The sequence below is a fragment of the Pseudoliparis swirei genome, chromosome 12 (assembly GCF_029220125.1).
Source record: "Pseudoliparis swirei isolate HS2019 ecotype Mariana Trench chromosome 12, NWPU_hadal_v1, whole genome shotgun sequence".
Lineage (NCBI taxonomy): Eukaryota > Metazoa > Chordata > Actinopteri > Perciformes > Liparidae > Pseudoliparis > Pseudoliparis swirei.
The window spans coordinates 16,033,704-16,148,141 of record NC_079399.1 but is presented as its reverse complement, the minus strand read 5'-3'; the positions used below and the strand labels follow the sequence as shown (position 1 = coordinate 16,148,141).

General features: G+C 42.8%; 7 protein-coding genes and 1 long non-coding RNA gene across 10 annotated transcripts; 6 read left to right on the top strand and 2 right to left on the bottom strand.

Moving 5' to 3' along the window:
• Positions 1-2,457: 2,457 nt before the first annotated feature.
• sprtn (SprT-like N-terminal domain) lies at positions 2,458-6,455 on the bottom strand. The gene is made up of 5 exons (XM_056427603.1): positions 5,879-6,455; positions 5,552-5,651; positions 5,015-5,143; positions 4,614-4,908; positions 2,458-4,440 (listed from the first exon to the last, which is right to left on the bottom strand). Exons 1-5 carry the CDS (start codon positions 6,208-6,210, stop codon positions 3,482-3,484), a joined length of 1,815 nt encoding a protein of 604 aa, XP_056283578.1. The 5' UTR covers positions 6,211-6,455; the 3' UTR covers positions 2,458-3,481.
• Positions 6,456-7,043: 588 nt separating this feature from the next.
• LOC130202235 (exocyst complex component 8-like) lies at positions 7,044-11,606 on the top strand. The gene is made up of 4 exons (XM_056427600.1): positions 7,044-8,274; positions 8,828-9,081; positions 9,741-9,989; positions 10,431-11,606. Exons 1-4 carry the CDS (start codon positions 7,122-7,124, stop codon positions 10,836-10,838), a joined length of 2,064 nt encoding a protein of 687 aa, XP_056283575.1. The 5' UTR covers positions 7,044-7,121; the 3' UTR covers positions 10,839-11,606.
• A 6,785-nt stretch (positions 11,607-18,391) lies between these two features.
• LOC130202720 (uncharacterized) lies at positions 18,392-19,882 on the top strand. Its single transcript, XR_008833392.1, has 3 exons — positions 18,392-18,474; positions 18,693-19,501; positions 19,637-19,882. It is a non-coding gene; the product is annotated as an uncharacterized LOC130202720 (long non-coding RNA).
• Positions 19,883-25,695: 5,813 nt separating this feature from the next.
• Positions 25,696-28,268, top strand: LOC130202676 (exocyst complex component 8-like). The gene is made up of 3 exons (XM_056428384.1): positions 25,696-25,759; positions 26,392-26,640; positions 27,087-28,268. Exons 1-3 carry the CDS (start codon positions 25,727-25,729, stop codon positions 27,492-27,494), a joined length of 690 nt encoding a protein of 229 aa, XP_056284359.1. The 5' UTR covers positions 25,696-25,726; the 3' UTR covers positions 27,495-28,268.
• A 21,336-nt stretch (positions 28,269-49,604) lies between these two features.
• Positions 49,605-92,737, top strand: LOC130202945 (E3 ubiquitin-protein ligase TRIM9). The gene is made up of 11 exons (XM_056428841.1): positions 49,605-50,429; positions 68,093-68,188; positions 70,086-70,208; positions 74,828-74,938; positions 76,706-76,859; positions 80,933-81,096; positions 81,430-81,568; positions 84,402-84,526; positions 84,661-84,839; positions 86,622-86,784; positions 88,432-92,737. The coding sequence occupies exons 1-11, from the start codon at positions 49,605-49,607 to the stop codon at positions 88,477-88,479; spliced, it is 2,127 nt and encodes a 708-aa protein (XP_056284816.1). The 3' UTR covers positions 88,480-92,737.
• c12h1orf131 (chromosome 12 C1orf131 homolog) lies at positions 91,311-95,821 on the bottom strand. Of its 2 annotated transcripts, none has more exons than XM_056428843.1 (8): positions 95,660-95,821; positions 95,013-95,171; positions 94,728-94,828; positions 94,343-94,396; positions 93,961-94,056; positions 93,796-93,882; positions 93,537-93,571; positions 91,311-93,222 (listed from the first exon to the last, which is right to left on the bottom strand). In XM_056428843.1, the coding sequence occupies exons 1-8, from the start codon at positions 95,724-95,726 to the stop codon at positions 93,090-93,092; spliced, it is 732 nt and encodes a 243-aa protein (XP_056284818.1). In that variant the 5' UTR covers positions 95,727-95,821; the 3' UTR covers positions 91,311-93,089. The 2 variants fall into 2 exon arrangements, with proteins under 2 accessions (XP_056284818.1, XP_056284817.1); XM_056428842.1 differs by having other exon boundaries at positions 95,013-95,174; positions 95,660-95,819.
• An 82-nt stretch (positions 95,822-95,903) lies between these two features.
• gnpat (glyceronephosphate O-acyltransferase) lies at positions 95,904-108,572 on the top strand. Of its 2 annotated transcripts, XM_056428839.1 has the most exons (18): positions 95,904-96,039; positions 96,742-96,825; positions 97,451-97,642; positions 98,507-98,683; positions 98,766-98,895; positions 99,446-99,573; positions 99,781-99,856; positions 100,187-100,338; positions 101,607-101,737; positions 102,303-102,541; positions 102,627-102,725; positions 104,333-104,494; positions 104,681-104,760; positions 104,883-105,023; positions 105,586-105,685; positions 105,824-105,917; positions 107,331-107,392; positions 107,481-108,572. In XM_056428839.1, exons 1-18 carry the CDS (start codon positions 96,016-96,018, stop codon positions 107,522-107,524), a joined length of 2,115 nt encoding a protein of 704 aa, XP_056284814.1. In that variant the 5' UTR covers positions 95,904-96,015; the 3' UTR covers positions 107,525-108,572. The 2 variants fall into 2 exon arrangements, with proteins under 2 accessions (XP_056284814.1, XP_056284815.1); XM_056428840.1 differs by lacking the exon at positions 96,742-96,825 and having other exon boundaries at positions 95,911-96,039.
• A 1,661-nt stretch (positions 108,573-110,233) lies between these two features.
• LOC130203029 (zinc finger BED domain-containing protein 4-like) lies at positions 110,234-111,241 on the top strand. Its single transcript, XM_056428927.1, has 2 exons — positions 110,234-110,955; positions 111,119-111,241. The coding sequence occupies exons 1-2, from the start codon at positions 110,332-110,334 to the stop codon at positions 111,239-111,241; spliced, it is 747 nt and encodes a 248-aa protein (XP_056284902.1). The 5' UTR covers positions 110,234-110,331.
• The last annotated feature ends 3,197 nt before the right edge of the window (positions 111,242-114,438 follow it).

Below are 114,438 nucleotides of genomic sequence, written 5' to 3'. Positions count from 1 at the left end.
GGTTTGAGGTCATCATGGGAGTGTGTGTGTGTCTGTGTGTGTCTGTGTGTGTGTGCATGCGCAGGACAATAGTGTTGAGTATAAAGGACAGATGGTGGGCTTCCCGTCTCCCCCAGCCTGCAGCGCCGTCACGACAATAACACAACAATAACCTTGAAATCAACACACAAAAGCATCACACACACACACACACACACACACACACACACACACACACACACACACACACACACACACACACACACACACACGCCTGAAGACTGGCAAAAAAGGTAATTCCAAAGCTGTCATAAAAGAATAATTGAACATCTTATGTATTGTATATTTACTTCCTTACTTTCTTGGGAGTCAAATTAGAAATGACGTTGTTTGCTCCACTGATGTTAAGCCCACTTTTAGAATCACATTTCGTTAATTCCATTAATTTCGATGCTCCAAATGTGTATTTAAATCCACTTTAGATAAATTGAATGTTCTGTGTGAAATAAACTAATACTCCATACACAGTTAAATAGTTGTGTGTTGAGATGAATGATGAACTTACAATTTGAGTTCTTAACGGTTAATACCGTATCAGTCAACACAGCATATGTTATTTTCGACCTTTACAAAGCCCCCCCACCCCCCTCGCTGTACAGCTTAACCCATCTCTCTAAGCAATTAGCCATCAGCTGACAGTCCACAGCTGCACAGTTTAAAGACTCCGATCAATGGGCAATCTGTTTGGTGTGAGGGTTTTATGAGCATCCGGGCCCCTCTTTAAGCTTTCACCATCATCCTCATCATCATCACTGCCTCCTCAAAGCATTAGGCATACGAGGGTACCCCCTGCGGATGCGTGTAACCATAGCAGGCTGGTGTTAATCTGCCTTGCTGAAAAGCACACGGGTTTGCATCACTCAGCCTCCGCCGGCTGATGATGGTCTGCAGATATCCGCTTATGTCTCTGCTGGAAAGCGATACCTTGCTCAAGGTCAACAAATAAATAAAGACGGTAAGTGGATTACTCACATAAGCACCAAAAGGACACCGGAAGAAGGTTTCCCAAATCATGGCTGGAACAGCCGGCGTCCACTGACCATGGCGAGGGATGGCAAAGCCATCATTAACAGGTCATGATTTATTTATAGCATAAATGGTCTAATTTTTAAAACAAAATACGTATGTGAAAACACAAGCACCATAAATGGTTGATGAATGAAACTTTTGCAGAGGAAACAATGGCACCTCTACCAGAACTAATCACCCCAAAAGTGTGCCACAGCCCCATCCAGCCGACGGAGCACCGTTGCGTTAGGAGGTCGTCTGGGATGCATCACGTCAGAGGGACACAATGGGTCTGATGGGAAGGAGGGAGGACGCGTGTGTGTGTGTGTGTGTGTTAGGACCAGCTCAGCTTCTTCTGTGGCCTTCAAGTGCTCCTCATCATCCTCATCGTCCCCTGCACTTTGAGGGTGGAAGCCAGTGGAAAAGTAACAAAGTATTGACTAAAGTACGACACCGAGCTGTAAAAGTGTAATTTCTAGGTACTTCACTTGAATATTTCCATGCCACTTTTTAATAAAATATCCACAAAGGGAATACTGTGTCCGTCTGCTTCCCCTACATATATTTAACGACTGTTTCTAGTTACATTTCTGTTTAATATCAAATTCCCAACATTTATGCATCAGAAATATACCGAATCTTTTTTTTTAAAGGTAAAATATTGGATTTTTGTCCCATAGTTCATTGATCTATTGGAGAGACTTAACCCCTAGCTGGGAACCAATGAACTAAACTACTAGATATCATATACAAACTAGATATAAAGGAGGTACATCTACCAGCAACAGTACACATGCTACACACACTCTGGTGCATCCGCCACACGTCTGCAGACCAGTCACTTTGACTGTCAGTTCTTTAAATGCATTTAGCTGCTGACACTTCTTCCATCCCGTCGTAGGAGCAGCTGTCAAAGGCTCTCGACTAAAAGGAAGCAGAATAGAACCCTGGTGCTCACGCTTGAACCACCTTTCGGTCCGCCGGCCTTCATCAGGTGAATGTTAACTCAAATACGACTCGCCGTGTTCCGTCACGTGATACTTGGAAGCCGCCACTTTCATTTGCAAGCATCACATTTCGTCCCCTCAGACCTCAGAGATAATAGATGCTTTCTTTCCCGGCTCTATTCGTCACTTCAAAGTGTGAAGCACATGCAGACAGATGCTCCTCCGGGGTGTGTGTGTGTGTGTGAGTGTGTGTGTGTGCAGCGGCCGGCTGTGGTTATTCAAATAGAAGGGTGTGTGCCGGCGTGCTTTGTTACTTCCCCCTGGCCTCGCTCCGGTCACTGGGAGGGTGTGGTCCAGATCAGCAGCTGGCCTCCAGCTGTCTGACCTCTGACCCGCGCCCCCCGACTCCTCCCGCTGTGAACAGATCAGGGCGATCACCAACGCTGATGATGCAAAGAGGAGGTGTGGTCATTTATCACTTTAATAGATGTCATTCAACATTTGTTAGTCACCAGGATGAATTATGCTCCATTTAGAAAACTCAGTGTACATATTTAATTTGGCAACGAAATTTAAACATACTTAACAATTTCCTTAAAACCATAAACATGTGGAACATACAGATAACATTCCAAAATGTTGGATGAGTAAAATTAGCATTTTTTAAAACTTTATTCCTTTCCCTAAAAATTGAATATAGAGTCGACAGAAGCACGTCTCCATGCTCGGGTGTAAAAGAACGACTCAGCAGTCAGACGCCCGTGTGCGGCCCGACCTCGCCATGGGACCGCCACCGCGTGCAGAAAATAGCTGGCGAGCTTGAAACCTGATTCCCAGAGATCCATAGAGGTCTTTCAGCGTCTCCTGCCACACACACACACACACACACACACACACACACACACACACACACACACACACACACACACACACACACACACACACACACACACACACACACACACACACACACACACACACACACACACACACACACACACACACACACACACACACTTTTAATAGCTTCTATGTAAAGAAGATCAATATGAAAATGTGAACTATTCAACATCGTAAAAACGAGCCATTCTGTGACACACACACGTTTCGTTTTGCCTGATGTAATGGACGCCATCAGTTCACGACTAAAATCCCGTCACTCGCCTCATCCGTTAAGAAAACGTGTTGCTGTTGGAACGCTCAGGCCCAAACTGTCAGACCGACGTGACAGAAGAACTACAAAGAAAAAAAAAATCTTGCGGCGTGGGAGTAAAATCTGTGTGGAACCACAACGGCTCATAACGGAAGTAAAAACCATTTCACTGAACATCCAACGTCTCAAAGTTGAGTTGAGAAAGTCAAAAGGAGATAAAACCCTGAGAGCTCCCTGAAACCTCTTGGGACGTTTCTAGCGCTGGTAGCCCTCCTCGCCGCCTCCTCCTCGCCGTCTCCTCCTCGCCGTCTCCTCCTCGCCGTCTCCTCCTCGCTCAGGACAGGCAGGAGTCCAGATGCCCGTTGATCTTTGACTCCTGCACTTCGGCTTGGCACACTGGACAGGTGACCGTCGGCGCGGACGAGGAAGGAGAGGAAGACGACGGGCGGGTGAAACCAGGAAGCCCTGCAGAGGAACTGGGGGAGGAGGAAGACGAGGACGAGGAGGCCGCGGCTGCTCTTTGCTGCGTTGCGGGCGACTTGGTCGTCGTGGACTCGCTCGATGCGGCGGAATCGCTGCCCGACGTCTTCTGGAAGAAGTCGGCGATGCTGGCGGAGCTCCTGTGGTCGTCCCACGGCCTCTTCCTCGACGCCTGACCCGATGTGCCGTCACTATTGGAATGGCTAAAACACTTTGCCTTTGCCGGTTTAGCGGGGCCGCCGATGGGTTTAGCTGAGACCACGGAGCGGCTGGATTGACTCGGACCGGGCTTCCATGCTGTGGGAGCGGAAGCTGAAGAGTTATCTCGCTGTTTGGGGAAGACGGAGGAAGCATGACTGTTCGGCGAGGTCAAAGACTCCTTCTGGGTGTCCGTGTTTGAGGAGGAGGAGGAGGAGGATTGGCCCGCTGGCCTCCCGATGCTTTGGCTGATGAAGAGCTCCCCGATGGACTTCTGTTTGAGTGGATCTGCTCCTCGGCCGCCGCTGTGGGGTTTGGGGATTCTCACCGGCGAGCCATTGATGTTGACAAAAGCTCTAATGTTAGCGACGGACCTCTTCACGGGGCGCTTCAGCCCCGCGGAGGTCCCAGAGAGTCCTTTGCCATTGAGACCGGAGCGAACAGGAGAACCGAGACTTTTAGCCGGAGACGGAGGGGCGAAGAGTCTCTTCGGAGGAGGAGGTACCGCCGGTGTTCGCGATGGGGAGGAAGGAGTGGGCGGCTGGGACTTCCCTCCGAGCAGGAAGCCTTTGCCACTAAATGGAATCGTGTTCCTGACGTCCTGTGATCCAGAGCCTGAGAAGAGAGAAAGAGAGACACACTTTGAGTCCGGCAAGCAGACTTTTTAACACTGTGCTTTGAAGAGATTCTCTCAAACACGGAGTGAGATTCACCCGACCAAAACCAGATCGTGATCCGCCTCCACAGCTGTTACAGCACAACAAACACCAGAGGAACGAGCTCAGCACCTGCGGTTGCACTTGGCGGCTTTTCTTTTTCCGAGGACTTCTTCTCGGAGGTCTTCCCATTCTTTTTACCGTCCTTCTTGCCCTTCTTGCCGTATCCTTCGGGCTCTTTGACCTTGGTGTAGTTCCCTCCGCACGTCCTCTGGTGGTCCGCCCACCAGGGATCCTGAGCAGACGGAGCCCGGTTCATGGCCCTCTTCACAAACCCCATGTAGGGCTTGCGGTTTTGACAGGGGCCGTCGCATTTCCACCAGTGTTGCCGGTACACGTCGACCTCATCGAGGAAACTGTGGTAGACCTGACGAGATGTTTCAGAAGGGTTATTATGATGGCAGTCTGCGTACAAGGCTGAGACGAGACGAGACCACATGGGCTGGAAGCTGAGTAATAGAGGATACACCGACAGAAATCTTTGTCCCACTGGCATCGTTGATCCGGTTCATGTGTTTGCAGAACTCGGGGCCGTGGCCGTCTCGGTCTCGGTTGTTCTGGGTCACAAACAGCAGCGCGTGAATCATTTCATGAAGGAGGGTCTGTGGGAGTGGAAATGAAACGATGAATATTTATTGGGCTACTAAGTTGCATTTTCAGCTCCTTTTCACAACACACATCACCAGTCGGGACTTTTGAGCTGAAGGCAAAATAAGATAAAATGGAAGGGTTTATTTAATGTGTGTAAAAGGAATCTTGAGTTTATTTCAAGAGACCTCTTGTTGCTATTTTCTCAAGATTCCCAACCCTTTGTAAGTGTAAGTGATACATTCAGCTGTGTGGTATATCTTCAGTGTCATTCTGATCTCATATTCTTTAACAGAAGATTGTTATTTTGATGCAAACGATTCCCTCTTTTTTTTGCCAATTGAACATTAGAAATCGATGAATTTGATTGTTTAGGCGGTTTATAAAAAAAGACAGATTAGCGTAACGATCCACCAGCTCACCTGGACCAGGTCTTTTCTCGGCCGGAGCTTCAGCAGGGGCTCACTGAGTCGGATTGAACACAGACCACCTCGGCCCTCATAGGAGCACACACCAGCACACCTGCAGAAGAAGAAAACAAATACATTAGAGATCATGTGCTCCCAGAATGCACTGCTTTACTTAAACCGTGACACTTCCTTTTCTATCCAATGGTTACATCAATCCTCCATACACAAACTGGACTATTTTATTTTGTAGTCAGGGCAATGCTGCGCCTACAAGTCACTGTGGTTTTTGGTCTTTGACAACAATAACAACAACAGATCGCGACACAACAGCTGTCTTACAGAGTCATTCTCGGGCTCCACTTGACCTCCACACCGAGGAGTTTCCCAGAGAAGAATACGTCGTTGAACTCCAGAAACATCGCTCGGACATCGGGGCTCGGGTCCAGCGTCTCCCAGGACGCGTCCACGACGGACAGCGGCCTGTCGGGCTCGGCGGTCGGCTTCCAGTAAGGGACGGCGTCGCTGGCTCCTCCAGCTCGCTCCACTTTTCGTTTCTTACTACTGTGTCCGAAGCCGTGATCACTGAAGCTGTCGGACGGATAGGACGGTGTTTCGTATTCATTGTCGAACTGCTCCTGAAGCCGAATAGCGAGCAACAAATCCTCGTCCATCACAACCGAGACGGATGTTGTTGTTAGCTTGCTGGAGCTAACTAGTTAGCTAACGTAGCTCGCACCGGGCTCTCATGAACACGTGGCAGGCTCATCCGGAGTCAGTGCACAGTCTGAAACGCGTAACGTTACTACAGTATGCGACTCGAGTTAGTGTCACGACGCCATTAAAAACACGCATTTCTTCATGGTGGACGAAGACGATGCTGCTGACTGACAGCCCGCGGAGCTAGCGCCAGCCGTTGTTATGTCAAGGTGGTCACAATGCGTCAAACGTATATCCGCTAAGGATTTAAAAATAAAACCTCTGAAATAAATAATCGATCAATTATTTTTTTAGAGGAGTTGTAAGGTTCAAATAGATGTTTTTTTCTTTCTTCTTTTGTTGTGTTTAAATGCCAAAGTACTATTTATACTTCGCATAGTGTTAGTTATCTTGCGCTAATACATTCAACTCTAAATCGCAGTGATAGTTGCTCTTGTTATGACATTTACTTCCGGCTCTAGTTTTGAGTAACTCTTGCAAACTTGATTAAAAAAACTTCGAATCCTAGCGTTGGATCCTGGGAATTGTGTCTTCTTTATTTAAAGCGGTTAGCCAATCAAATATGTACCCTCGCTTTTATGACGCAATATGTTAAGTCTTATATTTAGTTTATATCTGAAGTAGTGTAATTCTGGAACGATATTGACTCGTATAAACAATCCAATTTAATTTGAAAACGTTTCTTTTGGTGCGGTTTGTTGCCCGGTTCATCTTAGTAATCACGTGACATCACAGGGTGGTGACCGGCTACAGCTTCCTGTTTGGGTCGAAAGCGGATGTGAGCGGATGAACGCTTCCTCTTTCTCCTTTTCGTGACTAGTGTGTCAACATTTCGCCTAAATAAGTGAACGCACGCGACGGAAGAATGTCGGAAACCGGCAACCGACTGCGAAAGCTGCTCGAATCGCCTAATTTTGACCCGCAAAATTACGTCAAGCAGCTGTCGCAGCAGTCCGATGGCGACCGAGACCTCCAGGAGCATCGTCAGAAAATCCAAAACCTGGCCGACGAAACGGCCCAGAACCTGAAGAAAAACGTCTACAAGAACTACAGGCAGTTCATCGAGACGGCCAAAGAGATCTCGTACCTGGAGAGCGAGATGTACCAGCTGAGTCACATCCTGACGGAGCAGAAGAGCATCATGGAGAGCATCACTCAGGCCCTGCTGTCCGCAGACAAGGACGAGACCTCGAAGGAGATGCAGGCTGCGTTCCCCAAAGAGACCGAGGAGCTGAAGCAGAGGACGCTGACCTCGCTGCTGGAGAAAGTGGAGGGGGGCAAAAACATCCTGGACACTCCAGGGAGGCACCTCGTCTACAACGGGGACCTGGTGGAGTTTGACGTGGACAACATGTCCCCCATCCAGAAGGTCCACGCGTTCCTCATGAACGACTGCCTGTTGATCGCCACCTGGCTGCCGAACCGCCGAGGCACCGTGAAGTACAAGTACAACGCCCTGTACGACCTGGAGAGCTTCGCGGTGGTCAACGTGAAGGACAACCCTCCCATGAAGGACATGTTCAAGATCCTCATGTTCCCAGAGAGTCGCATCTTCCAGGCGGAGAACAGCAAGATCAAGAAGGAGTGGCTGGAGATCCTGGAAGAAACCAAGAAGAGCAAAGTCACCAAGGACCGGCAGAAGCCCGAGGAGGAGGAGGCCCCGACGTCCCCCGCGAGGGCCGAGGTGTCCACCAACCCTTTTGACCAGGAAGACGACGAGCCGCCGGCCGCCGGGGAAAGTGTGGACCTCGGCATCGAGTGGATCCAGGAGCTGCCGGAGGATCTGGACGTCTGCATCGCCCAGAGGGACTTCGAGGGCGCCGTGGACCTGCTGGACAAGCTCAACGAGTATCTCAAAGAGCAGCCGGTCACCCAGAGGGTCAAGGAGCTGCGGCTGAAGGTGGACGAGCGCGTGCGGCAGCTGACGGAGGTTCTGGTGTTCGAGTTGTCTCCAGATCGGTCACTGAGAGGTGGACCCAAAGCCACCCGGCGGGCCGTGTCCCAGCTGATCCGACTAGGTCCTACTTTGTTTTATTGTCTTCATCAATATACAACTAGCTCATATTATATGTATATATTTATATATGATCCCTCTGCTTAAAGTGACATGAATTGGATTATTTGGAGGATGTTTCAGAGGTAGAGGATAAAACATACAAACGATCTGTATCTTTTCTAAGAAATGTATCTCCCTAAGACGCAGGAGTCAAACACAAGACCCGCGGGCCGAATTTGTGAAAAAATCCCGTGCTTTTATTTTGAAGGTTTCAGATTTAATGGATTTCTGTTATAATATGAGAGACATTTTCTTATGTACAATATTTCTACACTCAAAGAAACAACAATGAAATGCAAAGAGAGTTATTTAACAATATGTTGGAGAGTAGTTTATACAGGTACAACCGGCCCTTGATGCGAGCGGCCCGCAGTGAAAATGAGTTTGACGCCCCTGAGATATGTTCTCAACGTTGTGTCGTCCTGACCCAATCCTCCTTCATTTATTGCGATGGAGAAAACTAAATCCGTCAGAAGACTCGCAGTCGATCTGATTTGTTTCCGTCTGCGTTGCAGGCCAGTCCACCAAGGCCTGCGAGCTGTTCCTGAAGAACCGCGCGGCCGCGGTCCGGACGGCCATCCGGCAGCTCCGCATCGAAGGAGCCACGCTGCTCTACATCCACAAACTCTGCAACATCTTCTTCACCAGCCTGCTGGAGACGGCCAAGGAGTTTGAGATGGACTTTGCGGGGAACACGGGCTGCTACTCCGCCTTCGTGGTGTGGTCCAAATCGGCCATGAGGATGTTTGTGGACGCCTTCAGCAAGCAGGTGGGTCGAGGATAAGACGAGCACGGTACCGCCTGTTTCATATGGGACTCTGAAGGTCAGGGGAGATGCGACGGTACCGATACCCGTGATGGAGTCAAATCAGCAACAAATAACACGACAAAAGGGTTATATTGCTATCGTCTTAAACATCTGGGATCGTATAAAAAAACACAACTGAAGTTCAAGTCAATTGTAGAATTTGAGCCAATATTATGTAGATATTGTGTGTTCAAATATTTTTAAAAATAAACTTTAAAACGGGGAACTATTGTGCTCCGTCTCAGACTATATCTCATATTTACCTCTTGGATTTAAGGTTTTGGTTGATAAGCAGTAAAGTCTTTGGAAAGTCCAATTACCTTCGCATTCTGCGGAAGGTTATGTTTTGATCGCTGTGTATTTATTTATTATTTGTATGTGTGTGTGTTATTCGCATAACTCAAAAAGTATTAAACCTAATCGCATGAAATTTGGTGGGATGATTGGTTATTATCCGGGGACCATTTGATTAGATTTTGGGATCGATCGGGTCAAAGGTCAAGGTCATGAAAAGGTAAAAAAAAAGTGGCTGCGGCGAAATTATGCACTCTACCGAGTGCCCGTTCTGGTTATTCTTATAAATATATCCCCATAAAAGTCTTTCTTTGTGTCCTCATCAGGTGTTCGACAGTAAGGAGGGCTTGTCCACAGCAGCCGAGTGTGTGAAAGTGGCCAAGGAGCATTGTCAGCAGCTGACCGACATCGGCCTGGACCTGACCTTCACCCTGCAGTCCCTGCTGGCCAAAGACATCAAGGCGGCCCTGCAGAGCTACAACGACGTCATCATCGAGGCCACCAAGCACCGCAACTCCGAGGAGATGTGGAGGAGGATGAACCTCATGACCCCCGAGGCTCTCGCTAAACTCAAGGTGGGTTCTTTGTTGCCCGTTTCGTCTCTTGGTTCTCAGCGGCGGTCGGACGAGGAAGTTCAGAGCCGAAAAGGAACGAGTAATCGTTAAGTTGATGGACAGAGAATGTCCAGCTCCTCCAGTGTGAGGAGTTGCTCCCATAACAGTTTATATGACTAAACTAAATAACTTTGGGCTTTTGAATGTTGGTCTGACAAAACATGACATTTGAAGTTGCAATTTTGACCTTTGGGTAATTTCGATGGTTATTTTCACACTATTATCTGTCATTTTATAAACTTTGAATTGAACATTGAATAATTAAAAGAAGAAAAGTGACCTGAAAGCACTTTGTTTCGGTACGGTCTGCTCGTTGTTAATGACCGCGAATGTTCAAACTTCCGCGACCGAGTGTTCGTTCGATCGCCGTTGACGACGCGATGTCCGTCTTCATCTGCGCAGGACGAGATGCGCAGCTGCGGCGTCGGCAGCTTCGACCAGTACACCGGCGACGACTGCTGGGTGAACCTGAGCTACACCATCGTGGCCTTCACCAAGCAGATGATGGGCTTCCTGGACGAAGGCCTGAAGCTCTACTTCCCCGAGCTGCACATGGTGCTGCTGGAGAGCCTGAGGGAGATCATCCTGGTGGCCGTGCAGCACGTGGACTACAGCCTGCGCTGCGAGCAGGACCCGGAGAAGAAGGCCTTCATCATGCAGAACGCCACCTTCCTCCACGACACCGTGCTGCCGGTGGTGGAGCGGAGGTTTGAGGAGTGCGTGGGCAAGCCCGCCAAACAGCTGCAGGACCTGAGGAAGAGCACCAGGCCGGTTCGGATCAACCCGGAGAGCACCATCTCCATGGTGTGAAGCTGCACGAAAAGAATGACGTGCTCCTCCGCTGACTGTCGTGGCAATTACTTTAGGAATAGCTGCTCGGTGTTGGTTGTTTTGAGGTTCGCAGGACAGGAAATGACAGAATGCATCATGGAGAACGGAGGAATACGATACCTCGAGACGGGTATGTGTAAACCACTATTTGTACCGACTCGCACAAAAATTGCCTTTCGATGTCGGCTAATATTGATGAGAAATGATCAGATCTGTGAGAGACGACCCATTGGAAATGTCCCATTTGTCAGTGGAAAATTCATTTTGATCTACGTTCTAATTTGCCACATTGCAGTGTGTTTTCATGTCAGTGCGTGTGTGTGTGTGTGTGTGTGTGTGTGTGTGTGGACACATTTGTATGATCGTTAAATTAATACGGGACACATTTCAAGCAGCTGATGAATATATATATATACATCTTCTGATCAGACGGGTTATGAGCAGTTTTGTGCTTGTGTTACCCAATTCTCTCTAATAATTTCAAAAAACAACTTATTAAAGCTATTGGTAAACAAATCCTCATCTCAATGGATTGTGTACGTACTCTCCATCAAAAAGTAAAGTAATATATTATGGTGTTTGATTCCGACTCACTGGACTGCTGAGGCACTAAATATCATTCACACATAGGACCCATGGAAGGGACGACTGAAGAGGAGACGCACTGTTGCCTGTTCACTGTTCTGATAGTTCAGTTTGTGTTGGAGACAAACACATGAAATGAAATAAAGATCTTCATGCACAGTCTATGTTTCCATATTTGCTTCCACGTCTGTGTTCCTGCGTGATAATACTGCGCCTCGCACGAGTATTCACTCCCTTTGCTGTTGTTCCTATTTTGCTTCTTCACAACCGTGAATTCATATGTTCTTTCTAATTTGGATATCTTGTAATGTGCCGACACAAAATATTTGTTCAAAAAGTCTCACGTGATCTGACCGAGCGCCATTCAATGCATTACTGTGAATATGGCGCCACACCATGAGTATATTTATATCTTCGATGCATAAAGCTTCGAACAATATGGGTGAGACTAGCAGTAACTAGAGGAGCCACGTGGAATTTATTTGAACATAACGTCATACACACCTGTGCAAGTTAACATCATACCTTGAATCAAAATGTCTCCACTTGCACACTTTATTTCTTGATTTGTTTATTGGTGCCCTCTGGTGGCAGCTCAGAGGTTGACGGCTCTTCTCAGTTATGTTCGGGACATCTTTTGTTTCTACTGATATCCATCTAATCTAAAAGTGGTTATGCTTTGTGAATACTGTTTATAGTTCTGCTGTTAAGCTGTATTTCATTGGAAACATCCTAAAGTCCATATTTTCTGGTTATTTCTCTATTGGAAAGGATGTTTTGGAAAATTAATCTGTGGATTTAACATCCTGTTTTACTCCAAAAAGTCTAAATATTAATTTGGCATATCTGCCTTGCAGTCGTTCCTGCAGTAAAACACAGATCCAGCTATTTGACTTGACATGAGAATAGGATTGCTGCTCTCTCTCCGTTTAAAATATTTCCCAGCAGCGCCGCGTGGGCAGACTCAGATATTTTTAGACTCCGTTCATGATTCAACACATGAATGTTCTCTCTGCCTCGCAGCTCCACTCATTATAATCTCTCGATGTGATCGGGAGCTCGAGGAAAAGCCTCAGGTCGGGTGAGGTGATCAGCTTATCCTCGGAGAAGAAGCATCAGGCTGCTGGGATCATCGGAGAGGAATTCACTCAGTCAACACTCTGAAGGCGTGAAGTGATGAAGACATGGTCGTTTGGGTTCTTCATCAGCGAAGAAGTGAATCTCCGAGGCTGGCTTGGATGTCGTCCTCTGTCCCTTTATGCTACTTTCGTGATCCATGTATTGTTTGTGGAAAATTTACGGACACATTTGGACTCAAATTAATTGCTTTTACTTACAATACAGAAACATTTATCATAGCAAAAGTTGTGGTTATCACTTTTATAGATTTACTCAATGGAGATTCATGAGATTTATTAGTATTTCATTTGTATTTATTATTTATTAAGAAAATATCTCGGGGAAGGATTGAATGTTGGATCTTAGCGTGACAGGCTGGAGCTACTTTGCTGCTATTTCTTCTTCTGAAGAACCCCCTCACCTTTTATAACAAAGCTAGGAGGTTTTCGTGTCGCCTTTCTGTAGCTGCGCTTTTAATTCCCCGGCGACCGCCTCCTCGAACTCGATGTTGGATCGGCAGCTCTCTTGCCGATCCAAACTCCTGACAAAAAGCTTCTTGAAGATGGTGACACTGTAACGCCCTGTTCTCTGTCTCCTCTGTTTCTTCTCTGTGTCTCCTCTGCCTCCTTGATTGGTTAATTCCCTTCACCTGCCCTCAGCCTCTCTTGTCTCGTTAGTGTCTCATGTCGTACACCTGTTTCCTCCCCTATATATTGTGCCTGTCTTTCCCTTGTTTCCTGTTGGATTGTTGTCTTTAGTTCTGTCTTCCTTCGGCTCCTTGTGCCTTGATGCTGTACCTGCCTGTCTTTGTAACTATTGCCGAACTGAGTTTTTGTTTGGAACCTTTTACCTAGTGATGGTGAGATGAAGCCTCATGAGGCATCGAACCACTTCAGCCAATTGGTTCGAGAAAGGGTTCATTTCTCGAAGCTTCATGTGCTCACGAAACCACCTATTGGCCAAGTGTATAATCACAGGCAGCTGTATCTAGCCACATAATATGATGCATTGAATTTGTGTGTCTGTTATGGCTGTTTGGAATGACTATGAATTTCAAAAATGTATGACCAAATCATTTCTGTACATAAATTATCACATATGTGCATAATAAAATATTTTTTGAATGTATTCTGTGTGTAAATGTTCCCAAAATGGTAGTAGGCCTATCATGATATGGCAGGTTGTGTAATAATGTTATTCTGTCACTTTAGGAAAATGGCATGGGCTTAAGCAGGCAGAGGACAGTGAACGTGTGTGTGTGTAACTAGGAAGAGGGGACTGAATATGCTTGTGTAACTTGGACAGTGATGTACAGGACAAGGGACATTTTATTCATTTTTATTCAGAAATAACAGTTTCTCAACAGTTACATCTTATCACCTAACCTTCTCTCCTCACTCTCCTAACTCTCCAAACTCTCAAACTCTCTCTCCAAACTCTCAACCAACAACCCACATTTTGAATGGAGCCTGAGGGGTTTATATTGCTGTCAAACCTCCCGGCAATATCTGAACCACTTCCCGAAGCAGTCACGTGGTACAGCCGGGCAGCGAGGCTTCGGACGTCATCATTTTTGGCTCCTCCCCTAAATGAAGCAAGCCTCGATACGCGCTTCGAGGAAACGCCCCCTCCATTACTCGACACACGCTTCGAAGCGTCGGCACATCTCGTAAGTCGTAACAACACTACTTTTTCGGTCCGTGTTCGTTTTGTTAGTTTGTTTTTTCGTTTCATTCCAAATACGGAATACGGAAATCACGTGGTTTTTTCGTTTTCCGTCTGAAACCAAAAACGGAAAAACGGAATACCACCTCCGTATTTCGTTTCTGCCGTCTGAAACCAAAAACGACAGAACGGAAGTGCTTAAAATGAAAGTCAAAATAAAAGCCAGTGATACATATTCGTATTAACGTTAGAAGAATATTAATTAGTCAATATAAAGAATAAAGAATTAAACCGGGAAATTTTAACGATGGAAACACATAGCAGGGTAACGTTAGAAGAATATTATTTAGTCAATATAAAGAATAAATAATTAAACCTGGATATGTTAGCGACAGTGGTGACGACGGGAAGTTTAATATTCATGTACACAGCAAGAATCACCTTCTCACTTAATCGTTGCATTGTTTGATGCAACACATTTTCTAATATAGATTAATCAAAGTAATGTTTCTGTGCAGAGTTGTTGCTGTTATTATATTTATATTTCCACCGCAGAGTAAACGGTTCACCTTTATACCACTAGATGGCAGTATACCTGTTATTGATCCATATATATTTAATGCCGTTTATTTCCTCTGATATTTAATGTTCATGGTTAATTTCCAGCATAGTTGTATACATCATGTATTTACTTGTTTTATTTGGGTCATTTTGGAACTAAACATTCCTACATGGAAGAGTGAGGATATGATGACCACGAGGCAATAGATATTGACAATTGAAAAATAAAGAGACAATTGAGTTTTTCTTATTAAGCAGCGTTCAGTTAACACCCAGTCACAGCACCACCTGTGCTTCACCTGTAACCTTCATTACTACATCATCATTACATCAACGGTTAATGGGGACACGTTTTTTGTTTTGTTTTTAGTTTTATGTTTTTATGTATGTGTGTGTATGTATAGTGTGTGTGTTTATGTGTATGTATGTGTGTGTATTTATGTATGTGTGTGTATATCTGTATGTATATGTATGTGTATGTATATGTACGTGCACAGACATTTTAGGGGGCAGGTGCTCAAACCAAAAAAAAGGGCACCCATTGGCAAAATGATTTTCTATTGATCACTGTAACTTGAAGTGAGCAAGTAATTGGTTGTTACGAAACACCTGAAACACATTGTGTCGTGAGAAGACATGAGAGCTGAAGACATGAGCGCCGCGGAGCATGTCGAGGCGAAATTCTCACAAGAACTCAAATAAATGGCCCGACAGATATCTAAACACATTTGGGGGGAATTGATGACAGAGAGAGTAAGTGTTATTCTTAAATACTGATTTATGAAGAAAAAATGTGTCCACGTCCCTGGGAAATAAATCTTGAGCCGGAGATGTGCCAGTTGTCGATTTACAATATTCTATTTCTGATGTTCAGTTGTGTCTATTCCCCAAGACATGTGGTATAATAGGTTGCCCGAACTCAAAGAAGAAGAACAACTCATGTTGTCATTTAATTTCTGGATATATTGTACTTGTGTATTGACTCTGTGCAGGTGTGTCTACATACAGATGTTCCAGATGTGTGTGTGTGCGTGTGCGTCTGGCTCGGCGAAATGAGGTGACCTCTTTGTATGTATTTAATGTCCTGTACTCTCGTGTATACAGTGGGAGGGGTGGGGGAGTGGGTTTGTTTTCTGATATTTCAACAAAAAGATGATAAACAATGGAAATATCAGTTCATGTTTACTGTGTTATGTACCTGTCAATATTTCCAAATAAAAGAATACATTATTTGTTTAAAGAAGAACAACAAATGGACTGAAGAATTTACGAAAAAAGATAATGGAAAGTAATCATTTGACCTCTAACAGTTTCAAGAAGTTGAGAGGGGAAACGTATAGCTGTCAAATAAATGAAGTTTAGTCGCAAGCCCGCGTCATCTATTGCTCATCCATCTGCCAAGTACAATCTGGTGCAGTGCATCAAATGGTGACATTTGTTTTAACTGTACATGGTCCCTCTGAAAAAATAAGATTATAATATATAATATAATATATTTCATCTAGCATACAGTTTGGCTTTACAGCTCATACAGCTACTGAATAGCAACAGATAACTGAGAAATAATAATACTTATAATAATTCTACTAATACAAATAATAATAATAACTCGTATGAATCAAATATATATTTAAAAAATATGGGGGAAATAAATAATGCCTCTGTATTGCTCAATCGCACGCACGCACGTACGTACGCACGTCAATGCCATGGAAACCGGACCGAGGCTATTTAAGGTCATGACGTTCTGATTCTGCCCTTTGCACTTTGGACTTTGACACGAGCGGACCTCACCTGTGAACCCTCCTGTGAACCCAGACCTGTGAATGAAACTCTGAGACTTTTGCACTGCTTGAGTCTTTTTGTTGAAAACAAAACTTGTCTTACAGAACTACACGAGATCCGGACTACGAGAGACCTGAGACCCCGAGGAAGGCCCTCCGACGACCGAGAGCCGAGGACGAGCCCCTGCTGAAGCGACCGGGCTGTGATTTGGACCATAAGGTAAGACCATTTCTACATTTAATTAAGCAATTTTATTATTAACGTATCCCCTTAAATCCATAAAAGTGTTCTCAGTTTAGAAATCAGTGAAACCTTTTGAGTTTTAACGTTTATAATGTTGACAGGACACTCGGTCGATGATTCGTCGTGTAAAATGAGATTTGAGCTGCAGAATGTCTTGAAAATGTCAGGAGATGTGCGGAATGTGTTGACAATTAGTGCAATGCCTCGAAACCCCTTTTATTTTTGGTTTAAGGCATCAAAACGTGTAACTTTAACTTTGAAATTACAGAAAAAAGATGGCGCCGTAACCATTTTTATAGAATTCTCAAATGTACCCTGTAAAATGCATAAACTCGGCACCATGGTTACCATCGGGAACGCGCGGGCCGCCTAACCTGAGCTGCGCGTGACCCTGAGCTGCTCTGTCGTGACCGTTGAAACGGGCCTTATTGTACACACGTCTGCTCCTTTTACTTTATCATATGAAAGTGATGTATTTAACATTAAAATGCTCTGTGCTCGTTGTCGCAGTGCTTTGTTTGTTAAGTAGAGTTAACTGATGGGAGTGCACGAGCTGCCTCCAGCATCTCGTCCTCGCGCTCTGAGATGCACCTCGTGAAGTGGATAATAATGAGTGAGATCTGTAGCCGTATACCATAAAGTTCGCATGGACCTGTTTTTGGGGCTCTTAACTCAGAGCTATCGGTCCAAAACGTTCGAGCTTGAGCCCTCTGGTTGACCGGAGCTGTGAGGCGAACTCCTCGAGCTGTTGACCGCTAGCTGAAAGTTATCCTTGAATCTCGTTCTAGTGACTGACTTCCTCTTCCGCGGACCTCCGAGAAGCCGGAGAATGGAGGACCACCCGCAGCGCTGCTTGGAGGTAAGTTTTATATTTATATTTAGCATTTTTGTTATTGGTTCTTACCTTAAAACCATTTAAAACGTTCTCAGTTGAGAAATCAGTGAAACCTTTTGAGTTTATAGTTGAACAGTTCACAATGTCAAGGGGCCTGTTTGAAAAATACAGATGTGCTGGAGGTTTCTCCGTGTAAAATGATTATTTGAGGACCGGAATGTCTTAAAAGTCGCTGGATATCTGTGGTATGTGTTAACTATTAGTGTCGGGGATTTAAAACAGTGTTATTTTATTGAGAGGCTATCAAATATGACAGATTTTACCTTGACATTTCTGAAAAAAGATATTCTTAATACTGAAATAGAATCATGCATCAGTGTGATGTCATCGCACCAGGTGTGTTAGAGACGCATCTGATTGTGAGAATGAGTTGGTTTGTTTTGACTGTTTGACTGAAACGTCACTTATTCAACAAACATCTGCCCCTTTTACTCAATACTATCCCATGAACTATTTATTTGACAATTAACCCTCCTGTCGCACAATGAAAGGTTTATAAAGGGGAAAGTGAGAAGATATGAAACATTGTTTATTCTGGAAGGTGTGGCTCACGAGTCTAAACAGCTGTATATTGACCTGCTAACTGATAGATTAGCAGCTGGAATCTGAATCTATTATTGCTCAATGTAATCCAGAACTATTTTATTGAATGAAGAATCCTGTTTCAATGTTTCCTGCAGCTGGCGACTTCGTTGGAGCGCCGCCGCCTGCCGCCCCCCCCTCCCAGCCCCCCGGCGGCAGCCATCGGAATCGACTACGGAGGTAAGAAATCAGAGCAATGCACAATGAAAGGTTTATAAAGGGGGAAAGTGAGAAGATATGAAACATTGTTTAGTCTGGAAGGTGTGGCTCACGAGTCTAAACAGTTGCATAATGACCTGCTAACTGATAGATTAGCAGCTGGAATCTGAATCTATTCTTGCTCAATGTAATCCAGAACTATTTTATTGAATGAAGAATCCTTAAATGTTTCCCTCCAGCTGGCGGAGACTACGATGGAGCTCCTGGCCTCCCTACGGCCATCAGGTTAGTCGAGGAAGATAACATGGCGGACATTAGGCTTCATAATGCGCGTGTGTCTTTGTTGCGTGTCTTGGCCCTTTTACCACCAGACGAGCTCCGGCGCCGACTCCGACACCCAGACATCCGCCGCCGGTTCCGCCAGCTCCGCGCGATCCGCCGACTCCGCCAGGGACTGGCCCGCAGGTAAGTTATCAGGTTAGTGATACACTTGTCCCTTTAAACTTACACTACACTGTTTAAAGTACTGTTATTGGTTTGTATGTGCACTTTATTTTATATTCTACTGTAAATGTAATGTTACAATTCTTGCACTTTGTTGATTGTTTAATGTTGTCTAATGTTGCACCACCCGCCATGACACATTCCTTGTGTGTGAAAATATAGTTTACAATAGATAAATAGATGGATAGACAGACCGAGAGACAATTGATAGACAGATAGATAGATAGACGGATGGATAGAGCGATGAACAGATCCCCCAGTCCCCCAGAAACCAGAAGAGTCTCCCAGGAGCAGCAGGAAGAGGAGGAGCCCGACTGCCCGGCAGGACCGATAAGGTTCCAGACAGCCTTCCCTCGCGCCTGGCGGGGGAAGGCTGGTTGGCCTGGTTCTACTTTTTTATTTAGGTATCGATTGCTGTGACACGGAAGAGTCTACCGGGATCTCCTTAACGACGAAGAAGATGACGAGGGAGGACCACATGAGAAGGATGAAGGACTACAGGACCAGATGAAGAGCGGCGGTTGCCTTTCTTTTCGTGGGCGGAGTAAGTAATCCCTCACTCAGACTACAGAAGTATCAGTAATACGATCCAATCATCGGAGGCCAGATCCAACACAATAATGTAAAGGTTGTGTAGTTCAGTTCAAACGTATTCATGTCTGGTGTTTGTGTCTCACAGGGCAGGACTCCTCTGTCTCTCTCCCAGCTGGAGGTGGACGTCAACCAACCCGTCACCTTCAGCAGACCACGACACAAGTCAATCAGGACCCCCCCCCCGCCCGCCCGCCCACCCAGCCCCCCGACACCGCCCGCCCAGGAAGCAGCTGTGAAGAAGACGGACACTTCAGCCTGAACGAGACTTAATAATCCTTTCATTTGTCCCATGGAATACTCACTAATAAATACATGTACAACAACATCTAAATATGTCTTTTTATTCCAAACTACTGGGTCAGCAAACACTGTTATGATGTTCATATTGGGTTATAAATCAACTTTAATGGTTGAGACTTATGCACTCCAATGTTATAGTTTTTATATTTACTTATTGTGTTGATTCTTAATAATTAATGTCTAATATATTGTTAGTTTACACCAGTGCACATCTTTCATGTACATAACGGCTAAACGATTATATTTTTGTTTTGTGTTTTGCCAAACGTAGCTTAAATGACCACAAAAATATTTTATCGTACACAAAATCCTACATGGCAAAATGTGTCATGTCAGTTGGCAACAATCGGTAACAAATACCAACATATATCTTCACTCTAAATAATCCAACAAAAGCAATGCATCATTTCTATTTACAAGATTTTCATTGACAAATATAGAAAATAGGAAAGTAAGTAACAGACCCCGGCAGTATATGAAATGATGCTTTTATACCAAACTCCTAATGGAGAACATTGAAACAAAACCAAAGAACAGACGATATGGAGGAGGACGTCTCCTCAGCAGCATGAATGACGTCCTCTGGAGTCTGAGGACAAGAGACATGAGCCGGCACCTCGTCCACCAGCTCCTGAAGTCCGTCTGGAAGCTCCTCGCCTCCCAGCAGCCGGACACAGGGCTCAGCCTTCTGGACTCGTTGAACGTGGCATGTCGGTTCCAACCTGTAGAAGGAATCAAACAGACTTTAATCGTCCCGTTCATCTTTGGGCTGACGGGCTTTCTGGAAGAACAACTCCCGTCTCACATCTAAAAAACAGAAAAAATAAACCGGAGCATGACGACCACAATAATGTGTATTTGACATGAATACAGAAAGGGCACTTTTCTCATCCAGGGCAAAGGGGCACGTGCTTGAGCACCACTAGGGCTCTACCTGTGCACGTGCCTATATATATATTTATAAATATACATATATATATATATATACAGGCACATGCACAGACATTTTGGGGGCAGGTGCTCAAACCCCCCCAAAAGGGCACCCATCGGCAAAATGATTTTTCTATTGATCACTGTAACTTGAAGTTAAGTAATTGGTTGCAAGGAAACACCTGAAATACATCGTGTCGTGAGAAGACATGAGAGCTGAACAAAATGACATATTACAATTTGTTTTTATTTACAAACCATTAGGAGCGAAAAAATGCCATATAATAAACGACTTACTAACCTCGACCGCTCGGATGAAAAGAGTAAATGCAAGAAAAACAACACTTGTAATAACTACTTACTAACCCAGAGTGAGGTCATGCCGTGAAATAGCAGACTGAGGCATTATAACGTTTTCACGGAAGTCTGATATTTCCTGGCATGACCTCATTCTCAATTAGTAAGTATAGTTATTACAAGTGTTGTGTTCTCTTGCGTTTACTGCACTCTAAGTCGAGGAGGGCGGGCCCCGACAGACATCCATACACATTTGGGGGAACTTGATGACAGAGAGTAACTTTATTTCTTAAATACTGATAATGAAGAAAAATGTGGCTCCAGCAAAGGGCACTTTTTCATCCAGGGCAAAGGGCTGGTGCTTGAGCACCACTAGGGGTCTATCTGTGCACGTGCCTGTGTATATGTATGTATGTGTGTGTATATATATATATATATGTATATATATGATTCTTTGAAATAAGTTTTTTCGAGAAATCATAGGTTAGGGCACTTATAAGCTCGTTAGCTTCAGCCTCGACCCTTTCGGTCAGCCACTTTCTTCTTTTGTTGAATGATGATTGTTGTATATTTTGCTGATCGAAATAAACTAAATCATCATCAACATGTAACCTGCTCTGTTGTGACTCTGCTGTCTTAGTCCTCTGACTACATCACATCATCATCATGTAGTACTTTGGTCTCCAGAAGGATGGAGCTCTGTGTTGTGTGTGAACATGTTTTGAGGAGTTGACTCCATGAGTTATTGTATCAGAGTGAAACATGGAGAGCACAGCTCCTCTCACATCTCTAACATGTCTCACATAGTTTATAGTAGTGATTGTTAGGCGTTGTTGCCTGTGTTTAGCCGTATGGCTATATCTCTGCATGTACATTTAGATAAGCCATATTCATTGAATTTGTTCACACTTAAAGCTGATTCTGGTGGGGGGCTTTATGAGATCGGAAAGCTACAAACAAATACTTGGAGAGTATGGTTAACTAGTTTGGGGTCTCCAAACTAGTTAACCATAATATCCTTTTCTCTTCTTTTTCCACCTAACATGTAATATTTCTCCAGAGCAGTTGGGCCAACGCCCCTCGCTCTTTCACACCTCAGTGGAGTGGAATTTGATGTGGTGCTTATTTAGCTTCCAAGTCAATGAAGTAGTAACGGAAAAGCTAAGTTTGGTAGTGTAGCACATGCACTGCAAACACATGTTCATAAGAGTAACCACAAATCACCCATACCTGATGTGATTGATCAATACATTCAATAACACTGCAGTTGAGGAGAAATTGTCAACGCTGATGTTTTTGTGTGTGTCTAAGTTGTTATTGTCTGTGCTTTTTAATTGGTTCAACTGACGGGATGTTTTTTTCTTTTCTTCAAATGTTGGGGGTTTAAAGGGAGAAATATGTTCTTTTTGAATAAACACTTATGTCTTCAAAGTCTGGCACGAATTTCATTTTTAATCTGTAATGGGAAAGGCTGGACCTGTAACACCAACTATTGATAGTGACACGGTGTGTTGACCCCCTGCCAGTGTGAGTAAGGCACTGGAAGATGGCTTGTTCAGTGACCTCTGACCTAGGTAACAAACGTACACCCCAAAATATACACACACAAGACGGTTGCAGCCGGTTTAGGGCGGTGAAGCCATGATAACGTCATACATTAATTGGTGTTAGGTTTTAGAGCATGTGTTTTCAATTTGTATTAAAGAATGTAAGCCCTATGAATTATTGTTTACTCCTCAGGGTTGTAATTATTATATAGAAGATTAATAATTACAATCATATTATTGCTGTGTTGTTTATTCTATACCGGTCACCCTGAGAGCAAAAGGTTCCAGGGTCACATCTGGTTAATAAGCAGACACAGGAACAATGTTTTGTTTCAGGTCTCCCCACATAACTCACCCTAACCCACACCACACAGGACTCAAGGTCATGAAGCTCATACTGATAAGAGACCTCATCCTGTTTTGTGTAACCACTTGTTTCAATAAAAGGACTGTCGGGGGAGAATTGAGCCAGAGTGTTTTGGAGACGTGCGAAGGCACAGCTCAGGCATTCTCCTTGTGACAAGTAAAACTACGAGCTCGAGTCTGTCATCTGTGGTCATTGGAGTTACATTACATTACATGTCATTTAGCAGACGCTTTTATCCAAAGCGACTTACAATAAGTGCATTCAACCTAGAGTACAAACCAAGAACAACAAGAACACAGGAAGCAACACTTCCTCAACTCAGTCGAACCACAAGCACCACAATAAGTGCCATCCCAGTGCCACTGAAGTGCAAATCTGTGTTTTAATCCAGATATAGTCGGAAAAGATGTGTTTTCAGTCTCTGGCGGAAGATGTAGAGACTTTCTGCTGTCCTGATGTCAGTGGGGAGCTCGTTCCACCACTGAGGAGCCAGGACAGCAAACAGTCTGGATTTCGAGTGATTAGCTCGAGTTGGTCTGATAATTGAACTAGCGGGGCTTTATCATTAAGGTGAAAACCCCACAATTAGCCACCATTGTATCACTTGTTTCAGGCTAATAAGTCGGTCTCCCCGACAGCCGGATATCACAGATTTGGACCCAGTGTGAAGATTTCCCACTGGAGGAGGACCCCATGGTTGGGAACCTCGCTTGTTTATGAAGGGCAGCTTAAAGACCCTGACACCCTCAGTTTGGATGCCAATCTGATACCTATTGCTTCACTAAGAACACAGCTGATGTCTGAGCACTACAATCAAACAGCAGGAACAAACATCAATGATAAACAATCTGAGCCAACCTAGTAAATCACATACGAAACACCATTTTGACCTGAGCTTGTAGCAGGTATAAAGCTTCAGTGGAAGCTCAGTCAGGTCGGTTCATACATCTGACATTCACTTTTCATTTGGAACAGCTCTTGGAAGGCAAAACTTTGATGATGTAAATCATGCGAGCAGATTAACTGCAGATTTAAGAATCAGAGGAATTGAGATCCAGCAATACAATTCAAATACAGGAATGTAATCCTAATGCAATGCTACCACTAATTCTGAAGGCTTCCTCTTTTAGGGGAGTAGTTAACTTGTGCTTGACATAAAGAATTAGAAAATACCAAAGATTGTCTTTCTTTACTAATCTAGAAGTGTGCAGATGTCATTGGATCAGATATAAGTAGCCTACATGTGAGCTGCTGCTCTGAGCTAAAGAAGGCCATGACTTGTTGCTCTGAGCTAAAGAAGGCCATGACTTGCTGCTCTAAACTAAAGAAGGCCATGACCTGTTACTCTGAGCTAAAGAAGGCCATGACCTGCTGCTCTGAGCTAAAGAAGGCCATGACCTGCTGCTCTAAACTAAAGAAGGCCATGACCTGTTACTCTGAGCTAAAGAAGGCCATGACCTGCTGCTCTGAGCTAAAGAAGGCCATGACCTGTTACTCTGAGCTAAAGAAGGCCATAACTTGTTGCTCTGAGCTAAAGAAGGCCATGACCTGTTGCTCTGAGCTAAAGAAGGCCATGACCTGTTACTCTGAGCTAAAGAAGGCCATGACCTGTTGCTCTGAGCTAAAGAAGGCCATGACCTGCTGCTCTGAGCTAAAGAAGGCCATGACCTGTTACTCTGAGCTAAAGAAGGCCATGACCTGCTGCTCTGAGCTAAAGAAGGCCATGACCTGTTACTCTGAGCTAAAGAAGGCCATGACCTGTTGCTCTGAGCTAAAGAAGGCCATAACTTGTTGCTCTGAGCTAAAGAAGGCCATGACCTGTTACTCTGAGCTAAAGAAGGCCATGACCTGTTACTCTGAGCTAAAGAAGGCCATGACCTGTTGCTCTGAGCTAAAGAAGGCCATGACCTGTTGCTCTGAGCTAAAGAAGGCCATGACTTGTTACTCTGAGCTAAAGAAGGCCATGACCTGTTACTCTGAGCTAAAGAAGGCCATGACCTGTTACTCTGAGCTAAAGAAGGCCATGACCTGTTGCTCTGAGCTAAAGAAGGCCATGACCTGTTGCTCTGAGCTAAAGAAGGCCATGACCTGTTGCTCTGAGCTAAAGAAGGCCATGACCTGTTGCTCTGAGCTAAAGAAGGCCATGACCTGTTACTCTGAGCTAAAGAAGGCCATGACCTGTTACTCTGAGCTAAAGAAGGCCATGACCTGTTACTCTGAGCTAAAGAAGGCCGCTGCTGCTCAGGCCATGACCTGTTACTCTGAGCTAAAGAAGGCCATGACCTGTTACTCTGAGCTAAAGAAGGCCATGACCTGTTACTCTGAGCTAAAGAAGGCCATGACCTGTTGCTCTTAGCTAAAGAAGGCCATGACCTGTTGCTCTTAGCTAAAGAAGGCCATGACCTGTTGCTCTTAGCTAAAGAAGGCCATGACCTGTTGCTCTTAGCTAAAGATGGCCATGACATGACATGATGTGAAGGTATGGCGGCTGTGTCCAGGCATGGTCGAGGTAGCTCAGCGGAGATTGCGCTCTTTTTAGTTTTTGTGTTTATTTTTAATGTTTTCTTTGCCACAAACACATCGCACTAACAGCATGACCACAGCACACTTTTGGACATAAACTTTTACGCAAAACAAGGGTTTTTGTCCACTTTTCCATCGATCCAGCGTGGCGGCAGAGATCGCATGCGAACCACATCAACAACACGCCTTCGTGGTGTGGTCCAAATCGGCCATGAGGATGTTTGTGGACGCCTTCAGCAAGCAGGTGGGTCGAGGATAAGACGAGCGCGGTACCGCCTGTTTCATATGGGACTCTGAAGGTCAGGGGAGATGCAACGGTACCGATACCCGTGATGGAGTCAAATCAGCAACAAATAACACGACACGAGGGTTATATTGCTATCGTCTTAAACATCTGGGATCGTATAAAAAAACACAACTGAAGTTCAAGTCAATTGTAGAATTTGAGCCAATATTATGTAGATATTGTGTGTTCAAATATTTTTAAAAATAAACTTTAAAACAGGGAACTATTGTGCTCCATCTCAGACTATATCTCATATTTACCTCTTGGATTTAAGGTTTTGGTTGACAAGCAGAACATAAGCAGTAAAGTCTAATTATCTTCGCATTCTGCGGAAGGTTATGTTTTGATCGCTGTGTATTTATTTATTTATTTGTATGTGTTTGCGTGTTATTCGCATAACTCAAAGTATTAAACCGAATCGCATGAAATTTGGTGGGATGATTGGTAATTATCCGGGGACCATTTGATTAGATTTTGGGATCGATCGGGTCAAAGGTCAAGGACATGAAATTATGCGCTCTACCGAGTGCCCGTTCTAGTTATTCTTATAAATATATCCCCATAAAAGTCTTTCTTTGTGTCCTCATCAGGTGTTCGACAGTAAGGAGGGCTTGTCCACAGCAGCCGAGTGTGTGAAAGTGGCCAAGGAGCATTGTCAGCAGCTGACCGACATCGGCCTGGACCTGACCTTCACCCTGCAGTCCCTGCTGGTCAAAGACATCAAGGCGGCCCTGCAGAGCTACAACGACGTCATCATCGAGGCCACCAAGCACCGCAACTCCGAGGAGATGTGGAGGAGGATGAACCTCATGACCCCCGAGGCTCTCGCTAAACTCAAGGTGGGTTCTTTGTTGCTCTGCCCGTTTCGTCTCTTGGTTCTCAGCGGCGGTCGGACGAGGAAGTTCAGAGCCGAAAAGGAACGAGTAATTGTTAAGTTGATGGACAGGGAATGTTCAGCTCCTCCAGTGTGAGGAGTTGCTCCCATAACAGTTTATATGACTAAACTAAATAACTTTGGGCTTTTGAATGTTGGTCTGACAAAACATGACATTTGAAGTTGCAATTTTGACCTTTGGGTAATTTCGATGGGTATTTTCACACTATTATCTGTCATTTTATAAACTTTGAATTGAACATTGAATAATTAAAATAAGAAAAGTGACCTGAAAGCACTTTGTTTCGGTACGGTCTGCTCGTTGTTAATGACCGCGAATGTTCAAACTTCCGCGACCGAGTGTTCGTTCGATCGCCGTTGACGACGCGATGTCCGTCTTCATCTGCGCAGGACGAGATGCGCAGCTGCGGCGTCGGCAGCTTCGACCAGTACACCGGCGACGACTGCTGGGTGAACCTGAGCTACACCATCGTGGCCTTCACCAAGCAGATGATGGGCTTCCTGGACGAAGGCCTGAAGCTCTACTTCCCCGAGCTGCACATGGTGCTGCTGGAGAGCCTGAGGGAGATCATCCTGGTGGCCGTGCAGCACGTGGACTACAGCCTGCGCTGCGAGCAGGACCCGGAGAAGAAGGCCTTCATCATGCAGAACGCCACCTTCCTCCACGACACCGTGCTGCCGGTGGTGGAGCGGAGGTTTGAGGAGTGCGTGGGCAAGCCCGCCAAACAGCTGCAGGACCTGAGGAAGAGCACCAGGCCGGTTCGGATCAACCCGGAGAGCACCATCTCCATGGTGTGAAGCTGCACGAAAAGAATGACGTGCTCCTCCGCTGACTGTCGTGGCAATTACTTTCGGAATAGCTGCCAGGTGTTGGTTGTTTTGAGGTTCGCAGGACAGGAAATGACAGAATGCATCATGGAGAACGGAGGAATACGATACCTCGAGAGGGGTCTGTGTAAACCACTATTTGTACCGACTCGCACAAAAATTGCCTTTCGATGTCGGCTAATATTGATGAGAAATGATCAGATCTGTGAGAGACGACCCATTGGAAATGTCCCATTTGTCAGTGGAAAATTCATTTTGATCTACGTTCTAATTTGCCACATTGCAGTGTGTTTTCATGTCAGTGCGTGTGTGTGTGTGTGTGTGTGTGTGTGTGTGTGTGTGTGGACACATTTGTATGATCGTTAAATTAATACGGGACACATTTCAAGCAGCTGATGAATATATATATATACATCTTCTGATCAGACGGGTTATGAGCAGTTTTGTGCTTGTGTTACCCAATTCTCTCTAATAATTTCAAAAAACAACTTATTAAAGCTATTGGTAAACAAATCCTCATCTCAATGGATTGTGTACGTACTCTCCATCAAAAAGTAAAGTAATATATTATGGTGTTTGATTCCGACTCACTGGACTGCTGAGGCACTAAATATCATTCACACATAGGACCCATGGAAGGGACGACTGAAGAGGAGACGCACTGTTGCCTGTTCACTGTTCTGATAGTTCAGTTTGTGTTGGAGACAAACACATGAAATGAAATAAAGATCTTCATGCACAGTCTATGTTTCCATATTTGCTTCCACGTCTGTGTTCCTGCGTGATAATACTGCGCCTCGCACGAGTATTCACTCCCCTTGCTGTTGTTCCTATTTTGCTTCTTGACAACCGGGAATTCATATGTTCTTTCTAATTTGGATATCTTGTAATGTGCCGACACAAAATATTTGTTCAAAAAGTCTCACGTGATCTGACCGAGCGCCATTCAATGCATTACTGTGAATATGGCGCCACACCATGAGTATATTTATATCTTCGATGCATAAAGCTTCGAACAATATGGGTGAGACTAGCAGTAACTAGAGGAGCCACGTGGAATTTATTTGAACATAACGTCATACACACCTGTGCAAGTTAACATCATACCTTGAATCAAAATGTCTCCACTTGCACACTTTATTTCTTGATTTGTTTATTGGTGCCCTCTGGTGGCAGCTCAGAGGGTGACGGCTCTTCTCAGTTATGTTCGGGACATCTTTTGTCATCTTTTGTTTCTACTGATATCCATCTAATCTAAAAGTGGTTATGCTTTGTGAATACTGTTTATAGTTCTGCTGTTAAGCTGTATTTCCTTGGAAACATCCTAAAGTCCATATTTTCTGGTTATTTCTCTATTGGAAAGGATGTTTTGGAAAATTAATCTGTGGATTTAACATCCTGTTTTACTCCAAAAAGTCTAAATATTAATTTGGCATATCTGCCTTGCAGTCGTTCCTGCAGTAAAACACAGATCCAGCTATTTGACTTGACATGAGAATAGGATTGCTGCTCTCTCTCCGTTTAAAATATTTCCTAGCAGCGCCGCGTGGGCAGACTCAGATATTTTTAGACTCCGTTCATGATTCAACACATGAATGTTCTCTCTGCCTCGCAGCTCCACTCATTATAATCTCTCGATGTGATCGGGAGCTCGAGGAAAAGCCTCAGGTCGGGTGAGGTGATCAGCTTATCCTCGGAGAAGACGCATCAGGCTGCTGGGATCATCGGAGAGGAATTCACTCAGTCAACACTCTGAAGGCGTGAAGTGATGAAGACATGGTCGTTTGGGTTCTTCATCAGCGAAGAAGTGAATCTCCGAGGCTGGCTTGGATGTCGTCCTCTGTCCCTTCATGCTACTTTCGTGATCCATGGATTGTTTGTGGAAAATTAACGGACACATTTGGACTCAAATTAATTGCTTTTACTTACAATACAGTAACATTTATCGTAGCAAAAGTTGTGGTTATCACTTTTATAGATTTACTCAATGGAGATTCATGAGATTTATTAGTATTTCATTTGTATTTATTATTTATTAAGAAAATATCTCGGGGAAGGATTGAATGTTGGATCTTAGCGTGACAGGCTGGAGCTACTTTGCTGCTATTTCTTCTTCTTCTGAAGAACCCCCTCACCTTTTATAACAAAGCTGGGAGGTTTTCGTGTCGCCTTTCTGTAGCTGCGCTTTTAATTCCCCGGCGACCGCCTCCTCGAACTCGATGTTGGATCGGCAGCTCTCTTGCCGATCCAAACTCCTGACAAAAAGCTTCTTGAAGATGGTGACACTGTAACGCCCTGTTCTGTGTCTCCTCTGTTTCTTCTCTGTGTCTCCTCTGCCTCCTTGATTGGTTAATTCCCTTCACCTGTCCTCAGCCACTCTTGTCTCGTTAGTGTCTCATGTCGTACACCTGTTTCCTCCCCTATATATTGTGCCTGTCTTTCCCTTGTCTCCTGTTGGATTGTTGTCTTTAGTTGTCTTCCTTCGGCTCCTTGTGCCTTGATGCTGTACCTGCCTGTCTTTGAAACTATTGCTGACCTGAGTTTTTGTTTGGAACCTTTTACCTAGTGATGGTGAGATGAAGCCTCATGAGGCATCGAACCACTTCAGCCAATTGGTTCGAGAAAGGGTTCATTTCTCGAAGCTTCATGTGCTCACGAAACCACCTATTGGCCAAGTGTATAATCACAGGCAGCTGTATCTAACCACATAATATGATGCATTGAATTTGTGTGTCTGTTATGGCTGTTGGGAATGACTATGAATTTCAAAAATGTATGACCAAATCATTTCTGTACATAAATTATCACATATGTGCATAATAAAATATTTTTTGAATGTATTCTGTGTGTAAATTGTCCCAAAATGGTAGTAGGCCTATCATATGGCAGGTTGTGTAATAATGTTATGTCACTTTAGGAAAATGGCATGGGCTTAAGCAGGCAGAGGACAGTGAACGTGTGTGTGTGTGTGTAACTAGGAAGAGGGGACTGAATATGCTTGTGTAACTTGGACAGTGATGTACAGGACAAGGGACATTTTATTCATTTTTATTCAGAAATAACAGTTTCTCAACAGTTACATCTTATCACCTAACCTTCTCTCCTCACTCTCCTAACTCTCCAAACTCTCAACCAACAACCCACATGTTGAATGGAGCCTGAGGGGTTTATATTGCTGTCAAACCTCCCGGCAATATCTGAACCACTTCCCGAAGCAGTCACGTGGTACAGCCGGGCAGCGAGGCTTCGGACGTCATCATTTTTGGCTCCTCCCCTAAATGAAGCAAGCCTCGATACGCGCTTCGAGGAAACGCCCCCTCCATTACTCGACACACGCTTCGAAGCGTCGGCACATCTCGTAAGTCGTAACAACACTACTTTTTCGGTCCGTGTTCGTTTTGTTAGTTTGTTTTTTCGTTTCATTCCAAATACGGAATACGGAAATCACGTGGTTTTTTCGTTTTCCGTCTGAAACCAAAAACGGAAAAACGGAATACCACCTCCGTATCTCGTTTCTGCTGTCTGAAACCAAAAACGACAGAACGGAAGTGCTTAAAATGAAAGTCAAAATAAAAGCCAGTGATACATATTCGTATTAACGTTAGAAGAATATTAATTAGTCAATATAAAGAATAAAGAATTAAACCGGGAAATTTTAACGATGGAAACACATAGCAGGGTAACGTTAGAAGAATATTATTTAGTCAATATAAAGAATAAATAATTAAACCTGGATATGTTAGCGACAGTGGTGAAAGACGGGAAGTTTAATATTCATGTACACAGCAAGAATCACCTTCTCACTTAATCGTTGCATTGTTTGATGCAACACATTTCCTAATATAGATTAATCAAAGTAATGTTTCTGTGCAGAGTTGTTGCTGTTATTATATTTATATTTCCACCGCAGAGTAAACGGTTCACCTTTATACCACTAGATGGCAGTATACCTGTTATTGATCCATATGTATTTAATGCCGTTTATTTCCTCTGATATTTAATGTTCATGGTTAATTTCCAGCATAGTTGTATACATCATGTATTTACTTGTTTTATTTGGGTCATTTTGGAACTAAACATTCCTACATGGAAGAGTGAGGATATGATGACCACGAGGCAATAGATATTGACAATTGAAAAATAAAGAGACAATTGAGTTTTTCTTATTAAGCAGCGTTCAGTTAGCACCCAGTCACAGCACCACCTGTGCTTCACCTGTAACCTTCATTACTACATCATCATTACATCAACGGTTAATGGGGACACGTTTTTTGTTTTGCTTTTTGTTTTATGTTTATATGTATGTGTGTGTGTGTGTGTGTGTGTTTATGTGTATGTATGTGTGTGTATTTATGTATGTGGTGTGTATGTATATATGTGTGTATATCTGTATATGTATGTGTATGTATATGTACGTGCACAGACATTTTAGGGGGCAGGTGCTCAAACCAAAAAAAAGGGCACCCATTGGCAAAATGATTTTCTATTGATCACTGTAACTTGAAGTGAGCAAGTAATTGGTTGTTACGAAACACCTGAAACACATTGTGTCGTGAGAAGACATGAGAGCTGAAGACATGAGCGCCGCGGAGCATGTCGAGGCGAAATTCTCACAAGAACTCAAATAAATGGCCCGACAGATATCTAAACACATTTGGGGGGAATTGATGACAGAGAGAGTAAGTGTTATTCTTAAATACTGATTTATGAAGAAAAAATGTGTCCACGTCCCTGGGAAATAAATCTTGAGCCGGAGATGTGCCAGTTGTCGATTTACAATATTCTATTTCTGATGTTCAGTTGTGTCTATTCCCCAAGACATGTGGTATAATAGGTTGCCCGAACTCAAAGAAGAAGAACAACTCATGTTGTCATTTAATTTCTGGATATATTGTACTTGTGTGATACTGGGTATTGACTCTGTGCAGGTGTGTCTACATACAGATGTTCCAGATGTGTGTGTGTGCGTGTGCGTCTGGCTCGGCGAAATGAGGTGACCTCTTTGTATGTATTTAATGTCCTGTACTCTCGTGTATACAGTGGGAGGGGTGGGGGAGTGGGTTTGTTTTCTGATATTTCAACAAAAAGATGATAAACAATGGAAATATCAGTTCATGTTTACTGTGTTATGTACCTGTCAATATTTCCAAATAAAAGAATACATTATTTGTTTAAAGAAGAACAACAAATGGACTGAAGAATTTACGAAAAAAGATAATGGAAAGTAATCATTTGACCTCTAACAGTTTCAAGAAGTTGAGAGGGGAAACGTATAGCTGTCAAATAAATGAAGTTTAGTCGCAAGCCCGCGTCATCTATTGCTCATCCATCTGCCAAGTACAATCTGGTGCAGTGCATCAAATGGTGACATTTGTTTTAACTGTACATGGTCCCTCTGAAAAAATAAGATTATAATATATAATATAATATATTTCATCTAGCATACAGTTTGGCTTTACAGCTCATACAGCTACTGAATAGCAACAGATAACTGAGAAATAATAATACTTATAATAATTCTACTAATACAAATAATAATAATAACTCGTATGAATCAAATATATATTTAAAAAATATGGGGGAAATAAATAATGCCTCTGTATTGCTCAATCGCACGCACGCATCGCACGCACGTCAATGCCATGGAAACCGGACCGAGGCTATTTAAGGCCGCGGACGTTCTGATTCTGCCCTTTGCACTTTGGACTTTGACACGAGCGGACCTCACCTGTGAACCCTCCTGTGAACCCAGACCTGTGAATGAAACTCTGAGACTTTTGCACTGCTTGAGTCTTTTTGTTGAAAACAAAACTTGTCTTACAGAACTACACGAGATCCGGACTACGAGAGACCTGAGACCCCGAGGAAGGCCCTCCGACGACCGAGAGCCGAGGAGGAGCCCCTGCTGAAGCGACCGGGCTGTGATTTGGACCATAAGGTAAGACCATTTCTACATTTAATTAAGCAATTTTATTATTAACGTATCCCCTTAAATCCATAAAAGTGTTCTCAGTTTAGAAATCAGTGAAACCTTTTGAGTTTTAACGTTTATAATGTTGACAGGACACTCGGTCGATGATTCGTCGTGTAAAATGAGATTTGAGCTGCAGAATGTCTTGAAAATGTCAGGAGATGTGCGGAATGTGTTGACAATTAGTGCAATGCCTCGAAACCCCTTTTATTTTTGGTTTAAGGCATCAAAACGTGTAACTTTAACTTTGAAATTACAGAAAAAGATGGCGCCTTAACCATTTTTATAGAATTCTCAAATGTACCCTGTAAAATGCATAAACTCGGCACCATGGTTACCATCGGGAACGCGCGGGCCGCCTAACCTGAGCTGCGCGTGACCCTGAGCTGCTCTGTCGTGACCGTTGAAACGGGCCTTATTGTACACACGTCTGCTCCTTTTACTTTATCATATGAAAGTGATGTATTTAACATTAAAATGCTCTGTGCTCGTTGTCGCGGTGCTTTGTTTGTTAAGTAGAGTTAACTGATGGGAGTGCACGAGCGCGCGCTGCCTCCAGCATCTCGTCCTCGCGCTCTGAGATGCACCTCGTGAAGTGGATAATAATGAGTGAGATCTGTAGCCGTATACCATAAAGTTCGCATGGACCTGTTTTTGGGGCTCTTAACTCAGAGCTATCGGTCCAAAACGTTCGAGCTTGAGCCCTCTGGTTGACCGGAGCTGTGAGGCGAACTCCTCGAGCTGTTGACCGCTAGCTGAAAGTTATCCTTGAATCTCGTTCTAGTGACTGACTTCCTCTTCCGCGGACCTCCGAGAAGCCGGAGAATGGAGGACCACCCGTACGCGCTGCGCGGAGGTAAGTTTTATATTTATATTTAGCATTTTGTTATTGGTTCTTACCTTAAAACCATTTAAAACGTTCTCAGTTGAGAAATCAGTGAAACCCTTTGAGTTTATAGTTGAACAGTTCACAATGTCAAGGGGCCTGTTTGAAAAATACAGATGTGCTGGAGGTTTCTCCGTGTAAAATGATTATTTGAGGACCGGAATGTCTTAAAAGTCGCTGGATATCTGTGGTATGTGTTAACTATTAGTGTCGGGGATTTAAAACAGTGTTATTTTATTGAGAGGCTATCAAATATGACAGATTTTACCTTGACATTTCTGAAAAAAGATATTCTTAATACTGAAATAGAATCATGCATCAGTGTGACGTCATCGCACCAGGTGTGTTAGAGACGCATCTGATTGTGAGAATGAGTTGGTTTGTTTTGACTGTTTGACTGAAACGTCACTTATTCAACAAACATCTGCCCCTTTTACTCAATACTATCCCATGAACTATTTCTTTGACAATTAACCCTCCTGTCGCACAATGAAAGGTTTATAAAGGGGAAAGTGAGAAGATATGAAACATTGTTTATTCTGGAAGGTGTGGCTCACGAGTCTAAACAGTTGTATATTGACCTGCTAACTGATAGATTAGCAGCTGGAATCTGAATCTATTATTGCTCAATGTAATCCAGAACTATTTTATTGAATGAAGAATCCTGTTTCAATGTTTCCCTGCAGCTGGCGACTTCGTTGGAGCGCCGCCGCCTGCCGCCCCCCCCTCCCAGCCCCCCGGCGGCAGCCATCGGAATCGACTACGGAGGTAAGAAATCAGAGCAATGCACAATGAAAGGTTTATAAAGGGGGAAAGTGAGAAGATATGAAACATTGTTTAGTCTGGAAGGTGTGGCTCACGAGTCTAAACAGTTGCATAATGACCTGCTAACTGATAGATTAGCAGCTGGAATCTGAATCTATTCTTGCTCAATGTAATCCAGAACTATTTTATTGAATGAAGAATCCTTAAATGTTTCCCTCCAGCTGGCGGAGACTACGATGGAGCTCCTGGCCTCCCTACGGCCATCAGGTTAGTCGAGGAAGATAACATGGCGGACATTAGGCTTCATAATGCGCGTGTGTCTTTGTTGCGTGTCTTGGCCTTTACCACCAGACGAGCTCCGCGCCGACTCCGACACCCAGACATCCGCCGCCGGTTCCGCCAGCTCCGCGCCATCCGCCGACTCCGCCAGGGACTGGCCCGCAGGTAAGTTATCAGGTTAGTGATACACTTGTCCCTTTAAACTTACACTACACTGTTTAAAGTACTGTTATTGGTTTGTATGTGCACTTTATTTTATATTCTACTGTAAATGTAATGTTACAATTCTTGCACTTTGTTGATTGTTTAATGTTGTCTAATGTTGCACCACCCGCCATGACACATTCCTTGTGTGTGAAAATATAGTTTACAATAGATAAATAGATGGATAGACAGACCGAGAGACAATTGATAGACAGATAGATAGATAGACGGATGGATAGAGCGATGAACAGATCCCCCAGTCCCCCAGAAACCAGAAGAGTCTCCCAGGAGCAGCAGGAAGAGGAGGAGCCCGACTGCCCGGCAGGACCGATAAGGTTCCAGACAGCCTTCCCTCGCGCCTGGCGGGGGAAGGCTGTCTGGCCTGGTTCTACTTTTTTATTTAGGTATCGATTGCTGTGACACGGAAGAGTCTACCGGGATCTCCTTGACGACGAAGAAGATGACGAGGGAGGACCACATGAGAAGGATGAAGGACTACAGGACCAGATGAAGAGCGGCGGTTGCCTTTCTTTTCGTGGGCGGAGTAAGTAATCCCTCACTCAGACTACAGAAGTATCAATGTCGATCCAATCATCGGAGGCCAGATCCAACACAATAATGTAAAGGTTGTGTAGTTCAGTTCAAACGTATTCATGTCTGGTGTTTGTGTCTCACAGGGCAGGACTCCTCTGTCTCTCTCCCAGCTGGAGGTGGATGTCAACCAACCCGTCACCTTCAGCAGACCACGACACAAGTCAATCAGGACCCCCCCCGCCCGCCCACCCACCCAGGAAGCAGCTGTGAAGAAGACGGACACTTCAGCCTGAACGAGACTTAATAATCCTTTCATTTGTCCCATGGAATACTCACTAATAAATACATGTACAACAACATCTAAATATGTCTTTTTATTCCAAACTACTGGGTCAGCAAACACTGTTATGATGTTCATATTGGGTTATAAATCAACTTTAATGGTTGAGACTTATGCACTCCAATGTTATAGTTTTTATATTTACTTATTGTGTTGATTCTTAATAATTAATGTCTAATATATTGTTAGTTTACACCAGTGCTCATTTTTCATCTTCATAACGGATAAACGATTATATTTTTGTTTTGTGTTTTGCCAAACGTAGCTTAAATGACCACAAAAATATTTTATCGTACAAAAAATCCTACATGGCAAAATGTGTCATGTCAGTTGGCAACAATCGGTAACAAATACCAACATATATCTTCACTCTAAATAATCCAACAAAAGCAATGCATCATTTCTATTTACAAGATTTTCATTGACAAATATAGAAAATAGGAAAGTAAGTAACAGACCCCGGCAGTATATGAAATGATGCTTTTATACCAAACTCCTAATGGAGAACATTGAAACAAAACCAAAGAACAGACGATATGGAGGAGGACGTCTCCTCAGCAGCATGAGTGACGTCCTCTGGAGTCTGAGGACAGGAGACATGAGCCGGCACCTCGTCCACCAGCTCCTGAAGTCCGTCTGGAAGCTCCTCGCCTCCCAGCAGCCGGACACAGGGCTCAGCCTTCTGGACTCGTTGAACGTGGCATGTCGGTTCCAACCTGTAGAAGGAATCAAACAGACTTTAATCGTCCCGTTCATCTTTGGGCTGACGGGCTTTCTGGAAGAACAACTCCCGTCTCACATCTAAAAAACAGAAAAAATAAACCGGAGCATGACGACCACAATAATGTGTATTTGACATGAATACAGAAAGGGCACTTTTCTCATCCAGGGCAAAGGGGCACGTGCTTGAGCACCACTAGGGCTCTACCTGTGCACGTGCCTATATATATATTTATAAATATACATATATATATATATACAGGCACATGCACAGACATTTTGGGGGGCAGGTGCTCAAACCCCCCCAAAAGGGCACCCATCGGCAAAATGATTTTTCTATTGATCACTGTAACTTGAAGTTAAGTAATTGGTTGCAAGGAAACACCTGAAACACATCGTGTCGTGAGAAGACATGAGAGCTGAACAAAATGACATATTACAATTTGTTTTTATTTACAAACCATTAGGAGCGAAAAAATGCCATATAATAAACGACTTACTAACCTCGACCGCTCGGATGAAAAGAGTAAATGCAAGAAAAAACAACACTTGTAATAACTACTTACTAACCCAGAGTGAGGTCATGCCGTGAAATAGCAGACTGAGGCATTATAACGTTTTCACGGAAGTCTGATATTTCCTGGCATGACCTCATTCTCAATTAGTAAGTATAGTTATTACAAGTGTTGTTTTTTCTTGCGTTTACTGCGCTCTAAGTGGAGGAGGGAGGGCCCCGACAGACATCCATACACATTTGGGGGAACTTGATGACAGAGAGTAACTTTATTTCTTAAATACTGATAATGAAGAAAAAATGTGGCTCCAGCAGAAAGGGCACTTTTCTCATCCAGGGCAAAGGGGCTGGTGCTTGAGCACCACTAGGGGTCTATCTGTGCACGTGCATGTGTATATGTATGTACAGGTATGTGTGTGTATATATATATATATATGTATATATATGATTCTTTGAAATAAGTTTTTTCGAGAAATCATAGGTTAGGGCACTTATAAGCTCGTTAGCTTCAGCCTCGACCCTTTCGGTCAGCCACTTTCTTCTTTTGTTGAATGATGATTGTTGTATATTTTGCTGATCGAAATAAACTAAATCATCATCAACATGTAACCTGCTCTGTTGTGACTCTGCTGTCTTAGTCCTCTGACTACATCACATCATCATCATGTAGTACTTTGGTCTCCAGAAGGATGGAGCTCTGTGTTGTGTGTGAACATGTTTTGAGGAGTTAACTCCATGAGTTATTATATCAGAGTGAAACATGGAGAGCAAAGCTCCTCTCACATCTCTAACATGTCTCACATAGTTTATAGTAGTGATTGTTAGGCGTTGTTGCCTGTGTTTAGCCGTATGGCTATATCTCTGCAGGTACATTTAGATAAGCCATATTCATTGAATTTGTTCACACTTAAAGCTGATTCTGGTGGGGGGCTTTATGAGATCGGAAAGCTACAAACAAATACTTGGAGAGTATTATGGTTAACTAGTTTGGGGTCTCCAAACTAGTTAACCATAATATCCTTTTCTCTTCTTTTTTCCCCTAACATGTAATATTTCTCCAGAGCAGTTGGGCCAAAGCCCCTCGCTCTTTCACACCTCAGTGGAGTGGAATTTGATGTGGTGCTTATTTAGCTTCCAAGTCAATGAAGTAGTAACGGAAAAGCTAAGTTTGGTAGTGTAGCACATGCACTGCAAACACATGTTCATAAGAGTAACCACAAATATCACCCATACCTGATGTGATTGATCTTGTTCTGGCCAATACATTCAATAACACTGCAGTTGAGGAGAAATTGTCAACGCTGATGTTTTTGTGTGTGTCTAAGTTGTTATTGTCTGTGCTTTTTAATTGGTTCAACTGACGGGATGCTTTTTTCTTTTCTTCAAATGTTGGGGGTTTAAAGGGAGAAATATGTTCTTTTTGAATAAACACTTATGTCTTCAAAGTCTGGCACGAATTTCATTTTTAATCTGTAATGGGAAAGGCTGGACCTGTAACACCAACTATTGATAGTGACACGGTGTGTTGACCCCCTGCCAGTGTGAGTAAGGCACTGGAAGATGGCTTGTTCAGTGACCTCTGACCTAGGTAACAAACGTACACCCCAAAATATACACACACAAGACGGTTGCAGCCGGTTTAGGGCGGTGAAGCCATGATAACGTCATACATTAATTGGTGTTAGGTTTTAGAGCATGTGTTTTCAATTTGTATTAAAGAATTTAAGCCCTATGAATTATTGTTTACTCCTCAGGGTTGTAATTATTATATAGAAGATTAATAATTACAATCATATTATTGCTGTGTTGTTTATTCTATACCGGTCACCCTGAGAGCAAAAGGTTCCAGGGTCACATCTGGTTAATAAGCAGACACAGGAACAATGTTTTGTTTCAGGTCTCCCCACATAACTCACCCTAACCCACACCACACAGGACTCAAGGTCATGAAGCTCAGACTGATAAGAGACCTCATCCTGTTTTGTGTAACCACTTGTTTCAATAAAAGGACTGTCGGGGGAGAATTGAGCCAGAGTGTTTTGGAGACGTGCGAAGGCACAGCTCAGGCATTCTCCTTGTGACAAGTAAAACTACGAGCTCGAGTCTGTCATCTGTGGTCATTGGAGTTACATTACATTACATGTCATTTAGCAGACGCTTTTATCCAAAGCGACTTACAATAAGTGCATTCAACCTATAGTACAAACCAAGAACAACAAGAACACAGGAAGCAACACTTCCTCAACTCAGTCGAACCACAAGCACCACAATAAGTGCCATCCCAGTGCCACTGAAGTGCAAATCTGTGTTTTAATCCAGATATAGTCGGAAAAGATGTGTTTTCAGTCTCAGGCGGAAGATGTAGAGACTTTCTGCTGTCCTGATGTCAGTGGGGAGCTCGTTCCACCACTGAGGAGCCAGGACAGCAAACAGTCTGGATTTCGAGTGATTAGCTCGAGTTGGTCTGATAATTGAACTAGCGGGGCTTTATCATTAAGGTGAAAACCCCACAATTAGCCACCATTGTATCACTTGTTTCAGGCTAATAAGTCGGTCTCCCCGACAGCCGGATATCACAGATTTGGACCCAGTGTGAAGATTTCCCACTGGAGGAGGACCCCTATGTGGTTGGGAACCTCGCTTGTTTATGAAGGGCAGCTTAAGGACCCTGACACCCTCAGTTTGGATGCCAATCTGATACCTATTGCTTCACTAAGAACACAGCTGATGTCTGAGCACTACAATCAAACAGCAGGAACAAACATCAATGATAAACAATCTGAGCCAACCTAGTAAATCACATAATACGAAACATCATTTTGACCTGAGCTTGTAGCAGGTATAAAGCTTCAGTGGAAGCTCAGTCAGGTCGGTTCATACATCTGACATTCACTTTTCATTTGGAACAGCTCTTGGAAGGCAAAACTTTGATGATGTAAATCATGCAAGCAGATTAACTGCAGATTTAAGAATCAGAGGAATTGAGATCCAGCAATACAATTCAAATACAGGAATGTAATCCTAATGCAATGCTACCACTAATTCTGAAGGCTTCCTCTTTTAGGGGAGTAGTTAACTTGTGCTTGACATAAAGAATTAGAAAATACCAAAGATTGTCTTTCTTTACTAATCTAGAAGTGTGCAGATGTCATTGGATCAGATAAAAGTACATGTGACCTGCTGCTCTGAGCTAAAGAAGGCCATGACCTGTTGCTCTGAGCTAAAGAAGGCCATGACTTGCTGCTCTAAGCCAAAGAAGGCCATGACCTGCTGCTCTGAGCTAAAGAAGGCCATGACTTGCTGCTCTAAACTAAAGAAGGCCATGACCTGTTGCTCTGAGCTAAAGAAGGCCATGACCTGTTGCTCTGAGCTAAAGAAGGCCATGACCTGTTGCTCTGAGCTAAAGAAGGCCATGACCTGTTGCTCTGAGCTAAAGAAGGCCATGACCTGTTGCTCTGAGCTAAAGAAGGCCATGACCTGTTGCTCTTAGCTAAAGAAGGCCATGACCTGTTACTCTGAGCTAAAGAAGGCCATGACCTGTTGCTCTTAGCTAAAGAAGGCCATGACCTGCTGCTCTGAGCTAAAGAAGGCCATGACCTGTTGCTCTGAGCTAAAGAAGGCCATGACCTGTTGCTCTGAGCTAAAGAAGGTCATGACCTGTTACTCTGAGCTAAAGAAGGTCATGACCTGTTACTCTGAGCTAAAGAAGGTCATGACCTGTTACTCTGAGCTAAAGAAGGTCATGACCTGCTGCTCTGAGCTAAAGAAGGCCATGACCTGTTGCTCTGAGCTAAAGAAGGCCATGACCTGTTGCTCTGAGCTAAAGAAGGCCATGACCTGTTACTCTGAGCTAAAGAAGGTCATGACCTGTTACTCTGAGCTAAAGAAGGTCATGACCTGTTACTCTGAGCTAAAGAAGGTCATGACCTGTTACTCTGAGCTAAAGAAGGCCATGACCTGTTGCTCTGAGCTAAAGAAGGCCATGACCTGTTGCTCTATAAGCTAAAGAAGGTCATGACCTGTTGCTCTGAGCTAAAGAAGGTCATGACCTGTTGCTCTGAGCTAAAGAAGGTCATGACCTGTTGCTCTGAGCTAAAGAAGGCCATGACCTGTTACTCTGAGCTAAAGAAGGTCATGACCTGTTGCTCTGAGCTAAAGAAGGTCATGACCTGTTGCTCTATAAGCTAAAGAAGGTCATGACCTGTTGCTCTATAAGCTAAAGAAGGTCATGACCTGTTGCTCTGAGCTAAAGAAGGTCATGACCTGTTGCTCTGAGCTAAAGAAGGCCATGACCTGTTGCTCTGAGCTAAAGAAGGCCATGACCTGTTGCTCTGAGCTAAAGAAGGCCATGACTTGTTGCTCTGAGCTAAAGAAGGTCATGACATGACATGGAGAGGTATGGCGCGGCTGTGTCCAGACGCCGTCGAGGTAGCTCCGCGGAGATTGTGCGCTCTTTTAGTTTTTGTGTTTATTTTTAATGTTTTCTTTGCCACAAACACATCGGCACTAACAGCATACGACCACAGCACACTTTTGGACATAAACTTTGCGCAAAAACAAGGGTTTTTGTCCACTTTTTCCATCGATCCAGCGTGGCGGCAGAGATCGTAGGCGAACCACATCAACAACAGTGGAGCCGCTACTACGGGGAGACGACGAAAACATCGAGGGAAACGGAGCGGAATTCGGAACAGACTGAGAGTTCAAGTCCACCGTCCACCTCTGCCCAGCATCCTTCTTGCTAACGTCCAGTCTCTGGAAAATAAGATGGATGATGTTAGGGCAAGGATCAGATTCCAACGGGACATGAGGACTGTAATATCTTTTGTCTGACGGAAACATGGCTGACCCGCTGGTGCCGGATCGAGTCATATGCCCAACCGAGTCCTTCTCTGTTTTCCGTGCAGACAGAACGGAAGAGTCTGGTAAATCTAAGGGTGGAGGGGTTTGTTTCATGACTAACAACATGTGGTGCGACCCCAAGAACATTAAGACTCTTTCTCGTTCCTGCTCGCCGAACCTGGAACATCTGACGATCTCATGCCGTCCATTCTACCTTCCCCGGGAGTTCAGCTCGGTCATCACCACAGCCGTCTACATACCACCACAAGCGGACACCGACGTAGCACTATCGGACCTACATGATGTGTTATGTCGGCATCAGAACAAGTATCCCGGCCGGCTGTGGTGGTGGCTGGGGTCTTTCATACGGCTAACCTATAAAAACTCCTGCCGAGCTTTCTCCAGCCCATTGCGTGTGCTACCAGAGGAAAGAACGTTGGACCACTGCTATACGCCATTCAAGAGAGGCTACAAGGCTGTCTCTCTCCTCCGTTCGGAAAATCAGACCATGCCGCCATTTTTCTGCTTCCGGGTACCGCAAAAGATCGCTGGAAGCGGTAGTGACGAGGAACGTGAAGCGGTGGTCTGACCAATCAGAGGCTGAGCTACAGGACGCTCTGCGTGTCGTCGACTGGGACATGATCCAATCCAGTTCCAGTGACGTCAGCGAGTTTGCGGAAGTAGCAATGAGCCTCATAGCAACGCTGGCGGACACCATCGTCCCCACGGTAAAAGTTAGGGTCTTTCCTAACCAAAAGCCGTGGGTTGATAGATCCATCCGTGAAGCTGTGAACGCCCGTACTGCTGCCTATAACTCCGGTCTTGTATCCGGCAACATGGACGAGTACAAGGCAGCGGTCTATGGACTGAGGAGGGCGGTGAAGGAAGCCAAAAGGAGGTACCGAGACAGAGTGGAATCACAGATGGAGCAGCGCGACACCAGGCGCCTATGGCAGGGGCTACGGACTATCACAGACTACCAGAGCAGACCCCGCTATGGTGAGTGCCGACGCATCCCTAGCGGACGACCTGAACTCATTTTATGCACGGTTTGAGGCTAGCAACAACAGCTAGCTCGCCGGCTAACAACAACACCGTTAGCGTAGCCGAGGTGAGTTCTACCGCTGGGGATGAACACACACTCTCTGTGACCGAGCACAGTGTGAGGAGGGCTCTGTTGAGGGTGAACACCAGGAAAGCTGCAGGTCCAGATGGCATATCTGGGCGAGTACTGAAGACCTGTGCTAACCAGCTAGCTCCAGTGTTCACCACAATATTCAACCTCTCACAGGCTGAGTCCGTGGTCCCCGCCTGTTTCAAGAGATCCACTATTGTCCCTGTGCCCAAGAATGCTTCTCCAGCATGTATGAATGACTACCGACCGGTGGCCCTCACCTCGGTGGTCATGAAATGCTTTGAGAGGCTGATAAAGGACTACATCTGCGCCTTCCTCCCTTCCTCCATGGACCCGCTGCAGTTTGCTTATCGCCCAAACAGATCCACGGATGATGCTGTCTCCCAGGTACTGCACCCCACACTCTCTCATCTGGACAGCCAGAGGTGGGGCTATGTGAGACTGTTGATCATTGATTATAGTTCAGCTTTCAACACCATAGTCCCTCCAGACTGGCCGGCAAGCTGATTGAGCTGGGACTGACCACCCCCCTGTGTGCTTGGATCCTGGACTTCCTGACCGCCAGGCCACAGGTGGTCAGGGTGGGCAGACACACCTCAAATCCCTCACCCTGAACACAGGATCCCCCAGGGTTGCGTCCTCAGCCCCTACTGTACTCCCTGTACACACATGACTGTGTGGCCAGGTTCAGCTCAACACCATCATCAAGTTTGCGGATGACACAGTGGTGGTGGGCCTGATCTCCGACAACGGCGAGAAGGCCTACCTGGAGGAAGTTGCTGATCTGTCACTCTGGTGCCAGGACAACAGCCTCATCATGAATGTCACCAAAACTAAGGAGCTGATTGTGGACTTCAGGAGGGTACAACAACAGAGGACGTACTCACCACTGGGGATTAACGGGACTACTGTGGAGAGGGTGAGCGGGTATAAATACCTGGGAGTCCACATCACCGAGGATCTGACATGGTCAACGAACACAGACACTCTGGTGAGAAAGGCAAGGCAGCGCCTCTACCACCTCAGGCAGCTGAGGAAATGTAAAGTTTCCCAGAGGATCCTTCAGTCCTTCTACTCTGGAGCTGTAGAGAGCGTCCTGACAGGAAGCATCACAGCCTGGTTTGGCAACTGCTCCGCTCAGGACAGGAAGGCTCTGCAGAGAGTAGTGCGTTCGGCTGAACGCACTATTGGAACTACACTCCCCACCCTGCAGGACTTGTACACCAGGAGGTGCAGAACCAGAGCCGGCAGGATCATGAAGGATCCTCACCACCCCAACAACAAACTGTTTCAGCTGCTGCGGTCAGGCAGGCGCCTCCGTAGTCACGCTGCAAGAACAGAGAGACTGAGACGGAGTTTCTTTCCTCAGGCCATCAGGACTGTGAACTCCGACCTCACCAGGACCCCCACATAGACCCACACAACTGCCCCTCTTAGGCACACACACACACACACACACGCACACACACACACACTTACTGTAAATATTGTGTTGTTTTTTATTGTAAATAGTGTGTACTTGTTACTTGTTGCCCTTGCACATTCCTGCTGAGCATTGCCACTTTCATTTCACTGCACACCCTGTGTGTGTATGTGACAAATAAAACATCTTGAATCTTGAATCTTGAATCTTGAATCTTGACCTGTTGCTCTGAGCTAAAGAAGGCCATGACCTGTTGCTCTGAGCTAAAGAAGGCCATGACTTGTTGCTCTGAGCTAAAGAAGGCCATGACCTGTTACTCTGAGCTAAAGAAGGCTCTGAGCTGAATATGGCTTATCTAAATGTACATGCAGAGATATAGCCATACGGCTAAACACAGGCAAATAACACATTATATGACCGATGTCGCGGGCCGTATGAAATCTGACCGCGGGCCGCCATTGGCCCGCGGACCGGACTTTGGACACCCCTGACATACAGCAATGATCTCTGAGAAGATGTAATAACACGGTTACAAGGGGAGCCTCCACATCCCTGCTCCTCGACTCTCGTCTGATGACATCCGACAGAAAGGGAACCTGACTTCTTTTACATCAGAATCAGAAACATTTATTAGCTACGTGTGTTAGACACATGAACATTTTGACTTGGCGGCTGGTATGTACACATTAGACAGACAAATAAAACAATCAAATAAGTTAAAATAAATATGTTCATGAGGGTCGGTGGGGGACCAGGGCTCTAATAACAATAGTATTTTGTTTGAGATGGGACTGTAAGGAAATCTACATATTCAAAGTTGGACAACACTATGAACAGTTTTGTTTTTTATTGGTGCGGTGCACAATTCACAAATCTTTTTCAATCTGCAAACTTTATGTATTCAGTCCACGTATAAATCTGTATATTTTAAGAATGTCTTGCCCAATTCAACTGTTGCACAATGTTGCCTTTAAGAAACAACTGATGGTGTCACGCCGACATCACAGGTAGCGAGGTGCAAAAAGGCGCTCTTTATTGAGGCAAAAAACAGGTTACAACAAAAAAGACAAGGTCCAAAAGGGGCAGGCAGAGGATCGTCGGTCAGGGCAGGCAGGCAGGGTCGAAAACAGGCAGGATCCACGATGGGAACATATACACAGGATGACGGAAAAAAGACAACAATCCAGCAACAGACAAGGGACAGAGTGGAACAATATATAGGAGGGAAAACAGGTGTACGACATGAGACGGTAACGAGACGAGAGAGGCTGAGGGCAGGTGAAGGGGATGAAACGATCAAGGAAACAGAAGACACCGAGGAGACAGAGTAGAAAGAGTAGACACAGAACAGACACAGAACAGACCCTTACAGATGGAGAGCAATTTGAACTTCTTCCCTTGATATTATGCATGTTGAATTTCACTTTCATCATGTTGAACTGACAGCATGACAAATGAGGAATTCTGGAAAATAGGTCAAAATGATGTGCGTGGTGAGAGGGATACAAGACATGTTTTCCTTGACTGTATAATTTTTGAAAATATAAATATCATACTCTACCTGTAGCCAGTGTGGGGTTAAATACTTTCTAATACCTTTCTAATAACACGTTACTACGACTATTATCTACTTTTATTCCTTCTTATTCATTCCTTCATCGACAACAACTGTTACTTTAATATGCAGATGTGGATCAATGACACAAAATATAATAAAAAAATATATTATAATGTATTATTACACATTATTATTAGACTGAAAATTAAGCCTAAATGTAAAAAAAGTAGTCTTTAAATAACAACAAATAATTATTTCTTGACTAACTTTAAGGGGTTAGAGCTGTTTTGCATTTTTATTTTCTTACAATAACTTCTGCATTATTGTCCTTGTGACAATGTAAGCGTCTCCAGCTATCACACAAGCTGCAGTGATTTGAATGGTTTGTATAAGTACATACATGTCTTCAAAATGACTGAATCGAGAAGAAACGCAGCTGTAAAAAGAGTCTTAGATTGTGGTCGAGGTTAAATCGGGCGATGCAAGTAATCGCACGAGTGTCAGCAAACCAAATCCTTTGAAATCTTATTAAAAGTCGGTGTTTATTTCACCCCGGAACAGATCTGAATCCCAGATAACAGCGATGCAAGAGCTGTCACAGTGGGTGGGATTAACGCTGCACCCCGAGGGGCTTCAGTCACAGCGGCTGTCTGGTCAATTAAACATTTAGCAAACACAGAAAGCTGATGTCACACAACACAAAAGGTTACTGGATCGAACACGCCGGAAAACACCAGCCGGTCAGAGCGTCTGCCTTCTCAACATTCATTCGTTAATAATCACAGTTTTATGTTTGTTTGTTTCATCTTTATTTGGTATGTGGTAGTTTTATCACGATGAACATGTGTCTCTAACAGGCAGGACAGTATCAAGTATACATTATCATCGTTATTATAGGTTGAATAATGATTGGCAGTCATGGCTTTTCTCCTTCCGGTAACCTTCAGGATGACTGAGGATAAAAGACTTGACTCACATAAATAATAATCTTATTTTTGCTTAATGGTTAATAATCTAGGCGATAGGAGTTGTAAACAGACTTTCAGTGGTGAAGAAGAACATTTTCTCAAGTACTGCACATAGGTTACCTAATTTGAATAATATACTACTTCATAGGTGTGTATAATTTTACTCCATACGTTACTATGGCTAAAGTGACTACTTACTTTGAAGATTTTAATTTTAAATTCAAAACACATGTTCAGTGTATTAAGCAGTGGTGGGCCGTCAGGGCCAGCAAGGCCTTCTCTGCTGGCCTAAACACAGAGCTGCCAACTTTTCAAAAAACCTTGGAGTGAGATTTTGTCGGGGGTGACCAAAATGTTGCCGCGCACGCAGCCACACACGTTGGTGGCTCAAATATCAGGAAATTTGAATTAATTTGGCGTTGTACCCATGTTGTACCCTGCAATCTGGCCTGGCAAAGGTCTTTTACGAGGCATCTTTGCTACCGTAAATAATTTTAATGTGTTTTAATAACTCTACTCTCATTTACAAAAACATGCCTAATTCTATTGCACAAATGTCCTGTCTTTATGTTAAATTCTTTAGAATACATCTTACTTGTTCAAAGTACTGTTTGGACATTTTTTTGAGAGGGTCCTTTTCCTAGGCCTGCAAATAAAGAGATAAATGCTCTGTGGGCAGCCTGAATAAACAATGCTCTGATGTTTTGAGCATGCAGTATACCAAGAGGTTAACACGGTGCTCTCCTGCTGCTTGTTATGACAGCTGAGTTTACATCACCACACAAAATCACACGCACAAACACAACACATTATTTCTTTCAAGATTTAAAGTTTAAGAGAGCGAGTACTTAATTGAACCACGTCATTAAAACATCATCAGAATATTTGAGGGTTGCGTGGCTTATCTCCGTTACTTTGCTCCGTGGAAAAATATGTTCCGCCATCCGCCACGGAATAATTAACCAATTTGTCTACGTTGTACTTCTTGTGGAAATGCCGCACACGTCGCAACATCTAGCGCCCCGGTGTGAATGACTTCCGCATCCAGCATCACGAGAGCAGCAACAGCCAATTAGATCCAACAGCGGAGCAGCTCAGCGCTGATTGGCTCTCACAACGCAGCGTTCTGGTTCTGTGCTGTGACGTCGCTACTCGCTATAAGCTAAAGTGACGTCACGGAGCTTTGATCCAGAGTGCGTAAATAGAGAGCAGACTCACTGTTCAGAGGTCTACTTGAGGATCTGGGAGAGTCCTGGGGAGCAGAATATGGTAACCAGGATGTGTACCCTGGATACTCGTAGACTGGGGGGGATAGAGCAGGCTCAAGCACTGATGGGTGGGGGGGTGGGGGGTTCTCTGATATATACACATGTACATACATAAATACATGGTGAACTAATCTTACATTAGGTTGTTCAGCTGTAGTAAGACGGCATTGAAGGTAGTAAATGCACGGCCCGCCACTGGTATTAAGTGTGATGCATTGTTCTTGATGAAACCTCTTTTTAACCATTCTTTAATGTTCACCGTTCATCTTTCTTAGATTGTATTAAATCGCCATAATAACTTTTTTTGGACACAGCACTTACAAGGTATGATTGAACCAGGATAATATAAAGAACATCAGGCCATCATCATCATCAATCATCATTGAGATGAATACATTCAGACCATTACAATAGTACAACGATGATATACTACAATACACGAACATTATGGTATAATATAACAGATAAAACAACATACTTAATAGCCATGACTATCAGGAGAGCCGTGGCGTTTCAGAGCCTTTAAATGAACTCCATCAATCAACTCAAACCACAGTGCCCGCCCCTTCGCGCCTGCGCAGAGACGCTTCGGGAGCTGTCCGTGTCAGTCGGTGCTGGAGTGTTCTCACAGAAGCTGCTTCTCCCTCCCGGTCCACCGAAACCGACGGGAGCGATGGAGGAAGAGTTAAAATGCCCCGTGTGCGGTTCCCTCTTCAAGGACCCCATCCTCCTGCCGTGCTCCCACAATGTCTGCCTGGCCTGCGCTCGGAACATCACCGTGCAGACCCCGGAGGGGGAGAACCCGGTGCAGAGCCGAGCCTCGGGCAGCTCTGACTACGACTACCTGGACATGGACAAGATGAGCCTGTACAGCGAGACGGACAGCGGCTACGGCTCCTACACGCCGTGCCAGCTCAAGTCTCCCAACGGGGTGCGGGTGTTTCCGCCGGCCAACCACCACCGGCACTGCTCCCTCACCTGCCCGCTGTGCCACCGGAGCGTCTCCCTGGATGAGCGGGGGCTCCGGGGTTTCCCTCGGAACCGGCTGCTCGAGGCCATCGTGACGCGGTACCAGCAGAACCGCCGCTCTTCCGCCACCTCTTCCTCTTCGTCTTCCACGGTGGTGAAGTGCCAGCTGTGCGACCGCAACCCGGCGGACGCGACGGTCATGTGCGAGCAGTGCGACGTCTACTACTGTAACGCCTGCCAGCAGCGGTGCCACCCGTCCCGCGGTCCGCTCGCCAAGCACCGCCTGGTGCCGCCGCCGAACCGAGCGGCGGGAGGCGGCGCGGCGAGCGGAGGAGGCGGCAGCGGCAGCGGCGGTCAGCTGCCGCCCGCAACCGCGCGGAAACCGGCGACCTGCGTGGACCACGAAGCGGAGAACTTCAGCATGTACTGCTACAGCTGCAAAGCTCCGGTGTGCATGAAGTGTCTGGAGGAGGGAAGACACGCAAAGCACGACGTCAAGACGCTGCCCATGATGTGGAAACAACACAAGGTGGGCGAGCGCGCGCACACGCACACACACACACTCACTCACTCACTTTCTTACAGGTTTTATTTTTTAATCACGCAAATTATTTTTTAATTTTTAAACAATAATTAGTATTTTTGAAGGATCTCATGATCACACTTTGCTCCAACTGTTATTTATGATTAGAAACAAAAGGTCTATCCACTTCCTCCCTCCCCCCCCCCCCTCTCTCTCTCTCTCTCTCTCTCTCTCACACACACACACATCCCCCTGTTACACTCTTGCACATATCCTCTTTGTTAATACACTTGCTTTAACATGAAGTTATTTAACTGTTGCTATGATATTATAGTAAGTAATGTGTTAGTTATAAGCTACCAATATGCATCAAACCAAATACATCCTCATCTTATGTGCAATCGTGGTTATTTAAAATGGTGCAAACTGTACTGTCAATTCTATTGAAAAATGACAAAGCAAAGGGAGAGAGAGAGAGAAGATGCTGCTGTTTGTCCCAGAAAGAAAAAAATCCCATTGAAGTGCAGTGTTGAGTTTGCTGTATGTGGAGCAGATTGTAAACCAGAGAGCCCTGACTGATTCACAGAATGAAATCATAACTGGAGGTGTGGTGTGTGTGTGTGTGTGTGTGTGTGAGAGAGTCATTCCTTGATTAGGCCACACAGCGTCGTGATGCTATTTCATGCACTACAGGCTCCCATGTCAGTAGTGACTGTAGTGTGTGGGAAGCACAGTTTGATTTATTTCCCCAAGATCAAGACAGGAATAAAAAACGCTGAAGAAAAAGAGGCTTTCAACAAAGTATTTTGAACCAATATGGTTTCAAAATACTTTGTTTAAAGGAGACCACGTCTACTCCACCACGTGTATTTAATTGCTCCGGTTACTTGGTCGTACATAAAGTTTTACCTCAACATCATTTTCAACATTGCTCCCTTTAGTGTGATAATATTTCATAATACTATACAAATGTGCTAAACAATCCGAAGGTCGACATTTTTTCACAAGGAGTACTTTTGCTTTTGATTTGTCTTTTAAATGTTGCCACTAATACAACACTACTGTCTTTTTACTTAAGTAGAATGAATGACTTTTACTTGAATAGAGTATTTTTATCACTGTGGTACTTTTGACTTTGTGCTTCTTCACCCACTGCCCATTTAAAGGCCCTGTCCGGCCCTGAATCATACATATATCTATATCGATATCTATATTTAGCTTTAGAAGAAAAACATCCTTAGCAGGGCCGTTGAGATTGGTTCCCCCCTCGAGCTGTTGACGTGGGCAGATTAAAGCAAATTCAGGGGTAAAACCGATTGAGCTGTGTGCTTTGGGGGAAATGGAAAGTGCATCTCATTTTATTTTGGATTGTACATGCTATGATGATTTGAAAGCGTCAATCTCCAATGAAATAGCTCAACAAACCTCTGAAATATTCCGGTGTTTAGTGTCTTAAAGTTTGCTCACTCCGCCTCAAAAGTGTGATTTCTCCAACATTATGCAGGACATGTTTTGTCAAAGGTTTATGGAAATCTGAAGGTGAACAGAATTCAAATTGGAATTGATTTCGTGTTGCTGCACTCTGGGTCTGCAGCATCTGCAGCATATTTACATTCATGACCCAAAAATAAATAAAACATCTTTAATTCACTCTACATTCTGCTGCCCAGTTAGCCTTTTGCCTCTTCCTGCACAGGGATATTCATTTATCTCTATTAACTTTGTTTATTTTGTCATTTTATTGCTTGAATTGTGCAAATAAATAAATAAACCTAACACAATTAGACATAAACAATGTGTTTTACCATCCAATCTCATCCTTTCTCCCCCTCTGCCTGCCAAAATCCACCCGACTGTGTGATTAAAGGATGACTAAAGTGATTGATGATTTAATTCATTTTAAAATTGAATATTTCATTAATTTAAAAGTGTGCTACGTGGTTGCCTTCGACTCAGGTCACTTCTCTCAGTTAACAGTGAGATTTGACTTTGTTGTTTACATTTGTTTTTATTTACAAAACCCAGATTTGATTGCATAAAAGGTTGTACGTGTAGTATTTGAACAACATCATTACCATTATAATTATACTGGTAAAAAAAAGGCCCCAGGGGCAGGAATCAAGAAGGGTTTAAAGGAAAATCAATACCAGTAGTACTAGTATTTAACGCGCTGCAGCACTACAAGCCCAGACTGTTTCCTGGGTTTAATTCAGCATTATACACGGCAATCAACATCATCAAAGCCAGACTTCAGAAGTGTAAATTAAAAAAACATTTTTGTGCGCCTCCTGCTCAGTGGGTCATCGGGACTAATCCCCGTCTGTCTCTCTTTCCGAGGGATTGGAAGCTTTGAGTCATTTATCTGCCACACGTTTCAGCCTCTTCCGCCTTCTTCACCCATCCACCTTCTCTATGTGTGCCTCCCTCCCCCTACTCATCCCCTGTTTCTTATGTACTCTCTATTTCTCCTCCCCCCATCATCAACCCACTCTTCCCCCACTCTGCCCATCCTCCATCTTTACCTCTTTCACCCTGTCCCACAAATGGACCGTGAAAATCCCATCAGAGTACAGGAGTGGGAGGGCGTCGCTAAGTAATGGGCAAGAGATTTGCTGCCACTTAGTTAATACGGCGTCCTCGGTGTTGAGGGAGATCGATGGCCGGCCGTCTTCGTATACCTCTCGGTCGGCACTTGTTCGGGCTCCAAGCAGTATGAGCTGCTATGGCTGTTGTTGTTGTTTTGAAGTGTCACTCAGAGCCGTTTCTCACTTCGGTGGGAAGCACTCTTTTCCCTTTTTGATCTTTCTGTTAAAGTGTTGCTGCGTCTCGTGAGCATCCTTCTCCTTCGTGTCCTCCTTCTCCTTCTTCCATTGTTTGAAATCAAAATGCATTTTTTCTTCTTCTACAAAATCCTCTTGCTGCAGGGACTGAGGGTCACACACAACTTCGGTCCACTGTGGTCGTTATGAATATAAGGAACATTTCAAATATACTTCTGGATTACACTTTCCCAAAAGGCGACAACAGGCATCGATCTGCATACGGTGTATTCTTTGAGTGAATTGTTACATCCCGAATGATTGACCATATGCAATGTTTTGCAGCATTTGTGTGAGTGTGTTTTAAGCTCTACAACTCCTTTTGAGAATCAACGAATGTACAGAGATATCAAGGAAAGACAGTTGGATCATTTATTGCAAAATCAAACACGAGTACATCATGGAGCAGCCCGAGAGTGACGATCCCACTCCTACACACCCAGAGGGACTCAAGTAGCCCACACACACACACACACACACACACACACACACACACACACACACACACACACACACACACACACACACACACACACACACACACACACACACACACACACACACACACACACACACACACACACACACACACACACACACACGAGTATGCAGATTAACTTTTGCTGGGAGAATGCAGGGGAGGAAGCACTGATGCAGTTTCCTCTGATCACTCAGGCAGAAAACACACTGTCTATTTAAAAGCACACACACACACACACACACACACATGTATGTGTGCATGTGTGTTTTAGTGTGTGCAAATGTGTGAGTCCGCTCAGTCCAGCGAAGAGCAGCTGGCTCTGGCACCACTCCGAGTTAAATATTGAGTTTCTGGTTCTCCTGCTTCGCTGTTTCAGTGTTTGCGTCGTCATCTGCAGATCGTTTTAGATTTGAAGTGAGACTTCTGGCATATTAAAATCTATGCCTGAACATGTTTGGTGGACGGCAGTAATTAACGAACTGAAGCTGACAATTAATGTGAAGTAACAGCCCCCGAAACAGCACTCTCAGTTGGTAGTTTTCTCAATTGGTAGGTTTAGGTTTAGGTTTAGGTTTGTGCTCTTGGTTGACGGTTGAAATTGACAAAAGTGACTCCATCCCCCCTGAACACTATGCTGAAGGATGTATGTGTGGCGGAACAAAACGAGCACAATCTTCATTGGGAATACAAAAAATAACGAAAAAAACATCGATCAAGTAGGAGTCCATAATAATTCCTCCGAGACATGACTGCTCCAGCGGGGAACGGTTGGATACGTCTTAACCTCCCTTTCTCATGAACACCTTTCCCCTCATCGCTCTGTTGTTGAGATTCAACACATCGGCCCCTTTCCTAAAATAGATCCTATTTCCTTAGATGCTCGTCTATTTTCTCCTTTTCCCCGACAGCTTTTTAACCCTCCTGTTACCTTTACATTTACTAACATATTTTACCCTCGGGGTCAATTTGACCCCAGCAATTAAAACCTCCAGAAAATTATTAGAATTAATATTGTTTCCCAAGTTTAAGTGTGAGGTACTTTATGTTTGTTTGTTGACTACCTAAATAGCCCTTTAAATATATAAAAAAGTTGATATTTCTTATATGTTTGACACAGTGAAAAACAGCCTGGGGTCAAATTGACCTCAAAGAACACCGACATTAAACATTGAATGGGGTCAAATTTACCCTAAAGGTAACAGGAGGGTTGAGTGAGGGATGACGTGGGCTCGTATACAGCAGCCCAGTTGAATTGCTCCCGTGGTATTTTAAACCGCTCCGACTCGAGGTCACTTATTGTCACGTCTCTCCTCACTTTTATCTTCATGGATTTGTACATTTTTAAACCTAAACTGCCTAAACTGCTCTAGACCGCTGTATACAAGCTGTTGTCGCTTCTCACATTTCCCAAAACATGAGCTCACAGACATGACAAATGGACTCATACGAGGTGAGCCTGGCCCCTTTTTTAAATTTCAATCCACAATTTTACCAGTATGAGTCATCGTGGCTTGGACAAGCTGATGGACACATGCTGTCTTTTGCTTACACCTGACCGTAAATCTCTCTGAGTTTTGAATTGAGGCTGTTTTGGAAACTTATGTCATTAACATAAACATCCGTTTCATGCACTAGAACACATTTAAAAATATATATTTCTGGTGACAAATGGGCCATGAAGTTCTTGAAGCATGCATACTTTCTTTTCTACATTTATTATGCCAACATAATGCCCATTGCCCAATAGACTGCTGGTTGGTCAGCTGCTGGTCTCAATTGATTCTCAGGATGTTTTCCAGGCTTAAATCTCACAGTGGAAGTTGAGCTCACAACTGCACTTGTTGTCCCCTATCGGACAACTATTACACTATTAGAAGATCATTTATTCAAGATGTTAAGTAAAGTGTCTTGGTGACATTTGTTTGCAAGTTTCCCCAGAAACCTCCGCTCATGAGTGATCATGACAAATGGAGTGAATTACTAGTGAGTGGTAAAGTAGCACTAAAGATCCTGGAGAACCTAACAGATTTTTTAAAATGGGGCATCCACCAAGCGTGAAGAAAACCAGTTGGTCAGTGGGCAGATGATTTGGATTTGTTCTGGTATAGTAACATGAGTCACAATCAACACAGTGAGTGTGGAAGGAAGGCCGGTTCGTACCAACTTTTGTTTATCCCGTGGAACACGCTCCAGATTCACTGATTTGAGACTTTCTTGCCTCAATCCTAAAGAAAGAAGGTGAATAATCAAGACAAATATAATATTGTACAATATGTCCCTTTAGCACAGTGGCACCTAAATGAGGCATGTTTTAGATATGAATCGTTTACATTCACTCGTGAGTTTGAAATGCATCTTCCTCGCTAGATTTGTCACTTCCTCTCATGTCAAATCATTTAATATTGACAGTAAACATTTTTTTCTCGCTTGGGACTCTGACAAAACATTTCGACAAGCAGTCTGATTGGCCCGCGGCCGGTTTTCTGCGATGCGGTTTATTTCTGTTCATGAAGCTTTTATGTGGCTACCACACTGAAGTAAGTATTGGATATCTCTCAACTGCATTTACGTGTAACATCACAGAATCGCGATGGCAGGAGAGGGCTGTCAAAGCATATTCTAAGTTTTAATTCATATTTGAAGAGTCAAAAAAACACATTCAAATATGAAAATAAATATTCTATCATAAAGAAAAGCAGCAGTGCCGGAGCTGTCTGCCTCACGTGCATCATCAGCAACCGTGATGGTGACGGAGAGAGTGACACGCCGGCACGGGGTGAGGCTCAGGTGCAGAGAGACAGGCTGGACTCCAGGTTTGAGTGAAACGAAAAACACGTTATGTCAGAAAAAGGTAAAATATAAAAACTCTGGCTTGAAAGCAACGACAAAAAACACTATGAATCACCATGGGAACAAAGACTGAGACATTGAAACAGAGACATTAAGACTGAGATAAAGACAACAAACAGACAGGAGACAAGGGAAAGACTGGCACAATATATAGGGGGGAAAACACAGGTGTAAGGCATGATGCAATCAGGGAGACAGAGGCGTGGCTGATGCCAGGTGAAGGGAATTAACCAATCAAGGAGAGAGAGGAGTGGCTGAGGGCAGGTGAAGGGAATGAAACAATCAAGAAGACAGAGGAGGGGCTGAGGACAGGTGAAGGGAATGAAACAATCAAGACAGAGGAGACACAGAGGAGACATAGAGGAGACACAGAACATAGGAGACAGGAGACAGAGAAGAAACAGGCGAAACGGAACACGGCGTTACACACGTGTCACTGCCGGGGCTTTGTCAGAAATAGTTGACTGATAAAAGCATTATTGACATAATCTGAGGAATATTAAATGCTTCAGAAGCGGGGAGGTCTTAAACATCTTTCATATAATTGAAATATTTTGTTAACCGAATCAAATTGTTCCAAGGATACTCAACCTTTTAACCTTTGTTTCATCGTGATACATTAAACACTTGACTTCTTTCTTCATAGGGATTGTATAAAGTGCGATTAAGTAGAACGTAAATATGACATTTTAACATATTCAAATGTTACCAGGCAGATGTTCGACACCGTGTTCAGACTCCAAGATAATAAAACAGACGAACTTGTGTAGACCAACACAGAAAACTGATCAATCGATAAAGAATTGGATCAATAGGCAGAATCGATACTGGCATTGGCGCCAAACACATGTTACCAATTCCCATCCTTCGAGAAGAGAAGTATTTTTGGGGAGGATGAAAGTTGTAAATGTACTGCAGCTTTTTTCTCTCCTATAAAACCAGACTCAGTAGGAGGAAGGCTTCCATTTAAAAGCAGAGAAGCAGCTTCTGATCTCTCCAGGGTCACAAAGCGAGTTTGGAAAGTGACTCATGCTTCAGTAATAACCGTCTCCATCAGCTCCGACTTCCTACAGATACAGGGTAGGATGCTTCAGTTTTAATGCTATTAGAACTCATGCTTCAGTAATAACCGTCTCCATCAGCTTTTCTTTCCGTTCGTCAAGTACATATAAGTGGAATTCTAAATAAATGGAGGACTCGTTCAGAGGTAGTCGGAGCTGGAACCTAATTTAACCTCAACCCTAAAACCTAAAACCTGCAACCAGCCTCAACCCGGAAATAAATGGTTAAAGCCTTGTGGTGACCGGATTTGTGCCTCTGATACGCTCCTCAAAATGTCATGAGTGGGCTACATTACACACACACACACACACACACACACACACACACACACACACACACACACACACACACACACACACACACACACACACACACACACACACACACACACACACACACACACAATGGCACAGTGTAACTCAAGGCTGTGCTCTGCTGGACTTGTGCATTGAATGTAGGTTAATGCACACTTTACACTACCTCTCTTGTGGCAGTAAGCAGAGAGACTCTGCAGAAAGAATGTGTGTGTTGCTGTTGGTAACCCAGTACGGTGTGTGTGTGTGTGTGTGTGTGTGTGTGGGAGAGGGTTAGAGAACGTGTGTTTGGGATCTATTTTGGGGATGAGTGCTGATGCCAGACCTCTGAGGAGGAGAGTGTTGCTGCACATCCGATAGTGAAACAATGAGCTTCGTTACCATGGTTACAAGCAGCTGCTAGTTCATCAGGAAAGTCCAATAAATTAAACATCAGCATACATGCTTAAAGACGAGTATGTGTGTATGCCGGCGTCATGATGTAACATTAGCTGTGTTTGCAGCACGGAGACTGAAAGCGTTATGAAATCCAAACGGAAGAATCTACAGTCTCCCCCGGTCGTCCGTAATGTTCATCGTCTTCAACAAACCTAATTTGCACTTGTTTTACGGCAATTACGCCCATGGCAATCGACCTCGCCTCTTGGTTTATTAATATGGAAGATGCCCATATCAATTATTGATCAGAGGGGCTCCTCTCCTCGCGCCTTCTCCTCAGAAGCTCTCCCTGGAGGAAGAGACGACGCTCTCTGAGCTCATTCAGACAGTTCTGGCTGTACAGCCACTCACCCGCGCCACGGTTTATCGGAGACGACCGCGGAGGAATCCACTCCTCTGCAAAGGATGTGACAGTGGTGCGTTCTGGTTGGATGGAGAACTGTGAACGGTCTCGTCATAGTGAGAACGAAGATGAGAAGGAAGCGTTTGATGTGGCTTTCTCTCTGCATTGATAAACTAGAACGGGCACTCGGTAGAGCGCATACCTTCGCATATCACAAGATTGGGCATTGAATTATGAACATTTTGGCATTAGTTGCATGCCAATTGGATAGAAATTGACCGCGCTATGGTAAAAAGAAGATTTTGACCTTTTCATGACCTTGACCTTGACCTTTGACCCGATCGATCCCAAAATCTAATCAAATGGTCCCTGGATAATAACCAATCATCCCACCAAATGTCATGCGATCCGGTTTAATACTTTTTTAGTTATGCGAGTAACACACATACAAATAAATAGATAAATACACGGCGATCAAAACATTACCTTCCGCAATTTCAATGCGAAGGTAATCAAAGGAATACAGTTGAACTTGAGCTTCACTTTGTACAGCGATGTGTGAGCAACCTTTCAGTTCATAACATACAGGCACACTCTTTTTTATGTCGTTTGTGAGTAGCTTTGTGAAGCAAGCTTTTGCACACATTAGAGCACTGAACCATATCCTTTCAATATTGATTGTTTACATATGGATGCTTTAAAATGCTTCATAGAACAGTTGTGTTGGGCTATCAAGGCGTTCTGCTCTGTGTAACTTCTGCTCCACATGTTGGTTTTCCCCACTTTGGTTAAGTTGGTTTGTCATCTCGGGGTCCGACCATGTTGGTCCTCATGAAATATCTCAACTACTGGACGGGTGACCATCAAATCAGACAATAATGACATCAGTCTCAGCCGCACTGTGTGTTTTGTGCAAACGTTAGCATGCTAACATGCTAAATAAGACCGTGAAAACGGTGAGCTTTGTACCTGCCAAACATAGGGTGACCCGACGTCCTCTTTTCCCAGGACATGTCCTCTTTTTGAGACCTAAAAAATGCGTCCGGCAGGGATTCCAAAAACTTCCGGGATTTTGCTTCGTCGGATATTTGTGTTTCTCTGGGTCTTTCACAAACTAGTTATTACCCCTTACAAGTTTTGGAAATGGTATCTCCCTTACGTTCCACATTCCTGCGCGAGCTCTGACTGTAGAGAGAACAGTCATTGGTCGACCGATCTCAGGGTTGCCAGATACACGATAATTATCTTCCAAATACGACCATTTTGAGCCTTTGGTACGATACTTCACCATCTCCAATCTGGCAACACTGAGCTCCATGCCGCCTCCACTAGTTGCATTGTTATTTGTGCGGCATGCTATACACTACACCCCGAGACGAAGTGTCCTCTTTTCACAAACTCAAATCTGGTCAACCTACCAAACATGAGCGGTTCAACGTTGTTATTGCGAGCATGTGAGCATGAGGTCGTCAGCGTTAGCTCAAATAACTGCTGCGCCTTCGTTAGCACAAGCTAACAGAGCTGCTAGCACGGCTTTAGTCTCGGGGCTTTGGTGCAAGTCATTTCTAGCATTACTAGTTTGAGTTCTCCTGTGAATTATTATGTAGTAAGTCAGGTGCAATGACACTATAATTTGGTTTTTTAAATGCCCTGGAAAAATATATCTGCTGTTACTCCCACATCTACATCTCGGTCACCATTTGAACATCATATTACAGTGAAAGCACATTTCACTGCCTAATTATAATAATGATAGCCACTTAGACTAGTTGACTGCACAAAACCAATACTGAGCAATCCTGAAACATGAATTCATTCTTTGTAGATTTGTCTTTCCTTATATTTGATATTTTTTCATTTTCCCTCGACTGATTGTTTCGGTTGTGCTAAAGCTAGACGTGGCATTGCCGAGTGTATTGTGGCAGAGCGGCAGAGGATTGGGAGGCTGATGTCGGATGAGAGGATGAAGAGGAGGAAGGGGAGAGGAGATTGGTTTTGACCTCCACCAGACGTAAAACACGAAGACTGTAACACGGCTGGCTGGCTCGGCTGAGAGGGGAAATGCTGCTTGTTCTGGTTATTGTACCTTGATACGGCTCGGGCCAGAACATTCATGGAGTGGTTGGGTTCAGTTTGATTCTATTATATAACTAGAATGGGCACTCGGTAGAGCGCATACCTTCGCATATCACAAGATTGGGCATTGAATTATGAACATTTTGGCATTAGTTGCATGCCAATTGGACAAAAATGTATTGTGCTATGGTAAAAAAAAGATGTTGACCTTTTAATGACATTGACCTTGACCTTTGACCCGATTGATCCCAAAATCTAATCAAATGGTCCCCGGATAATAACCAATCATCCCACCAAATTTCATGCGATTCGGTTGAATACTTTTTGAGTTCTGCGAATAACACACATACAAATAAATAAATAAATAAATACACGTCGATCAAAACATAACCTTCCGCATTTTCAATGCGAAGGTAATTAGTCCTTGTAGAGTGCCTGTGATGTGATTCTGAAGATACAGATGATCGATTACAAACAGTATCTATTATAAACAGTATTTGATCATTTCGACATTGAATCATTTTTTTAACGACAACATATTTTGTTCATATGCAACCACAGCAATTCATGAACATGGTTATCATCGTCCTTGTTTGTACCCCATGATGCTGCAAACAGTGTTTCACAAGCCTGTGTCCTTTAAAATGAAATTCCACCAGCACACGCAGACATGAGCAGATACCAATGCATTTCATACATGATCGGATCACTTAGGTTCTTGAAAAGCTAAAAACATGACAGTAAAACAGTATTTCTCTGGGAGTAGATGCCGTGTGACATGATTGACTGTGCACCATGACGCACAGAGTGGAGGTTGTGGAGGCAGCTGTGTCTCCTGTGATATATCAGGATCTGGCTCTCGGTTGGAGCCAAATTCACCCTCCAATCTGCCACTTATTCTCTTTGGATCTTCATCTGCTATGATGATTATTTTTTTCTCTTAAAGGACCGCAGCAGAATTAATTATTATTATGATTAAATATGTTTCACGTTGTTTGGCTTAAGGACGTTTTGGATTCATTACAAATCAGACCTGGTGCAGAGCTTTTATCAGAGAAGGAGAAGAGGTGATTTGTGCTCTATCGATTCACAAAAGTCGAACCTTATTTATCACCAAGAACGTCTTTGGGAGGTGGTTGGGTTTAAGAATGTAAAAGATATGTCAGAGGCAATTTTTACGGGAGGCTAAAATGAAAACAGAGGAGGATGTAAAGACTCGTGAATGCAAATGAGAAGGAATAAAAGGGTAAGTAGAGGTAAATGAGGGCGTTCGGCCCCTCCTCCGCCCGGTCCTCTCCACGTCCCCTGGGTATCATTCTGACAAGGTCAACACCACCATCCACCATTCCCCCGGCTGACAGCCAAACACAGAGGAGCTGCCTATTGTTCTCCCCATATTTTCTCTGAGATAATACTCGCCACAACTGTTTATCCACAACACAAACTGAGTTTCCAAAAGGTGAATGAACATGAACTGGTGATTAAAAAGTTTACCTTTTTATAAAAAAAGAGTCTTTTTCCAGATGTCAACATTATATTTGAATAAAGTTTATTTGAAAACTGACCTCAGCACAGACAAAAATCAAAAACACTTTTTCCAGTTGAGAAAGATAATGTCTCTGCAGTGTCGGCCAGAGGAACTTTAATCTGAGTTCCCTCCAACATTGACCGATATGGATGAGGTTTGTAGAATTTTTGGGCTAAATAAATAAAATCTTTTGTAATAACAGTTTAATCATCAGTCAGGTCACATGTGGTGGTAGCGTTCCTCACACATACATGATAAATAGATTTATTATCGATTGCTTTTTGCGTGCGGCTTCTTCGGTGCTGACAACAGCAAGACTCGACTCGATGCACTTTACCACAGGCTCATAAACAAAATGAAATCCTTCTATTCCAACTGTTTTAGCTTACTATTGATCACCTTTCCCATGTGATTTATGAGACACGGTTTTTATTTCCCTGTGAACGGCATTCATTGCATTTGGATCTATTCCCTTTGTTCTGCAGCCATGTCGAGCGTTCAACAGAGGAACAACGCATCGGCTGAAACGTAACGTTGTAACTCAGTTTAAAGGGAGCTCGTAAAACTGGCCACATGTGAAACAATCGCATCACGCACGTCGTCTCTCAACTCTCACTTCATCCTCGCATCTCGAGTTGCTGAGCGGACCGCAAATCTTGCATATCTTGCTGGCTACAACGGATCCCCAGAGACATCGCCCCTCGGCCCCCAGAGGCTTATCCCAGCAACAATGTGATGCGTTTAAAAATCAAAAGGCAATATCCTCCACTTTGTCCCTGTGCCGACGTCTTTCCCTCTCAACACGGACTTCATGACCTTTGTGACAGTTAACCAAACTCCCGACCCGTTTCGTTTGCCTGACCTCATTTGACCCTCTAACGGTTTGTAAACAACGATGACGTGCGAAGTGTGCGCTCGCAGTTTGGCGACGGCCGGATGGCTTGGTGCAAAACGCCACGTCCACAGATGGACACATGTGGACAGATCCAGAAGCAGCGTCAGAAATACACCAGGGCAAAGGGCAACACTTACCCTAAAAAATATAATTTTGCCCCTGATTTCACTATGGAGAGGGGCAAACAATGCCCCCATAATTTCCTCTAATAATTATGATAATTTAATAGCGTTTTGTTCTTTGTTTTGTCTGTCCTGTATTCCCTCTGGTACACACAACAAATATTAATAAATATGAATTTGAATTATACAAAAAAAATTATACTTGTTAATAGTACATTAAATAACCACAAGGAAATAAGAATATAATGTAATATGGTTCTCTGATTTATGTTTTCTGTTTGTTTTTTGTTTAAAAAAACACTTTGAATCTGTAGACTACTGCCTAATAGTCTTATTATTATTATCTTATTATTGCTTATGACAATTGCTCATATACTGTAAACCTAAATAATTATATGTATTATTTCTGAACAAAGGTTAAATGTTTTTTCACAAGTTTCAAAAAGTGCCCCCAATTTATTTTTAGATGCCCCTGGATTTCAGTCAGTAGGGGCCAAAATTGCCACCTAAAAATATGTAAATTTCCTACCCTGCCCAGAAGTGACCCTAGCTGGAAGTTCAGACCCTTTTTCTCCGGCTCTCGGGTTAGATGAAGTTTCATCGTGATCTCCCGAATCCGTCCCCTGCATCCATTTGTTGAGCAGACTTCACCAGTGAAACCAACACGGCTGTGCCTCTGCGAGTGTCACTGGTCTCCCTGAATGTCACAGACGGAGTAAATGGTCCTCCATTGGCCCTGTAATGTTAGATAATGAGATAATAGCACTTGTCTCTGAGAGGACTGCTGACAGCGGGGAAAAGAACAATGACCCTCCCGTTCGGAGGAGTACTAAAAGATGAAGACGGTCAAGGGGAGAGGAAACAAAGGAAACAAAGGAGGGAAGAAATGGGATTTCAGAACAGACAGTTGTGTTCTGCAGGTGCGACGATCTTCGCTGACATGAATTCCATTTATTTTCATCTCTTGTTGTTGTGCACTTTACATTTCCTTCTCATCTGGATGATTCTCTCGTGTTTCCGTGTTTCTCTTTTGTTCTAAATCTCCTCGGCGGCTCATCGTCTCCCCGCCGGGCCGACGTGTCACATTCCTACACGGTTGTTCACAGTTTCACTGGAGTCGACTGTGAGTCAACGTGACTGTAGGCAAAGTTAGACCTGGGCATTGTGAAGACTCAGTATTCAGGCTTTTGACAAAGATATGAAGCGGTATTGTTAAAAAAAAACTTTTAAAGTAAATAGCGGTCAATCCAGAACAAGTTAAGTTTCTACATTTCTACATGACTCCTTAGTCTGCAGTCACAAAAGAACGACCGAGGCTGCAGCAGGCCATTCGTAGTCGTGTGAGACGTAACATCACAACATCGGTCTATGGGACAAGAAAAAAACAATTGAGAGACAAATTGAAAGCAAAATATAATTTGACTGCAAATGAAATAACTGTGATGATGAGGAGGCGTGGCCTCTTCTGAATTAACAAATGAAAAAGCTTAAATCCGTTGATGTCTTCCAGCGTCAGTGCTGCAATCTATTTAAACAGATGCTCTAATTAATTAGCGCTCATGAGCAGTTTGTTGCCTCGGTGAAGAGACATCAGGGCCGTCGGAATATATGCAACGTATTTACTAAAGTATATAGCGATAGGTCATATTTTCTCTGCAGCAGTACCTGTGATAGTGTAGTTTAGTATAATATTGTGCTGCAAGAACGAGTCCTAAAATCCGGGAATGAGATTTGCTCTCCCGGTTCCCATCTTATGTTGTTTGACTATTGCATTATTAGCATTATTGGGCGTTAGGCATTTTTTGTTAGATAACTGTCGTTAACATAAGTTTAACATGAGTTTAAGACATTTTAATATTATTTTATATGATATGAAATACGTTAGTAAATACCCCTCTTGTGAATTTGGAAGCTTTTATGTGCCAAATTGGTACGTAAATAAGCCATTTATTAGGCGCTTGCTAATAAGTGGCTTTTTATGACACAACTATACGTCTTCACCCTGAACACTAAGTTTAGTTTGGTGACCACGGTGTCGTTAGTTTATAGCTTGTGCTATAAATAGCATATGCTTTAGATGTTGTGGCAGGAAACACATGAAATATGCTGTCAGATAACATTTTATTAATATGTTCAGTTCCAACATCTTTGCAGCTTGTCTAAAAAATACATTTAGAATGTTTCATTTCCTTGTCGATATTTCTGGATTGGCAAATGTGTAATATCTACTCGTAATGTCTCTGAATATGCAGCTTAACTGGGTATTATTTATAATCTTTTGTGGTGTGTGACAGACTCCTTATTGTGTTTCTGTTTGCATTGTATTTGTTGTTGTAACATTCTTTAATGCACAATAAGAGCCTTTAATGCCAACTTTAGCTGGTTGATTGGTTGACAGAATCCCCTCCCAGCCATTCGACACAATGCATGCTGGGACGGCTCCAGCTGCCCACCACACTGGAAGAGCGAGCTGGTTAAGGAAATCAATGAATGGATAAAAGAAGGTAATCCTAGTAAACATGGGCGCAGACAGACAGGTGGGTGGAAGCAGCTCAGAACGTTGACCTGAGGAGCAGCGCCGGAGTCAAATGAATGTCAAACCAGACGAGACAAACGAGAGAGGAGGGGATGGTGCCAGGAGAGCCGTCGTATGGCACCTCCGTCATCCCCTCGTTAGCATCTTGGCATGCAAACACACACACACAGACGCACACACACAGACGCACACACACAGACAAACACACACAGACAAACACAGGCCAGACAGCTTGCTGGGCCAGATGGCCTCTTGGTGAGGAGCAGTGAGGAGACGCACTGGAGGGTTGGGTCGATTTATGAACCCTTTCTATGCAAACGGGCCTGGCGCAGTTACAGTGAAATGATGAGCATCTCCAGAGATTTGGTGGTAATTGAAGCACATTTATCATAAGACGCTGTAATGGGCTCCGGCTGCACAACTTTGGGAGTGTGTTTGCATCGTGGTGTCGTTGGCACAACACCGTTTGTGAATCGGACCTTCAGACGAGGCAGATAGCTTCTAACTCGTGAGGCGGTCCGTCAGCAGCTCCAATACATTCTTTGTATATATGTCATATTGCCTAATCGTTGATATAATCCTATTTTTTTAATTGTTGATATGTCATGAAATATTGGTTTTATTTAGTCATTTAGTCTTGGGTGAAAAGCATTCAATAATAGAGCTCAACTGATGTGTGCAGGAATGTTTCCCAAAGATGTCGACTAAGCACATCAAATAGTTCATTGGCTGCATTATATCACGGCCTACTGAACAATACACATGTAATGATTACTATTATTAATACATGGTTTAGTAGCCTTTGTCAAATCTATGTGATGACAGAATATGTGTAATCTTTAATTCGCTTTTTTCTTACAGATTTAATAATATATTTTTGAAATCACACACAAGTTTTAAATATAGAACAAGAATTTTTATTTTTGAAGGATATAATGATCACACTATTCTCCGACTGTTATTTATGATTTCTAGAAACACAAAAAGGAGGTCTGCCCACTTCATATCGCCTTCTCTCTCTCTCTCTCTCTCTCACTCTCTCTCTGTGTGTGTGTGTGTGTGTGTGTGAGAGAGTGTGTGTCTTCAGATAAAGAGGAGCAGGTGGGACATGTGGGTGGGGCGGCAGTGGAGCAGATTCATCACAGTTTGGCATGTGTGTAACAGTGTGTGTGTTTTCTTTGTCCTGCCTATCTTATTTACCAGTGACTGATGCACACACACACACACGCACACACACACACACACACTGAACATGAGAGTGTAGTAAGAGCTCAGTTGAATTAAAGAGAGATTTTAAATGTGCAGGCGGTCAAACATATGAACACGTGTTTAGAGTTTAGAGAGTGAGTTTCATCTTTGCTCGTAGCTGCAGGACCCAGATCTAGTTGTCCATTCGCTGCCTGTTCGCTGACAGTTTCTCATTTTTCAATATGCAAATGATCTTTGCAGCATAAACAGCTGTTGATAGTTATACAGAGAATATTTAACATTAATAGAAGTCCCTGACGGCTACTCAATGGAAATGAGGTAGACTATCACGAGTGAGCACGAGGGAGAGACAATTTAGTGAGGATCAAAGAGTGACAAACGTATTCCTCTCTGTACAATTAAAGTGTTGCTGTTGCTGTTAAGAGAGTAACGGCATGTGGCGTGTTCTCTGCTCTCTAGATCTCAATCCAATCTGCGGCATAAAGTGCATTGGGATTATTACCACGATGCAGAGCCGCGACCTGTGAGGAGGGTCCCAGTGATTTCGCTCGAGGGTGGGATCAGACGTAATCTGAGCATCCACGGGGGTGATGACATAATCAACGTCTTAGAATAAGCCTCAAAGCTCCAGTAACTGGTTTCACTGGTTTACACAGTTTGCTCGAGGAGAAGAGCATTGATTCAGCTGAATCATATCTGAAAGATCAATTATAATATTTAGAGGTGATGTGTATGCAAGTTCTATCGTCCTCATATCAAGATAAATAAATAAGTCGTCGTGCCATGTCTAGGCCAAAGATTCATATAATAAGTTTTACGTTTTTCTTTCTTAGAGTTGTATCTGTGACAAATCATATGGTGGATTGTTGCATAATGTCTTAATTTGTGAGAAAAAATATCTATTTTATTTGGTATTAACAAGTTGATTTAGTACTAAATATATTGCCCTTTAAAAAAAAGATGTCCTTGAATTGTTCTGTGTATTTGTTTCTGCAGTGCCAGATCTCCCAGGCCCTGAACGGGGTCTCCGACAAAGCTAAAGATGCCAAGGAGTTCCTGATCCAACTCAAGAACATGCTGCAGCAGATACAGGTAACACCACCGTGTGACACCTGTGTGAAATATGCTGTTTATGCATATCTCCATCTCATATGTGAAAGTGTCGTTGAAGCCATGTCATGTCAAGATAGCTTTTTAAAATTTTTTAAATGACAATATTTGTGTCAGCAGTGACACATCATGGACTTCGGAAGAGAAAAGGCAAATGGATGCACATTCCCCAACATTATCCTCATTAACTAACACCAGCCTGCATACAGTTAGGATGCTGATGTTTAGCAGCTGGAACGGGGACACACTTGTTTATTTATCTGGCGCCATTTCTCCACGTGGTTGTTTCAAAGCCTCAACATTTCTCCATGAAGGTCTGGCTGTGCAAGATTGCACCAGACCCAGGATCCATGCCCGATCAGTTGTACTCCACATGTCGAGGTCTTTACATCATTTACATCCTCTTTGGTGTTTTGTGTAGACTAAATACATTTTGCTTTGGGGCGGCTGATAATGAGGAATAAGCTCCAAATAAATCACATTTGGACTCACTCACACAGATCCACTGAATCACTGACCTGAAACAAACAATATCAGCCAAATGTGACACACACACACACACACACACACACACACACACACATACACACACACACACACGCACTGCACACTGTAATAAAGTGTCAACCACAGCACTGTGAACAGGCTTTAAGAGTCTTGTTGCAAAATGAAGAGGATTGCATTTAAATAAATGTTTTTAAAAACTTGTGACGTGAGCAATAAATAAATATATATATATATATATAAAATATAAATATCTCCAGCACTCATCCTCTCATAGATCTTAAACTGTGTCCCAAAGTGGAGGAATGCGTGATTGGAAATCCCCACTATCCAAGACCTTATCTCCTCATCCTGTGGGCTCAGGGATGGAAATGCCCCTGTGGATCTTTCTAGTATTAAATGCCAACTCCTGCCGACATACCGGACGTGTTCTGACTCGTTTATGGTTATTGTTTACTCGGCTTCCGGCAAAAAAAATGACTTGGTTAGGTTGAGGGAAATATTGTGGTTTGTGGTTCAAATGAATAATTTCTATAGGTAAGGTGACCTTTGTTGTCATAGTGACAAGAATAAACATTTGGTTAAGCTCAGGGAACAACTTGACTGTCAGAGTGGTCGCCCCCCCCCCCTCCATGCCGCCAATCATCTTCAGAGGATGACGCAACAGACCACGCAGAAGTGTGTCAGATCCTTTCCTGAAGTAAAAGTATCAAGACAGCAGTGTGACGTTACCCCATTACAAGTAAAAGTGTTTATATCAAGTTCTTACTCCAGGAAAAGGGCATAAAACAGGCTTTTTTAGCCAGAAATAACAGTAAAACATTTGAGGTGTTTCGAGGAAATCTCTCTTCTCAAAGACATAAACCTCCATCTTCAAATATGAGGCTGGTCCCCGTGCACACTGGGCTTCACAAAGGGAACACTTCCTACACACACACAGTTGTATAATAATCATGTTGGTTGTAACATCATTATCTAACAATCATGTGGAAAGTTCTTACATTTGGGCACGAACCAGAAGTATTTGTCATTGTTCTTTGCTGTATGATTATGAATGTGTGTCCAGAGGGAACAAAGCGGCAGATGGCGAATATGATGCAGGATTTATTTTTTGTCTACAGTCTATTGAAATAATGAACCCTGTAAAGTGTGAATAAATAATGTTTGTTTCATGAAAACAAAACTGGAGCAAGATCTTTGGTAAATTATCACATCAGGAACAAACAAAGGCTGTTAAATGAAGAAAAATACACCAACAGCACATCTATTTTGGTCTCAGTGTTTATTTACTGATCATTTCTCCCCGAGAGCCCATAAGGAGGGCGACTTTGGGGCCCATCTGATTGTGTGTCTGTGTGTGTGTGTGTTGCTCCAGGAGAACGGCGTGGAGTTTGAAGCTTGCCTCGTGGCCCAGTGCGACTCTCTGATCGAGGCGCTGACCAGACAGAAAGCCAAACTGCTCACCAAAGTCACCAAGGAGAAGGACTACAAGCTGAAGGTGAGTGCTCGTGTGTAGCAGCAGATCCTTTCCACATGCACAAAGACACGTTCTCAAAGCTGCACACACCTCTCATCTCCAGCATTTCTTTACTGGCGAGTATCTTCCTTCCTTCTTTTCTTGCCTTAAGCCAGCAGCATTTTTGGAGTGACTTGATTTTATAGTATTGAAATCTAGCTTTTTACAAGATGTATAGGAGGAGCCTTTCGGAGATCACCGTGTCAAAACAGTCAGAAGTGGACAGACAGAATAATCCAAAAATGCCTTGTGAAATAACCAGTTCTGTCCTGATTTGAAGGCGAAAAACCCCCCAGTTCATCGAGTAAAGCCGAAGCTGAATAGAAAAATGTGATTTTAGTCTCACCAGAGATTTCCAATCAGCCGGGTAGCTTTTGACTCTCGTTCTAAATCCACCTCTGGGCTTTCCCCAAGTCGTAGTGAATCACATGGACGCCCGCCCAGCCTCAACGTGCCCGCCGCCCGACTGACCGTCTGGCTGGTGGCGAGGGATGAAGGGGAGGGGCTTGGGCAGAGGTCCCAAGGACAGCTGTTGTCATTATCTGCGGGCTGAGGATTGAGATTTAGCCAGAGGGCAAAGAGCTGGCGGCAGCATCGAAGCTGGAACCAGAGAACAATAGCTGCATGTAGAAGGCCGATAGACGATTTTAAATGAATACATATTTAGGACATGGTTTCTCTCTAACTGATAACATTATGGGCTCCTAAATATGAAAGAAATCAGACAAGTAACGATAAAAAAACTAATCTAAATTAAAACAAATCACAACCACTATTAAATTAAATTAGGCTAAAGTACAAAATTGCCCTCAAGGAACAACAAAACACATAAAAATCGATGGAACTAATTAAAAACGTTTTTAAAACAAGTGATTTAGTAGATGTTGCTAATTCTGAGCACCTCAGATCTTCGGTAGGGAGCTCCAGAGCCCTTAAACTCTTAATTATGAATAATATATGATTATATTTAAATGGTTTAATGCTCACACTGTGCAGAAATAATTAACCAGAAATGTCCACACATTAGTCACACTAAACCCACAACTCAGAAAACCCCACACAACCTTTCCCTATTTTAATTCTGAGACTGAACACAGCTTGTGTTTGTTGTTGGCTGACTTTAAACTAAATGTGAGTTATATAACAGCAGTTCCAAGAAAGAACAACTTTGTTCGTGCCAGTGGACGGAGCAGGCTTTGAAAACACACAAACGTCTATTTCAATGCACCTTCATATTTTCAGACGGTGGACTCACCCTTTGACCTTCTACTTTTCAAAAGCCTTTTAATCTATATTTGTAGGGACAGTACAGCTTTTACCAGACACAAAACAACAAATCAGAAAAGATCAAGGAAAATATAAAGACTGTGTCTACCGCAAGAAAAGCAGATGTTTATAAAAACCACCAAAGCCAGAGGCTTAATCCCTTAAAGGCAACATATGTGACTTTCTTCACATTTCAACTGATATTAAAATATGTGAGTACTCACAATAATTACTTTTGATGACAGTGTTGGAGTCTTTTGGGTTTTATTTGTTTTTGCTTAAAACTAATTTTTTATTTTAGCCAGTAATGTTGGTTACAGTAAGTATGAGACTCACATATGGGCTGAGCACATTGGATGATACATTACATATCACATCATGTTATCTGGCTAAAGAAACACAGTTCTGTAGTCATACCACTGCCCACCAGCCAAAGGATGTTTTTAATATGTGTACTTATACATATAGTAATGTAACATAGAATCTGTGTGTCAGTGTTACTAATCTGTACTAGACGCATATTTCTATTTCTATATCTGTCAAGACATTCCTGAAATATTGTATCCCTATTTTGGCATCACCTCAGCGTGACTGTTTTCCGCGCCATGTGTCGTGAGTGCTGCCTCAGCTAACTCTTCCTTAAAGGGGAACTACAGATGCGTTTTACATCAGGCTCTGTCCAGGGGTGGACAAGTACTACTGCTACTAATGTGTGAAAACAAGTTGTATGAAGCCTTTTGTTGCTCTTACTGGAGCTGCAAAAAGTCTTATAAATGTATTTGGCCTCAAGTGATGTCACCTGAGTCAGCGTCGGCTGGGTGTGAAGACGAAAAAGAGAATATTCTCGGGGTGTGGAGTTAGACTCATCATCCTCTTCTCCGCTTGAGACCAGAGGCTATAGCTCCTCGTAGCGTAACACACAGAACTCAACTTTCTGTGGGGGAGTTGCATTGTGGGTAATGTGGGCATTTTGACACGGGAGAAGAATAAATGGGATACAAACGACGATATCTCTGGTTCCTGCTGCTCAAATTGTGATTTATTTGAGCAGAATTTGACAATGTTATGGGAGAGCAATAAGTAGAGGTCTTTTCACGTCTTATCTACCTAAATCTAATTTAAAAATGAACCCCAAAAATGAGGTAAAATGTCCTTATTTTTCAACATTCCCACATTTCACAATATCCTCACTCTAAAGGTGTTTGTCTTCACAAAGATGCACGTTCAAGAGTACACACACACACACACACACACACACACAATTGATAAAGCTGCCAGGAGCACGTGGGAGGGGGCTCACGGCGCATCTCAGCGGGAAATTGAAATAGATCTGAGATTTACTGCACGCTTCACACTCCATGTTGTTTACAGGAGATAAGAGCAGGTTTCTTCTCCTGGTTAATTATTTAGATGTTTGTGTGTGTGTTTTGCTAAAGTCGAATTATGTCTGCATGAATGTGTTAAGGTGAAATATAGCCTCAAGAAAAATATATTTATATAAATATAATTTGACCTTTAATGACATTTTCTTTGTACCTTTGATTCATTCTTTAACCACCCGTATCTTAAATCCTAAATCCATCTTTAAAACATAGCTCTAAACCAAACCTCTTCACACATCACAACCAAGTGCATTAAACAAACTGCTTCACTAAATAAATACACATGATATTAATGTTATGATTTTGATTGAAACTTGTCACTTTTTTTGTGGGAATTGTAAGCAAAACAAAAGACAAATAAAAGACAAACGCACGATATGAAGATGTAGCCGTTGGGTAATGTTTATTCACGGTATATTTCTAGATCAGACATAAAAAATTGCTTCATGAGAATAATAAGTAAACAAATGGTTAAAGAAAAAGATAAAAATAAATCAAACTTGGCAAACGCCAGTCTGAACCGGTGGGTTTCAAGCAGCTGTTCCCACAGTGATATGAGAGGTTGAACATTACCGTAGAAAAGTCAGGCAAAATAATCCATATATGGTTTCTTGTAAAGTGCATTGGACCAGTTTCATCCAATATTTCTGCTGTTTCCTTCACCACAGCCTCCGTACCTTCTGCTCTGACCCTCTTTGACTCTCAGTTCATGCTCTTCATAGTTCAGTTCATACAGCAGTTGACAGGTGAATAATTAACTGTGATCTCATTAACCATCAAATAAAAACGAGGGGCTTAATTTCCAACGCTCTGTCTAATTAACTCTCTGATTCATTTAGGCGGCCATTGGGTAACGGTGTAATTAATTATCCACGATCCACGAGCCATCATTTTTTTCTGTCTACTTTTCCCTCGCTTAACCTTTTTAAAATTTGCTGATCAATACATATTAAACACATACATCTATGAAGATAATTAAATATCACAGATCAGTTGGAATGTGGTGCAGGGATTATTAAATATAAACAAAAGGCTAATAAGGCGGTGACAGTTCACTGCGTTTTAATTCGCCTCATCTCGACTGCTTGTGACAACGCGTCCAGATCTCATTTCCCTGCAGATTTCATCCAACAGATAGCATGTGATGTCTGAGTGTGTGTGTGTGTGTGTGTGTGTGTGTGTGTGTGTGTGTCTGTTGGCTGATAGCGGGACAGGATGCCAGGAAAACAAAGTTTTTTTTTTCAAGATGTCTTCCAAACGTTGGATTATAAAGTCCTGCTGTCTGCTCGCCTGCCAGCCACAGACTCACCTGTTGTTCCAGCCAGTCCCAATCACTTGATCCCCCCTGATCCTCACACCTGCTCCACAGTCATAGCATCGAGCTGCCAACCCGGCCTTTTTCTTCTGTTGGCTAAATGTCTGTATTGTCACACATTGCATTTATCATTTTTCTGCACTCTCCTTGTTTCTTTGTGGCGTTGCTGAATGGCATGGGCAGGCTTTGTGGCCTCTTTGTATATGTACTAGCCCATTTCCACCTACTGTACACCACGTCAGATTATCTATGTGTGTGTGTGTGTGTGTGTAGGTGTATGTATATGTGTGTATATATATGTTTATGTTTATGTCTGACATTTTTGTACTTGTTTTATGTTTATATCACTAAACAAATAAAAAATTTAAATGACAAAAAACATTATCTATTGAGCAATCCCAGACCATCGGGTTAAATCTTTAGGGGGGGTTTAGTTTGTAGTTTTTTTTACCTCAACCAGGAAGCACTTGGTCGGGCTACTTATTTGGGCTGTTTGCCATTTAAAGTACTTTTCTCTCTCTCTGCACTTTATTTCAACATAAAAACACATTTTCTCATTAGGGGTTCATAGTCTATTAATTGTCTTTTTCAGGTTAACTTTTAACATCTACCATTTCTGACCTGCGTCTTTGTCTCAGGTGGTGCGTGACCAGATGACCCACTGCACCATGAAGCTCCGCCAGACCACCGGCATGATGGAGTTCTGCCTGGAAGTCCTCAAGGAGAACGATCCCAGTGGATTCCTCCAGGTATCCCATCCCCTGTGTGTGTGTGTGTGTGTGTGTGTGTGAGATCATGGCATCTGCCTGTCTCCCTAAGCACTTGGGAAGGAAAACAACTTGTTAGAATATCTTAGCTGTGAGAGAATGACTCATTCTCGAGTCTCTTTTGGAGAATTGATCATTATGAGAAACACAGCACCGTTCTCTTTTAAAACCAGAGGTGAGACTCAACTTTCAGAGATCACACACGCGGCATAAACAGTGGGGTCTATACTGCATTGAAAGAATTCTACTTTCATAAAGTGTTTAAAACCAAAATGCTAAATATAAAAGTTAAAAGGAAGAAGGAAGCAAGGAACTTAGTTCCTTTGAGGCTAAGAGGAGACATCAGCAGCGCAGGGAGCCTCTGATGTTTGTGAAGCCTGCACATCTAAAAACACTACGCAGTGTAAGGAGGAAGACTGAGAATAACAACACACACACACACACTCACACACACAATAAATACTGAAGCTGATCCATTTATAATTGACGGTCTCAGCACGTTATCAGCAGGCTCAGATGCTTTGTGGCCGATCAATAGTTATTGATCCATATATTGTGAGGTCAAACTGCAAAAGGTCAAATGTCACACGTGCACCTGATTATACGAGACGTTAGGTTTAATGTTCGCGTTGGGGTCAGGAACACAGTTTGATGGGACTTTTTATGCAAAACTTCTCTGTCCAGATCCCCAAATATGAATTAATATACTGAGACATAAGTAACGTGACTCTGTACAATTTAGTTTTTCATGTCTTGCTTGCAAAGCTCATATAGCTTAAAAGAAAATATGGTAAATGCCTCATTTTGTCACCATCATCAAATGTGCAAAACAAGTTATGGCATTTGGACTGGTTTCTACCTCAATACCTTTCTAATATTGTTTTGGTAATGTTGAAGGGAAAAGTTTTGCAATTATTTACATTGTCACATACACAGCTGCCAGTGTGAGACAAGGGTTACATGGCAAAGAAGCAGAATCATAAGTACCGTATATCAAAAGTAAAGAATAAAGGTTGGTCTTTTAATCTCCATATTATACATTTATATTGAATTATATTAAATGAAATTCTATTGTCTCTTCTGGTTGTGAATCATTTCTTTTCCTGTAAAGAGATAGCAACAGAGAAATAGATTAATGTGAAAGAGAGAGATGACATATCGATCAAAGACACTCCTTAGGGACACACACACACACCCCTTTGCTTACAATTCATCTGAATATTTTATAATGTATTGATTATGGTCCTTTATCGTTGCCAACATCTAAATCCTAACAAGTCTCTTAAATGAATTAAGGCATGATATCGCTTCACATGTGTAAGTACAATACAGTTTGAAGGGATGTGAAGTGAGGAACATTAAGCTCGATGAAGCTAATTACGCTGTAATGCTCAAGGATGAATCTTCAAATACTAGGCTCATGTTTTCAAGAAGATCCCGTCACCTTTTTTTTTGCAGTCGAGAGTTTAATGTAATGTATTCACTTTCCCTCCCTTGAGGCAAAACAGATCTTACCAGCAGGCGAGGGTTCTAATTCTGAGCCTTAAATATTTGCACTAATGTGTAATAAAGCCGGCTAATGGAAGTGAAGCCAGAGCAGAGGAGCTGTTCTCGATGCCGGGAGGGAAGCACAGCCCTGTGAGCCTCCTGATATTGAGTTAAGATGCTCTTATTTCCTCTGTTGGTTTGGCTCTTCACATCTTTTCACGTGCTTATCTTCCAACATTATGTGTGTGTGTGTGTGTGTAGATCTCAGATGCTCTGATCAAGAGGGTCATATCATCTCAGGACCAGTGGGTGAAGGGGGCCCTGGAGCCAAAAGTAGGCCCTGAGTTTGACCTCACCCTCGGCACCGACTCGCTGCTCCAAACCATCCTGCAGCTGGACTTCTACCAGGGCAAAGGTGAAGACGGGAAAACACACACTACCTACTACACTACCTACTCAAATGTCAATAATGTATTATACCTTTGTTAACTGTATCGTACCTTGATTCTAATTCCTATGAATTGTTTTTAATCAACTAATCGTATTCTTAACTTCTCTGTATTCACACTTGTATTTAAAGGAGTAATCCATCCATTTAGTAGTGAGCTCATAAAGATGGGGGGGGGGGGGGGGGGGGGTCTAACAAAGAACTGATTGAAAAAGAACCATCACTTTCAATGTAGATGAGGCTGAGGCTGCAGCTGAGAGATCCTGACTTATATTATATAGTACGGGTCGATCTCCACTCTACATTTCCCATAATGCAACTGATTGTGTCATTATGCCATTTGAACATAATGACACATCTTATCTTATCTCTCACTTGGTTAAAAGAACCACGTACATTTAAGGGTCAATAAAAAAAGGTTTGCAAAATGGCTTCTAAACTGCGTTCAGTTCATTTTAAAGGAGATCATTTAGGTCAATTAAATGATGTTCTTGGAAGCGACATGAGTGTATTTCACTCTTCCAATATTAGAAGACTAGCAGAGGGGGTAACCATCTTGGAATCAGGCTTGAACGCTCCCAAATCATCATAATAAAGGATTTCCTGTTGTTCTCATACTGCTGAGCATTAGACGCTCGCTGCTTGGTGAACATCCATGGGTTATTTTCTTATACTTTTAAACCTCCTGAGCCACAGAATACTTTACAATCTTATTTATATTGCCCAACATCACAAATCACAAACGTAGAGGCTCAAGGGAATTTACAACCAGGAGAGCATTCGACACCCTCTTCTGTCCTAACTTTCAATTTGAATTACGAAATACATCCCAAAAAAATATTTTTTAATGGGGAAAAACAGGAAGAAACCTGAAGACCAACTAATGAGGGATCCACTTTCGCTGGACAGACAAACGTGTGTACAGAATAACCAACTTATAAAAATGTACAGTATGGTGGAGTCCGTACATAAAACATACAAAGCAACAAAAAAAACCTCTGGCAACAAAAAAGCCCCTTGATGTTATATTTGAATAATCATAAAACCTGTAGTTTTGGTCTTTCTTGCCTTCAGAGGTCTCTTCTCGCTGTACAACAATGTACGAAGCTGATTAGCTATTCATTGGCTGTTGCTACCCAGCAACCAGTTGGCGCGCATGAATAAACACAACGTGCTCGACTGGATTCTTAAGAGATCTCCCTGGTGTATTGTTAATGTACATTAAATATGTAATCAGCACTCTGCGTATCTCATTGTAATACGGCTCAACCTTGGGAATAAAGATCAGGGGTTTCGATGTCGATTGTTTTTAAAGTCAGACGACATGAAACCCATCTGTTCCCCCACTGTCACGTCCCATTGACCATCAGGAACAAAGCAATGGAGTTTAAACATGGAGCATTTTAGTCGTTCGACTTCCTGAGCAACTACACACTTTCTGCTTCATAAGTAGCCTGAAATTATTCTCCTAATTATAAGTTATCATTGGCCGTCTGAACTGAATGAGTTGCTCTGGATCACTAGTTTCTTCAGTCTTGATGTGCCCTGTAAATGAACAACCACTCAACTAACTAAAACTTTCCATAAACTGGGGCAAACACTACAGACGTGGGTTTTTCCCATTTAATTATTACCAGATTACATATTTGTTACCAGGAAACTTCCAAGAAGTAGTTGGGCAATTAATTACTGATAAAATAAAGCATCCGCCACTTATTTGACCAATGATACAACCGGGCTCAAAGTAATGCAACGTTAATGGGGCATTAGTCGAGTTAAAAAGAAATAAACACATTTCTTTAAAGACATATAAACTAAACACACATGGAGGGTCAGTAATCAGTGTGAAATTGTTTAAAACAAACAAAACAGCAGCTTAGTCAGCCAAAGAAGAGCCGACATCTGTGTTCAGGTGGAGTCTTTATAGCGGGAACCAGACGCTGGGTGACGAGCAACAACGTCAAGGTCTAAATGCTGTTGCAAGGCTTTTTAATTTCTATTTAAGTGAGATAAAAAATACTGGAAGCGGTCCAAAAAATATCAACCAAGTCTTATTATAGGATCCTCCTCCGAATGCTCACCCCCCCCCCCCCCCCCACAGTATCTTCTGACCTCAATGCCCTCAATCGGAGAGAAATCCCTGATTTTCATGCTCAGCAAACCCTCACACAGTTTGAATTTCTCAGATTATGTCTTGTTGTGTTTAATGCTCCATTGTGAAGTGATCCAAATGAAGGGTTACCATTTGTAATTCAAACTCTCACTCTGTGAAGTCAAAGATCAAATAAGAACGAATGATTGCCAAAAGTACAAAATAACCAGATGTTCAAAAGTAGCAAAAGTGATTGTTACATTTCAGTTTTATGCTTGAAGTAGAAATATTGACGAAAGCAAACAGGAAACCAAGTTACTTAAAAAGACCAAACCTTCATGTTCGTAGTTTGTCGTCTTTGTAGTTGCAGCGTTTTCTGATCTAATATTGGATATTTGGGAAAAGAAACTCCTGCTGTGTCCTAATATGCTGATGATACAACATTTTACATTGATGACATGTACAATACCTACATCTTTCAAAATGACTTACATGATTTAAGAAGTATTTATAAATTCTAATAGTATGACCTACAAGTCAATGGTATATGGTTAAAACAAAAACATTTACACACAGTTTGAAAATGAATGATCATAAGGCTTTTGCGATGCTGTTGGTCATTTTGGTGACACGCTGACGCTCTTCACTGCTTCATGTGAATATTTACCTCTTGTCATGTTTCTAAATCTCTGCGCCGGTCTCACTCTCAGTTGCAGCTGCTTTATGTGTCATCTTCCGTCCATGTGCTCTTGCATTAAAACATCCAAACCAACGTCATATTTACAGATGTGCAGGAGAATCCGTTATTGTCCCACAGCGTCTACCTGGTCTCTGCATGGTTATTGTTTTCCAGCTCCTCTGCAGAATAGTGCTGCCTTCACCGGAGCACAACGTTTCCATATAAGTCACAGAAATGTGTAGCCTGAAGTACTTCTCTGTTTCCCATGCTATTCTTAGCTGACTAGTCCTTTGACTTTTTCTATGGAAATAATAACAATACTCTATCAGCGTAAATATAATCAGAAAAAAGTGTATTCAACATGATCCCCAAATTTCAGAATCACAATTCTTGTATTGTTATATGGAATAAACAATTCGGGTTAAGCTTTTTTTCAATTCGGATTTCTTTTTAATTAAACGCGAATATGTGGATTTAAAGTATAGCATACTTCAAATACTAGAAGGAGAATATCCTGCTGCAAATATGAACACAAATGATCAAATGTATGCGGGATATGGTGGTTGTGCGTGAATCAAAGAACTACTTTGGCTACAAATACTGTCACACATATCATAGATATTGATCCACTGAGTCGACGAGTGCAGTCACATCAACCCTGTTCCCTCTGTCATGACTGCTGCAGAATTCATCATCACTCTGAGATCTCCACTCGTGTGTTCAGTGGTTATTTTTACTCTGATGTTGTTGTTTGTGTGTTTGTTTCAGCTCCTTTTGGAATGCAGTCCTGTGTGTTCGCACACGTTTTACCACCAGGCTCAGACAGATAGGACATGTATTAGAAAATCATTTGATATCATGCTGGTCCCTTCATTTTTTGATTTCTAATTAACAAGCCAAGATTCCTGATCTGAATCTACCGATTACTGGAATGTATTAGTCTGTCTTGTCAATGGACGGTTTGCATCTCAAAAGGTTGTCCCACCGTGGGAATAACACTAGTTTAGGGAGAGAAGCAAAGGAATAAGCACAATAGTGTTCAACTAAAATGCTGCTGGAGGCCGACTTAAAGCCTCCACCGATTCCCAGAATAAACTCGGACATGTTTTTATCCCCCACGATACAGTAAAGCATCTCTTTCTCTCCCATCAGTTTGTTTCCTTTTCGCTCTTTCTCCTCCCACCCTTTCATTTCTCCCTCCTCTCGTCTTAAACCCTCTCCATCCAATTGCAAATCTGTACGTCTCATCCATCATTTTCTCCCCATCAGTGGAGCCTGGAACCTCGGTGCCGGCGGCTCCTCTCCTGCAGCTGGAGAAGTGCTGCACCAGGAACAACAGCGCCACCTTGGCCTGGAGGGTCACTGCGCCCTCTGTCAGCGCCATCGAGGGCTACATCCTGGAGCTGGACGACGGCAACGGAGGACAGTACCGGGTCTGTGCCTCTTCAAAACACACTGTTATCATGAGTAGTGGGCATCACACACAGTAAACGACCTGTCACCACTAACATGACGTCGTGGAGTAAATTACGTCACTTCCTTTTGATTTCATTATTAATTATCCATATGCTGCTCATCTCTGACTAAAGCCAGATGGTAGTTTGTGTGTGTGTTGAGTGCCATCAGTACACATGCAATTTAAGTGTGCAGGTCTTTACTAATACTTGAGTCCATGTATACACTGTGTGTGCTGAGGCAGGGAACAAACATGTGTATGCATGTAATCTGCATTTGATGCTTACTGAAATGTGTGTGTGTGCCCTCAGGAGGTGTATGTGGGGAATGAGACAGTGTGTACTGTGGACGGCCTTCACTTCAACAGCTCCTACAATGCCAGGGTGAAAGCCTACAATGCTGTCGGTGTGGGGCCGTACAGCAAGACGGTGGTGCTCAAGACCTCTGATGGTAGGCAGGATGTGTGTGTGTGTGTGTGTGTGTGTGTGTGAGGGTGGGTGGGTGTTCTACAGCTTTGCCAAATTGGCACTGCGTGTCTGCTAAAGCAGTGGTTCTCAACTGGTCCGGCTGTGGGACCCACCTTCACACCTAAATGACAAGCCGCGACCTATATCGAGTAACAGTTTCAACTCCTCAAATATATTTAATTAAAAGATGGTGATAGATAGTACCGAATATGTACGCCAACACTAAAACAAGTTAAATGATAAACCAAAATGACCAGCTGGTGGTGATGCAAGAGAGGGAACTATTCCCTTTCATGCTCAATTAGGTGCATTTTAATTAAAAAGCAAAAAGTGTATCTTCAGGATACGAGGTATTACGACATAACAATCAAAATCTTCAGCTTTTTTTTTAAACAGACTAAACGTGACATACAAGTCCAACTACTCAGAAGCATTTTTAAAAGACTCAAATGACCTAAGTTTAACTGAGAATACTCAGTCACTGAATCTATGACACACACTCACGATGGAACAAGTCTGTGTCTTGAGGAGCAGCTTTTCAAACACTCAAAATAATTTAAACCAAAAATGCTAATTCAACAGGATTCATATACAACATTAACTTTTCTAGTGATGAAAAGATATTTCTTTTCAGTCGGTAAATACTGAAAAACATTGTGCTTTACAGAATATTAAGCAGCACCCACTTCAACCTGAGGAGGAATAAAGAATGACAAAAAGAGAGGAAACATGGTAATCTCAAAGAAAAGAAAGGAAGGGAAAGAATATTATACGCGGAAAAGAATGGAGGAAACGAGGAGCGGAGAAAGAAAGAAAAAACAAAGCTGAATAGGGCAAAGGAAGGGAAAGTTAAGAAAAGAAAGGAGTCAGAGAAAGAAGGGGGATGAAAAAAGGGATAGATGACAACATCTTCCACAAGCACAGTGGAATGAAGGTGAGAGTCACACTGAGGCTCTATCTCCCGTTGCCAATTTCAGCAACAATGGGCATTAGTCAGTTTTCTGACTGATAACCGTTTATCCCACCCACCCTCTTTTTTCTCTCCTCGCCAACTCGCCCTCTTTTTCCTCCTCTTCCTGCAAATACACAGAGAAAAGAGGCACGACGAGTGAATGAGGCTGCAGAACAAACACAGATCTGTATGCTCAATTTCTGTAATATCTGGTATAAATCTTTTTTCTGTGTGTGTGTACGTGTGTGTGTATATGTGTGTGTGTGTGTGTGTTTGTGTCTCCACTTCCAATTCAACGATTGCATCTGGTTGTATCCAGCTGATGAAGCATTTCTGCCTTCAGGCAGAGGTAGTAAATTCCTCCCTGATGTTTCTGTTCAGATTTGTGTTGTGCCTTTAGTGTGTCTCTGTGTGTGTGTGCGTTTGTGTGTGTGTGTGTGTGAGTGCCTTTATACTGCAGCTATAAACTCCCCCGCTACATCAGACAGAGCGTTATATATGCCGTGCATGGATTTCCAGACGTAACTCTGTCGAGAAGGAACCAACCGACAATGTGTGTTAATGTGGCAACGGACACGTCTAGACCAGCTGACGGGCGTCCAATCACAGGGGAGGCTGAGCCCTGATGAAAATGACAATTACATCAGGGCTACTTGTCAGCTCCATGAGTCTGAGTTATTTCTTGTTTATAAAAAATAATCACATACAGTCTTGACAAAGTGTGCATTTTCCATTTACTTGCAATTATTACCGTTGCATTGAAAATGCGGAAGGTAATGTTTTGATCGCCGTGTATTTGTATGCGTGCGTGCGTGTTATTCGCATAAGTCAAAAAGCATTAAACCGAATCGCATGACATTTGGTGGGATGATTGGTTATTATCCGGGGACCATTTGATTATATTTTGGGATTGATCGGGTCAAAGGTCAAGGTCATGAAAAAGGTCACAATCTTCTTGAATCGCATGCAATTTGGTGGGATGATTGGTTATTATCCAGGGACCATATGATTAGATTTTGGGATCAATCGGGTCAAAGGTCAAGGTCATGAAAAGGTCAACATCTTCTTTTCACCATAGCGCGGTCAATTTCTCTCCAATTGGCATGCAACTAATGCCAAAATGTTCATAATTCAATGCCCAATCTTGTGATATGCGAAGGTATGCGCTCTACCGAGTGCCCGTTCTAGTTTAGTTATATTATTGTCTGATACAACAATTAATTTCTGCTTATTTAACAAAGAAATCTTGTTAGGATTTGAGTGTTTCCTGTTTTATGTTGAAGTCCCTGTCTCGTTTCCTGTTTCCCTGCTCTTCCCTCCCTGTGCTTGTCTGTTTCTTTCCTGATTGTTTCCAGCCACGCCCTGATTGTTTCCACCTGTGTCTCGTTCCCCTGTGTATTTAATCTGTGTCCTTCTGTTTGTCTGATGTCAGATCGTCTTTTTGTTGTTGTTCCTGTACTGAGAATAAACTCTGTTTTTTGTGAAACTCCTGCTGCGTTTGGGTCCTCCACACCACGCATCCGTAACAAATCTGTTTCTTTCTATTTGACGGATCATCATTTTAATAATTTTAACATTCACATGTTTATTGTTACATATACATACAAATACAGCAAAATAAGTTGCTATTAGATTCTGTATATCATTATATAACATTATCCTGACATGAGTATTTGAAGATTTCTTATTATGACAAGGAGTTATCCTTGTTATAAAGAGAGCAGGTTGTAGTTTTCCACTGTGGCGGCAGCAGTGAGTCCTTATTGATCAGGATGAAAACAATGATATGATGCAGAGCTACTAATATGACATTACTGCACGCTAAGTGGACTCATAGTGACCAGCTGTTGTTTGCCTTCTCCAGTGGCCTGGTTCTCCTTCGACCCCTCCACAGCTCATCGGGACATCGTCCTGACCAATGAAAACCAGACGGTGACCTGCAGCAGCTACGACGACCGCGTGGTGCTGGGAACCGCCGCTTTCTCCAAAGTAACACACCTGTTATCCGTCTTATTGATTTCTATCCGGGGGTTAGATGTATTTCTTCTGTGAGGGAGCGGGGTGATCCAAAATATGTTTCACACAACCACATTTAATCTATTCTACGTCCACTTGAATCTCAGGGCATCCACTACTGGGAGGTCCGCATCGATCGCTATGACAACCACCCGGACCCTGCGTTTGGCGTGGCGAGGATCAACACCATGAAAGACATGATGCTGGGGAAAGACGACAAGGCGTGGGCCATGTACGTGGACAACAACCGCTCCTGGTTCATGCACAACAACTCCCACACCAACAGGTGGGTGGACACTGTTGGTATTTTGATGGGAGACATTTATTGCTGGTATTATATGTCAAGTATCGATCATAAATACAAAAACTATCATTTTAAATGAAACAAAACCATCTCACGGCCATAGTTGAGAGCATACTCACCTCACCTGAAACAGTTTGGTACTGCAGTGCATGGTCAATAAATACTATTATTATATGTGCTCCTCCTACAATCAGCTTAATCACTATATCACAAATAAGAGCTTTGAACACTTCTCCGTTATCCGAGAAGCGCTGGGCACCTTTCTATTAACTTAAATATACTGTCTGTGAGTTTCGTCTCGTGGTTTTGTGTGAGTAATGTTGTGTTAGTCAGTTGTGTGTCTAATAATAATAATAATAACTTTATTTATATCGCACCTTTAAAAACAATGTTTACAAAGTGCTCCACAGAGTCAAAGTAAAACAAGTGGAATAGCAAGAAACCAATATTACATTTAAAAGTATATATTAAAATAAAAAATAAAATGGAAAATAAAAACTAAATAAATAAAAAATGTAATAATGTGATATTGATGTCTATGTTTTGATGTTCAGACACTGCTGTTATGAGTTTACCCATCATGCTTTTTACCGGAACCACATCCACCTCAATCGTGTGGTCATTAATAAAAAAAGAAGTGATTGATCGAAATGTACCGAACAGAACATTAGTTACAGCTTTTAAACGTGTGTGTCTCATTAGAAACTGGGTTTACTTCTTTAATTATAAACAACAGCAGGAAGCAACTTTGTACTCTCTTCTTCTACACACACACACACACATACACACACAGACCAGAGAGTCTCTGCAGCAACTCTCTTCGTGTCACAACGTAACTATCAAACCCTCATTGAACATTTATTGACATCGACAAGCTGAAACACAGCTGACTCTCCACTGACTTTATTCGTGGCTCTCCCCTCTCGGTCCGTCCAGGCGGCGGTATTCTCTGTGCCTTTCAGGTCATTCATCATCTCAGGTGTGTGGCTCATGTTCTTAAACACGTCGATTCCTTCGTGTCTCTCAGCACGCTGACCCTCTCTGAGGCCGGCGTGTTGGAAACGTGGCTGCCGGCATGCTTCCACGTGCAGAGGCGGTTTCACGCCTTAGCAACACAACCCCAGTCACACTCTTCTCCCTCTTTCGGGATAACAAGCAATTAGAGTCAGATCACAGTTCGCAGTCTGAGTTCCCGAGTCTTTGACAAGCTTGTTAAAACAAACGGAGCTCCAGACCGCCGGGACACAAAAGATGAAAATAATAAATTGCTGGATATGAGGTTTACATTTTTAATGCGTTACTTTTTCTTTCAAGCACATGGCACTTTAACGGCACATTTGGAATAGAACCGGAATATTATTCTGGTCCACTTGCAAGCTCAAGTTTAACTTGCTTCTTATGTATATATATATATATATATATATTTAATATTTTTATATTTAATTTAATTTGTCATTAGTATTGTGTATTGTGTATGCATATATGTTGTATATATACATATATATTTGATTTGATATTTTACTTTGTATACTTCTATATCTTTCATCCCTGTTTTTTATATTTTATTTTTTATTCTTGTGTGTTTAGTTTATTGGTGCTGCTACTGCTTCGACAAATTTCCCCTTGGGGATTAATAAAGTATATATCCATCTATCTCTATCTATCTATGATCTGTCGGGGAAGAATGTCAGATGTCAGTCTCCCTGTTTCAATGTGTTCAATCTATTTTGTGTTTTGTGTGTGTGTGTGTGTGTGTGTGTGTAGGGCGGAGGGAGGAATCGCCAAGGGCTCGACGGTTGGCGTCCTGCTGGATCTGACCAAACGCACACTGACTTTCTTCATCAACAAGGAGCAGCATGGACCGACCTCCTTCGAGAACCTGGAAGGGGTCTTCGTACCCGCCGTCAGCCTCAACCGAAACGTGCAGGTCAGTGTGTGTGTGTGTGTGTGTGTGCGTGGGCGTGTTTTACCCATCTTATGGGCAAATACTGATCTGATTACAAAGTCACAGTCACTTATTTTGGGGGGGAAAAATGGGGATAATAGCGTAAATCATTACGTTTTACAGTAAACTTGGGTTAGGGTCATTTAAGTCACTGGTATGTCCCAAAAAGTCAGGAAAACAAGACGTGTGTGTCGTGCAGTGTGTGTTTTCTAGTATAGATAGATAGATATATACTTTATTAATCCCCAAGGGGAAATTTGTCGTCACAGTAGCAGCACCAATAAACTAAACACACAAGAATAAAAAATAAAATATAACATAAAAAACAGGGATGAAAGATATAGAAGTATACAAAGTAAAATATAAAATAAAATATATATGTATGTATTTATACAACATATATGCATACACAATACTAATGACAAATTAAATTAAATATAAAGATATTAAATATAGACAGTGTGCAAAATGCAAAGTGTGTGTATGTGTGTCGTGTAAATAAATGAAATGTGTGAAGTGCAGATCAACATAGTGTGGATATGAAGTTATTATTGTAGTTATTGCACTAGGATCTGGCAAGAGGTGATCTGTTGTACAAGAGGTGATCTGTTGTAAAATATGTATGTGTGTTCGTCTTCAGACAGTCATTGCATGAATGAGCACATTGAGCGATACTGGGAACACTTTCTGTTGATACCAGAGCTGCTCAGACTGGTCAGAGTCAACGCACACGAGTGCATCCTCTTGTTCGTTTGTAACTCTTCGTCGAGCTCTTTGAGGTCAAGCTTTCGGATTTGCAATACTGCTTTTCCTCTGTATTGCATCACTGTAAACTGAATATTCTAAATCAACCAACAATTTGAGAACCTCATTCCCTTCTGTGAACAACCATTTCATAGATTTAAGAATGATTTCATGGATTTAAAATAAAAATCACCAAATATTCAGACATAGGACTGGTACATTCTTTCATGTTGTATTTAATGTCTCCTGATATCCAACATCAAGAATATTTGCAGTGTGTTATCCTGCTACCAATAAACCTGAAGCACTTGAATATAGCATCACATTGTTTTTCTGACGCGTGGGAGTGTAGGAGGACCACGAGAAGGAAACAAACACACTTTATTCAAACTCATGTCACACAAGTTTGAAGCTCCTTTCAATATTAACAACCCGAGAAATGTCAGCTGATTGGTGATTTCTACCAACGGTGAATATTTGGTAGTCCATTATTACATAAGCATGGCTGTAGCTTAAATCATCTGTATCCTTATATATGCAAAATGACCTTGTTTGAATTCACAAGAGGAATAAAAACCAGAGACAGAGCCTCCGAACAGATGTGAAACATCCATCGAGGAAGCAGTCAGACGTAGCAGTTTGACATTTACAATACAGAATGCAATAAAAAACTACAAAAGCACACCATTATAACAACAACAAATCCATAAAGCGTTCAGTCCATGCATCACTTGTGTGTGGAGAAAGGAATCTGTAGGGTTGACAAGACTGTATTTCCTAAATCCACGTCATCACTAATCCTCAAACACGAAGCAGTCGTCAGATATGTTCCTCAAACTCAACGTTCATGAGTCTCCGTCTCAGATGCTCCGCTCCTCCTTTCAGGCGACCTTACTGACGGGCCTGGAGTGGCCGAAGACCGGCAACCAGTAGGGGATCCTCCCTCGGAGCCAACGATGTCACACGCAGTCCGCGGCCACGTGGGCCGCTCCCGGGAACGTCCGATCCCCCATTCTCATCGAGGTGTTCCATGTGAGACCCCGCTCCATCATTTCGGCGACGAAGGAATACAATCTGGATTATTGGATTGCCATACTTTTTTTTTTTACATCTCAGTTTTTACTCCAAGATCAAACATCACTCTCTCACTTTGACAGAACCCACGGGGGACGACGCCCAAACTCCAGTGCCACAATGTCGTACTTTGAAGTTTCTCAAAGCTTTATGATTCAATGTAAGATGTACCTTCAGAAAATAGCATCACAATCAGTTTCCAGGGCAACCGGGTGCTTCTCGTTGCTCGGCTTCTCTCTCAGGCGCCGTCGAGGAATCCACTGGATGAAGAGAGTCTCTCGGAGGAGTCGTCGTGTACTTTAGGAATTTAGTTTCTGGAAGTGTTATTCACCACTCAGAGTCTAGAATAAAAGAGACTCACCAGAGACCAGATGACGAGAGCAGAATACTCTCCTGCATCATTTTGCCACCGAAAGAGATTTGAGGAACAGTTCTTTATTTTTGGAGGCACACTTGTTTCATGATATTATTGTGTGAGGATTAAACAAATGCGATATAACATACGATGTAGTTATATTCAGATGAGCTGGCTAGTGGATTTCCTTCAGTCAGAGCACTCTGATTGGCTGCTGGATGTAGTTTCATATGTATATCTGTATCCTTCTTCTCATCTAATAAGTGTTTCAAAAAATGCCTAACGATTGACACGGATACGGACATATTTGGCTTTTTTTCCCTAAACTTTGGGATCTCCACTGAAATTGAACATGAAGTTCTGTGAATGAATTTTAACTGAGCGGCACAAGCTTGTAAGGACTAAACCTTTAGAGGTTAAAATATGCCTGCAGCATTTCAAACCATTTAAAGGATCGTGTTAATTTGGTTACCAAAACTACAAAATCCACCTCCAACTGTACCTTGTGTTCCATTAGCGAGGATGGTTAACGGCCGACAGGAGCGTTTCCCCTGCAGCCTCCCCCGGCCTCCGTTTTCACCCGGACTCAAGAGGACATTAATTCACCTCGAGGGATGAATGTCAGAGAGAACGCTGACATTCAAATAGAGCTGAGCCACACCTCACTTTCTATTCATTTGAATTTGAACAAGACCAACAGCTACTATAATATATCAAAAGTCGAGGAGGAAAGTGGTTGTCGCATCGGTACTTTTCATTCTGTGCTCATCTCTCAGTCTCTCAGTAGAATCTCTTTCAGGCCTCTTTAATCGGTGGATGAAAATGCTCTTGAGAAGTCACATCAGGGGGATCTTCGCTCCGGATCGAGCCCAGACCACTGTGACCGGATTCAACATACAGTATAGCCGTGTGTTTTTCACGACCAATGCAGTGGATATCTGGATATCGCTTCATCAGGATATCTGAAACATTTCTCTTCCCTATAATGTTGTGTGTGTGTGAGACGTTATTCGACACACCTGCCATACAAAGATTGGGTTTATGTGTGAATGGGAAACGACAAACAAATGTAAATATGCGAGTTATGACTATAATATGAGATATTAAGCATGGATTAAGCGTCAAACAAGTTTACAAAATATCAGGAGCTGTGATGTGAAGTGCGCTGAGTCTTTAAAATGAGTGATGTTGAAGCCAACTGCCCCCTGCTGGCGGACGGTGGCAACAACCGGAGTCATGAACTTATCCTGTAGTTTCATAACCCGACTGTGATTTCATACCTTTAATCGCTGACTTTTTAAACAGTCAGCTATAGTTTTGCCAGTTTTACAGCTCGTCTTATAACTTATATCGTCAACTATCTCAAACATCTGATCAGGGACATAGAATAGCAGAGTCATTTATATGTTTCCAAGTTATTTTTAAGATTAGTTTACATATTATTATGATTGCAGGCAGCAATTACATGTCGCTTAACACACTTGATTTCTTTTACATTCTCAGTTCAACACACATTTAAATATGCCAGTTGGCTGAACAGTAAATATCAATTAAAGAAAGCATTTCTTACTGGAATTAATCTATTCTATATGTCTATTTTCAATGCCACAGAAACACGATACACATGTGTTGGCCTGTATCTTTGTTTTGAAGAATGTATTTAATTGAAGAGCATCAGAGTAGTATAATAAGGTTATATATTTGAATCTGTGTTCATTTTGATGTCCTGTAGATATGATGTAAGAAATACGACTGAAGAACAATAATGGAGCCTTTTTGAAGAGATGGGGATGGGATGATGTATTTATATATGAATCAAAGATGCACCTGATGTTGCATTCAAACCATGTGGGAAAGATTGTTTTCACGTTGATATTTTTACAACAGTGGATAAAATGCGTCGTGATGGACCCAGATAGTTATTCCCAGACTCTGTAGTTCTCATCTTTACGGAGCTTTAGTTGATTGCTTTGGCTTTCTTTAACTTGACTCTTCACTCAACTCCTCAGCGCATTGTGTTTGGCTGCCAAAAACAACAACAAACACGACCCAGGCAGACACGGTTCAGGACTATCTGGTGAAGCATTTAGAAGCTCAAGAGTCAAACATTTCCCGACGGTGTTGGTAGAGATTAAAGAATAGAGCGAAAAGGGAGATATTGTTGCTACATGTGTGTGTTGGCCAAAAACACAGCTCCATATGAACTACAACGTTGCTGCTCATACGTTTACCCCGTGGACTTACAGCTGATGTTATTGTCGCCACACCTTTGTTTCTGATGCCCCCAAAGTGGTCAAGAGAGCACTTATTGCAGGTTTTAATCCAGACAATAAAATCCATGTGAAAATCATTTTTATTTGAATGTAAATTGGCATTATGAACATGGTCTAACGAATTAAACTACGCCTACGTTTTACCATCTTTCCCACATGACATGAACGCACCATTAGTGTCAAAATCAGGACTTGAACCCGTTGCTCCCGACCCAGAAAACAAACATCACCCAAAGGAGAATTTATCCCGACGTGCCCCAGACGGACAGCTTTTCACCAGAGGCTGCTCGGCTCTGACCCCCCCCCCCCCCCCCGAGGTGGACTTTGCTGTAACCAGGAATAGATTAGAGGCCCACAGGCCAAGTGAGACATCCATCACAGAAGCAGAGGGGGATGCGTGCCCGTCGCCTGAGAGTCCAGATGATTCGTGACCGGAGGGAACAGAAGCTCAAGGTGTTCGGTGGAGGTTCATTCAGGAAGCCAGACCGTGTATCAGGTCAAATGAGGTCACGCCTTTTCCTTTCTGCAGTTATTTGGTGAATGAATATCAAAACAATACTTCTTTGTTGTTGTTGCAAAAAGCACACATTTTAAGTCACATTGTGGTCACTCCTGTCTCAAAATGGTATTGTGACCCACCCATGAATGAGAGATTTCATTTAACTTCACGCTATGGTGCTGGGGGAAAGAGCACGTCCCCGCTGTAAGCGGTTCAACTGAAAGAATTGCAGATTTACTCTATAAAATGTGTAAATAGCTTATTTTTTTTCCTTTTGTATATTGCTCTCTTCAATTGGATATACTATAGAAGTCAAATGGCGACTGATATATATTGTCTATGGTCTATTGGGTTAAAGGTTTTTAAAAAAAGGCTCTAATCTCAATATAAGTATTTGCTTACAGATTGAAACAATGTGCTGCAGATAAACTTCATATTTATTTGTGCCGTTTCTTCTTCTTCTTTGAAGTCTATAAATAAGAAAAGAAGCTGCTTTAAGAAAAACGGTGTGAGATTTTGTGACCTCACTCGGCCGCACACTGCCAGATGACGCCTCGTGTTTCTCCATCGTCGCTCAGAACCCATCAGCTTCACTCTTGAACAGAACTAAATATCTGTAAAGATGTGGAATCGTTTCCATCTGGAACGCAGCTTCTCGGGTCGGTCAAGAAGTCGTGTGCATACATGCAGAGGTTTATGAACGGGAGAAAAGCTTCTCATGTTCGTCTGTCTTTCTTCATTCAAACATCTGCCAGGACTTTTGTGTACATTCTTTTTTAAATTTATTATTACGCCCATCTGTACGGTTATGATCCCCTCCCTTCCTCCCTTGCTGCCAATGTAAATGTTTTGTACGACTACATGGTTTGTATATGAGAAAGTGAAACTGCATTATTTAAAAACCGTGTCAAACACAAGAAACGCAAATATCGTCTTTGTTTTTTTGGGTCATTTGTAAAAAGAAAATAAATTAACTGTGATGGAACACGATTTGACCAAAGTCTCAAGTTTTGTGCATCTCCGGCCCGCCACATTCAGGGTCCACTTTGAGAATCGGTAAATTGGATTCTCGTCTCCAGTAACACGGTCCTGTATTCTACTGCAGACCCGCCTCCCAGCTCACGGTGTGCTCTCGTGGCGAACAGTCCTGCAGTGAGATGAGTCACTGACGGTGTTGGGAAGCCCGCTCTTCCTCTGGCCCGCTTGTGTTTCCCCCTCCTGGAGGATGGAGTCGCACACCAGCAAACACAAACACACACATTTCAACCGCGAAACATTAATCCTCGACACGGATGTGTGCGAACTCCGGGGGCCCCGCATCTCGGCGTCCCTTTGCACTCGCCTATTTGTGTCCCTTGTTGCCTTTGACTTTCTGGATATCCTTGGAGTTGAGGACCAGCATGCCGTTCTTGAAGCGGCCCACCTGACCCGAGGGGGCCGAGCCGGAAGTAGAGGACACCCTCCTCTTCTTGGTCCTGTTGGAGAAGGCAGCGCAGTCAGACCGGTTTCAACCACTCAGACAAGAACAACTCTCTGGACATTTTGTTACGACAAATCAAAATACTGTGTTTTCTATCCATAAATTATACATTTTTTGATTAAGTATGCATAGTGGGCTCTCAAAAACTACATAGATGATTCCAGCATGTACGATATCTCAATAAAAAACAGATTTAAAGACGATCGTACAGACAATATTTGCTGATGTTTGGTTTTAACCCGTTTCAATACTCTTTACGTATCAAACTCTATATGTACAGATATATTCAGAGGAGCCGCCTTCACACACCTTTGATTTTTCGGCTTCTTCCTTTTCTTCAGGTCCTACAAAGCAGCGACACGGGATACAATTAGAACAGGTGGAGTACGATTCATTTCCTTCGTTATTAGCACTGTCGTGTTAAAAAAACTAAAACACTTCAAAATGTGTTGAGGATTTAATGGAAACACATCTTCATTTTAAATAACAGAATACATCTGCATATAATACAAGTAAAGCCGCAGCAGTTTGTATTCAACCTGAGACTGACTGAAGGGGCGGGTCTTACCGACTGAACCTCCTCTTTTGCCTTCTGCTTCTTGTCTTGGATCCGCTGCTGCAGCATCTTGTAGTTGACGTAGTCCTTCTTGGGAGGCTGATGAGGAGAAAACAATTAACTCGTGAATTGGTCACTAATAGGTAGAATATGACTTGAGACAAACTGTTTCCTTACTCGGGCTCCCAGCATGACCGCCCTGTCCTGTTCAAACACACGCTGCTGCTCCTTCTTGTAGCCCGTGATTCCAAACCGATGGACCTCAAGACGAGTCTGATGCCAACAAAGAGAGAAACAAGTGAACTCGGTGACAATTTCCACATGGTTTGAGTTTAGTTTGAGTTTAGTTTATTTCGATGAGCAAAATATACAACAATCAGAATTCAACAAAAGAAGAAAGTGGCTGACCGAAAGGGTCGAGGCTGAAGCTATCTAGCTTATAAGTGCCCTAGCGAGGAAGCTACAAAATGAAGCAATGAGAAGAAACAAGTCGCCCAAGACTCTTTAGAAAAACAACAACAACAACAACGCGTACAGTAAGTTTTGATAACACACTCACCTTTTCCAAGTTGAGCTCTTCTAGCTGGTCGCTCTCGTTCTCCTCCGTCATCTTCTGAAGGACGGCACAAAACCAAAAGCATTCATTTGAAATCAATCCAATTAACATTTCTCAAGCAAAAAAACTCAAACGTTTGTCGATTTCAGCTTCTCAAATGTTCGGATTTATAGATTGTTTGTGGTGTATACGATCTTAAATAGGTTGGGTTTGAATATTTGGTTGAATAAAACTATTTAATCGTTCTTAGAGTATATTACGGATGCACCTTTTCCAATATGCTTCTCTCGAATATTTAGCACTGGCGGGGCAAGACAATGCACAGGCGATGCACCTGAAATAATATATTATAAAGGAAGTACATGCTGAGCTAAAGTCGTAGACGTACGGGTATTTTGCTGGGCGCTGTGGTCTGTTTGGTTTTCGGGTTCTTTCTGGGGTCCTGAAACGTCACAACCTTCACATGGCTCAGCCGCTTGATGGTTGGATCTGAGGAGGACGGGACACATTTAAATACATACACACATTTGGTCAGCTGAGGACATATAGGCTCTCATGCTATGACATATATAACATTAATATGACAAATTATCTGGATGCCTCTGGCTTGATTGCTGGAAGCAAGATCAGTCATTGGAGGATAGATCCACCACATGCGCGTGTTGCTGCCGACCTGTTTGCTCAGTCGATGGCTGCTGCTGCTGCTCAGCTCCGGCAGGATCCTCTCGGTTGTTTTCAGAGTCACTGCAGGTATTCGTGACTGCAGGCAACTCCTCTTCTTCCTCACATCTTTTTCTTTTGTTCTTGAGCTTCTTTTTGGATGCTGCTCCATCTTCTGGAATATCGATCCACAACAAAAGAGTGAAATGAAAGTCTCCCTCAAGTCCTGAAACAGGATCAACTTTATACAAAAAGACAATAGCTGAATGACATCAGCGTGCGTCTCTGTTGATTACACGTTAATACAATGTAGGCAACACAATATGACAGCTGTGGCGTACATTCTACCTTTACAACGTTCATAATGACATCATGGCGATGACTTCTTCAACCATATGCGTTTTATAAACAATCACTTTTACGACTTGATTGAACGTGTTTGTGTGATCGGGACAAACGGGGATCTCTGATTAACGTGAGTTCAATATTGCTCAACGTACGATACGTGACACAATACATACATTATTCTCGTTTGACTATAGAGTCAGAGTGACTACGGACAACCATATAAGAAAGAGTTAGCTCACGCTAGCTTGCTAACAACACGCAGCATTTCAATGCATGCTAGTAAACCTAGCATAGCTAGCTAACAACACTTACCAAACTCGTAAAGTTTATCCAAAACGTGCTCAAGAAACAAACAATCTTCGTCCTCTTTTCCTTTCATTTTAAGCTAAGTGTAGAAACCGGAAAACAGCTTAAATAAAAGCTATTAATGGGACTCAACGATATCCGCCGTTTCACAACATAGAACGTAACGCTAAAACACGTGTGACGACGGTTGATCCTCTCCGGCCACCGTAGTTGCGGAAATGCCACTGAAACGCAAGTTAATACGCCCCTGTGAAGTTATCCTGTTCAACAACTAAAACATATTAAGAGGCGGGAACCGCACAAACACCCCTGGACGCATGAGTTCACGGGTCGCAGCGTGTGTTTGTAAATAGTGGCAAAGAATGGCATCCGGCGATATTTATTCGGTAAGTATGCTTCGCTTTTATGAGCTCACTCGGCTAGCTGTCGGCTGCGGCTCAGCGCTCCTGCTTGACGTTTGACTGATACAATCCGAGTCAATGCACTGAACCTATGGAACGAAATGGCATTGAAGCGAACAGTGAAGGGGTCTTTAATTTAGCAGTTTTGCTTAGCGACATGTTGTCACCGATACAATTACTTTTAAGCAATCGTGCAAAAATACAGTAGGCTTTATTTCCATAGAACCGTCAGCTCGACCACTCTGACGTCACGGGCCGGTGCTGCTCTGCTCTGCGGCTGCGCGTGTGACGTGTTCGTTGTTTGTTCAGTTTAATTGTGTTAATAGTACATTTATTGCCTCTATCAGCAATATGTAACGTTGCAGATGCAACGGTATTTCCCAACAAGGGCTTCTCCACGTATTCCGTCTATATTGCACTTTTTACTTCACCATACACTCAAAGAAATGACTCATTGGATGAACTCAATTAAATTGTTGGCAGGTTTTCCATCCAATAATTATATGCAACTCCAACTCAAATTTAGCACATCAGTGCAATACAATGTAATTAAGTTAGTCCAACTCATTTGTATCAAATACATCTAAAATAAAATAACGATATTCATTAAATTAAATTAATTTGTGTTTGTCCAACTCAAAATATAAACAAACTAACTAACTAAGAAAATATGCAAACTCCACACAGAAGGAAAGCCCCGACTGGGATATGAACCCACAGACCTTTGGCTTTGAGGCGACAGTGCTAGCCACTACACCACCATACAGCCATGTAAGTGTCTTCACCTTGTTAACAACTGATTTTCAGCTGGCGCATGCGCAAAGGGTAGTCCTCAATGAAACACATTTATTTTGAGTTGATATGCACACCATCTAACCTAAATAAATCTAATAAATGAAAGAATTCATACATTTTGTGTTCCACCCATTAAATATAAATATCTATTTTTGTAATTGATTTATTTAAATGTATCAAACAATATTTAAATGTGTCACCTCGAAGAAGGGCTTGAATCGTTTTTGTGAGTGTAACCTAAATAAATCTAATAAATGAAAGTATTCATACATTTTGTGTTACACCCATTCAAAATAAATATCTTCGTTTTGTAATTGATTTATTTAAATGTATCAAACAATATTTAAATGTGTCACCTCTAAGAAGGGCTTGAATCGTTTTTTTGAGTGTAGTTGTGTTTTTTGGTACAAAGGAGGTATTGTCATAGATTAAACTGATCAAATGCAGTTGGCGCCACCTGCAAGTACAGCAACAGCATTACAATGCTGTTATTTATTCACTGTTGTGAATTTGTTCACAATATGTTAACATATGTTATGGTAAGGCACAACGAAGAAATATTGATCCATGTCTTTATTCTAATATGTATTGTTTTTCATAGCAAAGAGACCCTATGCTGAAGAAGAGAGATGACTTTGAGGACATTTTGGAGGAGAGGAGGAACTCCAGCGACTTGAGATACGCCCTCAGGTGCTACACTCCGCTCCTGTATCAAGGCATGCCGCCCTGTAAATCCAGCATGCTGAAGAACATGGTGCTGCAGTCGGATACGCTGAACTATGTCATCAGTCAGGTGAGACTGGTGGTCTGACAGCAGGTGGAATTTCTGGTTATGCCTGATGGAAAAGATAAGATAAGATAAAAATGTATTCGTCCCGCAGTGTGGACATTTACAGGATTACAGCAGTTATGGTTTTTTGTGCAGCAAACAATGTAAACAAAAAACAGTAATACTGAAACAGAAAGAATCTACATGGTTTTAAGATTACACTCAAATGTTTGCTGGTTTGTAAAGAAGTGCCTCTTTTTCTTTCGTGGACTTAAACATTAGACACAAAATAATTAACTTTGTTCTTCTCTTTGTATCGATTACATTTATTTATTAATCAGCACACAGAGAAACAATTTCATACAGCTGTATTAATCGTAGGTTAAATATGTCACCGTATTTCAAGTTAGCACAGACATGTAAGTTTTCATAACTAATTTACGGAAAGTAGATTCCTAATTTATAACAAAAATGGCTCATGGCTGTAAGATACTCAAAAGTATAATTTGTAAGGGCTATTGCGTATACACAGCATATACCATGTTATTAATTTGGCAATTACTATTCACCTTTCTAGGATAACAAATATATATTATTTGATTTCATACATCGTATCGAATCCCTATATTTTATCTTCTGCCCTCCCATTTTTTACTTGCATGATTTGATTTTGATTTTGAATGAGCATTGTTTGAGGGAGCCTGAGATCAAATATGTTGACAGCTGTTTCTCTAATTGTTGTTGATATGAATATAAAGAGCTCGAAGCTGCCAATCTGAGAGTAGAAGGAGTACCATGATCTGGCATGTCAAATACATGTCTCAGATTACACTTTTAAAAAGTTGTAATTGTTTCATCTGACCCCTTTTTGTATTTGGAATGGTCCAGGTTTCCAAAGACACGGGCAGGAGGACCGATGACGTCCAGCTGGAGGCGTCCGCCATCTTGGAGGAAATGGCTCACAGTCTGCAGCTCAGCACCATTCGCTTCTTTGCCTTCACACTCTGCAAGGTCTTCAAATCCTTGTTCAGGAGCATCAACGTGAACGAAGAGGGCATCCAGAGGGTGAGAACGCACGTGTGACGCTCGCCGAGAGAACGAGCGTGTGAGTGAGACGGTTGACGCCTCATCTCCCCATCGCCGTTAGCTCCAGCAGGCCATCCAGGAGCACCCGGTGGTCCTGTTGCCGAGCCACCGCAGCTACATGGACTTCCTGCTGATGTCGTACCTCCTGTACACCTACGACCTGACTCTGCCCGTCATCGCTGCCGGCATGGGTGAGCACGGAAGAGAGCGAGATGCACATCACGTGCAATATTGGTTGACTCTGTTTGAGAAAGGTGTTTGTTCTAGATTATTGCTTTAAAAAAAAAGTTTGCATATTTAGTGTTATTACCTTCGCATTGAAAATGCGGAAGGTTATGTTTTGATCGCCGTGTATTTATTTATTTATTTGTTTGTATGCGTGTTACTCGCATAACACAAAAAGTATTAAACCGAATCGCATGAAATTTGGTGGGATGATTGGTTATTATCCGGGGACCATTTGATTAGATTTTGGGATCGATCGGGTCAAAGGTTAAGGTCATGAAAAGGTCAACATCTTCTTTTTACCATAGCACGGTCAATTTTTATCCAATTAGCATGCAACTAATGCCAAAATGTTCATAATTCCATGCCCAATCTTGTGATATGCGAAGGTATGCGCTCTACCTAGTGCCTGTTCTAGTTATATCTGTTTCATTTAATCAAAATTATGTGCAGAATAATGGTAACACTCCTTAATTTGATGCAGTCCAACAGTGTTTTTTGTATTTGTCCGTGTAGACTTCATGGGGATGAAATTTGTTGGTGAGATGCTGCGGATGTCTGGAGCGTTCTTCATCCGGAGATCGTTTGGTGGGGACCAGCTGTACTGGGCGGTCTTCTCGGAGTACGTCAAGACCATGCTGAAGGTGTGGAGAATTTTCTTTCCTCCTAAATCTTCTTCTTTTTCGTCGAGAAACAAAAAAATGTTGTCCTAAGGTCAAGGAGTTGTGTCATTTTCGAGTGAGGCCATTTCCATGGTATTATAAAGCTCTTTTCTTCAGTTATTTCACAATGACGATCAGTTAATAGAACTGATTCTTTTCTTTTTTTATCATTTGTGTTTAATTTTTTAGAATGGCTTTGCACCGGTTGAATTTTTCCTCGAGGGCACCAGAAGCCGGACGTCCAAGTCTTTGACTCCAAAGTTGGGTAAGGTACAAAAACATCAACTGTGGATTCTCCGAGTTTAAAAAAAGAAAGAAGGGAAAATTAATCTCTAAATCCACAAGCCACCTGTCAGACATCTGCGGTTTAGTGTAACCTGTTCATGTTAAAAAAAATCAATGGGACAAAAGTGAAAATGTTGTGAAATATTTCAATGACGGCATCATTTTTTATTCTCAAATTGAAAATATAAAAGAATATTATGCATGCATGTTTCTGGAAATATTGTAACCTTTTCTGCGATGCAACTGAAGAGACGCATTTGATTGCGTAACGTTTTTCTCCTGCCTCCCTCACCTCTCTGTCCTCTCCCAGGTCTGTTGAATATCGCCATGGATCCGTTCCTTAAAGGCGAGGTGTACGACGTGAGCGTGGTCCCAGTCAGCATCAGCTACGAGAGGATCTTAGAGGAGACGCTTTATGCCAGAGAGCTGTTGGGTATTCCCAAACCCAAGGAGTCCACTTCAGTGAGTCATTTAAACGTTTCACAAAACGCCTGAAGTCGAGTTTTTTTCCTTTTTAACCCTTGTGTTGCCTTCGGGTCAATTTGACCCGATTCAATGTTTAACCCTCCTGTTACCTTTATATTTACTAACATATTTGACCCTTGAGGTCAATATGACCCCAGCTATTAAAATCTCCAGAAAATTATTAGAATTAATATTGTTTTCCAAGTTTAAGTGTGAGGTACTTTATGTTTGTTTGTTGACTCCCGAAAGAACACCGACATTAAACATTGAATCGGGTCAAATTGACCCGAAGGCGACACGAGGGTTAAATATTGAATCGGGTCAAAATGACCCGAAGGCAACACAAGGGTTAAGTCAGAGTTCATGTTTCCTCAACATCCAATGCGTTGCACATAACACCCTCAAGTCTTATCCTCAAGGTTTCCTTAAAATATTCAGCATTTAAGGTTTCCTCTTTATCTTGGTCTTACGCAAAAGGATTCCCTTAGAGCTGCACAAAAGGTCTTTGCATCCAAAGTAAGGACAAAAACACAACGTCCTACTGACTCTTAACCTCAACATGGCTGAGTTCATGGCCATAAATAAAGACAATAAACGCGTCCCGAGACGAGTGTCCTTATGTCCAACAGCGTGCCGCGTTATCCATCCATTTTAAAATGCCCATTAGTGAAGTTGGGGGATGAGACACACGGCTCTTTAAAGTTGCCAGATTCTCAAAAGTGTGCAGGATGACAAACGGGACCCACAAAAAATAAATACAAATAATATCAGTGATTGTCCAGTTGGTCTGCATTCATGAAACTGAAGTTGCCGACATCGTACTTTCTTTTATTGTATTCCTCAAGATGTATGAAGTCTTTACTCTTTAGATGAATTTGGTGTTCTCGTCCTCAAGGCCAACTTTGTGAAACGATAACAGAGACAACAACAGAACCGATAACGGGCTCATTGTGCAAACAACCGGTCTCTATGGAAACTGTAAAATATCACTGCTGTGAAACTTAGTTCATCCTATAGAAATATAGAAAAACTATAGAAGTTATTTTTAAGGGATTCCGTGCAATTCGGCTAAAAACTAGATATGCCTCGTACTTGAGAAGAACACCTGCAGTGTTTATTCAACCAGCCCATGATTTGTTTTTGACAGTTTCTGTGTTATTGTTATGCCAAACCCTGACAGGTCATATTATTCAGCCGGCTCACCTGTGCTGAGACGGAGCTCCCTGCTCATCACTTCATCGGCTTGTTCTTCTTTCCTTCTGTAGGGTCTGTTCAAAGCCAGAAAGATCCTCAGTGAAGACTACGGCAGTATCCACGTGTACTTTGGTCAACCTATGTCTGTGAGGCGTTTAGCTGAGGGCCGAGTGAACCGCCGCCAGTTCAACCTGGTGCCGAGGTATGATGCGTGTCGTCTCAAGAACCTCAGGGTGTTTGCATGGTCCCCGTGTCTTGTGCCTGCCTTAATATTTATATCAAATCTCCAGTAAACGCCTCAAGTCTGCTCTTCATTCTGTTTTGGGTGGGCATCGTAACAATGTGTCATCTATCAGAACCGTCACAACTATTAGAGCTTTCAGGGTTCGTACGGTCATGGAAAACCTGGAAAAGTCATGGAATTTTAAAATGGTTATTTCCAGGCCTGGAAAAGTCCTGGAAAAAACTTAAATCATAAAAGTTTGGGAAAAGTCATGGAAATTGTTATAATCACGTGTTCATTTACGCCGAGTTTGAAATAATTAATACGTTTTTTAAAGAAAGACGCTCTAAATATAAGCCGGCGTACGCTCTCAATACGCACAATTTTCAAAAAATTTCATGTTTATACCGAGATTTCAGTTTGGTCATGGAAATTTGGTTTAAAGTCCTGGAAATCCATTGGTCAAAATGTGTAAGAACCCTGGCTTTACCTTTTGTCTGGTACTAAAAACATGGATTAACTGTAATAATAATTCCCTTTGAAGACACATCCCGGGGAAGCCCGGCGAGGACGTCCACAGCTTTGTGAACGACTCGGCCTACATGCTGGTGCGGGCCCAGGAGGAGAACATGGTCCTGAAGCCGTGGGTCCTTCTGGCCTCGCTGCTGCTCCAGAACCAGGCGGCGGGGCAGAACCGGGGGCTAGCGCTGGACCAGCTGACCGCACAGGCCGTGTGGCTCAGGGACCTCTCCCGGCAGTACGGGGCCTTCCTCCACTGGCCCGGTACGCAATGCGCCCGCAGCTCAAGCGTCCAGTCGCACTGCTCGGCTCTCTGTGTGCTCAAGTGGGTCGTTGTTCTCTCCTTCAGACCAAGTGAGTCCATCAGAAGTCGTTTCCGCCAGTCTCTCCCTGCACCGAGGTCTGGTGAGGATCTCCGAGGGGAAGGTCCAGCTGGCAGTGGAACAAGGTCTGTGTTCATTTGTTTGTGTTTCTTGCTTTTGATTTCATCAGGGCAACGACACCATGAGATCACAGCGTACATGAAGGCATCCGGCCGTCACTTAATCATGAAAATCACCACGATAATAATAAAGCTCACAATAAAACTCTATTTGTCTAACAGCCTTTTATACAATGCATGCATCAAGAAGAGCTTTAGAATAAGCAGACAAGAGACATATAATTAAGATAAACACTGAGAGAACTAGAACGGGCACTCGGTAGAGCGCATACCTTCGCATATCACAAGATTGGGCATAGAATTATGAAAATGTTGGCATTAGTTGCATGCCAATTGGATAAAAATTGACCGTGCTATGGTAAAAAGAAGATTTTGACCTTTTCATGACCTTGACCTTTGACCCGATCGATCCCAAAGTCTAATCAAATGGTCCCCGGATAATAACCAATCATCCCACCAAATTCCATGCGATTCGGTTAACAACTTTTTTTGTTACGCGAATAACACGCATACAAATAAATAAATAAATAAATACACGGCGATCAAAACATAACCTTCCGCATTTTCAATGCGAAGGTAATAAGATGAAATGGAATACAAAAAATGTATAACATAAGATTCCGAAATTAAACCCACGAAATGGTGATGTTATTAAAATCGGTGCCCATATATTTGCAGCATGCGGATGTGCATCAATAAACACAAAGATCTCCTCTCTCTTCTACTCTGTTCTCTTTTCCACATCCGTAGTGGAGATTATAATTCGTTAAAACAAAAGTATGAAGCCTTAATGCGCCTCCTACCATTCTGTTCTCTGAGTGCTATAAATAAACCAAACAGAACCGTCTTGAATGCACTGAAGTAAACATGTTCGTCTATCTCAGAACATCTGTCCTTACATGGTCCAGTACCTCCAGAGCGACTGTCCTGTGATCAGAGACCGGTACTTTAAGTACAGCGTGACTCAAACAAGTTAAGCTGAAGTGTTCTAAAACTGTCATTAAATCTATCTTTAACCAAATGTTCTGTATTTGTCAGTTAACTGTCAAATACAGAATGTCTAATGTCGACATTCAGTTAGGGAAGTTACTCCGTCGCGGTGGTTGCACGTTAAGCAATTTTGATTTGGAAATCAGCCTAAAAAATATATCCGAGCACGATTTGAAAGACATTCTGCCCACAAAGCTAGCTTTTATACAATTAAAACTTCCATTTGCTTTTTTACTCTTAAGTGGCTTTGAATACAATATTTATCAACATGTGTAGAAATAAACCAAATAAATAAATAATCCACAGTGATGTGAAATTTTTTTAGAAAATCCAGGGTTAAACACTGAACTGTAATTAAGCATTCATAATCACTGTATAAACACTTAATAATAACTGGTTTACAACAAACTTTGATGGGTATTTGTAAGCCGATATAAGGACAATTCTAACTTTATAATAATGTGCACCATTAGTCAACAGCTATATTAACTGTTTTACTATGTTGTCATTCATTTGTTAAATGTTTATATACTGGTCATTAACACAAGACAGCTTAAAATGAAGTGTTGCCAATGCATGACATTATGTTATGTCATTTCCTGACCTTGAACCGTGCCCTGAAGGACCCGAGGAGCCTCACAGCGCCGCCGCCCTGGAGGAGAAGCTCTTGAGCAAGGCGGTGGTCGTCCTCTCCTGCGCCTCCTACAGGAACCAGGCGCTGCACGTCTTCCTCCGGCCGGCGCTGCTGGCCTCAGCCATCCACGCCGCTTCCTCCACCCAGAAACGTAACACTGACACACACACACACACACACACACACAGTTTACTTGTTTAGAAACTCTGCAAGCTACACATTTAATTGAATTTGAACATGAATTTGATTATTATTATTTATTTTTTTCAAAAGCCGCCCATCATGCATCTCATTTTGGCGGATCCCGCGCATGCTCCTCATTATTCTCCTTTTGCAGAGGTGGTCTTCAACAGTTTCAGCTTCCTCAGAGACGTGTTCTCCAATGAGTTCATCCTCTGTCCTGGAGCTACAGTGCAGGTCAGGAGACACATTTTGATACTGCTGTGCCCCAAATAAATATCGGCTTAACGCAGAGAAGTGAATATGTGAATATCTGATTGTGTGGCCGTAGCTTTGATACGCGGCTCTGTGCTCCGCAGGACTTTGAGGAGGCCAGTTACCTGCTGGTGAAGACCGGAGCGCTGCAGGTGTCCCAGCAGGAGGTGGCGGTGACTGAAGGAGGACACCGAACACTGGCCTTCCTCGTCGCGATGCTGGAGCCCTTCTTACGAGGATACCAGGTGAGGGTTGTGTGACACGTGTTGTGTACAGAGGGGTAGTTGTGTGCACATTCATCGGTTAAAGGAAGAGAGGAGTGTCTGCACGTTGACTCTGAACTTTTATTGTTTCTGACCTATTAGATTGTTTTTCATTCAGTTTTGACATTCTTCTTTTACAGCTCAGTTGCTAATTTGCATTATATATAGATAAAGTTTATTAAGTTAAGATTCTATATCTTTGACTCGTATATAGACTTTAAAAAAACATAACTGCGTAATCACAAGGTTGTATCAGACTGCATGTGTACTCTGGACACCGTTTATTTTCCAAGTATCTTTTTCTGACCGCGTGATATACTTATATCCTTACATGGAATTAAACTTAATTCCATTTATTTGATTGTGCAGATGCATGCATAAAGTTTATGCAAACATAAAGTTTTTGCAAACATCCTGCTTGTTATCATTATCGACCAGAGTTGTGAAGGAAAGTTTGTGTCAAACTTCAGATGTCCTTTTGAGAATGCTGATAACTGTGTGTGTGTGGGGTGTGTCGTTTGTGTGTGTGTGTGTGTATACACAGGTGGTTTGCCGGTTTCTGTGTGAGGAGGCCACTGAGACTCTGACAGAAAAACAGTTTATTCCTGCTGTCCGGAAATTCATCATCAAACATCTTCTCGCAGGTTTTTTCTCCTTTTTAAAAGTTTCTCAAATAATTTCGGCCATGTTTTGTGATTTTTTACTTTTAAATTTTGTACCTCTACAAATTGCATGTTGTAAATGTGTGTGTGTGTGTGTGTGTGTGTGTGTCTGTTATCCAGGTGGACTCAGGCATGTGGAAGTGCTGTCATCTGACCTTCAGAAAAACTCTCTGGCTGCTCTGCTCAGACTTGGAGCTGTACAGAAAATCAAAGGGTACGTTTGTTTTGATCACCTTGAGCGCCGAGCTCAAACTACAAATACATACTTTAATAATGACATGCATACAGAATATTAGAGGGAAGACCATCCTCTGGAAACTACCCACATGTAATACCACACACAGCGCGATACCTTTTAACTGAATTAATGGTTTTATGTGTATGATTATAATGGCCATTATATACAAGATATCATATTAACATCGTTTGTGTGCTGTCCAATTTTTGTCAAATGAATTCCACTCACAATACGAGTGCAAGGAGGTGGAAAGAGAGTCTGTTACCATAAAGCGAGATTAAGGAGGCGCTGGATTATTAACATGTAATAATTATCAATATTTCATTTTGGAATATCGCGGTCATTGACATTACCGATATATTGTGACACCCCGACGTGAAGGTTTAAAGTCATTTGTTCAGGTAATTGCAGCTTTTGTTGTCTAATTGATCTGTAAATCGTTTTTATCAAGTCAATCAGATTTATTTAGGGGAAAATCACATTTGACTCAAAAGGGTTTTAAAACCTGAATGTCGAAGCCAAAATAAAAACAAATGTAATTTATTGTCATCATGCAATAACGGTGTTGGACAACAGATTGTCGCTGTAGCCCTGGTTACTACACAAAAACAACATGACAATCAAAAAAAAAACAGCAGCCTGCAGTGCATTTTGGGAATTTGGATCAGAAGGAATGTAAACGGTCTCTATATTCTCTGGAAAATCAATTTTTTAAATCCAATCCCCTCGACTGTCAAAAAGCACTGAACACACACACACACACACACACACACACACACACACACACACACACACACACACACACTTCCAATTTCCTTTACCTCTTATGGCAGGGGTGCTCAATACGTCGATCGCGATCGATCGCGGCGACCTGCCAGTCGATCGCGGCGTAGTATTGGTAGATCACATGACATAAAAAAAAATTGGCCCGCCCCCCTGTCACTTTCTCTATAGCGCCACATTACAGCAGCAGCATGTCATTTCTGTCTCTACGTGTCGCGTTAACAGTCCTCTGCCCGCCGTCTCGTACGCCGCGGAGCTTCCGACACCGGTTTGCGCGCATCGGGACGGACGGAGCAAAGAAAAAGTCACTAGCACCCCGTCAACAACTCTTCTCGGTCGCGCGTAGGTGAGCACACTTACTAGCCCCCGTCGGTCGATCGCCTTGACTTGGTCACATAATAAGTAGCTCGCATGCTGAAAAAGTGTGAGCACCCCTGTCTTATGGCATCCGGCCATGAAGACAGTTTGGGTTTTATTTACTCTGAATAATCAACAAAGAGCAGTGGGAAGCAATTTCTCTGGAACTACTTTCAGACAAAGAAATAGTCCTCGTCAACTCAAACTTGATTTTCCGCTGAATGTAACCACTCAATGTTTTGACTCCAGCGAGGCTCCGGGGACGTTGAAGGTCAACACGGTGATGGTGAACTCGTTGGAAGACGCTCTAGGTAAGAAGCGAGCCGTCGGTTTCGCAGCCGGAGGGAATCCATCGTGTTTTCATTCTCACAAATCTCCAACGCGTCTCTCTCTGTCTAGGAGGAAAACGGCTCCCCGAGAACGCCGTCGTCGCTCGCCTCTGATTCGGCGACCTCGTGATCCAAAAGGAGATTGAGGAGTGCCGGTTATTCCTTTACCTGCATCCAGCGGCGTCTCGGCTCTTTCCTCCGCCTGGTCGGCCCGCTGCAGCCAAACTAAATAATTGCTATCTGGTGGTAGTTTAATTTGTTTTCTAATTTCACCATCTCCTCTTCCCCTAATCTTTCAATGAACAAAAAAGCTTTCATACGTGTGCATAAAGCCAGATGGGGAGTCCGGCCTGCGGAGGTTTATCGGCCGGCACTTTGCACCATTTAGACAAACGGACCGTTTGCTGTGAGCCGCCTGGCGAACGCTTCTGAATGTGCCAACTCCACTCAGTGCACTTGATGAGCGTCCTCTAGCGCTCGGCGGGGCTTTTCTTTTTCGTTATTCTTTTTTTCGTGTCTGATTACTCGCCGTTAGACTTGTCTCTTTTATTCTGAGCACTTTAATGATTTTACTCGTGCACTGCGGCGTGGACCTGTGTCATAACACGCCTTCGACGCAGCGCTTTCGCTCTTTTCTTTTGTGGAACAAAAGTTCCTTCGAATTGGTGCATTTGAAGACTTGGTTGGTTACATGCTTTATCTTTTGGTTAAAACACCTTTTCTTTTGCACCGGTTGAATATATTTGACTTGCCTACTTTGAGAACAGCTTGTTCGAGGTGTCGTTGTTGGATTCAAAGCCGCCCGACACACACGGCTTCATTCGTCTGTGCAGTGGAGAGCGGTACGCCGGACTCCAGGGGTGCATAGTTGCCAAACTCCATGTGAAATAGCAGTTAGTTATTCAACTCACTCACAGCGACACCAAAGGAACACGTTTGATGTTTTGGTTCAATGTTGCAGATTATTTATATATTTTCTCAAGGCTAAAATGGAATAGAATATAAACTTTATTTATATTCAAAGCGATACACACTTGACGTGGTTTTGTTACAGGGAAGGGAAGAAAGCCAAAATACAGTCACATATGAGGCGTAGCTGAAAGACTCTGAGGAACAATGCTCAGAAAACGCCCCTGAAGGGGCGGGGCTTCTTCTAACAGAATCAGACCAATGAGGTGACCTCGTTAACAGACGTGTTCAGTAGGGTGTAATTAATAGAACCTTTTTTTCAAATCCGATTAGTTTTTGCTATTTTGTTTTGTAATGAACATTTTCTTTAAAGCCTTGGATCTTAAAATCCACAGCTGGCAACAGATTTGGGGTTTTACAGAATTTGGCAGAGCGAGAAAAACAAAATACAAGTTAAACCTCGTGGAATAACCTAACAGCCACACTTAACTTTCACTCGAAGCAGACTAGAACATAACTTTGTATTTTTTTGTTTTTTTTGTTGCCAATATGAAAGCTGATTTTTTAAAATATCTCTCTATAGCCTTTTGTTCTCTTTAAACGGGCCATTGTGTAGCATTTGAGAGGATCGATTAGCAGAAGTAGAATAACATTTTCATAACTCTAGTTCCACCAGAAACTAAGAATGAGTTTTCATTTGCTTAAAATGAGCCCTTTATATTGCCACATGTTTTCCTCCATGTCCGTCATGTGGCACTGCCATTTTTCTACGGTGGCCCAAAACAGACAATTCAAACATTGGCTCTAGAAGGCCGCAGGAGGTCGTGGTGCCGCTGCCATTTAAAAAAAAAAACTTAGTCTCGACACAAAGCAGCCACAAATTAAAACCGCAAATGTGAAGTTCTTCTTTTTCCAACACAAACGCCACCTCCCAACTTCTTTGATCACCACATTCTCCAGACACTAACTCTAGGGGTGCAACGGATCATCATTGATCCGTGATCCGTTCGGATCATCTATTTCGGTTCGGCACGCGCATGATCCGCGGATTGATTTATGAAGAAAAAAAAATTGTGCGCATGCTCAGTCCACACACAGCCGTAACACGTGGCTGACATAGCGATTGCTAACATAAAGAAAAACCTGCAACACAGCGTGGTCATGGCGAGCGGAGGAACAGAAGAACTAGAACGCCCCACATGGAAATCCCCTGTTTGGGAGCATTTTGGCTTCCCTGTCAAATTGAATTCAGAAGGAAAGAGGTTGGTGGATAAAACCGTGACGGTGTGTAGGCACTGTGGCACAAGAAAGTCATACAACAGTGGAAAGTTTCCTGGAAACACATCGAGCATGGCCACGCATTTACAGCGACATCACCCCGGTGTTTCACTGACGGGAGTGAAACCGAAAGCGGCTCAACAACCGCTCATCACCGCGGCATTTAAGCAGCCCTTCCTCCACAATCAGACCGGGCTAAAGCAATCACAAACGCTATCGGTCTGTTTATAGGTGCTGACATGAGGCCATATTCCGTTGTGCAAAACAAGGGATTCAAACACATGCTGAACGTGCTCGAGCCACGTTACGACATCCCGTCGCGCACCCACTTCAGCGATAATATTGTGCCAGGTCTGTATGAGCAGGAGAAGAAAAAGGTGGTGGATGAGCTGTGTAGCACCCTCTGTTGCACTCACAACAGACGGGTGGACGTCGAGGAACGGTGAGCTATGTGACAATAACCGCTCACTTCATCACAGCAGACTGGGAGATGAGAAGTCCGGTGCTGCAGACACGCCCCTCTACGGAAGTCACACAGGCAGTCACCTTGCGCAGGTACTGACACAAGCAGTGGAGGAATGGAAGATAAAGAGGCCCACTACTAATATCCCAGTCACAACTGATAATGCCAAAATCAAATAAATGCAGTGAATGAGGCAGGACTGGGCCCACAGATAGGGTGCTTTGCACATGTAGTAAATTTGGCATCACAGAAGGGAATCTCAGTCAATAGGATGGACCGCCTCCTTGGGAGGATCAGGAAGGTGGTTTCCTACTTCCACAGAAGCACAACAGCTGCTCATGTGCTTAAGACAAGGCAAGAAATGCTAAAGCTGCCTACTCATAAGCTCATACATGATGTCCCAACAAGGTGGAACTCCACTTATGATATGTTAGAGCGTTATCTGGAGCAGCAGGCAGCTATATACTCTGCATTGACCGACAAGACCCTAAAGAAAAATGTCAAAGACATCATAACCCTTTCTGATGATGATGTGAGAGTGGCAGAGGAGGTCCTCCAGGTGCTTAAACCCCTTAAAACTGTTACATCTCTGCTGAGCACTGAAACGTTACCATCTGTGTCAATGATCCTTCCGCTGAAAACAAGGATTCTACAATCCATGGCTCCAAGTGTGGAAGACAGCACCATCACTCAAGATGTCAAGACTGCCATTAGAGAGGACCTGAAGCCCAGATACACTTCACCCCCTACTCTACAGGACTACCTCCACAGATCTACTGCCCTGGATCCAAGGTTTAAGTCCCTGTCTCACATAGACCCTGACCTACGCCAGAGGACATACAGTGACCTCACCACTGAGATTGTGAGCAGTCTGGCCACTGAAGACTGTGATGAGGTAAAGGAAAAAAACATTATTTTAAAATGATCAATTTAAATCTTCATACATTTTTTATTTTCAGTAATAATGGCATTCATTTAATGTTATTGCCGCATTTTTCATGTTTATGAAACATGAAAATAAATAATAGGTTTAATTAATGACCTATTCTTTTCTGCAGGGTCAAGCTGCAGAGCCAACAGGAGCAAACTTGGACACATCTCCTCCACAAAAGAAGTCGGCGTTGGCAGAGCTTTTGGAGAGACCTTGCCAGCAAAGACATGGACAGCAAGACTCCTGCTGACATCAAAGAGGAGGTGGCATTCTACCTGGCAGCAGCGGCATTGCAGTGGATGGTGATCCACTGACATGGTGGAAAAGCAATGAGTTTAAATACCCTCATATTGCTAAGATGGCAAGATGCTATCTCGCTGTGCCAGGCTCTTCAGTTCCTTCCGAGAGAGTGTTCTCAACAGCAGGGGACATAGTGACTGCAAAGAGGTCCACACTCTCCCCAGACAATGTAGACACCCTTGTCTTTTCGAAAAGAATTTAAAATTATAAGCTCATGTATGCTTTGTTTTCTTTCTTTAATTCTTCTTTGATAATAATGCTCTTGTTTCAAGGAAGATGATGTGCCTTCTTATGTTGCACTTTAATTTGTTTTTTATTAATGGTCATTGGTCCATGTTTAAAGGAAGGAGATATGCCTTTTTATGTTGCACTTTAAGTTGTTTTTCATTGATTATGTTGAAAAGAAGATGTTAATTGTACACTTTAAGTTGATTTTATATATTTCAATTGAATAATTTAAAAGTGTTAATAAACAAAAAGACAAAACATGTTTATTTGTCTTGTCTATTTTTTTTTTTTTTTTTGCTGATCCGAAAAATGATCCGATCCGTGACTCTGATCCGAGGAACGATCCGAACCGTGAGTTTTTTGATCCGTTGCACCCCTAACTAACTCTGTATGTTTTTTGAAACGTGACGCACTTCAACTCGCGGAAGATAACCAACTCCAAAGTAGCTCTGCAGCTTACGTTCGCAGCAGCATCCTGCCTGTGAGAACGTCTCCTGTGCCAGTGTTTTTTCAGTGACAGCTTTTTATATTGGATAATGACTCCTGTGTGTGTGTGTGTGTGTGTGTGTGTTGGGTGAGGTCTTTTACTTCTAACTGTACAGGCTGATTAAAGCATGTTAATAAAGTGTTTTGAAATACAATATTTCAGCCCAGATTGCGTCTCTTCTGTCGATAAACAAGTTGCTCAGATCGATTTATAATTCACTCCATCGTTGTTTTACATCCAGCGTTTGTTTGATAGTCAAATCTCTTGTCTTGGATCAGTTTGATCCTAATTGATTAAAACATGATGTGTTCACTCAAATGATCAGAACATCGGAGTTTTATAAATTATGAGCCGCTGTTTGTACATTATCTGTTAGTCAATTGATTATCCACCAGTGGTGAAGAAGTATTCAGATCCTTTATCCAATTAAAAGTACTAATGCCACACTGTGAAAACACTCCACTATAAGTCTGAAACATCTGAGACTATGTTTAGTACAGCAGTGGAGTAAATGTATTTAGTTATATTCCACAAGTGCAAACAAATGATCTAGTCTGGAAGACGCTATCGGTGAGAAATCCCTTCATGCAACCGACCTCTAGGTGTCAGACTTGCCTCTCTGAGCCCTTTCTTCATGGCAGGTTGTTAATGTGTACACACACACACACACACACACAGAGAGCAGCATTTGTCATGTTTTGTGGCTCTGCTGCTGAGTCAGAGACTGCTGCCAGCAAAGCCACCACTTTCCATCCGTATTGCCCTTTCTCTCACACTCACTCAGTATCTGACAAATTATAGGTTCATCTGAAGTTGCTTTAGCAAATTGCTTCTACACACACTCCAGTCCATCCATCCATGTCCTCCTCCTGCTTTCTCTTTCTCTCCATCCATATCCGTCTCCCCGGTGGTGGTGTATAATAGTGTCAGCCACAGCCATATCAGCATTTTATCTGCTACATTATGACAAGGTGTATGGAAGAAGTGTGTGCTTCTACACACACTCACCCAATACACACATACAGGAGGGCAACACCCTAATAAACTACTTTCTGACCCATGGCAGCCACCGGGAAAACGAAGGCAGTGGACAGAAGTGCATTGCATTTAGTTTTGTTCCTTTAAATCTTGTCGGTGTTATTGCTTTACTGTGTGTGTGTGTGTGTGTGTATAGGCGTGACTAGGCTTTGGTGTTGTGCCCGGAGGGGTTTGTGGAGGTCTATATGTTGGGAATTGATTGAAAGAGAAAGGGACCCTGGTGTATAATGTTTCAGCAGTTAACCTTAGGTAATGGTAGGTTGATGGATTCGGCTCATTTGCTGCAGCAGATCCTGTTTATCAGCGCTGCGCTGGAGGCCGAGGCATTTACATAGAGGAGGGGGAGCCGGCACTCAAACCCGCATATTCGGTGCCTGGCGGAGATCCCTGTGGAGATCCCAGGAGATCCCAGTTACTACTACACATTTCAATGTTTACTCATTCAAACCAGATACAGAAAGGAGAACAGCTGAGCTACTATTTCATCATCGAAACATCAGTATTCTCCCCTCAAACCACTCGTATCATTCTTTAATTGACGAGTTAATTCAATTCACTTTATTTTGTATAGCCCATTATCACAAATTACAAATTTGCCTCGGAGGGCTTTACAATCTGTACACTCAGAGACATCCCTGTCCCAGGACCTCAGGAAACACTCCCAAAAAATAGAGAAAAAAACTTTGACAGAAAAAAAAGAAAAATGAATCTTCAGGAGAGCAACAGATGAGGATCCCTCTCCAGGATGGACAGAAGGAATAGATGTCATGTGACCAGAAGGAATCATTACAGAGTTACAACACAAAGAGAGGACAAACAAAGATTTCTCAGGAATTAAACATCGTCCATAAACGACACAGGAATTGAAAAGTGAGTTCCAACAGTTCGAAGCGAGACGAACACGTGATTTATTCTGCTGAGCATTTGTTTAGTTTTTCTTGTTGCCGTTTCCTCCGGTGTACTGGTCACTTTGACCCCCTGTGTAACTGCATCCTCTGTAATGGTGAGACGTGCTGCACGGGGACAATTTTATACCTCAAAATGTTCCATGGGAGGACTTTTAGTCCTTGTAATGGATTTTTAATTTGGACAAAGCAGCCATTATCATTCCTGCATATTGTTCTCATTGTATTGGTAAAGAGTCAGTAGGGATGATCTGTGTCTTATTTACATTTTTCTGCTACTTTGAACATTACATTGACTAGAATTCAGATGGGAAATGTTTTGTTTTCTCCACAATTACCGAACATGCGATATTCTTTTAAAATGTAATGTATTGATGAGGATCAAACTACAGGTTCTGAACCTTTTTGGCTTGTCAACCAATACAATAATAAGTGTCTTCGATTAGAGTTTAAATTCAATCTTTCACTAGAGAACAATTACTGTTTTTC

What these genes read in the sequence shown, in the direction of transcription:
- sprtn (XM_056427603.1), bottom strand. Translation starts at nt 6,210, where the DNA reads ATGGACGAGGATTTGTTGCTCGCTATTCGGCTTCAGGAGCAGTTCGAC. An exon ending in CGAGAAAAGACCTGGTCCAG is followed by an intron (nt 5,144 to 5,551) that starts GTGAGCTGGTGG and finishes CCACTCCCACAG; the next exon opens with ACCCTCCTTCATGAAATGAT. An exon ending in CCAGTGGGACAAAGATTTCT is followed by an intron (nt 4,909 to 5,014) that starts GTCGGTGTATCC and finishes ACATCTCGTCAG; the next exon opens with GTCTACCACAGTTTCCTCGA.
- LOC130202676 (XM_056428384.1), top strand. Translation starts at nt 25,727, where the DNA reads ATGAGGATGTTTGTGGACGCCTTCAGCAAGCAG. An exon ending in TGGACGCCTTCAGCAAGCAG is followed by an intron (nt 25,760 to 26,391) that starts GTGGGTCGAGGA and finishes TGTCCTCATCAG; the next exon opens with GTGTTCGACAGTAAGGAGGG. An exon ending in AGGCTCTCGCTAAACTCAAG is followed by an intron (nt 26,641 to 27,086) that starts GTGGGTTCTTTG and finishes TCATCTGCGCAG; the next exon opens with GACGAGATGCGCAGCTGCGG.
- gnpat (XM_056428839.1), top strand. Translation starts at nt 96,016, where the DNA reads ATGGCATCCGGCGATATTTATTCG. An exon ending in GGCCTTCCTCCACTGGCCCG is followed by an intron (nt 102,542 to 102,626) that starts GTACGCAATGCG and finishes TCTCTCCTTCAG; the next exon opens with ACCAAGTGAGTCCATCAGAA. An exon ending in GTCCTGGAGCTACAGTGCAG is followed by an intron (nt 104,761 to 104,882) that starts GTCAGGAGACAC and finishes TGTGCTCCGCAG; the next exon opens with GACTTTGAGGAGGCCAGTTA.
- LOC130202945 (XM_056428841.1), top strand. Translation starts at nt 49,605, where the DNA reads ATGGAGGAAGAGTTAAAATGCCCCGTGTGCGGTTCCCTCTTCAAGGAC. An exon ending in GAACCGCCGCTTTCTCCAAA is followed by an intron (nt 84,527 to 84,660) that starts GTAACACACCTG and finishes CTTGAATCTCAG; the next exon opens with GGCATCCACTACTGGGAGGT. An exon ending in AACAACTCCCACACCAACAG is followed by an intron (nt 84,840 to 86,621) that starts GTGGGTGGACAC and finishes GTGTGTGTGTAG; the next exon opens with GGCGGAGGGAGGAATCGCCA.
- LOC130202235 (XM_056427600.1), top strand. Translation starts at nt 7,122, where the DNA reads ATGTCGGAAACCGGCAACCGACTGCGAAAGCTGCTCGAATCGCCTAAT. An exon ending in TGGACGCCTTCAGCAAGCAG is followed by an intron (nt 9,082 to 9,740) that starts GTGGGTCGAGGA and finishes TGTCCTCATCAG; the next exon opens with GTGTTCGACAGTAAGGAGGG. An exon ending in AGGCTCTCGCTAAACTCAAG is followed by an intron (nt 9,990 to 10,430) that starts GTGGGTTCTTTG and finishes TCATCTGCGCAG; the next exon opens with GACGAGATGCGCAGCTGCGG.
- LOC130203029 (XM_056428927.1), top strand. Translation starts at nt 110,332, where the DNA reads ATGGACCGCCTCCTTGGGAGGATCAGGAAGGTGGTTTCCTACTTCCAC. An exon ending in CCACTGAAGACTGTGATGAG is followed by an intron (nt 110,956 to 111,118) that starts GTAAAGGAAAAA and finishes TCTTTTCTGCAG; the next exon opens with GGTCAAGCTGCAGAGCCAAC.
- c12h1orf131 (XM_056428842.1), bottom strand. Translation starts at nt 95,726, where the DNA reads ATGAAAGGAAAAGAGGACGAAGATTGTTTGTTTCTTGAGCACGTTTTG. An exon ending in AAGAGCTCAACTTGGAAAAG is followed by an intron (nt 94,057 to 94,342) that starts GTGAGTGTGTTA and finishes TGTTGGCATCAG; the next exon opens with ACTCGTCTTGAGGTCCATCG. An exon ending in AAGAAGCCGAAAAATCAAAG is followed by an intron (nt 93,223 to 93,536) that starts GTGTGTGAAGGC and finishes CTTCTCCAACAG; the next exon opens with GACCAAGAAGAGGAGGGTGT.